The sequence below is a fragment of the Seriola aureovittata genome, chromosome 23 (assembly GCF_021018895.1).
Source record: "Seriola aureovittata isolate HTS-2021-v1 ecotype China chromosome 23, ASM2101889v1, whole genome shotgun sequence".
Classification (NCBI taxonomy): Eukaryota; Metazoa; Chordata; class Actinopteri; order Carangiformes; family Carangidae; genus Seriola; species Seriola aureovittata.
In genome coordinates this window covers 16,957,551-17,096,929 of record NC_079386.1, presented here as the reverse complement: position 1 = coordinate 17,096,929, position 139,379 = coordinate 16,957,551, and the positions used below count along the sequence as shown (strand labels likewise).

Below are 139,379 nucleotides of genomic sequence, written 5' to 3'. Positions count from 1 at the left end.
AAAGTCAGCCAGAGACTAGCTAGCTAAAGTTACATTAGCTTCACGACAGTTGATTAAAACTGCTACCGACAGTTAGCAAGTCAGCCGGCAAAACTAACTGTCCAGAAAAACGCTCCTTTCTAGATTTGTCTTCCCCCTTCATGAGAACTCAACTGTTTAAAGGCTTAAAGTTTTGAATTATTGAGGGCGTGGACGCTTCTTGACAGTTGTGCGCCCTCACAGTTAGCTAGCCGTTAGCTGTCTTCTCAGACATTCAAATTGGTGAACACGACCTTTTGGAGGATTTTTCATACAAATATCAAATTAATTTTTTGTATTATTTTATGTATGTATTTTATATGTTAGCACTGATTAGCAAGTATTGGTGTCTGCACTCACCTAGCTTGTTAGCTTAGGTTGTTCACTAGCTAACTAGCCAGCAAATGAATTTAGCCTTGGGTTAGCCTTCGAGCAAGACGCCCAGCTGTGCTAATGATGCTAACAGGACCTAATATTCGCCAGAATTATTAAACCGTCATACATCGAAGTCAAGGCTTCACCTCTTTGATCATTTTTCGATTAGCAACTAGTTAGGGGCGGAGTCAGACGCTGCCAAGATGGCGATGGTGGTGCAGCTCGCTCTGAGCTTAAAAACAGTTTATATGAGTGACGTAACCGAGGATATGTCTTTATACAGTCTATGGTGTGAACCATAACCATACCAGGAAAACCAGGGTGCCTCAATTCAAATATTTCATTCCAATCCAGAGTTTATTTTCAACACATGAGAAAAACAGTGATAAAATAATGATTATGATAATGTTTTTTGTTGTTTTTTTCTTCCCTCATCCAGCACATTGTTCCTCCTAACGTCATCTCTGTTTATCACTCTTCTCTTCTGAAACCCACATGAGCGACAGCGGGGAGGGGAAATAATGTCATTTATCAGTGAGGAGAAACTCCCAGGGCGGCTGCAGGATCTACGGCGTCACTTGACAATGATGTATGTTCGAGGAAAGTTACCTGGATTTTAACTGAGCAGAAGAAAACAATAGTAAAGTTTAACAGCGGCGTTCACTGGCTGAATCGGCCGTGGGATGTTGAAGACATGGTGAAGGAACTGTTGCTTGACTACCACACATTTAAGTGGGTTTTTAAAAATCTTTTACAAACTTAAGTCAACTACAAGCTCCATCATGACGATCACTATCAAGACTGACTGAATGTTTTTAGCCACAAACAATGGAGGAAAAATAACAATGAGAAAGAAGATGAAAATAAGTGTTTTGTTAACGAATCTATTTCGGTGTGTAAATTTACTTCTGCTGAGACTGACGAGAAAACATCAGCGTCACTCATTTATTCAAACCCTTGTTTATGTTTCCTGGTAAGATCAATTACTGTGTGTTGCTTCCTGTGGGAACTTTGACTTGACAGAAAGTCTATACTTTTCTGAATCCAGTTTCCTTGTTACTAACTTTGTTTTTTACCTCGCATCTTGTCTAACTCTTGTAAGTTCATCATTTCATTTGCTCGCCGCACACCTACGATAAAAGTGGGGAGAAGATGAGTCGGTTTGGAAAGCAACGGCAAACAACCTGTCGTCCACCTTAAGGGTTTAATTTCCACTGGGGATGGAGAGGAGGAGACGTGGATGTAGCAGCCATATGGCATGTGCCCCGATCACCAGGCCACCAGCCTCCCCAAAGAAGAAAGTACCGGCACCCAGTGTTTGCTTTGCATAACATTTAGCCCTGGGTTTCGTCTCTCAGGCTGCCCTACTTTATTAATGAAGGTTGTTTTTTTTTTTTTTTTTGGGGGGGGGGGGGGGGGGGGGGGGGGGGCGCTGTGTGCAGCCTGAAAAGGAAAACCTGCAAACACAACTCAAGGCTGGATAAAAAAGGAACCGACATTCGTTTTTAAAGCTAATATTCTCTTTTAAAGATGAAAGAATTGAACATTAATCAACTACAACAAAGTGAAGCAAAGATGAAAAGACAGTATCACCTATCATAAAGTATTAGAGAGTTTATATACTTCTTTATGTCTTAAATCAAACCTACACTCTTGGATTTTAATAATCTCTACATACTTTTACTAACCAACATGTATATAATTGAATTTTCAACCCGTTAATCTGCACATGTGAAGACCTTTGACCTAGAACAAGGGCCGGGACACGCTGCTGCAAATCACCAAACCAATAATCAATAACAAAGTAGAGAGGAGAGAGAGAAGAAGGAGAAGAGGAATATAGGAGTCAGTGTGTTGCAGTGGAGGAATATGAAGAAAAGAGGACAGGAGAGGAAGAGAGGGAGAATATTTAGACTCCAGTGTTGGGTGACATTGCTCTGCTTTTTATAATTTTCTTTTTTTGTTTCACTTTGGGACAAAAACATGAATGAGAAAGAGCCGCGGGCTGTGAGAGTGTGTGTGTGTGTGTGTGTGTGTGTGTGTGTTTTCTCTTGTCACACACACAAACACTTCAGTTCTTGTCCAAAGTGTTTCTGTACACAAACATCACACACACACACACACACACACACACACACACACACACACACACACACACACGCTGCTGTAGCTCAGCCATCACTAGAGGCCATCAGGATTTATTTAGCTTTTATTTATACAAGCTTAAAGTCAAACCATCCATCTCACACACAATAGCCCCCAGCTTTCATTACTGTGTGTGTGTGTGTGTGTGTGTGTGTGTGTGGTGTGTGTGTGTGTGTGGCAGATGACAATGCGTGTGTGTAAGCAAGTTTGTGTTTGTTGATGATATACAGTAATTCTGAGACGACACATGTGTGTGTGTGTGTGTGTCTCTTTTCCCATCATCCTCGGCGGTACCTCCCAGCGATGGTGATGGCGACGGCGGCTCAAGTTGTGTTCTTTAATAATCTAATTCAACAACGCAATTACCAAGTGTCAAAGCGCAGAGCGAGCGTGTCGGTCGGACGGCGTGACAGCGACGCCTCGTTTCCACACAGGGAGAGTTTTTTTTTTTTTTTATCAGCTAATGAACGCACCAAATATTTAATAAAGAAATCTCCTCGTTTTACGCTCATGAGGTGGAAAATGCTTCGGTCGATAGTGAAATAATGCAACAGCGGTTTCATGAATTAGCTGATGAAATAATTAACGTTGCTCAGAGCGAAATATCATCGGAGAGAGTTTAACGAGACGATCAGCTGGTAGATATTCAGCTGTCTCAGACCTCAGACGACACTGGACTGTGATTGGTTGGAAAGTCACCTGTTCTCAGGTTACTGATACTGGTGACATGAACATCTATCGGATCTTATAACATGTCGTCTGGTTTAAATCGCTAAAAATGTTTCTGCTGTTAATATTTATTTTATTTTTCTGTACTCAGGTCAATGAGAGCTTGATCTCAATGTGACTTTGTGATTAAATAAAGTCACATGCTTAAATAACGGCACATACTTTCCATCCAAGGCCAAATATTTTCTTCTGCACCGAATCGTACGAACTCACAGATCCAACACTATAAATACATCAGGCTTTTTACATCGAGATTCAAACATTATTTCTTGCAAAAGGAAAGTGACGAAACATTCCTGGATCCGCCTCTTTCACCAGATCGTCACTGACCCATTTCACGTCCTTCCACCGAGTTCGGTGAAAATTAAGGTTAAAAGACGTTTATATTAAGATTTCTGATGCTTGGTATAAGCGGGATAATAATCTATACAGTTACAGGAAGTATTGATCAGCTCGTCGTGGGTTATACTTTGCGATAAATTGAGGAAAGTGGATTATTCATGCAGCACAAAGAGGCCTGGTGTTTTAATCCTCTCTGCTGCGCTTCGTGTTCGTCTTGAGGTCTTACCTTGAGAGATCTTGCAGCTCCCAGGTCAGACAGTGATGCCGGGGGGGGGGGCAGGATGCTCGGACAGGTGGAGGTGACGCCTGCTGTGCTTTCTCGGACAGGTCCTCAGTGATCTGCGCTCACAGGAAGTTTTCGCTCTGTTTGTGAAGTCGACGAACCTCCTTAGTTTTCCCTGTGCTCGGGTTGAAAGGTCGCAGGTCGCAGGTCGGACACCTCGCTGCTCATGGCTCCACCGCTGTTATTCCATATGAAGGAATAAAACACCTTATTGCAGGTAACATCATAAATGTTTCCCCCGTGTTCTCTGCAGGCTTTTGTTGTTGTTGTTGTTGTTTTTAACAAATAATCCTAAAAGTTTCAAATCCGATATAAACCTTGAGACAGAAAAGAGACAGACAGACATTTATGTCATAAAATATGTTCTTGGCAATCTGCTGTAATAAAGACGAGCTCATTCCTGTTTCCACTTCTTTCTGTCCCCATCTCTCTCTCTCTCCGTCCCCCTCTGTCCTCCACCTCTCCTTCCCTCTCTGCCCTTCATCCCCCCTTCTCTTTATCACTCCGCTCATAAAACCTGCTCATCCAGAAAGAACAGAGTTTAGAGGAGGATGGGGGGCTAGAGAGAGAGAGAGAGAGAGAGAGAGGAAGAGAGGAATGAATGAGGGATAAAGACAAGGACAGAGGAGACGGGGGGAAGATGGAGGGATGAGAGACAGAGGGAGAAAACACCAAGAAAAGAACCACAGCAATATTTGTGATGGTAAAATCTCAGGCTCAGATCAATAAGATCAAATCTGCACTTGAGTTTTGTGGAGAATCCAACTTTGTTGAACCTTGACGCGCAAATTAGTGCTGTTGAGTGATTTTAAACCGTCTTAACTGTGGCGACCTTTGAGGGAACTAAGAGCCAGAGAGGAAGCCCATCATTTCAGTCTGCGTCGCACCATTTAATTTCAAATAACCTGCTTTGCCGGAGTTAAAACTGCCCCACGAGAGAGATGCAGCACGATCTGCAGCCGGTCACATGACAGGGGATGCTACAACAACACCTAGCTGCCAGTTCATCAGGTACACCTACCTGAAAACCAACGCAGTACGATACAACAGTCCTGCAATAAATCCCACCTTCATGGCGGTCAGCTGGGAGAAGAGCAAAGAAGAAATACTTCTCTGTTCTGATATAACTGATGCTATAGCAGCTAATATGCTAACCTCTTGAGGAGCCGCCATCGCTAACGAACAGTCACATTTAGGACTTTGTGGTCATTTCAGCGGCTGCAGTTCGTGGTACTGTTGAACTGCACTTCAGACATCGGATGTGATGATATCAGTCTCCGAATTTCCCAAAATGTACAAGTACTCCTCTAAACTTTTGAGCTAAATTAGCAAGCCTGCTAGCTTAGCGGGCTAGTCCGGCGGGTTAGCGTTGTGGTGTTGGGTCGTCGTCGGTTGGTTCGTCAGTTACAGCAGCTAAGCCGACATTATGCCCCAGGGTTGGAGCCCAGGAGGTCGGGGGGTAGTTATTTTACCTCTCTTTGGGGTCATTTAGCGTCTGTTACCACGTAACTCGAGCCTCCATCAATTTCACGAGTTTGCACAAATTATTTTTGCCGTGCCACTTTTTGATCTGCTCGGCAACCAAGAGCTGAAACAGAGAGAGAGAGAGAGAGAGAGGAGAGAGAGAGAGAGAGAGAGAGAGAGAGGAGGAAGAGGGAGGCAGAGAGAGAGACATGAAAAGAGAGATTAAGAGAGAGAGAGCAGGTCTCAAGGTGACTAGTCATTGTCCTAATTCCTCTTTTAAAACAGCAAAAGAGGCCAAAAACACAGCTCTCTCTCCCCGTTTCTCTCATTTTCTACTAACGTCTCTCGCTCATCGCCGCTCGTTCTCCGCTCCCTCTGTTCCATCGTCACTAAAACAGGTTAAAAACATCACCCGTCTCCCCTCTCTCGCTCCCTCTCTTTATATTTAACTCGTTCTCTTTTAGCATTTACATCCCTCCATCCTGACGCGACCCCCTCTCTCTCTCTCTGTTCCTGTCGTCTTTGCCAGCAGCGATGTCTTCAAACTCTGATTGATGATGGTTGCCGTCGGTTACCGTTGTGTCCTGCTTTCTGTTTTTACCAAAATACTCTTTCTTTCTCTCTTCTCTCGCTTTTCCCTCCTCTCTCTCTCTCTCTCTCTCTTCTCTCAAAACTTTTTCAACTTTTTTCTCTTTTTTCAAACTGCTGATATGAAAGTCAGCTCCCCGCTGGGTCGTGTATGTGTGTGTGTTCAAACACCTGCAAGGACTTTACCTTATATCCATAACAAATACTATAACGCCTCTAACAAATAAATATTTATAATATATTTAGGCGACTTTAAGCTGCAGCACATTCAGTTTGAAATAAAATGATGTAAAGTATCAGGTTCTCAGCTTGAATGTGAAGGTTTGGGAGATGTGGACCTTTAAATACATATGGCCCAATTAGCAAAGGTTCAGAAGTAATTAGACACTCAGCCAGTGAACGTTTCCTGGGCAGATTTGTCGTTTCAACTTTAGATCAAAGGTTGTTGGTTTTGCCAAAATCAAGTTGGTTAATTCCTAAAAAAGCAGGTGCATGCTGGGAAATGAGCTGGTAGACCCGAGGATTCAACCAAAAACGCATCAAAACTCAATGGACGACCTTTTCGTCATTTGTCAGGACGACGATCCAAAACCAAAACAAACCCAACTGTCGAGACAGTCCCGGTCTGGCTGTGCTCCGGTCCGCCGGCTGAAGACCAGACTCCACAACGCGCAGCAGGCGGAGGAAGGTCATCACCAGGTGAGATACAAAGCACCTGCTGAAGACCGGAAGACCTCAGGTCGTCAATGACTCCAAAGCTTGGAGCTTTAATGAAGTATCTTTTATTTTTAAACTGATGCTCTGAAGTGTCTCATATACATCACAGATCTCATCAGTGTTTATCAGTCTGATTTCTGTGGATGAATACGGATCATTTGGAATTAAATTTCTATTTAAAATGGATGTCATAACATCCGTCTGGCTTTCTATGTCTCTCTTTCTCTTTCCATATTTGTATTTTCTTTTCTCTCCTTTCTTTCTCTTTCTTTCCTTCTGGATAGATAGATAGATAGATAGATAGATAGATAGATAGATAGATAGATAGATAGAGCGGTTGGTTCATTAATGAAGAGCTTTATTGAATGTGTTTTTTAATGTTTATTTCATTATTAACATATAATCAGTGCCATCAATCACTGTGACAGCCACCTATTGTCAGCCTGGCTGTCACACTGCACCGCTGTGTGTGTGTGTGTGTGTGTGTGTGTGTGTGTGTGAGAGAGAGAGAGAGACAAACAGAAAGAGAGAGATGGTGAGTGTGTATTTGACGCAATTTTAACAAGGTGTGTAAAATCAATAGTCCTCGTCTTAAGGCAAAGGACAGAGGAGGCTGTGAAAGGAGACGAGGGAAGGGAGGATGGCAGGAAGGAAGGAAGGTAGGAAGGAAAGAAAGAAAGAAAAGGTGGAACTGGAATAAAAAAAAGATTAAAGAACGAAGGACAAATAAAGGACAAAGAAGACATGATGGACGGCAGAGACGGAAGAACAAATCAATATTATTTATATTTAGCTTCGTCACTCTGCGGTTCGAATGCAAACGGCGCCGTCACAAAAGTCAGAGATCACAACGAGGGTTTAGCTTCCACTCGAACAGAGTGAAACTGCAATGAAATGAATTCCTTCGAACGTATTGATGTTATTCCGTCAGTCAAGTTCAGAAGTGAAGAAGTGAAGTTTTCAGGCTGGACGACATGTAATATTTACACAAGCTACAAAAAGTCTTTATGACTTTTCCTCCATCGTTAAACTCCATTTTTATTTCAGATTTTATTTGTTTTTTTAAACGTTATATTTTAACCCAATGAAGGATTTCAGTCCCCGGACGTCTCCATCTTAACAAGCTTCTGCAGCTTCAGCGTCTCTGTAACAGAGTCGACCTGTGACTTCACTGATCTGTGCTTCAGGTAAAAAATAAACGCTTTGAGTGTCGCTGGTTCAAATCCCAGCTGGGCAACACTTCACAACCTCCGAAATGTCTAAAACTGAGTATTTGAAGTTTTAAATGTTTTAAGAAAGTACTATTGAAGTGCCCCCCCCACCACACACACACACACACACACACACACACACACACTGCAGAGAGAGAGCGCGCTGGTCAACCCTGAAGTGGTTAAGAAGTGGACATTAAACAAAAATAAAAATCTGAGTGAAAAACACCTTCAATCGAATAAATCAAAACCAAAGCCGATTGTTGTGGGGGGGGGGGGGGTCGGGGGGGGGGGGATCCCCAGGTGGAGCTGCAGTTTTCATTTCCTCAAAAAAAGAAAAAAAAAATCAACGAGGGGGGGTGGGGGGGTGGCAGAGGAAGAATGAAAGCATTTGGACGAGGGCTCAGTTTTAGATTTGACTCAGAAAACTTTATTGATCCGAGTGCCAAACGGAATTACGGAAACGAACCCGGAGCTTTGAGGAGAAGTTTCACTGTCGTTATCGTAAGCTCCTATAATCCATCATATCTGGGAATCAAATTAACATATATTTACACGAACATACACACACACACACACACACTTAAATGCAAGCTCTCACATAATTTCTCTGTCTCTCTCTCACACACACACACACACACACACACACACACACACACACACACACAGAGGCCAAATCATTAGTTGTAGGTTAATTAGCGTTATAATTAATAACCCAGCAGACGTGTGTGTGTGCGTGCGTTCGTGCACGTATGCGTGTGTGCACGTGGGGTGGGTGTATATGTGTAACGAGGGGTCGGGAGTTAAATCATATTAATTTCAACATTGATTAAGCAATAAAAAAGACTTTTAACTAGCGGGGGTGTATATCACTTCACCACACCGGCATCACAATTTAAATCTATGTATTAATTAAAATGCACGTGTGTGTGTGTGTGTGTGTGTGTGTGTGTGTGTGTGTGTGTGTGTGTGTGTGTACAGAGCTTGACGCCGGGGTTTCTAGAGCGAGAAAGGGATCAACACTCTTTAACAGAGATAAAGAGAGAGGGGGAGAGATTTGAAGGGGAGTGATAGCGAAACATGGATGTAATTCAGAGAAAAGGAGCAGAAACAGAGAAGAAGAAGAAGAAGAGGGGAGTGGGATTGAGGGGATGTGTGAGAGGTATAGATAAAATGAAAAAAGAAAGGGGGGGGGGACTGACTGCTGTGTGATTGGATAAGCGCCAGTGACTCTTTGAAATTGCGATCGCCTCAGATATGCATTTCAACGTATAGCTTAACTTTTTCTCATATAGATAACGGCTTCGTTAGCCGAAAAACTTTGCCAAGTGCCAACTTGAAAGGCGCCGCGCGAGGCGTTTCCGCTTTAATTTCCAAGTCGGGCTTTGGTTGATTGATCTGCTTTAAAGAGAGAGAGAGAGAGAGAGAGAGAGAGGGTTTTTTAAGCCGAAAGATGCGAGAGGAAGTGGTGTTTTTATGGCTGCGAAACTTGGACGGGTTGACGTGGCAACGACTCTGAGGCGCAGAGGTTTCTTAGAGTACCGGTTGGGACGCAACAAAAGGTGGAGAATAATTGAGTCCTAACAGCATTGTTGAAGCGCTGTGGTGAGTTATTGGCTGTGTGAGGCTGCCAAGGCTTTTCCCCAAGACCCCGCAAGGCCTCACTGAAGGTAAGCTCAATAAAACACACCGGGCTGGAAGGTTAAACCTGCAGCAGGTGAGATTTTAAGGCTGAAATATGCCCGTCTTATCAGCTGGGATCACAAAGTAAGTCTGCAGGAGAAAATAGCATCTCATCTCGTCCGAGAGGAAGTTTTAGATTCTGTTTTAAAACAGATTCAGAGGACTGTTCCTTTCCCTTTATTAAAGCCGGGAATGTCCCATGGAGATACAACAGTACGAGCGCTGGTCAGAGCAGCAGCAGGAATGAAGGAAATAAACATAAGTGCAATGCAAACCTTCACATTTCCACTGTTTCTCTCAAACCCAGACGTTTTAGATGTTTACACAGCTACAGTTTGGTCGGAGAGTTAAAGAGTTTAAAGGATTAATAGAGGGAGGAGTTTCCAGATCGTTGCAATCTGTAACCTCACCACTAGATGGCACTCAATCCGACGCACTGGCCCTTTAAGTGAGGAGTGTAAGACGTTTTAGGACTTTATTTCAGGATTAAATGATCGTCAGTGGCTCAAGATGATGCACTGAAACTTAAGCCAGTGCCCCCCCCCCCCCGGACTGTATGACTCTGACATATACCCACTTCTGCAAGACAGCAGACGCTGTCCTAATTGTAATGTGACAATACATCTGCTTGACTAATCACGATTCACGGCACTGCCAGCAACCCTGAAAGCACCTGGAACTTGCAATTAGTCTCACCTCCTGAGCGGTGCCAAAACCTAGATCCAGGAACCTGTGACAGTAGCTACACATTACATTTTGTAAAGATCCTGCAGTGGAAAAAAGGCCGATTAGGTTTCACTCAGGAGGCAAACTTCAGGCTCTTGAATACTTGAGTCAGAGCAAGTAACTGATTTGTTTCCTCAAATAAATAAAATAAAAATCTGTGTTGCTAAATATCTATAATTAAAAGAAAAAGTTCCATCACTCTCTCCGGATTGAGGCACTAATATAATGTTATATTTTATTAATGGCGTCTGCACGCAGGAGTTTTTCTGATGGAATAGATTCACTCCTGTTTCAGTCTGTTCAGCACCAACTGTTCACGTTTCACTCATGAACCCATGACGCTCAATCTCAGGCCTTAACACCGTGTTGAACAGTTGTACAGCGTTGGCAGGCGACCCTCGCTCCGCACTGCTGATGTGCTGCTTCAGCCGCTGTGGATATTACACTGCACACTGTCCTGCTGTGTCAATACTGAGGGTTGTTTGTGTCTGAATACGCTGGAAGATTAAATTATGAACAGGTATTTCTTATCGCAGGGACCGTCTAACGTGGGACGTTCAAACTCAAAAACACACGATTCATTTTGAAGTCTTTCGAACGAATTACACGTCAGAGAGCCGTAGTACAAAGGAAACATAGGAAGACATCAGAAATAAAGTCACATACATGTAGTCCACACACACACACACACACACACACACACACACACTCACACACACACACACACACACACACAACCAGCTGCATTGTTGTATCTATAGCAGCAGTAAAACAGGAGCTGTTACACATAATTTCAGGCAAAAACAGACAGAAACTCAGGTTTAAACACACACCAACTCTTGCAAATGTCTCACTATATCTCACACACACACCACACACACACACACACACAACACACACACACACACACACACAGAGTCTCCGCAGGGTGTTGGAGGGAGAACTGATGAGAAGATCAATCATCAGCTGTCAACAGTGGCTAATAGAGTATGAGAACAACATATTAACTATACTGGTTAGATTAACACTCACTCTCACACACACACACACACACACACACACTCATAAATGGATTGCATTAAAACATGAACACCAATACAATGTTAGCTATTGATCAGTTTCACAGCTGATTAGTTTAACAGCCGCAAATGATGTAGAAGAGACACGCGAACTAACACACACGTTTTTACACAAAGACACAAGCGCAAAGAAACTCATAAAATAAAATAAAAATGCACTGACGCAAGTGGAATCTACAAATCAAATGTGTTTGAAGCACCACAGTGATTTTCTCCCTCCGCTGTCCTGGCTGAGCGTCTGCGGCGGTAAACAGATTGATCGCCATGGAGGTAAACTGGCACAAGCAGCTGTGTTTCCTCCTGAAACCTGCCAGAGAGAGGGAGAAACATTTGATTTTAGAGGGGTATTCTCTCTCTCTCTCTCTCTCTCTCTCTCTCTCTCTCTCTCTCTCAAACACACACACACACACACACACACACTCGTACGCCGGGGTTGACTGAAAGCTGGAATTTCACCTGGGCGTTAACAGAAGAATGTGAACTCTTTTAATGGAGCCCAAACGCCACGACTGGTCTGAACAAGAACAAAGGAAACGGAGGAGAGGGCTAAATGAATAACAGTCAATCACGTTAAAGTCGGGGTTTGTAAGTTAATGAAACGCGCAGCGAGGAAGCGACAAATCCTCCAAATTAAACATCAGAACCGGCCTGAGGGTGTTTTCCAAACTCTTACTGAAGTTCAACATTTTTCTAAAGACAGTAGATTCACTTTCTGGCCAAGAGTTAGATGAGAAGATTGATACCACTCTTGTATCTGTCCGTTAAATACAAAGCGATAGCCAGCAGCTTGCTAGCTTAGCTTAGCACAAACACTGGAAACGGGGGGGAACAGCTAGCCAGCTCTGTCTAAAGTATATAATAGCTGTCTACTAGCTTCTAAAGCTAATTCAGTCACATTTTAAATCTTGTTTGTGCAATCTGTACGAAAACTGTACAGAAAAAGTGTACGAAGAGTTACAGTCGACAAATGTTTTTCTCCGCGTAACCTAGCAACAGCCTCATTCCTTAAAACAAAAAACAGTGAACGGACGTGTTAGTGATCCAAGCTCATTGGTTCGTACTGAAGACGTAAATCTTTCCAAACAGCTCACAGATATATAGTTTCATTGTTTTAAGGAAGATCAGTAATTTCCTGAAACAGCTGAACACTTTAGTTTTTATCAAACAGGGGAATTAGTGCATTTATTTGGGACTATTTTCAGCGGCGGATTAATTAATGTATGTGTATGTGGGACTGAGTCAAAATAAAATACAGATTTATCCCTTTAAATGAAGCTAAATGTTTTTGGAAGCAGCATCTAGTGGCCGGTAGCGGTACTGCAGGCGATTCACCGCCGGCTTCAGCTCGTTGTAACCAAGTTAAACACTAAAATGTAGTTGTTTTTTTTTTTATTGCAGTGTCAGTTTTTAAGAATTGACAGTGTTTGTAGCACATGACCAAACACTCGTCAGTCAGTGTGACGTGTGTGTGTCGCAGCATTGATGGAAGAATCACAACAAACTGAAAATACTATTGACTCTCAAACAGGAAACTACAGCAGCACTCCTGTCTTTGACCTCCTTCATGATCCATTACAGTGTGTGTGTGTGTGTGTGTGTGTGTGTGTGTGTGTGTACGCATGCATGTGTGTGTGTGTGTGTGCGCGCGTGCGCTGACCTTTCCCCAGTGTTAGCCGGTCTAAGCCATCACAGGAGGTATTAATGGACTAATCACATTAAACAGAGAATCATTAATCATCTCCCCTCAGCGCTGTCACTGCCACGCAACGCCTAATCAACTCTATTGTTTACACACACACACACACACACACACACACACACACAGGCTGGCATAGGCCTGGCACTAACAGTGATGCACACACACACATACATACACTGCGGGAGTGTGTGCAACTGTGCATACAGGACAAAAACCTACACCAAAAAAAAAGCATGAAATGTGCAAAAAAAAAAAAACGCACAAAATTACTGAAAAACAAGAAAATTCTTCAACCTAAATCTTTCTACTCTTCTTCCTCCTTTATCATCATCCTCTCTTTTCACACTTTTATTTTTCTCTCTTCTTTTTTCTCCTCCTTTCTTTCTATTTTCTGCGATTTTCCTTCTTTTCTTCTCTCATCTTTTATATCTTGTTTATCTTTTCTTTCTACCCCCCCCCCCCTCCTCCTACTTACCCCCCTCCTCCCTCTCTCTCCATCTTTCATCCTCTTCACTCGGTACACTGTTTTGCTGATTCAGCAGCGGTGTCATTAAGATGCCTGGTAAAAGGCAAGACACACACACACACACACACACACACACACACACACACACACACACACTTAGCATCTTTAATAATCACACACGCAGCTGAAAGTGACACGATGCTGAACGAAGCTAAATGCCTAAAAGTTCGTCTCAATTCTTATTTGAAAATTATTCCTGATGTTGACTTTAATCAAATTTCCAGCGGAGTCACTGATTGGTTGTCATATTACTGTGAGTTTCCCAGTGTTTTCGTAAATAAATTAGCCAGAATGTTTTATTAAGGCTCTTGAATTTGATTACGTTCGAGCAGATTAACCTGCTGCTTTTCTCTGAAATATTAAATAGTGCAGTAAATCCACTTCTTCTTTATACTGTTGTGGTGAAACAGTAAGATTCAGGATTTCTAACTTGCAAACATGGAAATAATGTTGGAACTAAGGTTCATTTTGCTCTAAAGCGTCAGCTGGATGTTTGTTAAATGTTAGTTAAAGGTTCCTTTCCCAGTGTTTTATTTGAGGATATTAATTAAAAGATATATTTGTGGGTTTAAAAGGAGCTATTTGTTAGTTTTTGCTATTGCTACAAAGCTAACGTTAGCATTAGCAGCTGTTTACTTACCAGTCTAGAAGAAACGCTGTGAGTTCAGCATCAAACTTTATTCCTTTACTCACCAACAGCTGCCTCCAGAGGTGGAAAGCAACGCCAATGTTGCCTCTTGTTTTGCTTCTTTTCTTCTTCTGAAGTTAGCATGCTAACCAGCTAGCTCTGGTCCGGCTGAAGCATCGCGTCACTTTCCGATACCGAGTCACTGAAGCGTCCGGTCCACCCTGAAGAAGTAGCGCTGGTCAGAGGACGTATTAAAACATCTTGTATCGTAAACACAACAATGATAAGCTCTTGGCAAAACTGGTCACTAAACATACTGTACATGCTAACGTCAGCTAGGTAGCGATAGCAAAACATACAGATAACACCTTTAAGTTACCTGCTACAAGCAAACAGCTTCAGTTTCAACAGTCTGCCGGACATATGATACTCGCTCCTGATTGATTAAAGCAAATTAAGCCATTTTAAGACCAAATATAATGTGATGCACTTGCCATTAAAGGTTCCTGCTACTCAGGAACAGTCTTCTTTGTTTACTCTAATTAACTCAATGTCACTAAATTAACTTGTTAATGATTTATTGACACGAAGAACGCCACAGTGCACGGTTTTAAAACCTGAAGCTGTGCACAGAGGTGGGAGGATGAACGCAGACGTGACAGATGATGAATGTAAAACAGACAAACAGACGAATTTAAAGCTGATATTTTTCCTGAAAGAAAGTAGGAATGTTTTGTTTTTTCTCTCTCTCTCTTTGTAAAGATCTGCCAGTTAACACGGCTCAGATATTCCACCTCCTCTTACTGCGCTCATCCAAACTCACCATCAAAGTCCTGGAAAGTGTGTGTGTGTGTGTGTGTGTGTGTGTGTGTGTGTGTGTGTGTAAATGATTAGACATGGATAGAGGGAGGAACGGAAGGAAAGATCGGGGGAATTCCTTCACTGGAAACGCCAGTTGGTTGCACCTGCTGAGAGAAATACAAGCACATTAGAAAGGAGACAAGAGGGGAGGAAAGGATAGAAGGAAGGAAGGAAGGAAGGAAGGGAAGAGGGAAGCTGGTAGGAAGGAAATGTGTAGATAAAAAGAAAATGAGAGGAAGGAAATAAAGAGAGAAGGAGCAAGAGAGGAAGTTTCACGGGACAGAAAACAAGTTGACAAAGAAAAGAAAGATTGACAAACTGGAAAAATCAGGAAGTGATGAAAAAAACACAAGACTCAGGAAAAAAAGGAATGAGGGAGGAGAAAGAGAAAGAAGAGCGGCGGTGTCTTTTAGCCAACGTCTAATTTGTGAGATGAGAGAGAGACAGAGAGTTAACCAAGTGGAAAACACCATCTAGAAAACTATGATTAAACCCTTCCACTGTAATAATGAGATCTACTCCAATCCCTTTAACACCCTCCTTCACACACACACACACACACACACACACACACACACACACACACACACACACTTAAAAGCTTCAATCCAGGATTTTTTTTTTTTTTTTAAACCGTATAAATTTGAGGTCAAGTCAAATCATTTAAAAGACGTGTAATTTAAGTACGAGTGTTACTGTGTTTTAATCACTTTGTGGACTGTTGAAGGCTGAGTGTGTGTGTGTGTGTGTGTGTGTGTGTGTGTGTGTGTGTGTGTGTGTGTGTGTTGCAAATGCAAATTCAAGTTCCTGTCCACAACCTTCCTTTTTCGTTTGTTTTCATATTTATTTTATTTATTGTTTGCTTTTAGTATTTTGTGTTTGTCTTTCTTTATTTCTTCTTCTTCTGCTTTAACTTCACCTCAGTAAAAACTTCCAGTGTTTCTGCAGAGTAAAGATACCGGAGCCGTTTCCACACACGCAGCGCGACGCCGCCGCCGTTATCCGTTAACGCAAACGTCCGGAAAACAGTCGGACCGGACGCCACGATGCCAGTTCCCTGGTACAAAGTCTGTGTGTGTGTGTGTGTGTGTGTGTGTGTGTGTGTGTGTGTGTGTGTGTGTTACATGTGTGAAAGTGTGAGTGAGGTGGAAGAGAAACGATGCATTCAGGGGATCTACAAACAATCATCACGTTTCCCTGCACAAATCCTTACAGGGGGATATTTTGACATTTTAGGGAAACACGTTTATTCACTTGCCGAGAGTTAGATAAGGAGATCAATACCACTCTCATGTCTGTGCGGTAACTACGGCGCTAGTGTCTGGATGTGGTTATCTTAGCTTAGCATAAAGACTGGAAGCAATTCTCAGCAACAAAAAAATAAATAGGTGGATTTCCCAAAATGTCAAAATATTCCTTTAAGGCATTTGAAAATGTTTCCTGACCTCGTGAACTCCGTCCTTCCTCCTTAAAAACATTTGGCCTCAGTGAAAAACCATTTCCACTCTGCATGACGTTATCACATCTACAGTATGTTCTGTATCTGCCTCCTCCAAGCTCCAGCGAAGCACCGGCTCTAATACAAGAATCCACAGCTGCATTATTACATCTGTGCATCTGTTTTAATATGAATTTATCCCAAATTCTGCCTTAAATACCTTTGAAAACTTTGTGTCTACAAGTTAAAAGATTGAGCTTTTCCCAGAGAGAGTCCCCGTTGGATCTGTCGGACATTAAGAGGTTAAAACGGGGAATTAAAGATGGACAAATGTTATAAGAATGTAGACGACACATTTGTCTCCTCAGAGGTTAAACCTGTGCACGTCGTCCTCGTGTCACTTTCTCAGCTGTTTCGCCGCCTTTTAAACTTTTCTCTAACGTCCCGACGAGCGACGCCGAGCTTCACAGCCGACAGCGCTCGAGCCAAACGTCTCGAAGAAGTCCCATTTCCTCAGTGTGAAATCGTCTGTTTGATTCCTCTAACTGGCTTATGACTCGTCCTCAGATTAGTCTTTGGTGTCTTTCCTTGATAGTCATTTATGTACCAGCAAAAGAGAATAATCTCAGCAGCAATATGCGAATTAAATCAAGTGTTCTGCAGCTGTAATTAGGGATTTTTTTTCTTCTTCTTTATCTTCATGTACTGTCATGAATGCAGGTCTATTTTCTCGGTGTGAAATAGGCTGCTCTAAACTCCTAACTGGCTTATAACTGCTCTCCGCTGTTTCAAAGGCAAATCCTGTTTTCTGCTCTCGGAATGAATGAAAAAGATTCAGCCTCTTTAATTAATGTAATTTTCTGTCCTTTCTGCTGCTGCCTCTAAATGATTTCTGTCCACCCCACGTTACTGAAATCTGTTGCAGGTTTACCAACGTTTAAAGAAGAAAGGTTGAAGACTTAAAGTGAGCAACAATGGCGGCAGCTGAACAAGCCGATAGAACTGGAAGTTTTGACGTGAGTCGTACGATTGAAGCGCCGCCACTGGAGAGGAGATGGTGAAGTTGGTCGATAAGCTCGGTGCTGCCTTTGCCAGAGATAGAGGACCCTTGAACGCATCTTGAGCTGCTGTCTGAAGGCTCTGGGGGACGACGGCATCAGAGCCGGAGAGAAGCCAAGGGCGACATGACAGTGGACTTGAGTAGGCGACTCAAGTTCCCTCATCATGTCGCCGAGACCTGGCGTCGCTCTGGCGTCTGAAGCTGCGTCGCCTCGGTGACAGCGTCCGATGTTGGAACGACCCGAACTGCCCCGATGACCAGGACTCAATGGTGCGTGCTCTCCTGATCGCAGAGGAAGTGAAAACTTCCTGTATCGAAGCACGTTTTCACATTTCATCCACTCTGGAGAGTTTTTGTTTTTGTTTTTTTTTTTTTTTGTCTCTGAGATCAACGTTGTTAAAAATCTGTTCCTCATAATCTGTTGTTGTCAAAGCGAAACCCTTCGACAAACGTTTCACAGCAGCTTCCATTTCCTCGGTGTGAAATGGGCTCTTCAGTCGTCTTAACTGGCTTACAGCCGTCCTCCTCTGATTCAAAGACAAATCCTATTTTCAGCTCTCATCAGTCAAGAACAAACGCGAGGATGTCTCTGTTTCAATATCTCATTTAGCCACACACACACACACACACACACACACACACACAACACACACACACACACACACACACACACTCACTGGAAGCCTGTTGCTGCAGCTGCATTTGGAGACAAATCCCTTTTTCTGCTTTGCCCTCTCAGACAAAAAACACTCGTCTCATTTCCTAACCCTGCCTGTTGCACAAGATAAAAGAGGACTCTGTGTGTGTGTGTGTGTGTGTGTGTGTGTGTGTGTGTGTGTGAGAGATCGAGTGCCTTCATTTATGTTCTCTCTTTTCTTTTCCTTTTCACCTCCTCCTGTCCTCTTTTTCTCTCTTTGTTTCTACTTCCTCACGACCAAATCCTGCTGTGTGTGTGAACACAGCGACACGGACGTGAACTTTATTTGTAGAAGCCGCTGATCCCTGAGACCAACTTCTCTAAATACCACCTACAGAAATAATGCAGTGCGTCTGTTTATTAATGGATTAGTAATAAAAGATCTTCCTGTCGTGGGACACGTGTTTGCAGAGAGGCGACTAACTAACTTTCTGTCGACTTCAAACTGCAGCGCCTGATTTCTTCGGCCACCAGGGGGCAGTGGAGAGAAGCTGTGAACACGACACTGACATATTATTATATTTAGAGAGTCCAGCAGTTACAGAGGAACATTATCATTAAATCTGAGTTTTTCCAGCCCAGTTTCTAACGACCACGTCTGTGTTGGATATGTTTAGCGATAGCTCGTCGTGTCAAGGCGTTCGTCATGCGGAAGTGGGCGTGGTTTCACCAACACTGGGTTGTAAATAAAAACAAAACAACAGACGCGTCCTGAAGAAGCAGAATCTTCGTTTTTTCCCACAAAACACCCGGAGAAGCTCCGGTGCCGACAGTCCTGCAGCAAAACCAACACATCTCCAGGTCGGCACCGACTTGTCACTTCATTACTAATGTTTCCTCATTACGTGTTAATTTAAAAAAGCAGAAGCCAGTAACGACTGTTTACTGTCGCCTTTCAGCGGTGATGTCGAGCCGACACCGACTTCTACTGACAGGAATTATTAAAGGACACACTAAAGGGTTCACTTACTTCTTTTTGCCACAACACAAGAGAGAACAAAGCTCCACGAGAGAAGAGACGTCACATCACAACTGAAACTGCATGTTTTTACGTGACCTAATGTGCACCCGATTTCTGTTTGTTTTTGTGTGTGTGTGTGTGTGTGTGTGTGTGTGAGTGTGTGTGAGTGTGTGTGTGTGTGTGGTGTGTGTGTGTGTGTGTGTGTGTCTCTTGAGGCTGACGGCGGGGTGTGAAATAGAGTTGCGCTGTAAGTGGATGTAAGTGAAGCAGGTAATTAACCATCGAAGCTCCTCCGCATCCCTCAGTACTGCAGGGATCGAGGGATGAAGGGAATGGGGAGGAAAGAAGAGAAGACGGACAGGGAAGGAAGGACGGGAGGAAGAGGATGAAGAAAGGAGAGGAAGACGGAAACAGACGGAGCGAATGAGGAAAAGATGAAGAATGAAGTGAAAAATAAAGATAAAAAATGAAAGGAATAGAGTTGACAAAATATATGTTCGAAAGAAAAGAAAGTACAAGAGGAGGGAAGATGAAGAGAAAGAGAGGCAGCAACAGAAAGTGAAATAAAGGAAAAGAAAGAAAGGAAAACTAAAACTTAAGGAAGGAAAGATGAAACGAGGAGGAAGTGAAGGAGACAAGTGGAGAAAAAGGATGAGAAGGATAAAAAGCTGAAAGATGAAGTGAGAGAAACAGAGGAAGGAAAAGAAAAGGAGGAGAAAGAAAGAAAAAGAATTAGCAGCAGGCTGCTTTTCCCAGCAGATAGCATCTCTGTCATCAGCTTTCTCTCAGTTTTCCCACATCAGATCAGCTGCTGCGTATTACAATCAGACCTCCATTATCTCCCATTAACCAGCAGGAAACGCTGCGCCGCTCCTGATATATATATAGATGCTTTTCCTTTTTTTACCTTTTCCATGCCTTAAATGTTCAGTCTGACCGCCGCTACATGCATGTGACACAATCAGAGATATGTTTTCAAATCAGCTCGGCCTTAACGACGCCCGGGCTCGTTCACAGGAAACGGCTCAGACGCTGAAGGTCATCCATCACTGCGAGAGAGAAAAGATGCAATCACAACATAAACATTTTTTAAAAAGAAGTTCATTGTTTTTTTTCGCTGCTTTTTGAATTAGGAAAAACTACGTAATCGTGTTTCCAACAAAATGAGGGGAAAAGGAAAAAAGCTGTGATGGCTGCGATTTTGACTTCGACGAGCCTCCGGGAAACATCGCTCCGACCAGCGGCGAGAGAAAACAAGATGTCTGCTTCGCCGCGTTGCACGAAAACGAGCGAAACAAGGAAATCGTAAAGTCATGACCGGAAGTGACGGATCAGCTGACGGCTGACGTTAGCATCCGAGGAGCGGTACCGCTAGCACGCGGCTAATAACATGGCTAATCTGAGCCGAGGATGCAGGTTACGCTCTTTCGCTCTTTTTTAAATTGGTGGAAAACGTGAAAAATAAAATGTTGATTTTAATGTCGGCTACAAGTAAATTCACAGGTTTCAGCTGCTGCTTTCGTCTCACGGGGGCAGAACCGGATGTTTAAGACGGAGGAGAAAAGATGGTGATCATAAAGACGTTAGGAGACGAGCAGGAGGCGAGAGGTCGTGGCGTTTGGTTCGAGTCGCGGGGCGGAGCAGGAGGGTGGAGTTTGTTGATTCAGGATACACTAAGAGTTTGGAGTTGGTTGGTAGTCTCTGTGATTGTCATTGTCTCTCTCTCTCTTTCCTTCACACACACACACACACACACACACACACACACACACACACACACACACACACACACACACACACACACACAGTCCTGCTATTTGACTTTCCATACAGTGGTTAATGGTTTGCACCTGTCCTGCTCTTTTCTGTTCAGCTTTTTCCAGCATATCTTTCATCATCTGTGTGTGTGTGTGTGTGTGTGTGTGTGTGTGTGTGTGTGTGTGTGTGACCAGATTTCTTTCTTTTTCCACATCCTGTCCCCTTCTCTTGTCACACTGCATCTCGTCTTTGCCTGATTTTGTAGAAATGCCCAGGATTACAGACTCGGACATGTTGGGTTTTCTTCCTCGGGGCTCGACAGATGTAAACATCAGGATTACATCCAAATTCACAGGTCAAAGTTCACAACAACAGACCGAGGGTACGACAGTATTTCACATCCAGAGGTGATGTTTAGTGTTTGGTGTTCACACACTCTGAGTTTTAAACTTAGACTTAAAGTTTAGTCGTCCGACCACGTTTCATTGTTTCATTGAGTTTCATGTTTAAAATCTGCAGCTCTGTTATTTAAAGTAAAATATAATTAGGACATTTGCTGCAGATTTACAGCATTTCTTATCATTTGGATTTCTTTTTTAGAAATTTTGATGTGCCGATTAAAAACACTTTCTTTATCCTTTTTGCAATTTATATTTTATTGATTTTGCCCGACCTCTCGCAAACAAAGACGACTCTCTTCTCCCGAAACAAGTTGCTCAGTGCGTCTTTGAATAAAAAAGTCACTAAAGGGGTTTGAAAAGTCAAGAACTCTAGAGACGAAGGTGCGAAATTTGTAAAATTGTTGTTATAGAAACTTCTCCCGTCAATTCAATTTGAAGAGCAGCTCCAAGACTCGTCTGGCCGACCAATGGTGTAACTTCATCACTCAGTCAGTCAGTCAGCGACAGACACGTTTATAGGGATGATCCAGCTGTGTTCTGGTCCAGCTGTGCTCTGGGTCGACCCTGGCGTCTCCTATCAGGTGGATGCGCCTGGAAAACCTCCAAAGGAAGCGTCCCGATCAGATTCCTGAACCGCCTGAATTGACGTCTTTCACCACGAGGCGGCAGCAGCTTTACTCCGGGTGTCCGAGGGGAGGGAACTCATTTTCAGCCGCTCGTAACTACGATCTCGATCCCGGCAAACGATCCACCTCCTCAACCCCACGCTCCGTCCTTCCTTCAGCGACTCTCTCCTCAACTGGCTTCACGGACCCTGAATGACACGGTCACGTCGCCTGCAGCCGGGAAACAAGACACAACCGCACATGTACAGATGTCTGATGCAACAGCTCAGTCATAAATTCCACCTTAACAAAGATGAAGCACGACTGACGCAAATAAAAGTTTTTGGCTTTTATTCATTTAGTGTTTTCAACATGCAAATAGTTTGATGGGTTTGTGTGTAAGAGCTGCTGCGTGACGCTGCTGTTACTCGTCAGACTCGATGAGCTGCAGGTAAAATGTGAACGTGCAGCGTTAGAGGACGACACACTGCTGCAGTGGAAAATTTATATGAGAGAGAAAGCTGTCAGTGTGTGTGTGTGTGTGTGTGTGTGTGTGTGTGTGTGTCTCAGGAGGGAGGCAGCAGCATAAAGACGCCAGATGCTACTGTGTCAGGCAGGTTAGGTGTGTGTGTGTGTGTGTGTGTGTGTGTGTGTGTGTGTGAGGGAGAGAAAGTGAGACGGGTGAGGGGATACAGGAGGAGGGGAGACTGGAGACAAGAGATGGAAAAATGGAAAGTGTGTCTGTCTCTGTGTGTGTGTGTGTGTGTGTGTGTGTGTGTGTGTGGTGTGTGTGTGTGTGTGTGTGTGTGTGTGTGTGTGTGTGTGTGTGTATGTGTGTGGCAGATGGTGAGTAGAGACGGATAGAGGCAGGTTCATATTACAGTATCACAACATCTACTCATGTTTACTGGGCAAGTGTGTGTGTGTGTGTGTGTGTGTGTGTGTGTGTGTGTGAGAGTCACTGAGCTTCTTCTACCAGCTGCTTTTTGTTTCTCTCATCCTCAGGTCTTTACCTCCATCTAGTGGCCAGACTCTGAAACTGACAAACTAATCTGCTGCCACTTCCTGATGCAGCAACACGAAGGCTTCACAAACTGTAATAACTGGTTAATAAACTGTTTATTACTGCTTCACAGCTCAGTTACAAGACATTAATAAGGATAATATTTGTGTTGCCAGGTTGTGGAAACACGTCAGTGTCTAAATATTAGTATAAGTGTCATGTATTGATCAATAACTCTAACGCCTCCCGTGGACACACAGGAATAAAGGCTGGACAGGTGCTGAACGGTAACAGGTGTATTAGTATGAAGTGTGTCTTCTTATAATGAACTAACATCCTCACAGCTGTGCACCAGTGCAGTGTGTTATAGATCGTGTGTTGAATGTTTATTTGCTGCTTATGAATGATAAATAAGCGTTATTCATTTTTAATGTCAGACTTCAGAGCGTCAGTCGAGTAAATTAAACTACATTTAAATTACGTTATTACGTTTCATTAGATTGAATTAATCTGAGCACACGGTCTGTAATATCACATCACAAACATACGTTATCCTTCTGAGCAAAACGACAAGAGACTGAAAATCAATCAGTATTAATTTAATTTAATTTCAAAGCTGAGAATAAATGATTTGACATTAAAATATGAGCTTGTTGATAGAAATGGCTTCATGTAAAGATGAAAAATTCAATGGCATTGATGGTGGGGACACACACACACACACACACACTCTGAAATCATGTTACTGAGGTATTGTCGTGTGTGTGTGTGTGTGTGTGTGTGTGTCAGTCACAGAAAGAGACAAAGAAAAGAAAATGTGACCAACATTTTACATGTTTGTCATCCCAGACACACACACACTCTCACACACTCTCACACACACACACTCTCACACACTCACACACTCTCTCTCACACACACACACACACACACACACACTAAGTGCTCAGTCCAGGCTGGAGGCTAGTGGAAGCATTGCACTACTAGCCTACTTTAGGACAGGCCACTTCTCTAAAAGTATCCAGCCACCGTGAAATTCATATTATTCCCATGGAGGACACACACACACACACACACACACACACACACACACACACACACACACACACACACACACACACACACACACACACACACACACATCTGACGTCTGTAGTTTAAACATCCACAGTCCTTCTGACATAAACATGTCATGTATGTGTCATATAGTAACTGTAGTATTATATATTATATAGTATTATAGTACATGGTCAGTAGTATTATAGTAGTTCAGTATAGTAACTGTAGTATTATATTATTTTATCATGTATTATTACATTATGTAGTATTCTTATAGTCCGTGTCTCAGTGGTCAGTTCCGTTTCAGTGTCTGGAAACAACGTCAGCGTGCCATTACGCATCTGGAGAGCGCGCGCTCCAGCGGCAGCCAGATCCCCGGAGGAGGAGGAGGATGAAGAGGATGAAGAGGATGCTGATGGTGCTGAGGAGCGCGTGAAGCCGTTCTCTTGGCGTGCCGCTGCCTCTTGAGGATTTCCTCTGTGGATGATGGATGTGATGGAGGATTACAGCTGTTCTTCTTCCTCCTGAGAGAGAGAGAGAAGGAGGGAGAGAGAGAGAGGGAGAGAGAGAGAGGGAGAGAGAGAGGGAGAGAGAGAGAGAGAGAGAGAGAGAGGGAGAGAGAGAGAGAGAGGGAGAGGGAGAGATGGGGGACCGTGACCAGCGGACCCGGAGACTCGGGAGTCTCACGACCAAGTCCCGGGTCTCCAAGGAGACGAAGCTCCGGCTGCGCGTGATCTTTCTGGATGACAGCGAGCGCACGTTCGAGGTGGAGGTGAGTCCATCAACAGCTGGATGAGTTAGTTTTTAAAAACCGTTTTTTGTTGTTTTTTAAATTTTTTATTTGCGTTTATTTCGCTGCACGTGTGCGTCATGGCCTCACGTGTGGCGCAGTGAAATATATATTTATGATTTAGTTCTTTTCTCTTTTTCACTGATGAGTCTCTGTGTTAAATATCGCGTGAGTGTGCAGCACATCTCCACGTGGCACATATACAATAACAGCAGAAACTCACCTGGAATGACTTGAACAACCTTCAGTCCAACAACTTCAGACTGTGACTCTGAACATCTGGAGTCACGTGGAGCAGCTCAGCCTCAGCGTCACTCACATAGTTAAATATAACCCGCAGCGATAAACACCAGTGAGTCCAAACGGCGGATTAGCCTGTGACTCATTCAGCACCGAAGGTTGGATTTCTCCCACATCCACAGCTGCTATCTTGATCTTTGAATGCCAGTAATTCTTGAAACCTAGATAATCTTTTTATTTATTTATTTTTTAAGGCCTACACTGTGACACTGAAACTAATCATCTGAAAGCTTTAGATTTAATACCTGAGTTATGTTTGTTGGCTGATTTCTTAATGTCACTAACATCCTCACAGAGACTAAGGTGACACGCAACTTGAGGTCAGGGAGCCCCTAAATATAATTTTTTGAAAGATTGCAATGCATGCTGGGACCGACTGCAGCCCTGATGCAGGTTGAGCCGAACCGATCAGTCGAAACCAGAGAAAATTATTATTTATTAATTATTGTTTCTATCAAACTGAACCAGATGAGCCTCCCAGATGTTGCTATTTGCCGCTTTTCTCTGACTCACGTGATTCGACATAAAATATCTCAGAGTTTTGAACCGTTTGTTTTTCAAAAAGTCGCTTTTGGCTTCAGGAAACTGATAAATTCACTGATAAATCAATGGAAATGATCATTATCTGCAGCCACAGATAAATTCATCCACATTTAAAAGAAGCAAACACACCGAACAACTTCAAACAGTTAGAAATCCTAAATGTCTGATTTTCTCACCCACACATGAACTATCGTCGTAATAATAGTAATAAGAATAATCGATCACAAAATAAACTATAAATATAATTTTAAAAAATATGACAATGCATTATGGGTTTATAAACCAACGTAACATTAAAGCCTGTATGATATCAGCTGTGGAACCAGATGTTCATGTTATTGTGTCCACTCCTGCTTTTCTTCCCAACACTGCGACAGAAGGAAAAGATTCACAAACAGTGGAAGAAAACGAAATTTAAAACCTTCATGTGGATTTTAGGATTTTTACTTTTCATCTTTCTAGAATCCAGAAACAGTTCGTGGAGACGGTCCAGCTGCTAAACAGCTGCGCGAGGTGTGTAAACAGCTGGAAACGTAAACACTCTGCTGTCTATGAACTTGTCATGTGCTCCACTATCCAGGTCAGAGTGACGGGCCTCAGCACGGTGACGTGACGGCGCCCACCGGGCAGTAACGCAATCTAAAAAGAGACTCTCAGTGTGTGTGTGTGTGTGTGTGTGTGTGTGTGTGTGTGTGTGTGTGTGTGTGTGGTGTGTGTGTGTGTGTGTGTGTGTGTGACTTGCAGTATTGTGTTAGCAAAGTAGCTCCATTTTCCACGCCCATGCTTTCTCTGTCGGTTTCCCAGCGGCCTCTGGGACATTAGCAGCATCTTTAGAAGAGGAGGAGAGAGAGAGAGAGAGAGAGAGAGAGAGAGAGAGAGAGATGAAGGATGAAAGAATAAAAGAAAGAGAAAAAAAGGATGAATGAATGAATCGATGGATGAGGGCAATAATAAACTGATAAATACAGTGTGTGGTGAACAGGGGAGGTAATAAGTGAGTTCTCTCCTCTGACCCCGATCTTCAAACCTCCGGGGCAAAACCCCAATTAATGATCAGAGAAGAAGAAAAGATGGACGGACTGATGTGAAGAGAGTGGACAGACGCATCGTGTGCATGAAGGAACGAGGAGTAAAAATCCATACTCCTGTTTATTTGATGGAAAATCACTTTTAAGACGCAGTGAGCTGAAGTTGTGTTTTAAGTGAAACGTCTTAAAGGGACAGTACAGGTTATTCTGACGTGAGGTCGCGTCAGGTGATTGTACATGGTCAGTGTGTTACCTGCTGTAGGTTTGGAGACGAGCTGCTGTGGAGAGGATCAATCAGGAAAAACACATCAGTCAAAGTGTTCGCTTTTATTTTGAATATTTATCGTTTCCTGTGGAACTACATCTTCTCAACCACTGAACGACCGTATTCCTACGCACAAAAGTAGTAAGTGCTAAGTGCCTCTACACGGTATATGTCGACTTTTAAATTGCTGACTTTGGCGCCACCCAGTGGTCACATTAAACAATGACAAAGGCTGCTACTTAATTATAAGATAAAAAAAATTACAACAAGTAGTGAATCCTAAAATAAACTTTAGTTTGATTTATATTATTATTTTAAATATAATATTCCAACAGGAAGCAGATGTAGTGGCTTTATGTTCTTTAAAATGCATCATTTATATTCTTTAATATAATAAATTAAGATTTTCCCACAAAAACCGTCGTATTTTCAATTTGCGATTTTATCTTTTAGTTTAACGAACTGTTTTATTACATCATAACCACCGTCCTGTCTCCCAGGTGTGAAGGTGTTGACGACACGTGCACATCAGCATCACCACACATACACGTGGCTCAGGTTACTCTTACATATAAACAGATTTTTATCTATTTAAAATGGATTTCTGCAGAAAACACTTCAGATAAAAGTTCGGTCGGTCGTCATCGAGCACCGTGGACAATAAAGTTTCATTCCGCTCAGTTTTACTCTGTTCCGCTCCGATGAAACTGCGATTTTGTTGTTGTTCAGAGTTTCCCCTAATCACATGTTAGGCCTCTGTTCTCTTTATAATGGGTTACAGCTGCTCTGTCCCTCCCCTTCCTCCCTCCCTCCCTCCCTCCCTCCCTCTCCCTCCCTCACCCTCTCACCCTCTCTTCCTCATGACAAGTTAATGAGGGACGCCCAGTGGCCGCCACCAGGGCGGTAAACACCGGCTAGCAGACAGCAAACACTAAAAAAAACCCAATGCGCACACACACACCTCCTCAGTGATTAGACAGAGGAGAGGGAAAGAGAGAGGGATGAGAAGGAGAGGAGAGAACGAGGGGAAAGGTTATCGTGTTCATAATCATCCTGAACTGGATAATCTTGTAAGTTCTTGTTTACTCACTAATAAAGTTTTATTTCGTGCTTAACGTGCAGGTGTTGTATAAAAATAATACTCCATTTATCTTTGGAAAAAACCACATTAAAAAGAAAATCATAATCTTAAATGAGCTGGAGCTGAAGGCAGCACGTTACCCACTAAACACAATCACCACCGAAGCTCGTGTCTCCTATAACAGTGAACGCAGCATCACAATTCATTATGCAAAGTTCTGGAGAACCGAAGTAACTGAGTTAGAGAACATTTAACCGGAGTCCCCAGAGTGTCCCTGGGCTCCAGTTTTAAGAGATTCTCAATTAAAAAAAATCCAATTATCCCATCTCACCCCCACCCCCACTTTAATTCTCTCTCTCTCTCAGCAAAAGGTTTTAGGAGGCGACTTCTTCAACAAAGTGTGTGGTCATCTGAAGCTGCTGGAGAAGGAATACTTTGGACTGGAGTTCAGACACCACAGCGGCAACTACGTGAGAAACACTGATTATTTTAATATTCTCACACAATGACTCAGTATATAAATATATAAATATCTGTTTTATGTGGAACACGTTGCAGGTTTGGTTGGAGCTGCTGAAGCCGCTGGCCAAACAGATTAAATGTAAGTATTCAGGAAACTCAACAAAAACATTAATATAACAGGATCCTCCTTCATCTTTTGAGTCACATCTGAACACACAGACATGATACACACACATATTTAGATTCACTGCGACTTAAACTCCTCGTTCACATCATCGTCCCTGACGTCCATTATAAATAAACCTTCAGAAAACTCCAGAACTTAAAGTTTTCCTCAGCGTCAGACTAATCCATCAGTGGCTTCAGTGTGAACAGGAAACTGCTAATAGCTAGTTCACCACACTTTTTAATGGCCGCTCGTTTGAGGAAGTGTAAACAAATTCAGGCCTGAAGTTGCAGCCCACGTCTTCATTAACTGACTCCGGTGGGTTTAATGACCGCGTGGACAGGGAGATGATTTATTCTTCTCAGTTTATTTTTTAACTGATAATTATCTGAACACCTTATTTAAAAAAAAGGGCTTCTCGTTTTTCCTCTCCGTCAGACAGCAGCGACCTTTTCTTCAGGTTTATAGTCAAGTTCTTCCCACCTGACCCGGGTCAGCTGAAGAGAGGCCTCACCAGGTAACAGCGTCCGAATCTGTTGTTTTTATTACAATCATATAAACCCTCCTCTGATGCACATCTATTTATATATATGTGTGTGTGTGTGTGTGTGTGTGTGTGTGTGTGTGTGTGTGTGTGTGCAGGTATCTTTTTGCCCTACAGATAAAGCAGGACTTGTCTAACGGCAGTCTGACCTGTAATGACAACAGCGCCGCCCTGCTGGTCTCTCACATATTACAGTGTAAGGATAAAAATAACAGCTTCAAAGTTCGTGTTTTAAACCTAAGTAATTAGGAATAATTTGATCATAGAAATTAACTTTAATCAAACGAGAAAAGAGAAAAGAATGAGCAGGTGTGTGTGTGTGTGTGTGTGTGTGTGTGTTACAGCAGAGTTAGGGGACTACGACGAGGAGCTGGACTGTCACCATTTAGAGATGAAGCAGTACGTCCCCAACCAGGAATATCTCGACCACAAGATCATCAAGTTCCACAAGAAACACAGGTAAACGCAGGAAGTGGGCGGGCGGTCCGACCCCAACGCGATGCAGGGAAGTGCTGCCTCTAGGAAAAGTTTGCGGCATGAATATAACGTCATATTAGGGATGTGTAACAGCCTGCATTTGTCTCTCTGTAGAGGCGTGTCTCCGGCAGACTCGGACATCCACCTGCTGGAGGTGGCGAGGAAGCTGGACATGTACGGGATCAGGCCTCACCCGGCCCACGACGGAGAGGGGATGAGGATCAACCTGGCCGTCACGCACTCGGGAGTACTGGTCTTTCAGGTAGTGACGTTGACGGGTCTTAACCTTCTCGTACACAATGATAACTAGCTCAGAGCGCTCGCTAACACGCCGCTGCTCCGCCAGGAGGAGGCGCCGTTTGTGGCGACATCAGCAGGATTTTCTCTGCTGGTATGTTGAATTTTTATCCTCTTGTTTGCACTGAAACACACATTTGTTTTTCCCCCTCTGTGTCTTCCAGGGAAACACTAAAATCAACACCTTTAGCTGGGCGAAAATCCGCAAGCTGAGCTTCAAACGCAAACATCTCCTCATCAAACTACACGACAAAGTCGGGGTGAGGACCTGCTGACCGGGCAGATAGTCAGTGTTCAAACCGTGTGTTGTGTGTAATGTTTTTAATCGAAGTGTTGTGTGATGTCCATCCAGCCGTCGTGTAAGGACACGCTGGAGCTTTCCATGGCCAGTCGCGACGTATGTAAATCGTTCTGGAAGATGTGCGTGGAGTACCACGCCTTCTTCCGCCTGGCCGAGGAACCGAAGGCGGTGCCCAAAACGCTGCTGTCCTGTAAAGGCTCCAGCTTCAGATACAGGTATGTTGCACTTTGTGTTTTGTTCTTGTGAACAACGTTTTGCTCATTTCTTTCTCATCTCTACGTATATAAAGACCTTTTAGCGTTTAATGCGTATTTTGTGCGGCAGTGGACGGACGCAGAAACAGCTGCTGGAGTGTATGGGATCAGGGGGAAAGAAGCCCTCACATTTTGAGAGGTGAGAGGAAATGCATCAATACAATCAGACGAAAGACAGAAGATAGATTTTATCATCTATATACTGTATATATGTATATTTATATGTGTGTGTGTGTGTGTGTGTGTGTGTGTGTGTGTGTGTGTGTGTGTGTCTTCTTCTAGGACTTATTGTCAGTCGGACTTCGATCCCAGACAGTGTCGATCGTCCCCTGATCTCCTCACCGACGTCTCCAAACAAGTAATAAGAGCTTCCATTCACAGAATTCACACACTGTGCAGATATATATATTTCCTGGATTCAAAACAAGACATTTGATGATGTCATCTTGATACAGTTAATTGATTAATTGAGGAAATTGTCTGATGTTCGTGTCTTACCTCCTCAGCTGTACGAGCACTCGCATCCCTTCCCTCGGTCGAGCCGTGCCTTGGCGGTCCGCAGTGAGGACGAGTTGGACCCACATCACGGAGGCATAGACGACATGGAACTCGGAGGAGGCGGGGCTAAACGAAGCCGATCGTCTGTCGAGGTCGCCCGGGGGTCCCGCCCTTTTACTCAAGTCACTCCCCTCTCTCCTTCTCTCCACCAATCAACCGCCTCTCCGAAGATGAGATCGGCCTCGACATCCGTGATGGAGGACATGAGGGGCGCACGCATCGGGGCGCAGCGCCAGGCCCAAAGGTTAGCCGGGGTTTACGGCAACCGGTCGCGACGTCGGCCCAATCCCCAGCCGCACCCGGACGCCGCACAGCAGTTGGTTCTTCTTTACCCAAACAGTCCTGCCTACCAGTACCACCCAATCCTGCCAACGTTCCCATTAGCTGGGTCCTCGCCGCTCAACCGACACCCTTACTTGACGGACTATGTTGCCGTTTCTTCCCTGGAGCGTTTCCCGCACGCAAGGAGGCGGGATTATGTGACAATGGATAGCATAGCGCGGCCATCTTTCTACCCGCTGGGCCACGACTCGCCGTCTCTTTCGCCAATCAGGAGGACTCTCCGCCCCTCTGGCTCAGGAGGGCTGGGATTGGCCAGGGTTTACCAGCCAGGAAGCAACGGAGCGAGGCTCTTGGGTGTCGGACATACCGAGGCGGGGCATTACAGCGACGACTCCAACTTCCTCCCGGGGCTGCCTCGCCGCGTAGCCAGCCAACCAGATGTCAAGTTCCACCTCTCAAGGAGTTCAAACCCTGGCTTCAACCCCGCCTCCGAGTTTCGTCCCCTTGGTTACTACCCCCACCTGACACGCCCCTCCAGACCCACCTACCTCCCGCTAAACTCCTCCCCTCTGCCCGAACGCCCCACCTCGCTCTGCATGTTCGGAGGAACCTCTGGGAGCTACAGCGACTCGGACCCAGAGGTTTTCTACCCATACTACTGCCCGCCACCCCCGCTAGGGAGGGTGGCGCGGTCCGCTGGACTGGCCAGGATGAGGTTTTCCTCCGGGAGCCTCCAACTGGATGAGGAGGAGGAAGAAGAGGAGGAGGAGGAGGAAGAGGACGACGGAGCAGCGAAAGAGAAAGCGACAAAGGACTTAAAGGACGAAGGGGAGAACAAAGAGAAGACAAGAGGCGAGAGTAAAGGTGCTGCGAAGATCACAGAAGTCACACTGTAGACGGACACGAAAACGTCTTACAACATGGAAACGGTGCAAAGGTTCATGATGTGATCACATTCAAAACTGGACGACCACAAGACGATGGTGATAAATGTGTTGGTTTTGTATGTAAGAGAGGTGCGTCGTTGTTGAGGTTTACTGGCAGATGAAATGTACTGTTTTTGCCTTGTTTTGGTTAAAACCTCACATTATGGGTTTAAATTTACAAAATTTTGAGTATTAATAACCGGAACAATTATGTAATTAAGTAGCACTTCTAGCCAAACAAGGTCAAACAAGCCGAACTAGCCTCAGCTGTAGCAATAGAGGGTGTTGTTGCTGCACCGATACTTTATTTTTACTGACACCAAGAAGCATGGCGGCACGGGGTTTTTAAAGCTGTTCGTTGGTAGGAATCAGGTGTTAACCAGGACCTGGTTCCAACCATCACCCACGGTCACGAGCTTTGGCTTTAGCGCTCGAGCAGAGCTTCTTCTGCCTCATGGTGAAGTGGTACAGTCTTTGCGGTTCAGACGTCGGATCAGGTTACACATCCCGGGGCGCCTTCTTCCTTAGGGGTAGACCAGAACGTACTGGAGAGATTATATATCTCACCTGGCGAGGGAATGCCTCGGAGAAAGGTTACAGAGGTGAGGAACATCTGGACTACCTCGCTTAGCCAGCCTCTTGCCTAAATGGATGATGGATGGATGGATGGGTTGGTTTCTGTAGCTCTGGCTGTAGGATCAATCTGGTATGATAACATCGCTAAAATAAAATTAAAAATAGGATGTGGCGAGAAACGAGAGGTCAGATGATCAGAAAGGTTGAAATCAACCAACGGCCAAAGCTACAAAATAATTTACTTGTAATTTACTTTAATTTCCATTGTAGTGGAAACGTATTAAATCCACTTGACCACAGTTTAAAATACTTTAAAGACTTTAATTAAAAGACATATTGAGTGTCCTCTCAGTGTGACAGTTTCATAGGGTTGGGAAACTGATGTAGTTGGGTAATGTATTTGTTATTCTGTATGAATATGAATGGTTCTTGTGAATTCTGTAGAAAATGTGAACTGAAAGATTTTTTTTTTGTTTATATAAACAGCTGAATTTGTGAATAAAGGATTATACACAAATTGTGATCAAATTACAACATTTACAAATTAAATTCATCTGTTCATTTTAAACTTCTTTTAAAATGATGATACTGTCACCGTCATGACATTGAAGTAAAGAAAGAAGCTGATGAAACAAGTTTCTCAATCAAACTTAAATATTTATTCATAAAACTCTAAGTCCCGCTACAAAAAAAAAAGTAAAATCTTACATCTTTCATTTTACATTTCCCCCCTCGACAAGTATTAACTGTATCCCTTATGATATATAAAAAGACAAAAATATACAATGACCAAGTTTATAGTGTCTTTGGTACAAACTTTCAGTCATACCTTTGATTACAGCTCCCTTCATGCTTCTCGAAAAAAGGACCTGTGCTACTTTCCAAAAAAAAAAACCTAACACATCAAGAATTATGTTAAAAACAAATCAACATCCAGACACAAGTTGACAGCTCTCAACGTTTTCCCAAACTCGATGCATAATGGAAAACAGACGCAGACTTTTCCCAAGCGAGCGACGGACGCATTTGTGCCTCGTGAGCAGATCTTTCCAGAAAATCTTAGTTTAACCAGAATTGTTTTGGAAAAACTGACATCCCACAAAGCAACAAAACTCTTCCAGTAATATTACTTCAAGACTCAAAGCAACAACGAGAATTCACCATTTTCTACCAATTTTGATGCTAACGGTTGTGCAATGTTACCGGTTGGCAGCCATTTTGAACATTTTAAATTGTAATTTTATCTTAACTAGTTTAATAACCATGAGGATATAACAGTTAAATTACGTTAGTTACTTTGTGAACAGCTAGCTAGCTAATTTGACAGTTAAATCCTGCTAGCTAGCTAGCTAACCGGTTAGCAAGCTACTAGCTGCCTATCCAGGTAAATGTCTTGTAGCTTCCTTAAAATTGGAAACTTGGAAGTAAAAATGTTTCTGAAATTCAGAAAGTGTGTACCATTTTAGATAAGTTTTTCTCCTTTAATGTTCAAAATAGTTAACGTACGAATTCGTGAGTAAAACTGAGCAATCTGCTTTTCAAGTTTTCATTACTGTAAAATCAGAGTGAAAATGACAAAATTTAACCTTGAAAACTGAATTTTTTACATTTGAAGAACAGATGTGAAGTGAATTGTGGGATCAGGGAACTGTAATCAAAAAACATCACTGACGACAACAAAAATTCAATATGGCATATAAACTGTGTGAAGTGCTACTCAACAAACAGAGAAATATACAAGGCCAAGGCAAGCCATGACACAAACCATACCACTGCTGATGGACAAGAACCCTCTCCTATATATTATCTGTGTACGGTTTCAACTAAAACATCTAAAATAAAAAGTGACGTCTTCTTTTAGAAAAATGACTTAAGGCACATACGGAGTTAAAGAAGATTACTTATGAATTAAGTCTGACAAAATGGTCTGCTTCATTTTAAACAAATTCAAAACAAGTGATTACAAAAAAAAAAAACCAAACAAACAAAAAAAAAAAAAAGCAAAAGAAAGAAATAGCGAGAAGTTCATGACCCTAAAAACGGGAAATGAAAACCACGAGTCCAACTGACAAACCGGGTCGTACTTTCAAAAATTCAAAAGTGCAGCTGCCTTTTGAATCTGGGGAGAAAAAAGGTCTTCAACCAGCAGCAGTGTACATATATGTATATATATAATACATAGTGTATATATTACATTAGTAGTGTGTGTGTGTGTGTGTGCGTGTATGTGCAAGTGTGTGATTGTGTGTGTGTGTGTGTGTGTGATTGTGTGTGTGATTGTGTGTGTGTACAGCGAGGAGACATCGCACAGCAAATCTCCTCTGATTCCAATCATCCAGCAGCGTCACCGTACGGAGACACAGTCTCTCTTCATTTTTCCTCCTCCCTCCATCTCTCCGTCCTTCAGTTGGTCGTGAATCTGACGGAGAGAAACCAGGCGGAGGGAGGGAGAGAGAGAGAGAGAGAGAGAGAGAGGGAGAGAGAGAGAGAGAGAGAGAGAGAGAGAGGGAGACGTTTGGTAAAACAAATGATCTGAAGGACGAAGACACGGACATCTTGTTCTGATCAATACTAAGGATGAGAGCTTGTTGTTGAGTTTCATTATTTCCCACGCACCCTGAAACCAACCAGTTACCCAGAGCTGAAAATATTAGTTGATTATTGATAGTTTAGTCAATAATAAAAGCCAAAAAAAATTCAATTCTTTTTAAAGTTTTCCAATTTCCTACGACAGTGAACGCAGCATCTGTGGATTTTTTGACTGTTGCTCAAACAAAACAAGAAGTTAGATGATTTTAACTTCGGCTTCAGGGATTAAAGACAAACATTTTTCATTATCAACTGACATTTTCTACACTGAACAATCAATTCACTATCAAAGATAATAACTGCCAGATGTTATTGATAATGAAATTCTTCTTTGATGAAATAATACGACCTTCACAAAAATAAAGCCGTCGTGTGAAGAAGCGAGAAGGAAAGCAGGGACACGGAAGGAAAAAAGGGAAACCGATGAACGTACTTCTGGTACCTGGCAATGATGTGCGTGACCATCCTGTCCGTGATTCCTGGACACACCTCCTCAGCCAATCGGATGTTGCGTTCCAGCTCCTCGATGGCCTGGCGCTGCTCAGAGTGCTCCTTGTGCTGCTGCTTCAACTGCGGGAGAAGTCAAGTCCGTTTTTAATTTAATTTATATAACAAAAAGGCCGTGAAAAGAGAAAACCTTTTTTTAAAGTCACACTCTGGTAATTTCTGATTGTTTTTTTGTGAATTCCCCAGAAAATGAGACTAAGAGGTTTTTATATTTAATGTGTCACTATAACGTTTCTATAGAGACGTCACACACAGTGTCTGTGTACTGACCTCGGTGAACACAGGAGAGATGACTGTGGTCAGACTGGCAGATTTACTCAGCTGATCCTGAACCTGCTCGGACGAAGAGGAGGAGAGGAGGATGAAGAGGAGGATGAAGAGGAGGAGAGGAGGATGAAGAGGGAAAAAAAAGGTAAGGATTTTCATTCAATGCATTTCTATACAGCGAAAATGTAAACAGGGTTATCTTCCATTTTTAAAACTCACATGTTCCTTCCTTTATTTTGTTCAATACAGACGGAATAAAAACTGTTTCCCACAGTTGTTTAACTTCACATCTCTACAACCTTTCCTGAGCTTCAGGACAAATTTACATATTTTAATGTAGTTTAAACAAACACAGCAGCACAGATGTTGCAGCTTCTTGTTTCTCTAACTCTTCAAAACAGCCTGTATTTTCTTTTCTCAGAATTCATCACATGCAGATGTTACTGACCGTCCCGTTGAGAACCTTCCTGCCCTCCGTCTTCTTATTACGGACGATGGTGAAGGACCATTCGGGAGACTCGCTGTTCTCCTTATTGCTGGACTCACTTCACACACACACACACACACAGCATATTTTATTAAGTGCTGCAGCAGATTCCTGAGAGACTAAATAAATATCTTTACCATCATCAGTTAAAACTAACAAGCCAAGAGTTACTGCTTCAACAACAGTAAGAAAATCACCTGTCTGAGTCGTCGGAGCTGCTGTCGCTGTGCCCCTCCTCCTTCCACCTCCTGAACCTGTCAATCAACTCACTGAGGTAGGACGTCTTCTTACAGTGTTTGACGATGAACTTGTGTTTGAGGAGCTCCTTGGCCGTGGGACGCTGCAGGAAGAGAGAGATGGTTTATATGCAGAGGAGAGACGGACAGCGGCCACCAGGGGGCAGCAAGACGCAGCCACCGATCACACAGTAAAGTTCAAATGGATGACATGACTCAAAACACCTGATCTTAGAGACTAAAGAAACCTGTGGAAAGTTTCCCATGACTCAACATCAAGTTCACAAAAGGCTCAACAAGATGACGGAGAAAAAGGAATTAAAAAGTTACTTTAAAGAGTCAAAACAAGTCAATAAAGTACAAAATCAATTATCTTAACAAACAACAATAACAACTGTGTAGAAGTCCAACTACAAAAACACTGGTGGATTCAGATCCTTTAGTTAAGTCACAGTTTTATTATCACAATGTGAAAATACTCCAATGAGTCAAAGTGCATCAAAATATTCAAAATGCACCTGAAAGTAAAAGAATCAGTTTGACAGTGAACCTGTGACGATCAACGCTGATGCATCAACGTGTCAACAGCATTTTACTGTTGGAGCTGCTCTTAAAAATAAAAACTTTAAAACGTTCTGCTGCACAAAAACTCTTTTCATGATTTGGACTTTGTGCTCTGGTGAAGTCACATGACTGAACCTCTATTTTAACCTTTAATGATGGATTGTATTTCATTAAACGTTCATGTAAAGTTCAAGCACCTTAAAATGTGCAGAACTTTTTAGTTTAGTTTGTTTTATTTTTTAGATTTTTATCAAGGATTTAAAGAAGAAGAGCAGCGTTTAAAATGATCTACTTCATACAGAGCTCCTGACCAGCTGTGTGTGTGTGTGTGTGTGTGTGTGTGTGTGTGTGTGTGTGTGTGTGTGTGTGTGTGTGTGTGTGTGTGTGTGTGTGTCTCTTACGAAGGCAGGGTCCTTGTTGAGACAGGCCTCGGTGAACTCTTTGAAGCTCTTGGAGAAATCTCCGGTCAGCGTCGGAGGCGGAGACTTGGGGATGTGGAACAGAACTCGCATCGGATGCATGTCCGAGTTCGGAGGTTCGCCCTTGGCGAGCTCGATGGCCGTGATGCCCAGAGACCAGATGTCGGCCTGCGGAGACACACACAGAGTTTTATTCTCATTATTCTGAATTTTCTGTCTGTGTCAAATCCAAACTGACGACAGCTGATGCTCAGGAGAAAGAAAACTGGACTAAAGTTTTACAGACAACTTTAAAAACCTTCGGTTCAGGGTTTAAATCTCCACAGAGTTTAGGTGGAATTTAGTCTTTATTCCTTAATTGGTGATTAATGTTCTGTACAAAGATGTTAACGTGATTTGTTCGGTCTGTATCATGACGTGTTGAGAGTCAAGGTGACATGACTGTTTATACAAGAAGGCAAACACACACACACATATACACACACACACACACACACACACACACACACACACACACACACACACACAGGGTCGGTCAGGTGGCTTGGAGGAGAGTTGTGAGTTTGACTTTTTTTTGTTTGGATGACATCTGTAACACACACTAACCATATGTCAGCCTGGAGAAGAACACACACACACACACACACACACACACACACACACGTAAACACAAAGCCGGACATACACATATCTAGACGTTACAAATGCACACAGGTTGAATGTCACGTCTTCTCAATTTGCTCCAATAACCATGTGTCAGCACAGATGAGGAGCAGACGACACACACACACACACACACACACACACACACACACACACACACACACACACACACACACACACACCTTGTACAGTCGTAGCAGAGCTGCTGCTCAGAGTCACGTTACAGGAGGATGCTCGGTCACCGTTTGTTAATTTGACCAGCTCCATTACTGTTACACACTGAACATATGGCAGCTTGTGATCACTCACACACACACACACGCACACACACGCACACACACACACACACACACACCTAACGTCTGTCTGATGAATCTGAAGCTCTATCCAGGAAGTGATTAGCTTAGCTTAGCATAAAGACTGGGATCAGGGGGAAACAGTTAGCCTGGCTCCGTCCAAACATCTCACATCTGTCTGTAAAAGCAAAGTTTCAGAAGTGCCAGGCTAGCCATTCCCCTCCGTTTCCAGTCTTTATGCTAAGCTAAGCTACGCTAAGCTAGCTGTCTCCTGGTTCAGTGTCTTCTCAACTGACTCTCAGCAATAAAGTGAATTTCCCACGACGTCATATTCTAGCAAGTTCATCATTAAAAGTTTTTAGTGCACAAGACATTTTGTGCCTAAAACTACAAATGTGCTGTGAGATCAGACATCAGGAACAACACACACACACACACACACACACACACACACACACACACACACACACACACATACACACACACTCCTTTAAATACAATGGCAGTCTTCTTGTTCTGACTGATCAGGTTTCGTCTGTTGTTTACGTAACTCTGAGTCTGAGAACCGTCTGTGGTATTTGAACAAGTCGGACTTTGTCTTCTCTTTATAGAAAACTGAGTTTAAAATAAAACCCCACCTCACTACTACAACAACATGGTGCCTCTAACGCTGCGTTGTCATGGCGATAAAAAGTGAAACGACTACAAAATAAAAGCAGGAGTTGTACCATTTCTTTTAATTACTTTTTTATTTCATTTTATTATTATTCCATCTCGTTTTACATCGATGTCTTTTCATGTGAAGCACTTGGTGCATGTCATCATTGAAAGGTGCTGGACAAATACAGTTTATAATTATCATGAGATTTATACCTTTACTTTGGCGGGGTGTCAGATGAGGACGTCACTTTCATGTGCAAAACATTTGTCCATTTCTGATTATTAAAAACTGACGGTTCATTTAATCAATATTAAAATATGTGAGAGAATTGTGTAAGAATCGTGACTTCATAACAAACTCACACACACACACACACACACACACACACACACACACACTCACACACACCCTGTAAATCACACCCAACTACACACACCAGCATGAATCAAACCACATCAAGCTCACAAAGTGCACACACACCCTATTGGGTTTACCTTATTTACAAAACATGACGAAGCCCCCACACACACACACACACACAGACACACACACACACACACACCCCGTTTCCCGGACATGTATTGAAACAAACAAAGACGGAGTAGATCCTAATTATGTAATTTCATACAGACGTGTGTTTGCTTAGTTACTGGTTACTGATCACATTGAATCAGCTGTTTACTTTTGTGTGTGTGTGTGTGTGTGTGTGTGTGTGTGTGTGTGTGTATGCAGGTGCAGCTATGAATGTTTGTCTGAATGATGTGCATTCATCACTGAAGTCATTCCCTGCAGTGTATCGGCACAGTCGCTTTGTGCCGACTGAACAAACAGAGAAGAAGAAGAAGAAGAAGAAGAAGAAGTGGGAGCCCCCTCCCATGAAACAACCGGGTCATTACCAGGGTGATTACAGATTAGAGACAACACACCAGGACAGTGTGTGTGTGTGTGTGTGTGTTTCTGTCACATGCAAATAAAACCATTAAGTCTGTGGAAACGATGCAAACGACCTCAAAGCAGGAGACGACAACAAACGCCACGTGGGCTGCGGTTGTCAAGGCAACAGGCAAACCCCGGTGAAGGCGGAGTACATCTCCAGTTCACCCTGAGGAACACCAGGTTTGCTCTGCCATAAATTCCACCTTAATAAAGTTTATAAAGTTCATAAAAGTCGACTTTATGGCAGAACAGTTGTGTTAGAGTCGGTTACAGGCGTTCCTAATAAAGTGAAAGTGACGTGTGAGATTTAGCAGGTGCAGACGTGCGCACCTGTCTGAGTGATGTCATACAAACATGCGACTGACCTTGGAGTCGTAGGCGGACTGCTGGATGACCTCGGGAGCCATCCAGAACGGCGTTCCCACGAAGGTTTCCCTCTTGATCTGCGTGTCCGTCAGCTGACCGGCCACGCCGAAGTCGGCCAGCTTCACCTGGCCGTGCTCCGACAGCAGGACGTTGGCGGCTGCAGACAGTTATCGTCATTATTAATCCTGACTCTGATTAATCAATCAAGCTTTATGTAGCTGTAAAAGGAGCCCTGTCCAATCAGAGCTCTCTGTGAAGAACCCCTCTGATATCTCTTCTTTCAACACGCTTGATCATTTAAGCGACGCAGTTTAAACAGGAAGTGGGTGCGTGGCGTTTAATCTCATTCGCTACCTTTGATGTCTCTGTGGATCTTCTTCTCCGAGTGCAGGTAGTCGAGCCCCTTCAGGATCTCCTTCAGCATGGTGGCGATCTGAGACTCATCAAACGGACCTGCCCGCAGCTGCACGTGCGCGCACACACACACACACACACACACACACACACACACACAAATTAATGACACACGTAAAACATGCACCGATATGCCGAAGGCTGTAGGTAGGAACTCAAACACACCCTGTTCAGTTTCATTTAAAACAAGTGTGGACACAGAACATGAGGTAATAACAGGATCAGACGTCCTGCAGTTTATTTTCTATATTTTAATCAGATCCATTTACAACTTTATTATTATTTTTCCCTGACGACTCGTTTACAGACTCACACATTTCATCCAAAATGTTTCTGACTCAACTGAAGGAATCATTATTAAGAAGGTGGCACTAAAGTGACCATTTGAATTGAAAGCTTTATTTGTTTATTTTTTCACACTGAGAAAATAATCTGCTAAAAGATTAAAGTACGGTTATTTAACTGAATTAAAATCGGTTCTGACACTCACCAAGTCGAGCGCTGATCCTCCGCCCAGATACTCCATGATGATCCATAGTTTACTGCCCTGAAAGAAAAACAAGGAATGAATCATAGTTTCCATGAACACTTGAATTAAAGGTTCTTTTCATTACAAAACGTCTATAACTGTCAAAATCATCTTTAAATGTATTTGACCGATGTTTTTTCATGTATCTCAGACGTGTTGTTTCACAGTCGCTGCCACTTGTTTTGTTTGTTTATGCTTTTCTCGCCATCGACAGCTGGTGGCGGTAACGTGCAAACCAGAGTGGAAATGTGCCGACAAAGGCAGAAGAAGAAGAAGAAAACATTGGACGTAAACAAACCGGTTTCAAATTCTTCCACAAAAAAAAAAAAAATCTGCTCAATGCAATCTGCACACATTCAGAACAAACAGAGCGAGCCGGAGACAATCAGCAGCTCGTGTCTCAGTTAGAGATCCTGTTTCTCCAAATGTCATCACTTTTAATTCATCAATACCTGTAAAATTAAAGACTACACTTCCCATGATCTGCATCGCAGTCCAGTGCCATAAAGAAATCCTTATTTTTTTTATCAGATTATTGATTATAGATTTACCTTCAGGTAGGAGCCGTAGTACTTGGTGATGTAGGGACTGTCGCACTGACTGAGAACTGTGATCTCCTGCTGGATGTCCTCGATCTCGTCCTCGGCCTCCTCCAGATCGATGGTCTTTATGGCAACAACGCTCTGGGTTCGATTATCGATTCCTTTAAACACCTGGAGGAAGAGGAGGAGGAGGAAGAGGAGGAGGGAAAGTGAAAAGAAAGAAAGATAATAAATAACTAACAATAAACTGGGTTTGATCATAAAATAAAATGTGAGAAATTGACCTCTCACCTCTCCGAAAGATCCTTTTCCAATGCGATCAAGTTTAGTGAACAACTCCTCCGGATCAATCTGAGAACTCTGAGGAGAGGAGACACAAAAACAACATTTCACTAATAGTAGTTTATATTCACAAGAATAATAAAAAATAAACAAAACCGTCTTCGACCGAGTCAGAAATCTTTGTTTGAATATTTATATAAGGGTTCAGCTTACGTCTTTTTATTTAATGTTTTCACTTTCACTTGTTTTTATTTTTATATACATTTATTTAATGTTTAATGTATTTAATGTAAAATAAAATATTTGCATAAAAGCAGAGGTGTTGTTGTAGAAGCAGCAGCAGCTCGAGGTTACTGCACCTACAGTGAAGCAACGACGAGTGTTTCCATCACATTCCCGTCGACTTTCACTCTTATTTTCTCACACACGGCTTTGCGACACGACATGTTGTCACCGCAGAGCTTCACACACACACACACACACACACACACACACACACACACACACACACACACACACACACACACACACACACACACACACACACACACAATCAAAAAAAAGCCATAAAACGCAGAAGGAAACAAGCATGGCAGTTAAAGATAACAGGAACTGAACATGCTCAGCTGCCTGACACACACACACACACACACACACACACACACACACCACACACACACACACACACACACACACACACACACAGACACAATACTTATCTCTGAGGGCTTACATTCATTTCCTAAACTCTGCTGCGGTCGTAAAAAGGCAGAAACTTTACAGGAACAAACGTCACCGTGAAGTTTACGAATATCACTTTTTCCACTTTGTGCTTTAAAACTTTAAAAACAAACTATGTCACATTTTAACTCCCCCCGAGGTTTTTCACAATAAGAGTTCTGTTTATGCCTCGTCCACAAGGCCACATGATCGTACGGATCAAAGGGCTCGTCCTCTGGGGAGCACGAATGTCCTCGGCAAGCGTTTTATTTCTAATGTGGAAAAGTACATTTGCTTCCTGCCAGGAGTCGTCTACACCTCAGGGGTTTATCCTCTGGGAGCCGTGACCGCGCTTAAATAATCAGCATTACAACACTCAGGCCGGGCTGCTAGCAGAGCGGCTAACATGACTTATGATATCCAGAAGCTAAGGTGCATTAAGGCTTATTTATAATTAATGTTCTACAAACATGAACTTGCAGTTTCACAGTGTATGAGTGTGATGTTTACAGTTTTAATGTGAAAGTTTCAACTGTAGCCGATGATTTTATCAGCTGTAGCTAATCAACATCAGTTCTGTTAGTCAGCAAGTTCCAGAACTTGTGTCAACAAGTATAAATATATATATATATATATATATATATATATACACAATGTAATTTTGAGTTGACTCTGACTTCCTCAGTCTCATGTGAAACACCTGAGAGAATGTGTTTCACCTTTTTCTTATATTTATTGATTAATGTGAACAAACAAAAACAACCAACTTAACCAACCAGAGAGAATAATTCATAAGACATAACTGGAAGAACTACAGGTATTTAAGAAACATCATCATCAAGCCAACACGTTACTATAGCAACCAATATAGGGTTGCAATTAACAATTATTTTCACTATGGGTGAAGCTTCTCATCATTTTCTCACTTAACTGATGAAAATGAATCTTTTTATCAGTAATTATATTTTTTAAATTTGTCCTTTATCATTTCCTACAGCCAAAGTTAATGTCTTAAAATGTAAAAGTTTCATCCAACAACCACAAACACACTCATTACTCTCATGTACGGCAACAAAATGCATCAAATCCTGACATTTGAGAAGCTAAATGTTTGATTCTTTTCTTTCAAACCACTATTTAATAATCAAAAACAGTTGCCAATAACCTAAATTTCCTATCAATCAACCAACTGTTGCAGCTCGGTATCAGTAAATCAGCTGCTCCACTGTGCGGTCAAGTAGCTCCACTCCCTGTTAGTCTGAGCTGCTGAGAGAGTCTCAGTGTTTTAAGTGCTGCCATCACATCATGACCTCAACAGGCATTTGTTATGCAAGTCAGGGCAACACACACACACACACACACACACACACACACACACACACACACACACACACACACACACACACACACATATTATTTGGGAGAACATTTAACAAACACACCCACAGTCGCGTATGATACTCCTATGATTCTGGCTGAGCTTCCTCTCTGAACTAAAAAAGGAACAGTCACAACACACACATGCACATGCACATGCACGCGTACATGCACACGTACATGCACAGTGCCCACAGTGTTGCCACACCCTGTCAGCAAATACAGTGGTTAGTGTCTAATGATACTTTTAGCTCAGTGCAGAGACGAAGGGAAGATGGATGAGAAGAAGCAAAGTGAATACAGAGAGAGGAACAGAGATATAATAACACACGGGAATCACTGTGTAACACACACACACACACACACACACACACACACACACACACAACACAGATGCATAGAAGCTGCTCATGACGACGCCAACGTATGAAAACAAACATGACCTGAAGAAAAACAAACCTCCAAAATGTGCTTTTAATTTCTACAAGTTTTATGGACGGATGCGATTCGACGAAGTTTATAGTCCGGCTATTTTTAAACACACACACACTAAACACACACACACCCTTTAAAGGCCATAAAGCATCAAAAGGAGCCTCACAGATCACTTCCTGAAACAGATTTTAAATTCTACTCAAAGTAGAAAATAACCGCAACGTATAACTTCCTCTCCTGTCTGCGTCTGCTCTGTGCACATCAAAATAAAATAAAACAACAGCAAATGTTTGTTTGAAGTGTTTCAATATGAGGATCGTGAACTTGTCGTATTTATTTTTTGGTGAAGAGTGAACAGCGGTAAAACTACAGCCCATAAATATCTATAATGAGCAATAAAACAACTTTGTCTTCCGTCGTAAACGCAGGTGATCATTAAACTTATAGCAGCTGCTTCAGTGGCTCATTTTCCTGAAGCAGCTGCTGCGACGTCACATGAATGAGCTTCTGCACTGTAGTTAATTGTAGTTTATAAGGAAATGACAGAGTCGATCCTGCTTCAGTTCAGACTGAAATATCAAGTGATGAATATCCTGAGTGCTGGTCATCTGACTTTTCCTCTTAACGCCAACTGCAGCTCAAAGTTTTGGCTTTTTCCTGTGAAATAATCGTGTCCGCCCGAGGAACACGTGTCTCTCCCTTTATCTCCTGATGGCATTTTTCTTTTACGACTGTTAATTACAGGACAACATATTCCAAATCTTTATCATTCCTGTAAGCAGGTGAAGTTTAGTGACGTTGTGCAATTGCCAGCGCAGTTCGCCCATTTTCAGCCTGAGCAGAGGTCTGACGCAGACACCGTCATTTAAAACACCTGTGCAGGTGTACGTGGACCACCTCGTCCTATTATTAATCAATCAATCAATCAATCATTTAAGTTATTTACTAAGTAAAAATGGTAAATATTCTCTGGTTTCAGCTTCCCAAAATCTGTTTTAGGTCTGCAACTTATGATTATTGACACTGTTGATAAATTTTCTGCTTCTTATTCAATTAAAAAATTAATCACGAAACAAGGTGACGCCATTTAATGTGTCGTTTTGTCCAAAACCCAAAGATCTTCAGTTTCCTGTGAGACAAGGAAAATCTACAAAATCCTCAAATTCAAATTTTTCTAAACGATTAATCAATTTTCCAAGCAGCGGTTGAAGTTTGTTTCCGCGACGTGTCACAAAAATACGATTCAGGTTGTGACGTAACGTCGATTCTTTCTTTGGTGCGTTTGATCGGGATTAAATAACCACGCCTCATGATTCACCTCGAGCCAATAAGGAAGCGCGAGATAAATAATGGTGATGTAATGTCATAGTAACCAACCGTGGGGTTTCCCCCGGAGGGCAGGGGCGAGAGACTATGGACTCTCTCTCCCTCTCTCTCTTATCATGCCAGTATTTGCTTCCAATAGAAAACACTGAAACAAGATTGTGTTTCCAGTTTTCCTTTAACCTTCAAACTCTGTGTGGTTTCACCTCGATGAGCAGCCAACGTTTAATGATCTGTTTGGTTTTTCTTCTATCGTAAGAACGGGGTTGTTTGTCCAGTTTGAGTTTCGGTACAAAAACATTAAAATAAAATAAATAAACTAAACACAAACAGTGATTTTAGGACCAAATCTGAGTCAAGTCATGAACCATTTGATTTTAAGCAAGTTGAATTTACAATACTCAATGCAACACATTTCATTGAGGTTATTTTCAGTCACAAATTCACATGTGTGATTACCGCCAAAACTTCTGAGAAGCTCTTTCATAATTATGCAACACTGGTTACAACACTGACATTACAGCAGATCTTTATATACTATATTATAACCATATTATTTGGCTAAAACTGGTGAAAGTTTACAGGATAACACATAAAAGACAAACAAATAAACTGCACAGACTGCACTTATTGGAGGGATTATATAAACCTGAGAGGCGACACTTTGACCGTTCTGTCTCAGCGCGGTGAAAGAACAACATCTGGACAAGAGGAGGAAGTTAAATATTCAACAGACATTACAGACTGTATGACAGATACAGGAATAACAAGTAAAACTACCAACTACCATCGTTCAGTTAATGTTTCTTCAACTAATCTTTGAGTAACAGTTAGTTAAACGTGACGTCTGGGAGTTTTAATTGTAGCTTATCATTTACAGATATTAAAGGAGAATTAGACGACTGCAAAAACAAACCCACTTCCCAGATTTAAAAAACTGTGTTTCTTGCCAATGTTTAACCAAGGACACAATGTCAAGAGTGCGAGTTTAGATTATGTTGCTCCCACTTTTAAAATCATGCTGCCTTCAGGGAAGTGCACTGGGAAGTTACTAAACAACTGCCAATCAAGTGTGAAGCAGAGAAAGATTACTGAGGTGTGTCTTCACTGCGCATCCATTGACCTGAACAAAGTGTCAGATGGCTAACCAGCTAGCAGCATCAAAACAAAGTCGCTAAAGTGCAATCTCAATGCAACTACAGTGAGCACACCTGTAATTTCAAAATAAGGCTACCTGCATGAACAAGGTAATAAAAAGGACATGGACACGGCTCCAACATGGCGAGGGACTGCCTGAACAATAAGAGCTTCAACAGGCTGCTGAACATGAGCAGAAACAGAGCTGCAGCGGTGGTTAGGAGCTACAGGAAGAGACGTACAAGCAACAACAGAAGGTGCAGCGCTCGTCCTCCATAAATGATGTGATGCGGTTCGTTATTTACGCAACCTTTGCATTGACGAAACAGGCGGGTTCTGACTTGGCACGGGGGTTATCTGTGGAAACTGGTGTTTCACTGATCAGGGCGTTGCATTAACTCAACCTCTATGGACGACATCCAAGAATAAAAACAAAACTGCAAGATTATACTTCATCATATTCTTTGGTCTGATTAAACCATTTTTTGGCGAGGTCCAGGACCAGGACGACCACAGCACCAACTGGGAAAAAAATGGAGGTTGGAGTTTTCTGATACTGGTTGCATAAGAGCAAAAGGTGTAGAGATGATATTTATAGATACTACTAATGCAAGTTTGTACCCAAATACTGAGCGAACACACGACTCCCAGTCTCAGGAAGTTTGGCAGGAAAAAGTGAAACCTATGAACTGGGCAGGTATGTCGCCGCTTTGTTTAATATTTCCTAATTTATCAATACATTTTTTGTTTTTTTTCATGTCAGAAAAGAGTTAAAAAGAGCCATTTGTTAGTTTTGCTATTGCTACATAGCTAACATTAGCACCAACAGCTATGTACTTACCAGCCTTGTCAAGACATTCAGTTATTGCATTTAGAAGACAAGAGGTTATAATACGTCCTCTGACTGGACGCTACAGTGACTCGGTATCGGAAAGTGACAAGACGGGCCGACCGGGCTGGGGCTAGCTGGTAAGCATGCTAACTTCAGTAAAACTGATAGAAATAAAAGCAAAACAAGAGGGTTGCTTACCACCTCTGGAGACTGGTAAGTAAACAGCTGTTAATGCTAATGTTAGCTATGTAGCAATAGCAAAAAATTTACATAGGCTCCTTTAAAAGTAGTTTGCTTACAAAAAGGAAGAGATTCTTGCTTCAGTGACAGTTAGCTCAGCAGATCACTTTAGCTAGCTCACAAGCTAACAATGACTAAATCAAAACAACCAACATCTTTTAAACTTTCCTATGACTAACAGAACGATGTACATGAACTGTAGGAGCTCAGACCTCCTGATATGAGACAAGGATAGAAAGTACTGACAGCTGGTCATATGCTGTAAATATAAAGACACCAAAAACACAAATCAAAATTAAAAAGAGGAACTTGTCTGATCTTGTATGACTGAACCGACCGCATCCGCTCTTTGCTTCACTCTCAAAACAAAAACCTCGGCTGTCAGATCTCAACATATAATCATCTTATATCACATGATGCTGAATTTTCTGCTGAAATCATTTCCACTCAAATTATATTAATAAAGCAGAAAATCATATTAGAGCTGATAGATCAGTTGATCAACAGAAGATTAAGTGGTAACTATTTTTGATTAATTAAATTATCTTTTTAATTCAACGCTCGCTGGTTCCCGCTTCACGAATGTCAGAATTAGATCTTTTTCTTCATCACACTTGATGGTCAACGGCGTATTTTTGGGTCGTGGACTGTTGGACGGACAAAACAACATCTGAAGACGTCACTTCACACCACAACAGGTGTAGTAACAACAGATCGGTAAGCCAATCAGAATAGAGGGGCTCTGAGCCTCTCTTCTGATTGGCTGACTGTTTTCAGGTAAAACACTCAGAGAAACAAAACCCTACAAGGTTTGGATGGTGGGTCCAGGTGGGCGGGGCTTGGTGACTGCTTTGTTGTGACATCACAATGTTACAGAAGATAAAAAGATTTCCATTTCCAGTGATGGAAGATAAACGATTAAAACTGAATGAAAAGTCAAATAAAACTAAACTAAAACAGGACAGGCTCTCTGATAAAGGTTCGTTTTAAAATGTTTACATGTTTAAAAGATGTCACTCACACTGTTAGTGTGAACTGCTGAACAATATCAAGCCATTTTATATCACATTTTCCATCACATTAGACCGGGTTCAAATAGAAACAGAGGATTTACATATTACAGAGGAGCAGCGTTGAAGAGAAACGGACACACACACACACCTGAGTTTTACAGCTGCAGGTCAAACGGTGATAAGGGAAACACAGGTGATAAGAGGTAGATCCAGGTCAAAGATACACAGATAGACAGAGCAAAGAGAGAGAGGTGGAGAGCTGGGTTTTTAAAGGTGAGTGAACTCCGGTCGGTCCAACATGCAAACACTCAGCTGCCCAGGAAAAAAACTTGGACGAGGCCGTGGAAACTCTCTGTACGAGAGAGAGAGCGAGCTCTATGTTTTTACTAACAAGTGGTGTCCAAATACCCAAACAAAAAAAAAAAGGCTCTGTGTGTGTGTGTGTTGGAGGTCAAAGGTCACAGCTGCTGGGAGGAGGAAGTACAAACACAGCATTCTGAAAAAATGACCTTTGCGGAGACGCATCATGTGAAGACCTCAACCACGTTGTGGTCATGTCGCATTTCCGGTGACAAAAACGTGACGGGATCCTTTTTTCCCCCCAAAACTCATTATTCTAAACGTGATGTACAACAAGTCTGAGTCATCCACTCCCAAAGCACGGGTTAAAATACAGCAGAACTCAGGCTTACATACTAGTCGCCTTAAAATACCCAAATTATTGATTTACTATCATGTACCACAAAGAAAAACAGCAAATAATCACAATTTAGATGCAGAAACTTCAGTTGAAACTACAGTTAATTGATTACCAAAGGTTCCTGATCCATTTCCTGTCAACAGACTCATCATTTCTGCTCTAACTTTAAATAACAAACTTTATTTTATTCGCCTATAATGACACACTCTTGTAAACAAGTTGTGGTCGAGGAGGATGTGAATGTAAACAAACCAAAATACAGAAACAGGGGAGAGTAAGAAATGTTCTGCTATGATTCACACCCCAGAAAAACTGACTCACCCTCCAGAATCAAAACTCACAAGCGTCTGAGCTGCTGGCTGCCGATCATTTCTCACCCAGAAACACACAAACAAAACAAAAACACACACACACATACAGAGTGGAGGCAGTGATTATGTGACGACGGGACGCCTGAGAACTGGAGCTCTGAGAAAGGTGCAGTCGTGGAGATTACAAAGAGTAGAAGAAGAGGAGGAGGAGGAGGAGGAGGAGGAGGACACTCCCTGGTGTTTGATCAGGCTCATCTCTGAGGACACGCCTGCAGATGGCTTCCCCGCAATGTCAGCCACGCCACAGACAACCTGTAATATACTGTACTGTACGGGAAGGGTTCGACACGAGAGCGCGGGAACGTTTGGCTGAAACTCGTGAGCCGAAAGAGTTACAGTTCACCAGAGAGACAGGAAGTCCTCTCTTCTCTGTTTTTCTTCATGGAGCAGGGTCAGAGGTCGGCTGAAAACATCAACTCTGAAGCCAGTAGGGATCCAGCGCCTCGCTTGAAGAGGCTTCCAGCACGGAGAAGTTTGAACTCTCCTCTACTCTGATGTGTTTAAGGTCCTATCCTACTATGAAACTTTGCCCTTAATCCCTTAAAAACCGTAGCGGGTCTGTCATTATAAACTGAACATATATCCAATACAAAACACCAAAGTTTTAAAAATACACCAAATGTAACAGGCTGTATTTTGGAAAAATGTGATTATCTGCAGCATCTGATGTTGCATTTAGGTTCATTTACTCAAGAACTGAACACGTGTGATGCTACTGTCGTTGGGTTTGAATATTTTCCTTTCGCATGCATGTTTACGAATGTGAAAAATATGGCTTCTTTTCTTTAATCTGTCAATCATTTTCTTGATTAATCGTTAGCTCATTTGTCTGTTAACTATCAGAAAATAAAGGTGGACTTTTAATTTGTCTCGTTTCGTCTGAGCAACAGTTAAAAACCCAAAGATATTTGATTCTCCATCATGGAAATGTGTCTTTTTCCCTGTTAAACTCGTATCAGTAATTCAAGGTTTGTTAAGTAACCAAACTTAATCAGAGCACACTTCCTCCTCTTCTCACAGCAACAACAGAGAAAACCATTAACCTCCATTAGTCTTAGTGAAACAGCAACAAACCATAACAGGACACTAAAACTCTCCGCTGGCACCCACGTTACTGACAGTTAACCAAACAGTCGTTTCAAAAGCGGCAATAAAAATGTGTTTCCTTGTACCTGACCATGTTGAATCACTCTAAGGGTTTCCCATAAACGACCAGCACATCATCAACCAATTAAACAATAAAACTGAAATCCACGCTGCCTCGTATCAGCTGTAGACACTGAGTCATGTGTGATGTAAGGACTGAACTAGCCCCAACAGGCAGGACAAACAGGAGCGTCACTGCAGACACAGATGACAAAGTCAAGGGCTCATCAAAGTTACTGCAATTCATCTTGAGGATCCCGTGAATGTCTATAATAAATTTCAGAACAATACGTCCAATTGTTCTTGAGATATTTCACCAAAAAACAAGAGAAAACAAAGCCTCATATCCGAGAAGCTGAAGCCAGCAAACGTGAAACAGTAGAAAACAGTAGAAAACAGTAGAACCTCACTAGATATTAGTGTAGGTATCTGAGGCTGGGATACTGGTTCACTGAGCTTACAACCTCTTAACGGCTTTGTTTATGTCCCGACGCTGCGACACAGTCTTTTAGATTACGCAATAAGAGGAATAAATCAGATCAAAATTAATCCCGTGATCAATTCATTTAGAGCGCAGAGAGTCAAATAGATTGAATGATTAAATATTTTGTCTGTAGCTGTGTAGTGTACGGCGACTTTCATCGTCTTAGTCACTTTCAAAGCAAAAATTACACAAATATCTGATATTTTATCGACAAAATGATGATTTACAGAGAAAAAACAACTGGAGGATTAACGGACGATGAAAACAATCAATAGTTTTTCTATGGATCGTTTTCAAGGGGGCAGATCATTTAATGTTTATGTTCATTAAAAAGTGTAATAGTGTCTTCTGTCAAACTGTTGGTCTATTTCAGGCTTCTGCAATAATTCACTGTGTTTTATCCTGAGAAACCTTGTAAAAAAAACATATGCCCAAGGAAGCAAATGTTACAGCCGAACAATGAAGCGCATTATTAACAGACTGTGAAAGCTTTGTAAATAACAGAGTCAGCTGAGCAGCTTCGGTAATGATTACACAATTTCAAAATGACATCAGGCTAATTTTTCTGCTTTTATATGTGATGTTTTGTCTTTCCGCTGAAAAGGATGTGGGCACCAGAATACAGCTTGTGATGAGCCAATAACCCACAAAACTGTCAGACACCTGATGTCAATCACGCTATCGAAAACATTTTCTGAAGAGTTGGGATTTCACAACAACACAATGTCGTCTATTGATGAGAAAAAGGAAAAAAGTGAGGCGCCCCGGTGGTTCAAAGATCTGTAACTGTGACGCCCGCGGTCGCAACAATTTGTTTCCCTCGACGACCTTTTCTGTCTTTCTTTCATGGATCTATTAAAGGAAAAGTTCGGGTTATTCGACGTTACGAACTACCGTATTCCTACGCACGAGCGCACTGTGTTACATCGCATTATACAGTCATTGTTAGCATAAAAATATTTACTGTAGCAGCTTTAAGTTACCAGAAACCGATGTGATTAAGTCGTTAACATCCAAATAACTGAACTGAACAATCTGCAATTATTTTGATTAAAAGAATTACAAATATTTGCAGATTTCAGACCCTCAAAAGAGCAGATTTGCAGCTTTTCTTTGACACATCTCACTGAAAACTGAATATTTGCAGAGTTTTGGTTGCAGAAAATCAGACATTACAAGATGTCATTTTCAGCTCTGTAAAATTCTTTGGGACAATCTTTTAACTTTCATAGTCTGCACATGAATCAATAATGAAAATAATCATTAGTTGCAGCCTTAGTCTAAACTGGAATACTGTTTTTCAGCGTTACACAACACGTCCCATTATGTATCATCAATCTCTTTGTCGGGTACAACACAGACGTTCCTGTCCGCCTCGCTGCTGCAGCTGCCGGGCGTCAGGTGTGTGTTGTTTTAACCAGCCTGTGACACCACTTCCCCTCCCGCCCACCTGGGACGAACAGAGCCAGCAGAGCGAGAGAGCTGACAGCCAGGCAGCCAGTCCCACAGGTAGACACACCTGAGAGCCGGCCAAACAAGAGGCCGTACGCAAAGGTTTAACAGGCTTATAACTCACCTCACACACCTCGTTAAGTGGCAGTAGAGCAGCACATCTACTCATTTGCCTTCAATAAACCACAACAAGTGTAATCCTATGAGCCATCGTATAAATCTAATGTTAAACCGGGTATGTGGCGCAGAATGTCCCGCAGTAACACCTCCAATAAAAGATCATAAACAATGCAAAGTCACTACCGAGCAACATAGACACAATATAGGCCACTAAAGAAGTAATGTAGGGATATCACAGAGGCACGGACACACCTAGAACTTAGTGTGAGTGCAGTCCTATTACAGCCCCCTATCATAAAGTAGATAAAGATACTGAGCTATTAAAATGTTAAAATAAGCTCTAAGACACTGTGAGTCACTGTGGGAAAATTACAGTCATGGAATCACATTAAAAAGTCCTTAAAAAGAAATTTGAAGCATCTAAGAGTGACACAAGGTCACTGTAACTTCAGTACAGGACACCACAGACACACGGTAAGTGAATGTAGGAATATTAGGGCATAATAATGGTTGATAAAAAAACAATGTGAAGTCTGTATGGAGCACCAGCTTAGGAGACACAAGCACCAGAATATCTCTGTAAACTCTACACTACCACCATCGCATAACAAGTAATTATATGAACATTATGAACAACTTAAGCTCACTGTAAACTCCACCAGAGTATCTGAGTTGCAATTTAAATTATTATAGGGGTGTATGACATGGACATCTTAAGTATAAAGTACAAAAGTAACATTTTAAGTCACTAAATGAATCTTATAGGGATACTTCGTGATAATAAACACCATTAAGTCACTGTAAAGTCAACTCGGAGTACCACCAACACAATCTAAGTTACTTTATAAATACTGTGGGGAAATAAAAGACCATTAGAGGAACGTATGTGGATAAATAAACACCAAAAAGTCACTATAAGTCCCTTTATAAGTCACTATCGAAACATTAAATGGATATTATAAGAGATTTAAACAACATAAGATCAGTGTAAACTCTAAGGAGTGGCAAAGCTGCATTATAAGTCACTATAAGTCCCTTTATAAGTCACTATCGAAACATTAAATGGATATTATAAGAGATTTAAACAACATAAGATCAGTGTTAACTCTCTAAGGAGTGGCAAAGCTGCATTATAACTCACTATAAGAATATTACAGAGATATCCTAAGACAAATAAACAGCATAAGATCACCATAAACTCACTGTGGAGTAGAAAAGGCACATTTATAAGAGACGTAAAGAGCATGAGGTAGCTATGAACTTAATTTGGAGAACCAACGTCTGGACTACAGTCACTCTACCCATGCTAGTGCGAGAAGCGACTCAAACGTTGATTAAACTGGGTTTAAACGGTTCCGTACGTTATTAAATCAACATTATAGAGACGCTGTGAGGCTGAAGACAGTTCATTTGAATAAAAGAGTGCTGGACGTTTTTTATATCGCATACACACCTTGAAACGGCTTTAAAACACATAGGAAATGGCCTGTAGTTGCACAATGTCACCTCCACTGTTGACAAACTGGTTTGCTTCGCTCCTGTCGTCGCTAAAATAAAATAAAAAAAGACCAACAAAACACCTTCAAATCTACCCTCGCGTCCACCTTTCCACTTACCTGCATACCAGGAACTTCCATGGTTACTTCGAAGTATGAACGCCCTTTTCCTCCTCCAGGTTTGGGTGCTTTTTCTTCTTCTTCTTCTTCTACTTCTTCTTCTTCTTTGGTTCTTGCTTTCTTTTATATTTCCACTTCGAGCTTACCGCACAAAAGAGAAGTCCGAAGAAGAAAACTGGTCTAACTAACGAAGAATAACGTATCCGGTAGAAACGGCGGTTAGTTTGCAAAGACGGTAGAAACGAACAAACTACAAACACACACACACACTCTCTCTCTCTCTCTCTCTCTCTCTCTCTCTCTCTCTCTCTCTCTCTCTCTTTCTCTCTCTCACACTCACACACACACACACACACACACACACACACACACACACATACACACACGTCCTAAGAGACTGCAGTAACAAAAACTGTTGATGACGAGCAGGTTACTGCCCACTTCAGGGGAGGAGCGACGTCTTCTTCTTCTTCTTCTTTTTTTTTTCTTCTTCTTCTTCTCTGAAGTTTACTGGCGGTTGGCAAACAACGAAATAGGCGCATTACTGCCACCAACTGGCGACGCAGTGTCAGTTTTACACAGCACGTTTTCTTTTTATTTATTTATTTATTTTTTAATTTAAATTCAGTATTGCAGGTATAATGTTATGACAGTTCCACCAACAACAAAATAGAGTAAAGAAAATGTCAGGAGGTAGTTAGAAACAGACTTTCAGTCATTGTTTTGTAAAAAAAATAAAAAATAAAAAATGTAAACAAAATCTTTTGTGTTTTATCAAACAGGGAATGTGGTGGACCTCATATTTGAAAAAGTCTTTGTTGACCCGGGACCATACACAGGAGCCTCTTTAGCCATCCCCATCCCAGAGGACCTCACTGCACAGTTCGAGCTCTGTGTCCCGGTTCTATCATGGGCCAGTCTAAAACCCACGTGCATGTGGCGTCAGGAAACTCCACATGGATGCGCAGGACCACGCAGGCTGGAATGACGACCCAGATTCTGCGACCAAGGAAGCCCCAGCACCAGCTCACAAAGCTCCTATAGGCCAGATACCTGTACCGACTACAACAACTGGTCAGGGCATTTAGTCTTGCAAACATATATTTATGTTGTGTCTCACATTTTTCATATGGATCCAGTGAATCCTACAGTTTTTTATTATCACTGATTATAAGTGCCTCATTTGATGTAAATAAATGCTTGATCGTTACTAAAGAAATCACTCCTCTGAATTCATATATTATATGCACATTATCTGCTGATAGAAGAACTTTACAAATCAAAGAGCAGCTAAACTAATTTATTTGAGGGTGTGTTACTCCATTTGTGGTGTGTTATTACCATTGTAAAATTATAATAATAATTATTAAAACAAGACCTGACAGATTTAGATTGAAACTATGTTTTTACAAAGAAGCAAAACGTACTGGTGTATTCCTCTCAACCGTAAAGGACCGTACATGTTGCAGGCACACTGAGGCAGAGCAGCTCCAACTAAATCTTCCCACCTAAGTAAGGGTTACCTATGTTTTATTCCAGTAGCTCATTTCTCATTTCTCTGTGTGTGTGTGTGTGTGTGTGTGTGTGTGTGTGTGTGTGTGTGTGTGTGTGTGTGTGTGTGTGTGTGTGTGCTCTGAGCTCTTCTCTCCTCTTTCTCCTGCTGTTCTTACTCAGTTTTATCTGCTGTTTATTGTGAAAATGAAGATGTATATTAAAAACAGCAGGTGATGAAAGAGTTGTAGATTAAACTACCTGACAGTAAACAGTGCCATTCAGTATGAACATATCAACATGTATACAGTGTGAACATTAGATAATGGTTCAGTGTTCATGTTGTAGTCAGGTAGAACAGGCTTCATGCAGGAGGACGGAGTCTGAGTCTGATGGACTGATGCCATGAACAGTGACTCTTCTCATCTGACGCAGGAACATGATGGGAAGAGCTGGTCGTGCTTTCCTCATCGTAGCCCCAGTTTTATAGTATATAGTTTTAGTAGTAATATTGTACTATTAACACCACATTTCTATTATTTCTATTATTACTTTGAAGCATTAAGTCAGTGGAATTTATTTTATTTTATTTTGTAAAAGGTGATAGGCAGTACACTGTGTTCATCACAGGAGAACAACCAATCACAGACAACTCCTCCTCCGTCAGTCAAGCTGTGGTTGCTGAACGGCTCATTTTATGGGGGCGGGGCATACTGCAGTACATACAGAACAAGGAAAAACAACAACAGTACAAATGGCAACCAGTCACAGGTAAGAACACACACCTGTGTGTGTCCTGTAACCTCAGAGTGTAAAAGCAGCTGCAGCTGCCGCCTCCTCTCACCGTGAGAGAAGATGTGACTGTCATGTTCCTCCAGAGCAGTAGGTTGTAATCGTTGTTACATTGATCCTGGTGTAAAGGTTTTACACTTTCTGAGATACAGTGTGTTAATAGTTGTTTGTTTCTCTCTGTGGAGATCAATAATTACAACTTGGTTGATTCTGTGAAGGTTTATATGAACGTCTGTGAGGAAACTTGGAAACTTGATTTTCCAGGAGTGAAATCTTCAGACTCTTTGTGTTTTAGTGAATGAAGCTAAATGTTGAACCAAATGATTTTGTCTGGCTTCATGATTCTTCATGAAATTTGTATTGATTTTTATTTGATCGACTTTGAACAGAGAGAATCAGACACATTCATTGTGACTTTAATGAGCTGTAACTGTCGTCCTTAGAAACACAGATTTCAGACAGGACAGAGCTGCTGCACCGAGTCTGATGTAAAGAGAGAGTCGACGTCACAGGGCGAGTAAGATTTAATGTAAATGATAATAAACCTTTTACAGCTTTAAAGCAGAGACAATGTCAGCTGTAGTTCTGCTGACAGACGGTGGGGGGCGGTGTGGAGTCGTCAGTGAAGGTGGATCAACAGTCCAGTTCTCTGTTCTCTGTCTCAGTTTGTGTGCAAAACAACATCAAACCACATTGAACCTGAATTAGACAATACGTTTTCAACAGACGTGATCAATGTAGTGAGAGACAGATCATCATAAAACTCTAACACTGCAGTGAGTCCTGTTCAGCAAAGAGCTGAGAGCTGAGACAAGTATCAGGAGCAGAGGAGAGTCTAACTCTGGCGCCATCTTGTGGCAGAAACACGTGACTGCAGCTCATGAAGTTTTTCTCTCTCTAAATGTGAGACGTCAAAACAAACGTGACATCACCGTGACTGAAGCTCACATTGTCTCTGACATCATCATGGAGGCTCGGTGTCCTGTCCTCTGATCAGCTGTTTGTAATGAGCAGGATGATAAAGAGGAAGCAGCATCGTACTGACTGAATGAAGTCAGACTGTAGATTTTCCTTCTTTGTGACTCTTCAGCTCTGTCTCCTCTCACAGGGAGAAGATGATCTGCTGCATCCTGCTGCTCCTCACACTGACCTCCTGTGTCTGTGGTTAGTTTACTCCTTCACTTTATTATCTAGAAACTGATACAAGTCCTCAGTTAGTCTGCTCCTCACTTTCCCTCTCTGTCTCCTCAACAGGAACATTTGTAGTGAATGTGACACAGAGCTCCTATCAGGCAGAGGAGAACCACAACATCACACTGGAGTGGAGCTTCACAACCAAACCTCACACTCCACCTGACTCCCTTATTATCTTCTGTGAACTGATCACTGATCTCAGACAATCAGTCCTGTATCATCTACAGGACTGATTGAAATGTTTTTGCGTCTGCAATGTTTTTTCTTTACATGAACAACACAGATTTGTTTGGTCTCTTTGCAGCAGCGAGGGATCGGCCTGAACTTGAGACAGAACCTGAGACAGAACCTGAGACAGAACCTGGAGAACCAAACACAGCAAGTCGGGGAAGGATCAGCCTCTACTGTGGACTGGGACTGACAGCAGCTGTTGTTCTGACTCTTTTCATTCATTCGTCCTGAGGAACGTTTCAGCTCAGCAGAAACAGTTTGATCCACAAAGTAAGTGAAAGTGTCAGAATTCAACTTTGTACCACAGACACTGAAAACACTGTTTTCCCCTTTAGTTTCTTCAGTAAGTGACTATAAGAGCCACAGGACACTGTCATCCATCATTGGCTGGACCTCAACAGTGGTATGTGGTCCAGCCAATGATAAAGTGGTCAGTAAAGTCTGTGACTGACTGACTGAGAGATGAAGTTACACCATTGGTCGGTCCAGTGTTTGACTTTTCCCATTGGCTCTTTCAAAATGATTTGGTGGGAACAGTTTCTATTACGTCTTTTACAGTGGAAACAATACACGGTCCAGTCATACACTAGATCTATACCTAGTCTTATTTTGAAAGGACACCTTGTTAAACTGTGTCAGACAGATGTGAAACGTGCACTGTGTTCACTTCATGAAATAATGCTGAGAAGCTTGTCTACTTTTACTGACTTACCCATCATGCACTTGACCTGATGGTATGAAACTGTAGCAGCTCACAGGAAGTGATGCGACTGTTTGTATTGTTGTTAATGTTCTTCCATTTACTGCCTGAAAACTGTAAAACTGTATTTTTGAAATCTGATTTTCTCCCTGTCTGTTACAGCTTGTTGTTATTTGCTGCCTGTTATTGTCACTTTTTCATTGGATGTAATCTCCAGAGAAAAGCTGTGAGTTAACACTGTTGTTAATGAGCACGGTCACTGGAGGGAGCTCTTTGTGCTCATTTACACCATCAGACACTTTCCTGTTTTACCTCAAGTGTTTTCTTCATGTATGTTTCAGTATCGTTGAACTTCTCGTCTCCTCTATCATAACGACAGGACCTGAGTCAAAGGTTTATCTGTGACATGAAATTCATATTTTTGTGTTACATGATGTTTATATTGTTTTGGTTTAGAGTTTAAATTGAGTCATTACAGCATCAACAACTCATATCAGTGTAAATAATGTTTCCATTTGATCTGACAAATGTAAAATTCGACTAAAATCACATTAGATTTGGAGTCTAGACGTCTTCACACTGTCAGTCCCACTCCCCTCTTGACCACTGATGGAAACTGTTACAATGCAGTTTATAATGTGAATATCCTGTAAATAAATTTCTATTTCTATGAGAGAAGTTGTTCTGACTCTTGTGTGTGTGATGACGATAATAATAAACTTTATTAACACTGGTGCTTCACAGGAGCAGAAATAAAGATGAGAATGACAACACTTGAATTAAAATGAATTAAAACCAGTGTGTATCTTTTACTGGAACCGTCTGCAAAATATAGACATAGTACATGGTTACACCTTTTGTCTACAGTCTTTTGCTCTGTGCATTACAATGTGTGGCCTGTTTACCTCTGCTACACCTGCTCACTTCCTGTGATACTCCCTCCCGTGGTGAAACAGAGGAACAACTTCTCTTAAAGTACTATGTCTTCTTAAGGGAGACTGGAGCCCCGATTATCTTGTGAGAACTACAGAAAACAACGTATTTTCTCTACTGTATTTTCAGTTTTATTTATTTATTTTTGACTGTAATTGTAACCTGTACTGGACACAGTATTTTCTGTTTGTCTGATATGTGCTGAGCTGACAGTGTGAAGCACACGACTGTAGTAGCATGAAAACTGGGACATGTTTTGTTGTGATTCTCCATGTTGACATGATGATTTGGGTGTATGGAGAGAAATGAATGATATTCTCATCAGTCTGCAGCATTGGTCTTGTGTAGTGTTTGGTGAATTGATTGTACATTTGCACTTTCTCTCTGTACTTCACTTACAGTGCCCTAATCACTGAGAAGTATAATTGCTAAAAGTGTTTTAGGTTCAGCACAGCAGTGTGTGACTGGTTCAAACAGAATGAAGTCATATGAAAGGTGTGTGTGCCTGATGGCTGTGTTTAACCAACTGGCTCACAGGTGTGTTAATGTGACAGTCGGTGCTTTGGAATTGCAAGGAAGTGACATCATGATATATTTTTCTTTGTGTCAACACACATTTACTGAACCTGATGACTCTGAAACAACCTACTGACTGACTGACTGACTGACTGACTGACTGACTGACTGACTGACTGACTGACTGACTGACTGTAGAACCTGGAGAATAAAAACTTGTAGAATATGATACAAAGACTTTAGACATGGACATAGAAACAACTGCCTTTGTTTTCCTTGTGTTTTCTTTGTGGACTCCTTCCCGTGTGATTCAGGTGTAGTGTGCTCTGATGTTCTGGACGGTGTCTCCTGACTAATGTGTCTAATGTGTCACATTCACTCTTTTAGGTCAAAGTCCATGTTTGATCTTCTGTCTTCTCATATATTCTGTATATTTCATTATTAGAATTGTCTGTCTTCATTATTGTGCTGTGTAAAAACACTAGTGTTGATGAAGTTTATCATCATTGTTTCTGTTGTTGGTGACAAACTGTTGGAGTCTTTGCTTCTTTGAGAAACTTCTGGGTCTGATATTCAAAGATTTACACATAGAGTGATGACAACTTCTCATATATAAATAAAGTTTATTTACAATATAAATATATACACGATACATGTGATGAAGAAAGAAGAAGTGTATTCTGGACAGGAACTTCACTCTTACACCTCTGAATAAAGGTTTACTGTGTCATCAGGAGATTTAGTGAAACAAAGACTTAGCAGAGTTTGACCAGTAGAGCTGCTGCTGCTGCTGCTGTCAGTCCCAGTCCAGCGTAGAGACCGATCCTTCCCCGACTCTCTGGTTCTGGTCTCTCAGTTGGTCTCTGAGTTTCAGGCTGATCAACAGCTGCTGAAGAGAACAATGAAAAGAAATATAAATATTATAGAGCTGAGCAGCCAAACTCCATCAAGTCTAGTTCAGCAGCAGAGTCTGTACAACACTGATAACCGTTTATAAAAAGAGCTTTCTACTGAGTTCTACTGGATCTACTCACCAGAGACGTTGAGTCGACATTTAGCAAAGTTCCTCCCATCAGAGGTGAGGACCCGACACCTGTACTCTCCTGAGTCCTCAGTCCTCAGTCTGGACACATGAAGTCTGATTCGTCCTTCTCTGAGGACGTCTTTGTCACACTGGACTCGTCCTGAAAACTGTTCATCCTGAGACTCTGGGACCTCAACACCCTCATGTAGATGATACAGGACTGAGTCTCTGAGATCAGTGATCAGTTCACAGAAGATAATAAGGAAGTCAGGTGGAGTGTGAGGTTTGGTTGTGAAGCTCCACTCCAGTGTGATGTTGTGGTTCTCCTCTGCCTGATAGGAGCTCTGTGTCACATTCACTACAAATGTTCCTGTTGAGGAGACAGAGAGGGAAAGTGAGGAGCAGACTAACTGAGGACTTGTATCAGTTTCTAGATAATAAAGTGAAGGAGTAAACTAACCACAGACACAGGAGGTCAGTGTGAGAAGCAGCAGGATGCAGCAGATCATCTTCTCCCTGTGAGAGGAGACAGAGCTGAAGAGTCACAAACACATTTCCTGTTAAAAGATGTAATTTAGAGCTTCACTGACTTCACAAGTCAAAATGTGTCAGTTTAACTCCAACAGTTCAGAGAAGTGTTGGAACTGTTTGTGCCTGCAGTTGCAGTAGCCCCCTTTCGCCTATAGAGGGCGCAGTGCGTTTATTTACCTGTGTAATTTACAGGAAGTGAGGTACCTGGAAGTTTTCGTTTTCTGCTCCATAACGAGGGATACTCGGATGTTTACTTTTTGTCCAGCTGTTTGTTTTGCCCTTGTCGTGGCAATATAAGTGAGTACATTTATCATTGTTAGAGTGCAAAGTGTTTGGTTAAATTTGACACTATGTATTTAATATAACGATCGAAATCCGATCGCGGACTTTTCCGATCCAGATCTGTAAATGTTAAATCCGCTATTTCTGCAATGTATGAATCTCGGTTGTTAATTTATGTTTCTGTACTCTGTGTTTCAGTTTCACAATTTTTGGCATTAAACCTGTCCAACTACAACTACTTGCCTGTTCCTTGGAGGTCATGATGTCATAAAGAGTTTAGCTGGCTGTGAATCCCAGTATACGACAGGAGTCACACTGGGTGTAACAGTACAGGGACGATGAGATCAATGTGATGTATTTGATGAACATGTCAGCAGCATTTTAATGCTAACACTAACTGTTTACTGTCAGCTAGTTTCATCACCTGCTGTTTCATATACATCTTCATTTTCACAATAAACAGCAGATAAAACTGATTAAGAACAGCAGGAGAAAGAGGAGAGAAGAGCTCAGAGCGCACACACACACGCACGCACGCACGCACGCACACACACACACACATACACACACCAGTGGCGATTGCTCTAAGACTGCAAGGGAAGCTCAGCTTCCCCTAAAATGTCAACAAAATAACTGGTCAAAAATGTAGTGTTGTGTGAACATTTCATTGACTAAATATGCGCTAGAACACGTTCATCTTTTGTTCAGAATCAGCTACTTATCACAGGTGACCGACACGACTTCTTCTCATTCATCCCCGCAGCGCCACAGAGCTTTACACAGTGTTGACGCCGAGCGTCTACTGACTTCAATGCGGAAGCAGAGAGTGGGTTGTTCCACTGTAGCGAAACTAGACGGTGATTGGATAAATGCTGGGTTTTGTCCCGCCCATCGAACGCTCAGCGTCTCTGGGGGTCTATGGGACAGTGGGCTGGCCCGGACGCTCGGCTTCTGCATGATGATTGGATGATCTGTCTGAGGCTGAGTCCCTTTTTGATTGACAGCGAAATGAGCGAATCAGCGATCTTGAAGTATAAGCATCCACCGGAGCAGTTTTCAAGTTTTTCATTCCGTTGTTCAGAGTTGATCTGGAGACGTTACTGATCCTCAGCGACTTTGTCTTTGTTAAAAACAACTAGCTTTGTGTTTGGCGACTCTCTTCTGTCACTCTGCGAATTTACATATAAATAAACGGACATATTTTATGATGTAGGCCGAAAATGAGCTTCCCCTCCTTATAAGACCAGCAGCCGCCATTGACAAACACACACACACACCCACACACACACACACACACACACACACACACACTCACACAATCAGGAGCAAGATTATATATAGATGAGAAATAGTGAATATAGCTACCTCAAGAGAAAGAAGAGTCAGTTTAGTTCAGTGGTCGACACTACTGACTTTGGCACAGGGATCCAGTGTAGACCCTTGGTGCTACTGACTTTCCTCAGGACGACTGAAACCACAAAGAGCTCTGAGTCGGGTGTTGGGGAACCTGTTGAGAAATGAGCCACTGGAACAAAACATAGGTAACCCCAGAGAGAAGCTACATGATGTGGGATATATGGATGATCTGAAACCCAACATCCAGGCTGACAGAGAAACAGCTCCTAGACCAGGGAAATCATACTCCTCTCTGAGGATATCCAATATCAAAACAAATAAGAACTACCTACCTCAGTAGACTCTGTCGTTTAATGTCTGTTCTTCCTGTTTGCCTGTCAGTCTGACTTCTGACTTCTTCACATTTATCATATCCATATCCAGATTCTATCCACCGACACACGGGCTTCTGGCCTCCCGGAGATATGCTCGTAACTAGCCGACACACGAGTTCAGCTAGCGACTCAGGGAGACGCCACTCCTACATTTAAATTTTTCTCGCGCCGCCTCTCTCTCCCTCTCTCTCTCTCCGCCTCTCTCGCGCCGCCTCTCTCTCTCTCCCTCTCTCTCGCTCCGCCTCTCTCTCTCTTTGGCCCTGTTCTGTAGAGTGGAGAAAGTTAAGTAATATTTGAAAACATTTAAGCTGAAAAAAAAAAACAATTTAAATGTACAAAGTTAAGGTGAATTTAAAAATGAAATTGTTAAAAAAAAAAAAAAAAAAAAAAGATTCTTTGCCATGGCTGAAGGTTGTAAACAGTTCATTAATTGGATTTGGCCCTGTTCTGTAGTCTTAATGCCAATATAAGCAGAAAAAGGATCCAGGTTGTGCTATCTGCAGTGCCACAAAGTCCACTGGTGTCCTCACAGAGAAGAGGGTATCAACATCTGAGGAGTGGGTGTCTTTTAACATCCAGAGCTCAGGTACAAGTGACAGACAAACAGCTCTGGAGTCCTATAGGAACAAAATACGGCGACATGAGACGTCTAGGGCGCACAAAATAGCTCAGGAGCTCACAGAAAGAGGAAGACGGGATCAACTTGGAAATATAGCGAGAACTGTGTCAGAGACTGTGTTAGCTGAGACTGATGCTGTATTCAGAACAGCACACTATCTTGCCAAAATGAACCGACCTTTCCCTGATCATTATGATCTTATTGAGCTTCAGCACTCGAGGTACAGTTCCACAGATATTGTGCAACACATATCAAAAGAGATGCAGATGATGATTAGCATCAATGGCCCCCTCTTAGTCTTATTGAGCCAAGGCAGTACGTTACAACCTGGTTGACAAGCCATTGCTCTGCCACACAGGCAAAAAGAACATGCACACCAAAGAGCCTTAACCCACCTACACCTTCTCTTCTTACCCCTTCTTAATGTGGATTATTGGTTTAATTTTTTTCTAATTTCCAGATCTGTTTAGGAGTCGGCTGTTATTTGCTCCACTTTAGAGAATTTTATTTGCATGTTTGCACCACTGTTTACACTTGTTTTCTGAAACGTTATTTTTTTGTACAAGTGTATTATTTATTTATTCATTTTTCTTTATTTCAACTTGTTTGTCTTGTACTGTTCTATTGTACGGACAGATCCGTACTGCTTGTTTGACAGTTAATAAAAGTCAAGTTGACTGTTGTATATCTTGTGTTGCTTACAATACATTTAGATAATACATAATCATATGAATACAAAAAGTCTTTCATGATCTCATGTTAATGCATACTTAATGCATTACTGAGCATGGTGGTTCTTGTTTGGGGTTATTTTGAAACAGCTGCTGCCGTATGAATGAGTGCGAGGCTGGGGCGACTAGACGACACCACTGGTTGCACGGGCTCTGTGAAGCTGGCTCACCTGGCTCTTTAATAAAGAGCAACAAGGGGGCGGGGCAGCAACACCTGCTTCTTTATCGGTTGTTGTTGTTCGGCTTTTGTCAGTAGCCGAGATTTTGAAGTCGGCACGAGAGCCCGGGTGTCTGTGGCTCGTGGGTTTCTCTGTACAGGTGAGAGCCGGTGTGTCTGCGTGCTATGAGCCTATCTCCGGGAAGCTACGAGCCCGTGTGTCCGCGAGCTACTAGCATATCTCCGGGAAGCTACGAGCCCGTGTGTCCGCGAGCTACTAGCATATCTCCGGGAAGCTACGAGCCCGTGTGTCCGCTTGCTACTAGCATATCTCCGGGAAGGTACGAGCCCGTGTGTCCGCGTGCTAAGAGCCGGGAGCTGAAAGCCCCTGTGTCCGTTTGTTACTAGCATATCTCCGGGAAGCTAAGAGTCCGTGTGTCAGCGAGCTGAGAGCAACAAGCCTGTGTGTCAGCGAGCTGAGAGCCGCGAGCTCGGGTGTCCGCGAGCTGAGAGCAACAAGCCTGTGTGTCAGCGAGCTGAGAGCCGCGAGCTCGGGTATCCGCGAGCTGAGAGCAACGAGCCTTTATGTCAGCGAGCTGAGAGCCGCGAGCTCGTGTGTCCGCGAGCTGAGAGCCGCGAGCCTGTGTGTCAGCGAGCTGAGAGCCGCGAGCCTGTGTGTCCGCGAGCTGAGAGCCGCGAGCCCGTGTGTCAGCGAGCTGAGAGCTGCGAGCCGGGAGCTGAAAGCCGCGAGCTCGTGTGTCCGCGAGCTGAGAGCCGCGAGCCCGTGTGTCAGCGAGCTGAGAGCTGCGAGCCGGGAGCTGAAAGCCGCGAGCTCGTGTGTCAGCGAGCTGAGAGCCGCGAGCCCGTGTGTCAGCGAGCTGAGAGCCGCGAGCTGAGAGCCGCGAGCCGGGAGCTCGTGTGTCAGCGAGCTGAGAGCCGGGAGCTGAAAGCCGCGAGCTCGTGTGTCAGCGAGCTGAGAGCCGCGAGCTGAGAGCCGCGAGCCGGGAGCTGAAAGCCGCGAGCCCGTGTGTCAGCGAGCTGAGAGACGCGAGCCGGGAGCTGAAAGCCGCGAGCTCATGTGTCAGCGAGCTGAGAGCCGCGAGCTGAGAGCCGCGAGCCGGGAGCTGAAAGCCGCGAGCCCGTGTGTCAGCGAGCTGAGAGCCGCGAGCCCGTGTGTCAGCGAGCTGAGAGCCGCGAGCCCGGAGCTGAAAGCTCGTGTATCCGCGTGCTACGAGCATATCTCCGGGAAGCTACGAGCCCGTGTGTCGGTGGTTCGTCAATATCTCCGCGAGCTGAGAGTCTCTCTGACAGCGGAAGGATCAGAGCGCGTGTTTCACCTGTGCTACAGCTGAGTAAAGACGGAGGTGTCTCCAACACAGCAGCTCGTTACAGCTGATCTGAGATCTGATAAAAGTTCATCCATGTGATTCTAAGCACCACATCACAGACAGTTACAGCTCATATCAAAGTCTAACATGAGCTTTATCAAGGTGAAACAATGAATGTGTCAGATTCAGGTTCATTCTCAAAGATCAATATGAAGATTGAAGAAGTGACATAAAAACCTCTGGTAACGATGATGATTCTTTAAATCTGATCAGCTGACAGAGTGAATATGTAACTGATGAAATTCTCCTGTTTCTGATTCACCCTCCACCTGCAGCCTATTGATTGATTGATTGATTGATTGATGGATGGATGTTGTGAATGAAGTGAGGACAGCAGATAGAAATAAAGTGATGTGATCCTTCATCAGAGGAGCTCAGCTTCATCACAGCTGAGGACTGATCTACACTGACTCAGGTTATTGTGACCTTCAGCTTCTCTCTTCTCAGGTCATGTATTTTACTATTCGTTTGTATGTTTATGAAATTTATAAATCTTTAAATTATTATTGTTGGACTTCTGTTAATGTCTGTTTCCTCTTTATGCTGCTGTGAAGCAACAGTGTTAATAAAGTTTTAATTCTTGTCAACTTCACGGTCTCTGACTTTAAGACTCACACACAGAAGAGTCAGAACAACTTCTCTTAAATAAATAGATTTATTTACAGTAAATTCACATTATAAACTTTACATGATGAAAGTTGATTATTGATGACTCTGTTACAATGCACAGAGGATTAAGATATAATTATAAGCTGTGATACAGTGAGGAAAGTTAAAGTACTGTGACTGTTTAGAGCTTCATCCTCTTTAGCACAGTGATGCAGGGACAGAGACATTGTTCCACAGCTCAGGGAGGATCCTGAAGGCAGCACGAAGCTCGGCCGTCTCTCAGTCGGCTGCAAACAGCTGAATCTTTGGTCGTAGAGAGGAGAGGTCTTCAGTCAGGAGAAGATCTGTTTGTCTCTCTCGGCGCATGGAGACAGTGACAGAGGTGAAAGGTCAGAGGTCAGACTGGGTGTGCAGAGAAAAGCAGCCTCATGGACCAACAGGGTGACAGGAAGCAGAGACAGAGAGACGTCTGCTCTCTGAGGAACGTCACTCTTACACCTCTGAATAAAGGTTTACTGTCTCATCAGGAGATTTAGTGAAACAAGGACTTGAGGAACAGCAGAGTTTGACCAGTAGAGCTGCTGCTGCTGCTGCTGTCAGTCCCAGTCCAGCGTAGAGGCCGATCCTTCCCCGACTCTCTGGTTCTGGTCTCTCAGTTGGTCTCTGAGTTTCAGGCTGATCAACAGCTGCTGAAGAGAACAATGAAAAGAAATGTAAATATTATAGAGCTGAGCAGCAAAACTCCATCAAGTCTAGTTCAGCAGCAGAGTCTGTACAACACTGATAACCATTTATAAAAAGAGCTTTCTACTGAGTTCTACTGGATCTACTGGATCTACTCACCAGAGACGTTGAGTCGACATTTACCAGAGCTCCTCCCATCAGAGGTGAGGACCGTACACTCGTACAGTCCTGAGTCCTCAGTCCTCAGTCTGGACACATGAAGTCTGATTCGTCCTTCTCTGAGGACGTCTTTGTCACACTGGACTCGTCCTGAAAACTGTTCATCCTGAGACTCTGGGGACTCGACACCCTCACGTAGCTGATACAGGACTGAGTCTCTGAGATCAGTGATCAGTTCACAGAAGATATTAAGGAAGTCAGGTGGAGTGTGAGGTTTGGTTGTGAAGCTCCACTCCAGTGTGATGTTGTGGTTCTCCTCTGCCTGATAGGAGCTCTGTGTCACATTCACTACAAATGTTCCTGTTGAGGAGACAGAGAGGGAAAGTGAGGAGCAGACTAACTGAGGACTTGTATCAGTTTCTAGATAATAAAGTGAAGGAGTAAACTAACCACAGACACAGGAGGTGAGTGTGAGGAGCAGCAGGATGCAGCAGATCATCTTCTCCCTGAGAGAGAGACACCAACCTCATCAAGTTTCTTCATACAAATCTAATCCAGGATGAACACAACGATAACATCAACTCTGTATTTAGACCTTACCTTGTGTATTTTCTGTCGTTGTGAAGGTTGATGGGTTGACTGACGGAGAGACTCCCTTCGTTCTCAATCATCAGTTGCACGGGCTCTGTGAAGCTGGCTCACCTGGCTCACCTGGCTCTTTAATAAAGAGCAACAAGGGGGCGGGGCAGCGGTATCTGATTCTTTATCGGTTGTTGTTCGGCTTTTGTCGGTAGCCGAGATTTTGAAGTCGGCACGAGAGCCCGGGTGTCTGTGGCTCGTGGGTTTCTCTGTACAGGTGAGAGCCGGTGTGTCTGCGTGCTACGAGCCTATCTCCGGGAAGCTACGAGCCCGTGTGTCCGCGAGCTACTAGCATATCTCCGGGAAGCTACGAGCCCGTGTTTCCGCGAGCTAAGAGCCGGGAGCTTGTGCGTCCGCGAGCTACTAGCATATCTCCGGGAAGCTACGAGCCCGTGTTTCCGCGAGCTAAGAGCCGGGAGCTTGTGCGTCCGCGAGCTACTAGCATATCTCCGGGAAGCTACGAGCCAGTGTGTCCGCGAGCTGAGAGCCGCGAGCCTGTGTGTCAGCGAGCTGTGAGCCGCGAGCCCGTGTGTCAGCGAGCTGAGAGCCGCGAACCGGGAGCTGAAAGCTCGTGTATCCGCTTGCTACAAGCATATCTCTGGGAAGCTACGAGCTCCTGTTTCCGCGAGCTGAGAGCCGCGAGCCTGTGTGTCAGCGAGCTGAGAGCCGGGAGCTGAAAGCCGCAAGCTCGTGTGTCAGCGAGCTGAGAGCCGCGAGCCGGGAGCTGAGAGCCGCGAGCCCGTGTGTCAGCGAGCTGAGAGCCGCGAGCCCGTCTTTCAGCGAGCTGAGAGCCGCGAGCCTGTGTGTCAGCGAGCTGAGAGCCGCGAGCCCGTGTGTCAGCGAGCTGAGAGCCGCGAGCCGGGAGCTGAAAGCTCGTGTATCCGCTTGCTACAAGCATATCTCCGGGAAGCTACGAGCTCCTGTTTCCGCGAGCTGAGAGCCGCGAGCCTGTGTGTTAGCGAGCTGAGAGCCGCAGGCCGGGAGCTGAAAGCTCGCGTATCCGCGTGCTACGAGCATATCTCCGGGAAGCTACGAGCTCGTGTGTCTGCAAGTTGAAAGCTCGTGTGTCAGCGAGCTGAAAGCCGCGAGCTCGTGTGTCAGCGAGCTGAGAGCCGCGAGCCGGGAGCTGAAAGCTCGTGTATCCGCGTGCTACGAGCATATCTCCGGGAAAGCTACGAGCCCGTGTGTCAGCGAGCTGAGAGCCGGGAGCCGGGAGCTGAGAGCCGCGAGCCCGTGTGTCAGCGAGCTGAGAGCCGCGAGCCCGTGTGTCAGCGAGCTGAGAGCCGCGAGCCGGGAGCTGAAAGCTCGTGTATCCGCTTCCTACGTGCATATCTCCGGGAAGATACGAGCTCGTGTTTCCGCGAGCTGAGAGCCGCGAGTCCGTGTGTCAACGAGCTGAGAGCCGCGAGCCGGGAGCTGAAAGCTCGTGTATCCGCTTCCTACAAGCATATCTCCGGGAAGCTACGAGCCCGTGTGTCGGTGGTTCGTCAATATCTCCGCGAGCTGAGAGTCTCTCTGACAGCGGAAGGATCAGAGCGCGTGTTTCACCTGTGCTACAGCTGAGTAAAGACGGAGGTGTCTCCAACACAGCAGCTCGTTACAGCTGATCTGAGATCTGATAAAAGTTCATCCATGTGATTCTAAGCACCACATCACAGACAGTTACAGCTTATATCAAAGTCTAACATGAGCTTTATCAAGGTGAAACAATGAATGTGTCAGATTCAGGTTCATTCTCAAAGATCAATATGAAGATTGAAGAAGTGACATAAAAACCTCTGGTAACGATGATGATTCTTTAAATCTGATCAGCTGACAGAGTGAATATGTAACTGATGAAATTCTCCTGTTTCTGATTCACCCTCCACCTGCAGCCTATTGATTGATTGATTGATTGATTGATTGATGGATGGATGTTGTGAATGAAGTGAGGACAGCAGATAGAAATAAAGTGATGTGATCCTTCATCAGAGGAGCTCAGCTTCATCACAGCTGAGGACTGATCTACACTGACTCAGGTTATTGTGACCTTCAGCTTCTCTCTTCTCAGGTCATTTATTTTACTATTCGTTTGTATGTTTATGAAATTTATACATCCTTTAAATTATTATTGTTGGACTTCTGTTAATGTCTGTTTCCTCTTTATGCTGCTGTGAAGCAACAGTGTTAATAAAGTTTATTCTTGTTGTTTATAATAAAGTTTTAATTCTTGTCAACTTCACGGTCTCTGACTTTAAGACTCACACACAGAAGAGTCAGAACAACTTCTCTTAAATAAATAGATTTATTTACAGTAAATTCACATTATAAACTTTACATGATGAAAGTTGATTATTGATGACTCTGTTACAATGCACAGAGGATTAAGATATAATTATAAGCTGTGATACAGTGAGGAAAGTTAAAGTACTGTGACTGTTTAGAGCTTCATCCTCTTTAGCACAGTGATGCAGGGACAGAGACATTGTTCCACAGCTCAGGGAGGATCCTGAAGGCAGCACGAAGCTCGGCCGTCTCTCAGTCGGCTGCAAACAGCTGAATCTTTGGTCGTAGAGAGGAGAGGTCTTCAGTCAGGAGAAGATCTGTTTGTCTCTCTCGGCGCATGGAGACAGTGACAGAGGTGAAAGGTCAGAGGTCAGACTGGGTGTGCAGAGAAAAGCAGCCTCATGGACCAACAGGGTGACAGGAAGCAGAGACAGAGAGAAGTCTGCTCTCTGAGGAACGTCACTCTTACACCTCTGAATAAAGGTTTACTGTCTCATCAGGAGATTTAGTGAAACAAGGACTTGAGGAACAGCAGAGTTTGACCAGTAGAGCTGCTGCTGCTGCTGCTGTCAGTCCCAGTCCAGCGTAGAGGCCGATCCTTCCCCGACTCTCTGGTTCTGGTCTCTCAGTTGGTCTCTGAGTTTCAGGCTGATCAACAGCTGCTGAAGAGAAGAATGAAAAGAAATATAAATATTATAGAGCTGAGCAGCCAAACTCCATCAAGTCTAGTTCAGCAGCAGAGTCTGTACAACACTGATAACCATTTATAAAAAGAGCTTTCTACTGAGTTCTACTGGATCTACTCACCAGAGACGTTGAGTCGACATTTGTTAAAGCTCCTCCCATCAGAGGTGAGGACCGTACACTCGTACAGTCCTGAGTCCTCAGTCCTCAGTCTGGACACATGAAGTCTGATTCGTCCTTCTCTGAGGACGTCTTTGTCACACTGGACTCGTCCTGAAAACTGTTTATCCTGAGACTCTGGGGACTCGACACCCTCACGTAGCTGATACAGGACTGATTCTCTGAGATCAGTGATCAATTCACAGAAGATATTAAGGAAGTCAGGTGGAGTGTGAGGTTTGGTTGTGAAGCTCCACTCCAGTGTGATGTTGTGGTTCTCCTCTGCCTGATAGGAGCTCTGTGTCACATTCACTACAAATGTTCCTGTTGAGGAGACAGAGAGGGAAAGTGAGGAGCAGACTAACTGAGGACTTGTATCAGTTTCTAGATAATAAAGTGAAGGAGTAAACTAACCACAGACACAGGAGGTCAGTGTGAGGAGCAGCAGGATGCAGCAGATCATCTTCTCCCTGAGAGAGAGACACCAACCTCATCAAGTTTCTTCATACAAATCTAATCCAGGATGAACACAACGATAACATCAACTCTGTATTTAGACCTTACCTTGTGTATTTTCTGTCGTTGTGAAGGTTGATGGGTTGACTGACGGAGAGACTCCCTTCGTTCTCAATCATCAGTTGCACGGGCTCTGTGAAGCTGGCTCACCTGGCTCTTTAATAAAGAGCAACAAGGGGGCGGGGCAGCGGTATCTGATTCTTTATCGGTTGTTGTTCGGCTTTTGTCGGTAGCCGAGATCTTGAAGTCGGCACGAGAGCCCGGGTGTCTGTGGTTCGTGGGTTTCTCTGTACAGGTGAGAGCCGGTGTGTCTGCGTGCTACGAGCCTATCTCCGGGAAGCTACGAGCCCGTGTGTCTGCAAATTAAAAGCCCGTGTGTCCGCGAGCTGAGAGCCGGGAGCCTGTGTGTCCGCTTGCTACTAGCATATCTCCGGGAAGCTACGAGCCGGGAGCTTGTGCGTCCGCGAGCTACTAGCATATCTCCGGGAAGCTACGAGCCAGTGTGTCCGCGAGCTGAGAGCCGCGAGCCCGTGTGTCAGCGAGCTGAGAGCCGGGAGCTTGTGCGTCCGCGAGCTACTAGCATATCTCCGGGAAGCTACGAGCCAGTGTGTCCGCGAGCTGAGAGCCGCGAGCCCGTGTGTCAGCGAGCTGAGAGCCGCGAGCCGGGAGCTGAAAGCCGCAAGCTCGTGTGTCAGCGAGCTGAGAGCCGCGAGCCCGTGTGTCAGCGAGCTGAGAGCCGCGAGCCGGGAGCTGAGAGCCGCGAGCCTGTGTGTCAGCGAGCTGAGAGCCGCGAGCCCGTGTGTCAGCGAGCTGAGAGCCGCGAGCCGGGAGCTGAAAGCTCGTGTATCCGCATGCTACAAGCATATCTCCGGGAAGCTACGAGCTCCTGTTTCCGCGAGCTGAGAGCCGCGAGCCGGGAGCTGAGAGCCGCGAGCTCGTGTGTCAGCGAGCTGAGAGCCGCGAGCCCGTGTGTCAGCGAGCTGAGAGCCGCGAGCCCGTGTGTCAACGAGCTGAGAGCCGCGAGCCGGGAGCTGAAAGCTCGTGTATCCGCTTCCTACAAGCATATCTCCGGGAAGCTACGAGCCCGTGTGTCTGCAAGTTAAAAGCCCGTGTGTCCGCGAGCTGAGAGCCGGGAGCTCAAAGCTCGTGTATCCGCGTGCTACGAGCATATCTCCGGGAAGCTACGAGCCCGTGTGTCGGTGGTTCGTCAATATCTCCGCGAGCTGAGAGTCTCTCTGACAGCGGAAGGATCAGAGCGCGTGTTTCACCTGTGCTACAGCTGAGAAAAGACGGAGGTGTCTCCAACACAGCAGCTCGTTACAGCTGATCTGAGATCTGATAAAAGTTCATCCACGTGATTCTAAGCACCACATCACAGACAGTTACAGCTCATATCAAAGTCTAACATGAGCTTTATCAAGGTGAAACAATGAATGTGTCAGATTCAGGTTCATTCTCAAAGATCAATATGAAGATTGAAGAAGTGACATAAAAACCTCTGGTAACGATGATGATTCTTTAAATCTGATCAGCTGACAGAGTGAATATGTAACTGATGAAATTCTCCTGTTTCTGATTCACCCTCCACCTGCAGCCTATTGATTGATTGATTGATTGATGGATGGATGTTGTGAATGAAGTGAGGACAGCAGATAGAAATAAAGTGATGTGATCCTTCATCAGAGGAGCTCAGCTTCATCACAGCTGAGGACTGATCTACACTGACTCAGGTTATTGTGACCTTCAGCTTCTCTCTTCTCAGGTCATGTATTTTACTATTCGTTTGTATGTTTATGAAATTTATACATCCTTTAAATTATTATTGTTGGACTTCTGTTAATGTCTGTTTCCTCTTTATGCTGCTGTGAAGCAACAGTGTTAATAAAGTTTATTCTTGTTGTTTATAATAAAGTTTTAATTCTTGTCAACTTCACGGTCTCTGACTTTAAGACTCACACACAGAAGAGTCAGAACAACTTCTCTTAAATAAATACATTTATTTACAGTAAATTCACATTATAAACTTTACATGATGAAAGTTGATTATTGATGAATCTGTTACAATGCACAGAGGATTAAGATATAATTATAAGCTGTGATACAGTGAGGAAAGTTAAAGTACTGTGACTGTTTAGAGCTTCATCCTCTTTAGCACAGTGATGCAGGGACAGAGACATTGTTCCACAGCTCAGGGAGGATCCTGAAGGCAGCACGAAGCTCGGCCGTCTCTCAGTCGGCTGCAAACAGCTGAATCTTTGGTCGTAGAGAGGAGAGGTCTTCAGTCAGGAGAAAATCTGTTTGTCTCTCTCGGCGCATGGAGACAGTGACAGAGGTGAAAGGTCAGAGGTCAGACTGGGTGTGCAGAGAAAAGCAGCCTCATGGACCAACAGGGTGACAGGAAGCAGAGACAGAGAGACGTCTGCTCTCTGAGGAACGTCACTCTTACACCTCTGAATAAAGGTTTACTGTCTCATCAGGAGATTTAGTGAAACAAGGACTTGAGGAACAGCAGAGTTTGACCAGTAGAGCTGCTGCTGCTGCTGCTGTCAGTCCCAGTCCAGCGTAGAGGCCGATCCTTCCCCGACTCTCTGGTTCTGGTCTCTCAGTTGGTCTCTGAGTTTCAGGCTGATCAACAGCTGCTGAAGAGAACAATGAAAAGAAATATAAATATTATAGAGCTGAGCAGCCAAACTCCATCAAGTCTAGTTCAGCAGCAGAGTCTGTACAACACTGATAACCATTTATAAAAAGAGCTTTCTACTGAGTTCTACTGGATCTACTCACCAGAGACGCTGAGTCGACATTTACCAGAGCTCCTCCCATCAGAGGTGACGACCTGACACCTGTACAGTCCTGAATCCTCAGTCCTCAGTCTGGACACATGAAGTCTGATTCGTCCTTCTCTGAGGACGTCTTTGTCGCACTGGACTCGTCCTGAAAACTGTTCATCCTGAGACTCTGGGGACTCAACACCCTCATGTAGATGATACAGGACTAAATCTCTGAGATCAGTGATCAGTTCACAGAAGATAATAAGGAAGTCAGGTGGAGTGTGAGGTTTGGTTGTGAAGCTCCACTCCAGTGTGATGTTGTGGTTCTCCTCTGCCTGATAGGAGCTCTGTGTCACATTCACTACAAATGTTCCTGTTGAGGAGACAGAGAGGGAAAGTGAGGAGCAGACTAACTGAGGACTTGTATCAGTTTCTAGATAATAAAGTGAAGGAGTAAACTAACCACAGACACAGGAGGTCAGTGTGAGGAGCAGCAGGATGCAGCAGATCATCTTCTCCCTGTGAGAGGAGACAGAGCTGAAGAGTCACAAACACATTTCCTGATAAAAGATGTAATTTAGAGCTTCACTGACTTCAGAAGTCAAAATGTACAAAACAGCAAATAAAAAAAACAGCAGATAAAACTGACTACTACTGACTTTAACACAGGAGATCAGGGGGTTTGATTCCCGGTCAGGGATCCAGTCCGGACCCTTGTGGATATATGAACCGGTTGATAAATGGAACTGGAACAAAACATAGGTAACCCCAGAGAGAAGCTACATGATGTGAGATATATGGATGATCTGAAAGCCAACATCCAGGCTGACAGAGAAACAGCTCCTAGACCAGTGTTCCCACATCCACAACATGCTACGGCAAGAGGAGCCAGGACGACAGGTCAGAGAGGGAGATCATCACTCCTCTGAATTCATATATTATATGCACACTATCTGCTGATAGAAGAACTTTACAAATCAAAGAGCAGCTAAACTAATTTATTTGAGGGTGTGTTATTACCATTGTAAAATTATGTGCACTGAAGTAAAACAAGACTGCCTAACATCTTTTATTTAGATTTAAACTATGTTTTTACAAAGAAGCAAAACGCACTGGTGTATTCCTACACTGAATTACAAATGGTAAATGCTATAGGTTATTATAAATGTAATGTAATCAAAACAAATTAGTTTGTCCAGTGAGAATCCTACCTGTGGTATCTCCTATGGTTGCACAGTTTCCACAGGAGCACCTGTCCAAAATATAGAGAAAAATGGAAACATTCACCAGAATATAAAGCTTATGAAATTCAAATACTGACAGACAGTGGAGCTAAGGTGGGTAAGAAGTAAGCCTGGCTACATATCAAGCGCTTACAACAGGTAATTTATAACAAGTCACTTACTGCATATAATGTGGAGCTTGACAACAGTGTTGTGTAGAAAACTACACAGCCTCGTGCCTGCACAGCCTCGTGCCTCGAATACCCAGGTATTCATCAATATCCGGATGTTGATCATCAACATCCGGATATTGATGAATACCTGGGTATTCATCAATATCTATATATATATATATATAATATAGAAATAGGCGGGGAAAAAAATTCCACGCGGGGTAAAACTTTCTATACAGTTTTCACTTATCTGAATCTTACTTCTACTAAAACTTTAATCACATTCTTACCTTGTTCACTCTCTGACTGAGGTGCTAAATCCTTATAGTGTGGACATCTTCTTACATTAGTCGTTCATGTCAGTTATGAGCAGCAAAATGACCTAAGACGACTCTTTATGCGCTTTAAGACCAATGTTGTCATAATAAAACAATTGCAACTGCATTTTCCACATTATGTTAAGACATTTATCTACCCTGCGTATTTCTATACTTGGGTATAGATTTCTATAGAAATACTTGATGTTTTCTGAGAGATAGAGAAGAAATACCCGGGTATAGAAATACCCAGGTATTTCTATAGAAATATACCTGGGTATATAAATAAGCGGGAAAAATTGGCGAGGATGTTGTATAACTTTCTATACAGTTTTCACTTATCTGAATCTTACTTCTACTAAAACTTTAATCACATTTGTACCTTGTTCACTCCCCGACTGAGGTGCTAAATCCTTATAGTGTGGACATCTTCACATCTTCTTCACAGTAGTCGTTCATGTCAGTTATGAGCAGCAAAATTACCTAAGACGACTCTTTATGCGCTTTAAGTCCAAAGTTTTCATAATAAAACAATTGCAACTGCATTTACCACATTATGTTAAGAAATGTATCTTTGTGCGAAAAGTTTCTCCTACCTGTGACCACCATATCTGGGCAGACTGCAGACTGAATGTAACCGAAGCAATTACATAGGCAAGTTGTTGACTTCCGCTAATGGAGTTTCAAAATACAAGCTCAATTTTCAAAATAAAATCCCTTCTGTGTTTTACATGCAAACAAGAAAAGCATATCATTGTAATACACTAAACGTGCAAATGTGTGCAGTTCTTAAAAATACAAGATAAAACAAATGACATTAAAATACAGGGTCATTTACACAGACAATTAGAGAATAAACCGACCGTGCTCTCCTGGCGCCTGCCCTGTTCCCACTGTGTTTCTGTTTGATATAAAAAAAAAGAGGGAAGTTGTCCCACAGCTCAGGAAGGATCATGAGGGCAGGACTGAGCTCGATCGTCTCTCAGTCAGCTGCAAACACCTGAATACGTTGTTATAGAGAGGAGAGGTCTCAGTGTTTTTACGGGCTTTGTAAAGAGACTCCAGTGGACATCGTGTCTCATCGTGTGTTACAGGAGTCAGAGATGTGTGTTGATGCAGTTCAAAGTATCAACTGCATTATGACTGAAACAATAACTAAACTGAACAAAGATGAGATCTAAATCTAAAATAATGTATATGTGAGCTTCACAAGTGAAGAAGGTGTGAGTGTGTGTGCTGGTTTCCATTACGTAATACACGGTCCAGTCATACACTCATACATTTATTTTGAAAGGACTGTGTTAAGCTGTGTCAGACACTCATACACTTATTTTGAAAGGACTGTGTTAAACTGTGTCATACACTCATACACTTATTTTGAAAGGACTGTGTTAAACTGTGTCAGACACTCATACACTTATTTTGAAAGGACTGTGTTAAACTGTGTCAGACACTCATACACTTATTTTGAAATGACTGTGTTAAACTGTGCACTTGACCTGATGGTATGAAACTGTTGCATCTCACAGGAAGTGATGCCACTGTTTGTATTGTTGTCGATGTTCTTCCATTTACTGCCTGAAAACTGTAAAACTGTATTTTTGATTCTGACTGTGTCTATAATTTACAAAGAGATTTAACTTTGAACAAAGCTTTAATGTCATGTTTTTTCTAAACATGAAATTCTAATGTACAGTCACTGTTTTTATTTCTGTTACAACTTGTTGTTATTTGCTGCCTGTTATTGTCACTTTTTCATTGGATGTAATCTCCAGAGAAAAGCTGTGAGTTAACACTGTTGTTAATGAGCACGGTCACTAGAGGGAGCTCTTTGTGCTCATTTAGACCATCAGACACTTTCCTGTTTTACCTCAAGTGTTTTTTTCATGTATGTTTCAGTATCATTGAACTTCTCTTGTCTCACACTCTGAAAAAGTATTTCTGTATTAATCAATGAAAATAATTTGTTGAACAAACAATTCCTGAATGATTTGTACTTTTTCAAAAAAAAATTATGAATAATGAATTTTACTTTCAAATCAGTGCTTTTGTTATTGTTTATCTGCTGCAGGATTTCACTGATTTCACAGCTCTGACTAATTTAACTGAACTTCCTGATTGAATTGTTGCCATGGATACAAAGACTGTTTAAGACACCCTTGTTTTATTTGCAGGTGATCTCTGTCCAGTTTACAGCTTTTTATAACGACTGTCATTTCTGACGTTGAACTCTTTCGTACCAAACGAGCTCCAGTCAGTCTGGTCCTGAGTCTCATCAACTCTTTCTACACAGTCTGTGTTGAGTTTGAAGAGTGAAGGACACAAAGAACAGCTGCTGTCTGTTTCCTGTTGGACTCAGGTCTTCTACATGGAGACCCAACAAGACTCTGGCGCCATCTTGTGACAGAAACACATGACCGCAGCTCATAAAGTTTTTCTTACTCTAAATGTGAGACGTTTCTGACGTTGCCTTCGAGACTGTAGATTTTCCTTCTTTGATCTCATATGTTAGTGACTCTTCAGCTCTGTCTTCTCTCAAGTCGTTCCAATAAAACTATTGATCATACAACTAATACAATCAACTTTATTTCCAGGACAGAAAAGCTCATTTCAGACCATCAGGACTAAACGGGCCCCCTTTACTGTCAGAAAGAATCACAGCTCTGGTTCAAGACATAAGAGACTCTCCCTCCAACATCTGTTCTAGTTTAAGTCTCAGAAAATATAATATATATTTTTATTTTCATATATAAGTTATATTCATTTCACTGTGAGTTTGTGTTTAAATAAATCATTACAGCAGTATAACTAATGTCTTGCACCTATGGTGTGTGATTTTGCTGAATATGAGATGAAATAACCACCTTGTCTCCACTGCAGGATCCTAATGTGTGTGTGTCAGTCACCACTTATCTACCTTAACAGCTGTAATTTAAGGTGGAGTGCACAAATCAAAAATATGGTTTAAATCTTGTATTTGAATAATTATGATTTTGGGAGTGTCTGTTGTGTCTCCTGTCTCAAGTTTGTATCAAGATTAGAAGATGAGGAAGAGGAGGATCAGGATCATAATGCCACCAACAATAGCAATGGCCTCTTTCCTCCCACATGAGTAGGCCTCAGAGAGACCGCTGATGTTGGCTTGCAGATATTCGATGATGCCAGCATCTACATCTGGACACCCGAAGATGATCAACGTCTCCTGATCGCATTTCCCACCGAACCTCTTCTGCAGGGCTTCAAAAACATTGGTGAAGACCGGCATGAAGTCCATAAAGTCGACGTAGAAGTCTTCATCCTGAGTGCTTCCCTGGATCGTCTGGTCCACCAGGTGTCGGGTGTAGGTGGCCAGCTCATCCTGTCTGTGGTGCTGCAGGAAGTCGCTCTCTTTCAGCAGTCTCTCCGTCAGCTGGGTGACAAACTGACGGAGCAAGCTGGGGCTGTCTTCCACGGCTGTGTCTCGGTGGTCAGAGGCGGGAGAATCAGACCCACTGTCTCCCTCTGGTGGCTCCATATCGACCATACTGTCTGGTGTAACAGCAGCGCTCTCTGGAACATCAGGTTGGGTCTTTTCCGTAATGTGGGTCCTGACTATACGGTGTCGCGAAGTCGATCTACTGGGACCATCTGTTGTCGTAGCCCTCACTCCTGCGGCGCCCAAGTTCGAGGCTCCAGCCGGTGCATGGACGACAGAGCACGTGTACAGCCGCTGCGATGTCCTGGGGACGCTCTCCGTGAGGATAACCGGCGACAGTTCGTGCGAGTCGTCGTGGCTCATTTTCTTCATTTTTACAGCGACTTCCACAATGTTTGCTGCAGCTTCTACCTGCTCTGGAATGTCGTCTTTGAACGCCGCAACATTCAAACCTGCGATTTTTCCCATGGAAACTAATGGACGGAATGTTAAAGATTTCCAATTTTTCATGCACTTTTCAGCCCTTTCTATTCATTCACACTTTCAACTAGAAACTTCATTCAAATTTTAAAATGTTGATAAACTTTTCTACATTTTAGGTCGTCTTCAACACTGAAGTCCCGTTCATAGTTTTTACAGTGTGACAGCTCAATTTTCATGTGCATTTCTGGACCTTTCCAGACTTTTACGTTGGTGTGTATATGGCCGAAAGTTCACAGAGTGGAGAGAAGTTGTTTGACTGGTCTATAACACTTCTCTTTAACTCGTCCTCACAGCCGCAAATTTCACTCCACACACGTCATTTTTCACAGATTGTTGGCAAATTTGTCTCCTTTCACACACTGTGACTACCAAAGGTCAGTGACACACAGAATTTGATCTATATGCCTCAAAATGGGAGGGGCACTTCACAACTGCCCCATTCACTCCAATGGCCACACAGCTGTTTCCCGATTCAGATGAGCTGATTAGACTTTCATGCACATTTCAGGGCATTCATGAAGCAACACAGCTCAGTCTTACTCAGTGTATTTCACTTACACTCTTTTACTCCCAGTAAAACTTATTTCACTGCTTTCACTACAGTTTACAGTCTTCATCCCTCTCTCGCCCAGGGGTGGAACTAGCTATCAGTCTATCTGTGACAGTGGAGACTATTGAAAAACAAAAACGATGTAAAAATGTTAGAAAACAATAAAACAAATTCAAAGTTCATATTGCCTTCACATACAACTCGTAAAGTTCATTACCGTTTATTTAAAACATTGTGGGGTTATAATAATAACTTGTCACTAGCAGTCAGGTGATTTTTATGAATAAATTAAAAACAAATAATAATTCAAAATAAAAAAATAAATAAAATAACAAAGTAATACAAAATAAATAAATAAATAAAAAAAATCATCTGACTGGCGTGTACTGTCCCTTTAAAAAATTTTTACGGTCCTGGAAGGAAACGTCAGGTTTGGATCTGACGTCACACGGAAGCGAGGGGACAGGGGGGCGGAGCCCGGCAGAAGATGGCGTATCTGCGCTGTAGGCGAGACCCCTGCGGCGTTATCTGTCTGATTTTAACTTATTTCAGCGTGTTATACGCGGACTACGTGGTCATACAGTATGTCCTCGTCCCCACCTACTCGGGCAGGTCGGTACTTTGTCTTTTTATGTCGTTTAAACCGTTAAAAAAGCCAACATGGCGTCTTCCTCTCTGTGCTGTCTCCAGTCATTTGACAGCAGACAGATCTGACAACATCCTCACGTTTCTTTCTCTGCTGCGATACAAATCTTGTTTTTTCTGACTGTAACTTGCGTTTACATTTATTCAGGTAGATGTTTGTAACCGTTTCGTGTTGAGGAGACTCCAGATAACATGCGGGTTTTCGTTTGTTTACGAGCTGAGGCGTTTGATCTGCACCAAAACAGTCAGCTGTCAGTTGGTTTTCCTTAGTACTTAAAAACAATATGAACCTCTTCTTCATATGAAATTTTAACTTTATCTGAGGAAGTATCTCCTTATCTTTCCCCACAGATTAAACATGGTGGTTTGGAAGAGGGCAGCAGTCTTACTAACATCTATTTAGTCACTGATAATTGTACAAATTAAATGCAGGTGTCACCAAAGACAGACCATAGTTCTTATAACTTACTTATTTTACATTTCATTTCACATATATTTTACCTTCAAAGCCAAACTTTTGTTAATTTATTAGTTATTTGCAGCCCCACATTTATTAAGTTCAAATATGGATGAATTGCAGATTTCCTTTTTTAGGATAACCAGAAAAGAAGAAATATTTGATGTTTGTATTTGAGATTAACTTGATTGACAGAAGATTAATGTGCAACTATTTTGAGAATGAATTTATTATTTAGATAATTTTTGAGCATAAAAGTTCAAATATTTCATATTTTCACATTTTGGTGTTAAAGTTTTGTCGGCCAAACAGTTAATAGATTAATAGAAAAAGTCATCGGCAGATTAATCGATAATGAAAATATAATTTGCTGCAATCCTGCATGTAACAGAAGACTCAATAAAACCACAGCACCGGATGAAATCATGGTTTTTTGGGGTTGTAATTTTGCAGTTTTGTGTTTTACATCTGACAGTGTGTGGTGTACTCTACATGGATCAGTCTTCAACCTGATTCTGCTGCTGCTGCTGGCCTGCCACTCCAAAGCTGTCTTCTCAGATCCTGGTCAGTAAATAGTTAAAGGTTTATGTTTATTATTCATTCAATGATTTGATTGAAGCCAAGAGGGAAATCAGGGAAACACTTTAACCCTTGTATTTGACGCGTTTGTGTGTGTGTGTGTGTTGTTGTTGTTGTTGTTGTTGTTGTTGTTGTGCAGGTATGGTGCCTCTTCCTGACACAGCCATAGACTTCTCAGACCTTCGCTCGCAGTCGTCTCGGATGAATGAGCGGGTGAGTCACAGAGTTAAAATCCTCTTTGTAGTTTTCTGTTGTGAAACCTTTTTCTTACTCATTACAGATTAAAGTTTAATTTCCCTATAGTGTTAAACATTTAAAATAACTTTTCATTTGGCTTTTTGTGTCATTTCACAGCACAAAACTCCACGTGAGGTACGATGGAGCTCAGAGAAAAGTTTTAATCTAATTATTGTCATGAGTTCAACAGTAACGTGGGCACACAGCGTTGAATAAGAGTTAATGATATAGAGGGAGTATCAGGGAGACTCTGTGTTTACATCTGAACAGCTGCACTTACGTCTGCTCTGAGGCTTGTTATTATGAACTCATGAGCTTAATGACACACGTCTGTAAAGTGTTTTTGAGCCAGTGATGGGAATGACGTCCGACTGCGCTTTACTCTGAGACAAACCTCCATTAGACGTTGAGGACGTCTGATGTTGTGGTCTGTGTTTGCGTGACGTTCTCAGGGCTGCGAGGGCTGGACCGTGTGCAACCGCTGTGAAACCTACAGACCTCCCAGAGCGCATCACTGCCGCGTCTGTCAGAGGTGTATACGCCGCATGGACCACCACTGTCCATGGTGAGGAAACAACCATCCAAACAGCCTCTTACTACCCCCCCCCCCGTCCCCTCCCTTTTCTCCTTTCATCTCCCCGTCATCTCTCAGACTCCTCTCTTCTTCTTCTTCTTCTTCTTCTTCTTCTTCCCATCTCTCCAGGATCAACAACTGTGTCGGGGAGTTAAACCAGAAGTATTTCATCCAGTTTCTCTTCTACACCGGTGAGTGGACTCGCTGTAGAAGTAAGAGGCCACTGCTACATCAGCTACACCTGAAGGTAACGCTGTGTCTCTGTGTGCAGGCATGGCCTGTCTCTACTCCATGGTGCTGGTGGTGTCGGCCTGGGTGTGGCGGATCAGGAACGAGGGAGAAGGCGACGTAGAGAAGGAGGGAGAGGAGACGCCCAGCAAACACCTGATAGTGTGAGCGCCACAGTGACTGGTCTCTTTTAGATAGAGACTGTTTCTATTATTTCTACTGTGTTACTCTCTCTCTCTCTCTCTCTCTCTCTCTCTCTCTCTCAGTGCTCATTACATCATCCTCCTGGTGGAGTCGGTGTTGTTCGGTGTATTTGTCATGGTTATCTTCTACGATCAGGTACACACACACACTGCTTTTATCTAAGTATAGTTTTTTTTTAAGTGTTTCAACATCACAGCTGACGTTACCAGGACAACGCACAGTTTAACCATCAGCTGAATGCTGGGAGTCGTTGAAATGTCTTCTGGGAAATGTAGGAACTCGCACTGAGGTAGAGGAAGATGAGGGAAGTTGAGGAAAAGCAGATAATCCAACAGAGTAAATGAAACCAGTTACACGTTATTATCACATTTAACTCCTGAAATACTAAAAAATATAAATGAAGATGTGCAACAGTTTGTAAGGACTTCAAGGAAAGTCTGTAATTAATAATAATTATTGTCCACACATCTGGAACTTCACAGGCTGGTTAAAACTCATCATTGTAACTCATAAATAAAACAGTAAAAGCAATAATGAAATCATGCACAGTACAAACATCAGTAATGGACAGTTACAACAACGTACACACAGATTTCCTAAAAGTGATGACTCGACTGACCTCTTCTCTCCAGCTGGTCTCCATAATCACAGACGAGACTCCCATAGAGCAGATGAGGAACAGGCTGATGATCAAGGACAAAGGCTCTTCATCCTCCTCGCAGCTGCCTCACCACCCGTCGCACACCCGCAAGCCCAAGCTCGCTCTGCTGCGGGAGGTCTTCGGAAGAGGTCGGCTCCGTCGAAACAATCGTTTACTTTTATTAAACTATTGATTAAGTCTTTGAGGAGGTGCGTAATCTTTTCAGCACTAAAATACTAAGCTGTTTTTTTTTATTGTTTTGTTTGTCTCCGCAGGTTCAGTCTTCTGCTGGCTTCTTCCTCTCCACTCCAACCCTCCGTCTGTCGGCGGCATCACCTACTCCGCCCTGCCCAACTACGACGTCTGACCTTTGACCTGTGAGAGCGAGAGGGGGCGACGAGGAAAGGATGGCGATGAAGGTTTTGTGTGCGTGCGTGCGTGCGTGCGTGCGTGCGTGCGTGTGTGTGTGTTCATGTGTGAGAATGAATTTTTCTGCCTAACTATGATGTCTTATCCTTGGAACTGCGAGAGGAAGAGGAAGGAGGATGAAGGCCGAGATGGGGGATGACTGCAGAGAGAGAGAGAGAGAGAGAGAGAGAGAGAGAGAGTGTGTGTGTGTGTGTGTGTGTGTGTGTGTTTGTGTTTGTGTGTTTGTGTGTTTGTGTGTGTGTGTGTGTGTGGTTTTATCCCCCAGGACTTTAAAACAAAAAAGATCAGCCTCAGACTCATGAAATCTCTTTCCTGTCTTTCCCGTCATGAGGGAAGAGCACTGACGGTCCCGAGCTGTAGTTTAACTACCAGCAGTCTGTTGTTATTTTCACATACAGTACGTGGAGGGAGTTGATCACTGGGGTTTGACTGATGATCAAGTTTCACATTTCTACACTAAAGCTGCTGATATTTGGAATTAACCAAGTAAAGATTTGACTCTTTTCATGCTCAGTAGTTCAGATCTTCACATTTCTTGCCTGTACAGCAACATTTAGCTCGTCATGCTAACGGCGCCTAACACACAACATGCAAACGATCTGTCTGTACATGTGACAAACTGGTTCCCAAAACATCTGAAGCTAAAAAAGCAGCTGATGACCAACCTGAGTTAGCTAAACGTATGACTGCAAGACTGACCCACGTGTCAGTCAAACCCCAGTGCGTTTTTCTTATGACGGTGTGTTTCTGGCCAGTGTTTTCACCAACAGATAAACTTTCTGTTGTCAGTTACTTTAACGAGCTCCTGAACGAGGTCAGAGGTTTCTCATAGTTTTTACATCTTCAACCCCTGATTGAAAACTCATGCACACTGCCCTCATGGTTGTTGACAACTGTGAAAGCTGAGAAACCACTTTGCCCTGAAATTATTTTTGTTATTTCACAAAATAACAGAGAAATTAGTTGTTGTTTTTTCTTTTTTTGTACCAAGTTTTTTTTTTTTTGGGGGGGAGGGTTCAGCTTAATGTTCAAATTGAGCTTTAAAAAAAGTAACCACAGATGCACTGATATGGGTTTTTAAAGCTGATATTCCTCCGCCTGTGTCGGTGGAGCTTAGTGAATGAACAGGTGCAAAACAGGTAAAGCTTTAATGGGTTTTTTTTTGTTGAGGGAACTGATCATTTACAATACTTTCAGAGCATGCTGATATACACTATGTGGCCACAAATATTTGGACACCTCAGCACTGCACCAATACGTGCTATAGTTAGATATCCCCAAAGGTGTTTGGTGCGTTTGAGGTCACAGCTTTGAGCAGGCCAATCAAGTTCTTCCACACCCAGATTATGAAAACTATTTCTTCATAGAGCTGCTTTGTGGTTATATAATCATCCCCAAAACTATTTGCATTGTCTAAAATATAATTATATGCAGTAAAGGTTAACATATCCTGTCACTGGAATGAAAGGAGCCGAGCCCAAACCACACACAACAGCCCTAAACCAAATGTCCACATACTTTTGGCCACATATTGTATAATCTCCGATGTATCTCTGTTTCTGTTATTGAGGTAAATTAAGGTCCAACACCTTAATACAAACACCAAAAAACACTATAGGTCAGTGTATTTTCTATTGTTTATTAGTTTTTATTCTCAAATCAGCCACCTGAGCTCCACGACGGAAAACGCTAAAGAAACGTTTTTAAAAACGAGCTACCTGTGCAGTAATATAAACAGCAGGAGCAAATAAATCTCTTGGGAGTTTGAAGTGATGCCTTGAGGTTCATAAACAAACAGACGGAGAATGTCCACGAAGAGATTTCCTTTTCTTTTTTCTTTTTTTTTTGTGTGTGTGTATTGTTTTAATGTTTTTCCCTCATTCCTGTGTTTTATTGTGAAGTACAAAGAATTATTGTTTGACGTGCTACTAACTAAACTGTGTCACACTGTGTTACCCACACACACACACACACACACACACACAAACACAAACATGCAAACATGGCGTGATTTCAGAAAGACAAAAAGACACAAGTATTGTTTACTATCACACTACACTTAAATTCTATTTTTAACCTTGGGAGATAGAAGTAATAATTTGTGTTGGTCATTCCTCACCAAATCACCCACACACACACACACACACACACACACACACACACACACACACACACACACACACATTCAGAGTACACCTCTCAGTATTCTGCTAAATCTCAGTGAAGGGATGTTTCTTAACTTATTTATTGTTTCTAATTATTCCGTGGAGTTTTCTCTACCAATAACTGTGTATTTGTATGTGAGGGGTGAAGCTGCCTTTCTACACTGATCTGGGTTTTGGATTTGCTGTTTCTTTAATCTGGATGTATTCTTTAAAAAAACAAACAAAAAAAAACCCAACAGTTCTTTAAACAGCAGCAGGGACGTTAAAGTGTCACGTTATCGACTTAACAAGACATTTTAGAGTTAAATCTATTCATTCAAGAACATTAAATAAGACGCCACGAGGTTAAATGTCTACAGGCCCGACGGGTAGTTTTTAGTTTGCCAGCAGTGGTGGAGTAAGAACCCATATCCTTTACTGAAGTACAAATACTATAAAAATACTCCATTAAGAATAAAAGTCATTCAAAATGTTAAATAAGTAAAAGTACAACAGTATAATCAGAAAAATGTACATAAAGTTCTGTTCTGTGAAAAAAAAGCCCAATGAGAGTGATAATGAGGTGGAGCTGGTTTTAATTCCTCTAGATACACTTATAGTTTAGTTCAATGGTTCCCAACATAGGGGTCAGACCCCCCCCACCCCCCACCCCCCCCCCCCCCCCCCCCCCCCCCACCCCACAAGGGCCACGAGATAAATCTGAGGGGTCATTGGATGATTAATGGGAGAGAAAAGAAAGAAACGTTAAGACTTCTTTTCTCTAATCTTTGCGTTTATGTGAACTGTTGGATCGTTTTTTAAAAATCTTTCTACCTCTAATATTTTATTAAAGTGAAAGTTGGTGACATCTGAAACATGACAGGGAGCCAAAGTCAATTTGATGCTTTAAATAAAAGGTCAAAAGCCAGAAAAGGTTGCAAACCACTGGGAAAATCTTTAACAACACTGTATTTTTTAAGTGTATCATAGTACAAGTACCATTCACCTGGAGTAAATGTACTTTACAGTTAGAAACGTAACCATGAAACGTCTGCATCTTACTTTAACTGCAAAAGTATCAGAGAGAATTCAGACTCAATGGCAGCTTCACCCATCACTGATTTTCTGTATGTGTATATAGTTAATTCTGAATTCAGTTTTTTGACCTGGGCTTAATGTGTTTCAGATACACAGGGGAACATTATGACATATTCTTCAGTGGATTATATGAGTTATCCACTTTAACTCGGTACCAAGATGGTCCTCTAACAAGGAGAACTGCCATTTGGGAGATGAAGTTGCTTGTTTCCTCTGAAAAGCCCTTTTTCTTACATCATGTGACTTAAATCACAGTTGATCTGGCTTTTCTTTTCTTTTCTTTTTTTAAATATACTTTCACATGTTTTAAGAAAATCTAATTACTGATATTTACCGATAAAGACACTTTAACTCTATTTTAAAACATGTTTAACAGCAAAGAATAATAGAGTTTATCCTCAAATCTCTCAGCAAATGAACTGAAAACTTGGAGAGATGTCAGTGGTTATGAGACGCCTGCAGCCTTGTTTAAGGCTTCGTGATACTGCATTCACACTCCGAGCAACTTGGCTAATATTTCACTTTCCTCAACAGTCGTGTTTAGTACATCAGGCTCTGATGGTGCTTTGTTACAGGGTTTTTTGTACAGTATTTAAATAAAACGTGTATCGCCATTGCTTTACTTTTAAGGCTTGGTTATATTTTGGATATTGCCATCGGTGCTTTAACATATATTTAATCAGAACTAATAAAGGTTGATATGATGTGTCTCTATTAGGCTTGATATTCAAACAAATAATTACCTTCCCCAAGGAGGTTATGTTTTCACCCATTTCGGTTGGTTGGTTGATTGGTTGGTTTGTTGGTTTGTTTGTCAGCAGGATTACTCAAAAAGTAGTGAACCAATTTGCACTAAACTTGTTGGAGGGATGCGGCATGGGCCAGTGACGAACACATTACAATTTGGTGCCGATCAGGTTTAAGAAACAAATCCAAGAACGTTGATCACATTCCTTCACATCAACATAGGGTATTTTTCAACATTTTCATCAATTTCTCAGGAATTAACTTTTGGCATATTTATGATGTTGAGATCTATGAGTTTGTACGATCCGGTTTCCTTTTATTCTTCTATTTTAGGATTGTTCGGCCCTATGCTCTTCATTTCACTCCAAACCATCAGATACTCTGACTGATACGTTACTCGAATGTAATTTAATCCTTACTACCACCAAAAGTCAAACAACACACAATATCTCGTGTCATTATCGGAATATCTAGAATCTACCGACTGCTCAGGTCAAGCTGGGAGGTAACAGACATCAGAAGGTTAAAAATGTCAAACAGAATCCATCAAACCAACCAATGGATGCAAACGCTCTTCAACTTTCCCGTTATCTTTCAAACAAGTCTTAGAGAACTGGGCAGCTTTGATTAACCGGACCATTTTGCACTTTGCCGGCAACCTAAGTCACATCGGCAGGGACACTTGGAAGTGCAGATACCTTATTTTTAATTGTGTTTAGCCAAGGTTACGAGCTAGGTAATTTATCTTCTTGTTTATGGCCAGTCATTGGGCTTCTGGTGAATTGTTAATCGATTTGCTCGTGGTGTGAAATCATGTTTTCTTTGACGAGGCTTGATCGGAAAAGCTAAAAGTGGCCTTACATTTATTGGCTTTTATATTGTTTAAATTAGGCTGTAGAAAATGTCGCTCCTAACCATTGGTACCCGCTCTCCAAACACCTCTTAACAGGCAGTTACAGGTACCACTATTGGCTTTCGATAGCTGTACATAGGAAGGTTCATATTTTATAACGATGATGTGCAATTCTCATGAAGGGAAACCTACTGAACTCAGCATTTTGGTTTTTTTTTGTTGTTTTGTTTGTTGTTGTTTTCTATCGCGATCTGGGTAAAACAAAAAAAAAGGTTTGAAATGTTTTTGTGAATATTTTCAAGAATGACTAGATGCACGAGGTTTTGTCTTTTAATTTGTCTTACCTTGAATTTAACATTTTAAGTCACAAATTAGAAAGTGATGGAGGGAAAATTTGGTTCTCTGTCTCTGCATTTTTAAAAAAATAAAATCTGAATAACTGTGACCCCACATCACTCAGTCTTACAAATTACACCAAGTGCACCTCAAGATTTGTCAAACACCTCAAAAAGCATTTCAAACTGTAAACGTTTTTTTGTCCAGGTGTGTGTTAACTATCAGGGTTACTGGCTTGCTTGTTTGATTCTGTTGAGAAATGCAGTTGATCTGTTTTTTTTTCTTGTTAAATTTATTCGTATCAATGTTTATCAACGGGGTGCGCTTGTTTTGGTTTATCCTCATTGGCACGGTTGCTTCTTTACCAATGATCCCATCAGTTAAACTCCAACAAAACTGACCCGCCTGCTGTTTCCTGAAACAAAACAAGCGCACCCCAATTGCTGTTCTACTTGACAGCGGGAAGGAATGTGTGTACAAACAAAGAGGGCATGAAATTAACACTTAACCACCAGCCAAACATTCGGATATTTACCCTTCGGTTCTGCCAGCCTGTTTGGCAATTCAAAAACCTGTAACTTTATTGACTCATATGGACAAACAGAGGGAACTGCAACCACACTGCCTCCTTTCCACAATTAGAGCAGAACCAATCCAACAAAACCTCACACACACAAACTATCTGAGATACTAATATAAATATTAAACCAATAAAACTCTGTCTTTAGCTCCTTTTAGTTTGGAAAGCTATCCGTATCAACGAAGGATCTTTTAGACAAGAGTTCATCTTGATATTTTGCACACTCAGCGCACTTTGGCTCCTGGGGAATTTTCCTCAGGTGGTACAACTTCATATTTGTTGGCTGGTTGGCCCATATACAGTTAGTTTCACGCCCTGCAAGCAAAACCAACAAAGAGTTTAATATCATGTGGCTTCATGATGAACAAGTTTACAACCAACTGATGTTTTATTTATTGTTACTATCTTGAAACCGTGACCTGTGTATTATTCCTATTGACATGCTGCTCGGGGCTCATTCAACTGGAAGTAAAACGGATGTCTTTTAAACTGCTCCGCCTCCTTTTGTCGTGTTTGTTTCGTGAATGCTTCAGCAGACATTAAAACAGAATAAACTATAACATAAATCAACAGGGTTAAAAAAAAAAAAGAGTTTTATCGTCACGTGGTTGTCTGCCATGGGACAGACATACGGACATCCCGAAAATATAATATATTTAATTTAAAGGCAATAGCAGCAAAATCAATGAGGGTAGATGTTGATATGTGAGACAAAAACACCCTAAACCTTTACATTACACAAAGAGGGAAATGGGTTGTACTACTGTAAATTATAAAAACTCCCGATCTTACTTTAATACATTACCCCTCAATAAACAAAACCTTCATGTTTTCACTCTGGCAAGCAACTGAAAACATTATTTTCCTACAGGAGTCCAACCAGCAGGGGGCGCTGGTGGTTGTAATGTCCAGTTACGCCGTCCCCAGATAGGACAGAGTGATGTTTAATGGCAGTCCCTGTTTGACCAGTTCACCTTTAAGCTGGTAGAGAAAAACACACAGTGATGCTGAGATTAGATTACAGTTATCTGAGATGTGTGAGAACAGGAACTCAAGTACAGTAGCTGAGTACAGTTTTGAGGTATTAGTACTGTTTAATATCGTACTTTTCTACCACACTTTAATTATCTGACAGCCATAATCACTAGTTACTTTTCAGATCAATATTTTTAGAGTTTAGATTAAGCTACCCAGCAGCATATAAATCTGTTAAAAGTAGCTCTAACTTGATAATATTAAAAAGCTGCTTAGATGTACACATCAATAAATATTTGATACTCCTATAATAAGTACATTATATATGACAAATATAGGCTAACACTAAGAATGGAGCTGTTTTCAATTAGTACTTTTACTTTTTACAGTTTTAAGTACATAATTCTGCCAACACTCAACAATTTCTATTGCTTTAAGTGTGGAAGAATCAGTTTGTTTGTTTGTTTGTTTGTTTGTTTGTTTGTTTGTTTGTACACATTGTAGTTCAGTGCTGGCAGGCAGTGTTGTCAGAGTGGGTTCTTTGTTGAATTACTTTCTCTTTGATTTGGTGGCTAAAGTGGTTTGGGCTGTTTGTAATGAGTAACTTATTGTACCAGTGAGGCGGTGTCCACCTACGATAAGTTCAGCTACATTCCTGTGCAAGTATTGTTAACGTGATGTCCTTACAATATCAAAAGTAAAAGTACTGCTATGTAAGATGGCTCCAGTCAGTTTTATATCTGTCTATATGATAGGAACATTACAGATTTATTGATGTGTACATGTAAGCTGCATTTTTATGTTGCGAAGTGATTCCATTAAAATAAAAGGATTTTGCAGCCAGAATTTGGGGGTTTTAAATAATGGTGTTGACGGTTGACACATTTAAAATCTTCATTTCAGCTCCTTGTGAACAGGATCCGAAACTACATCTAATAACTGGAACTACAACATGTTCAAAGTATCTCTGCGTAGTATCTGATACGTTGACAGAACTTCTGATTAGATAAGAGTGGACTCACCTGTGTGATGGTATTCCTGATGTCGTTCTCAGACAGCGGGAACAGAGAGGCGATCCTCACCGTCAGACGTGCAACAACTAGAAAGAGAGTCAACATTACAAGGCAGGCCAGAAGAAAACCACAACGTCCGAACTGTTTCTTCTTACAGCCAGAAACTTCAAAGCAAGTACCATTTCTGAAATAAGTGTAGTGGAGTAAAAAGCACAGTATTTGCCTCTGAGTTGTGGTGTAGTAGTATAAAGCAGCAGAAAATAAAGGTACAAGTACCTCAAAATTGTACTTAAGTACAATACTTTCAAATTAAATTTACTTTAATTTGGGAATGTGAAAGCAGTAGTGGTTGAAAAGATGGATGTACTTTGCTGGGATGCTGGTGTAGTTTCCAGTGTGATTCCTGGTGTAGTTCCTGGTGTAGTTTCAGGTGTAGTTTCCAGTGTGATTCCTGGTGTAGTTTCCAGTGAGGTTTCTGGTGTGATTCCTGGTGTAGTTAACGGTGTGATTCCTGGTGTAGTTTCCAGTGTGGTTCCTGGTGTGATTCCTGGTGTAATTTCTGGTGTAATTTCTGGTGTAGTTCCTGGTGAGGTTTCTGGTGTGATTCCTGGTGTGATTCCTGGTGTAGTTTCCAGTGAGGTTTCTGGTGTGATTCCTGGTGTAGTTAACGGTGTGATTCCTGGTGTAGTTTCCAGTGAGGTTTCTGGTGTGATTCCTGGTGTAGTTAACGGTGTGATTCCTGGTGTAGTTTCAGGTGTAGTTTCCAGTGTGATTCCTGGTGTAGTTTCCAGTGAGGTTTCTGGTGTGATTCCTGGTGTAGTTAACAGTGTGATTCCTGGTGTGATTCCTGGTGTAGTTAACAGTGAAGTTTCTGGTGTGATTCCTGGTGTAGTTAACAGTGTGATTCCTGGTGTAGTTTCCAGTGAGGTTTCTGGTGTGATTCCTGGTGTAGTTTCCAGTGTGGTTTCTGGTGTGATTCCTGGTGTAGTTTCCAGTGAGGTTTCTGGTGTGATTCCTGGTGTAGTTTCCAGTGTGGTTTCTGGTGTGATTCCTGGTGTAGTTAACAGTGTGGTTCCTGGTGTGGTTGTAGGATGAATCGTTGAATCTGTAAACAGAAAACAAAATAAAACACGTGCTGCACATAACCTTTATCTGTGTTAAGGTGAAGAGGCAGAAAAGGGCTTCTCTCACCGTTTCCAACTCTGACAATGACACATCGCAGCTCCGAGTGATACTTGGTTGAACTAAGGAAATACATTAAGAGAAAACATGATCGCTGTTGATTAAACCAAATAATCAAATACCAATACCAAAACAGCTTTTATTTATCATAGGAATGTACGTACACTGACACAGGTGTAAACAGTTATAGTTGTACTTGTGTACATTTTAGTGTTTGTTCATTTTTAGCAAGTACTTTTTCTGTGTACTTTTCCACAGGTTTATGTGCTGACAGAAAACTGACTTGTAAACTGCTTGGACAACGAAGCAGATGGGGCTGCTCTCTCCATCTTCACTCTCAGACGGCGTCCAGCTCAACGTGAACTGTCCTGGTCCCGATCTAGTCTGGTTTATGTTGTACGGCCCGCTGAACTGCAGCTCAGAGATCCTTCAACAAGCGGAAGAAGGAAATACACATGAAGGTAAACAGGCATGTGTTTCCTGTCCTTTACAGTTAAGTGGTTCATGTTACAAAACTATTGTACGTTGTTCAGTCGTGAGCTGTTAGCCACGGTTTCTGTGGTGATCACCAGTTATATCTAATGTGTTTGAAGACCCTTCTAATACCTGACAGAATGCCAGTTAACACCTTTGTCACAAACATACTTGCACAAAAAATGAAAACCAGGTGGGACAGTTACACCTACAACTATGTATTAAGTTTTATTAATCACACACTCAGAAAAAGACGTCCGTAGACCAGACCTGGCTCATTTCGGTTCGGCCTTTGTGGTCTTCGACGGCTTCGAAGAGCCACACTTTCGTAGACCGTGCCCTCCGAAGGATGCGGCCCTTGAATTGGGACACATCTCATAATCTGCAATATCTAAATCATTTTTTGTTTCTGCTTTTACTCACCTGGAGATATTTGCCTCTGCTTTGATGCTGATGTCCAGGGACTGATTGACAGGGGTGTACAGCTGAGCTCTGTTGGCTGGGGTTGGAGGCAGGAACCTGGGCAGGTACAGTCCCTCTGTGCAGGACCTCACCACAGGATCCACTGGAACAATAAAGATAAACTAAGCTAACTTAAGCTATTTTGCACATAAACCGATGGTCAGCGATCAAGTCATCCAAAGAAAAAAACTGTGGCTGAAGGTGGAGTCTGTTAAAAACGTTAGGTCTTACCCCTTACAACAAACTGGACAGGTATTTTGCTGATTGTGTCGTTGGGAGTTTTCACCTCCCGCGAACTGCTGATTTGATTCAAGGTGATAGTCTGTCTGGGGAAGTCCTCCATCACCAGCTGGACTGCGTACGCACCTTCATCACTGCTACTGGTGGGGCTGAATGACAGAGAACACGACTGCAAAATAATTACAAAAAAAAAAAATCTTTAATTTTAAAGAAAGAAATTATGTCAGTGTTATTTATGTAAGGAGGAGATGCTGAAACATCACTTAAAAATACTGCAACCACTTAGCAACTCACTGATGAGAGGCGGAGAACAGACGGTGGTGTGCAGGGGTTACACTCAAACAGCAATCTGTCTCCGTATCTGCATTTGATCTCGTCTTCGTCAGGGTCAAATGCCAACAGATTGAAATCTCGCCGACAGTTTGAAGGAACTCTGAGAAGGAAATAAACAATTGACTTGGAGGTATGTTTGGAATGGAGATGTTTCGGACCTGCGGGTGACAGGGACGGCGAGGAGGTTTACCTCAGAGCCGGCAGAATGGTGGTTTGTGGTGATCTGTTGGCTCGGCCGGTGTCTGATCGGTTCCTCAGTTCGACCAGAGTCACAGCCCTCCATGATCTGATGCCGTTTACAATGTTATTTATCCAGTTACGGCCATCCAACCTGTGGCGGAAGTTCACAGGAACTTATTTTGGCATTTGCAGAATATTAAACTTCAAGGTTAAGTGTGGTAATAAATCACTTGCTGAGTTACAAAGCTGGTCATCATTTCATTTTTGACATGGTTCACTCACAGAAGCTGAAAAGAAGCGCTGCTGGAAACCTGTCGAGTCATGATCCCCTCCCTCTGACACCACTCTCCACTCCTGTCCTCGTCGACCCTGTTCAACTCTACAGCGCTCTGAGTCCCACACTGTCCCTCAGTGATGCATGACCATGTGTCAGAATCACTGCACAAGTGAAAGTTCAGCTTATAGCGAATGACCACCTGCAATATTACAGAGATAAAATCAGAAGAGAGGAGGCTCTGAGCCTCTAATTTGCTGACTGTTTTCTGAGTGATCCAATAAAAATCTAGTTGATATTCATGGTAAACTTTGAGAGAAACCAAATCCTGCAAGTGTTGTATGGTGGGTCCAGGTGAGCAGAGCTTGGGGGGGGGGGACTGCTTTGTTGTGACATCACAAAGTTACAGGAAGTCCTGGCGGCTGGTTTTAAGGCTCAGTTTCTGAATATAGGTTGTGTGCATTTCTCTGTGGACTGAGGCTTTGATACTTTCACAGTATTAATATAGAACCTAGACCTGATCTATAATCAAACAACACACGAATAAAGACCTTTACAGTGGATGGGACCTTTAAAGTATCAGGTGAGTGTACACTGCCTGCTTTGTGTGTGTGCATGACGGCTACCCGTTGCTGCCAACGCTGCCTTTCTACATAATTTGCCTTGAATACTTTTCATCAATTATTGAATGTTTGATTTCTTTCCTTCAGAGCAAGAGAGAGAGGGAGAGAGAGACGCAGAGAACCCATCACCTGTTAAATTATTATAATTTAATATTATAACAATGTGTTTCTGCTATGAAGATACAGCACACGTAACCTTCACTGTCTCCACATTAAAATGTCTGTGTCATATTCAGATTCAGACTAGACATTGAGACTACTGTGAAAGGTGTCAGTTGTATGTCATTTTGCTGGTGTGATGATCAATATCACTATCAACACACGTCTTCTTTGTTAGTTTGCCGCGACCGTCACACACACAAAACACTGGCAGTGATGCAAGCAAGCCTTTCAAATAGCTTTTAAACAAATATGAGAAGCATGTGCCGTCAGAATTGAATAGCTTTTTCTTTTTTTTTTTTTGCATATTAAAACGCTAAATATGTTGCTATGGAAACAGTCTGCGTCCACACATGTACGTACCGTGAGACGTCCATCCCTGCTTGTCCCTTTTGGGTTGTAGGTCATCACTGTCCCAAAGAAATGAGTTGCCTGGGAGCTACAGACCAGCAACAGCAACAGAAAGAGCAGCATGATCTCTCAACAAACAAACACTAAATAAACAGAGACAATGACACACACACCTTTCCTCTCTCTCTCTCTCTCTCTCTCTCTCTCTCTCTCTCTGTTTCCCAAACAAGACTGACACCTAGTATGAGGAAATGCTACATCACATTTAATCAGAGATAATTATCCACTAGTGCAGTTGATTAATTGTTTAAATATAGATGTGAAGTAGATTTTTACAACATTTTTGTTTTGAGGATTTATTATAAATGAGTGGCAAAGAAAAAGATACACATGCAAATTGTATTTGGGATTTGTTTTTCACTTTGTAATCTTTTTTTCTTTTTTTTTCTCTTGTTTTTCCTGAAGTTAAGAAAGAAATTCAACTTTTATACCTCTAAAGATTTTATTCCCAAAACCTTTTGGCACAGTTTATTAGAGATGCAACAATTTGGTCATGGACCTTCACGCATCAAATTCACGATGTGAAACGTCATCTTTATTGTAAAGGCTGTAAAAAATCTGTACAGGAGAAAGAAATCTCAAACAACTGAGACAATTATCACGTTAACAATTTATTCGAACATGTTTAAATTGAGACAAACAGTATTTCAGAATCTGAAAAGTTGGGAAACGAAAAACATAAAATAAACTAAAAACTTTTTTATCCAAAAAAAAAAAAAAAATCACAATTGCATGGCCAATACAAAATAATCATTTTCTTAATCATCTGGAAAAAGGAGATCAGTTATATATTTATTTTTACAGCTGCAGTGTCATCCTTACTCAGACATATCACATCATCTACAATCTGATATGACAGCTACGATAGGACTGTTCATCTGCGCAACCAATCAGAACATGATTACTCATAGCTTCACACAGATTGTTTTTTTTTTTATTTACAGTGATGAATGTAAAATAAATGTTTCAGTGCAGAGGGAACTGATTGACAATCTGACAGGTGTCTTAATGCCAACAGAGATTTTAATCTGAGCTGAAGATGAAGCTTCCATGTGTAATATTTGAATGTCAAAGATCGTAAAAGAGGTTAATGTTCGTAAAGACAGGTCTTTGGGCGACAAGCTAACGTCTCCCAATGTAAATCTATTAAAAGAATCCGCTCCGATCTGCACTTTGATACAGACGGTATGAATGAGGAAATGACGCACCGTGTCAGAAGCTTCTTCAATCGCAGCAGGAGGGACAGACACACACAGAAACTCAGGGTTTAAGGAAACCTGCCAGCGAGCGAGTTGGCTCCATAAAGTATGTAACCACGGCAACTGAATCAGACTTAAGGTGATCTCTGTGTCCGGGTTCGGGAAAGAGTTTCCCTAATATCAGGGTTAAGGGAGCTTTCCCTTTCTCGAAACAGTGTTATTGGAATAGACTCCCCGTTTATCTGGTAGAACACGTGCAGGACACGCACAATGACGTCCTCCGGCAGCCCGTATTTCCTCAGTTCATTATAAAGCTGGAGAAGGAAACAAATGTACGTATTACTAATGACACTCACAATATTAGGTTTATGATTCGAACATGTGTAATCACATTAAACTTATAGCAGTACTGGCAGTAGTCAGGTAAAAAAGAAGCCTAAAAGAATCACTGGTTCACGTTTCTATCAAAGTGTCGACCATTCAGAAATCATGGTGTGTGGTAGCTTGGAGCCTGGTGTCCATGGCAGGACATCACAAAGGAAGCTGATGCCCCTCCAAAAGATGTTTTGTGAACTGATGAAACTGATGTTGAAAAAACGGTAGGCTACTACTATTACTAACGTCTCTGGCAGAAAGAGTCAGAGTCATTGTGGTAGATGTCGCAGGAGCAGCAATTCACCGACTGAACCGAGGTGTTCACCAAAGGTCAACTTGGTTCAGCGATGAACAACGTGATTGAATGATTCTTAGTGTTATGGTGGAACCCATCCTTCAGCAGTGGAATGTGATCAATGCTTTACTGGCCGCTTTCCAAAACTGTGTTTAAAGGACTGTGATTCATTCTCACACGTCCTTGTTTAAGCTTCTTATATCTTTAACTTCTGCAGTTTCTTTGACTTAAGTTGTGTATTGTGTCGTTTTTATTGCAATGACTCCTTTCAAGCTAGAAATTACAATATTACATTATCGCAACACAATAAGGAAATGTTAATTTAAATATCTCGTGTGCATATTGAAGGTGGCAGCAGAATGTTTCCTTCCTGTGCGGTATCTGCTCCTGGCAGATCAAACATGATTAATGTGTCTGTGGTTCAACGAGTAACGATCTTTTAACAATGAATAAGTTGTAGTGACTTCAAGCGTGACACCCACACTTGTCCTCCTGTAAAAAAATGTGCCCACAGGTCGTCTGTGCAGCAGGTTATCATGACGCATAGTTATGTTTTGTTGCTAGGCGACATCTAGTGGTCGTAGTAATTATGACAGGAGCAAAGGGAAAAGTGCGGTGATGTAGTATAAAGAAAGCGAGAAAGTCCTCGTCAGGAGGAGGTTGGGGTGGATGGGTGGATAAACTGTGTGTATATATATAAAATGTATGTATAAAATAATTCTATTTCCCTCACTTTCTTCTACTGCTGAGTAGCTGGGACCTGATAACATCTGTTTTTATTGAAAATTGGATAGTCGTCCATCTGCAAGAGGTCGTCCATACTCATTAAAACATGAAGAATGGAATAATAAACATAGTGAGTGAGTGGTAAAAGTAGGAAAACTTCACTCTCAACCCTTTGACAACTAGAAGCAAAGTGACTCAGCGTTACAGTACAGGTCAGTAGTGTTTGGGTTTGCTGTTTTGAAGCCCTCCAAATTCAACGCTTATACTTGCTCAAGGTCCTTCTTTCATGGTTATATAACTATTACTGTGCAGTACAGGATTTCAGAGTAGATGAGAAGAGACTGGCCTGATGCACGACGATGTACCCGATGCTCTCATCCAGTGGAACCAAGGAAGAAATCCTCACTCTCAGACCTATGAAGACTGAAAGCACAGAGACTCAGCGTTACAATGCAGGCCAGAAGGTCGCTGAAGCTGAATAATACAGTACAAAATAGTATAAAACGGGTTGTCATACTCACAGCGATTCAACGTGTTGATTGGGGTAGTTGTTGTGGGTTGACTTGTGGGAGGAGTTGTGGTTGTAGTTTCTGTGGTTGTTGTAGCTGGAGTAGTGCTAGTTGGAGTACTGGTTGTTGTTGTTGTTGTTGTGGTTAGTGGGGTAGTTGGTGAGGGTGGAGGAGTGGTTGTTGTGGAGTTGGTTGTTGTGGAGTTGGTTGTTGTGGAGCTGGTTGTTGTAGCTGGAGTAGTTGTATTTGGAGTACTGGTTGTTGCTGTTGTGGTTAGTGGGGTAGTTGGTGAGGGTGGAGGAGTGGTTGTTGTGGAGTTGGTTGTTGTGGAGTTGGTTGTTGTGGAGCTGGTTGTTGTAGCTGGAGTACTGGTTGTTGCTGTTGTGGTTAGTGGGGTAGTTGGTGAGGGTGGAGTAGTGGTTGTTGTGGAGTTGGTTGTTGTGGAGTTGGTTGTTGTGGAGCTGGTTGTTGTAGCTGGAGTAGTTGTAGTTGGATTACTGGTTGTTGCTGTTGTGGTTAGTGTGGTAGTTGGTGAGGGTGGAGTAGTGGTTGTTGTGGAGTTGGTTGTTGTGGAGTTGGTTGTTGTAGCTGGAGTAGTTGTAGTTGGATTACTGGTTGTTGCTGTTGTGGTTAGTGTGGTAGTTGGTGAGGGTGGAGTAGTGGTTGTTGTGGAGTTGGTTGTTGTGGAGTTGGTTGTTGTGGAGCTGGTTGTTGTAGCTGGAGTACTGGTTGTTGCTGTTGTGGTTAGTGGGGTAGTTGGTGAGGGTGGAGTAGTGGTTGTTGTGGAGTTGGTTGTTGTGGAGTTGGTTGTTGGAGCTGGTGTAGTTGTAGTTGGAGTACTGGTTGTTGCTGTTGTGGTTAGTGGGGTAGTTGGTGAGGGTGGAGGAGTGGTTGTAGCTGAAGTGTTTGTTGTGGAGTTGGTTCTTGGAGCTAGTGTAGTGGTGTTTGTTGAGGATCGTGGGTGTCGTTTGCGTGGTTGTTGCAGTTTTTGTAGTGCTTGTGTGGTGGTTGTTGTTGGAGTAGTGGTGGTTCTTGTTGGGTCTGCATACAGGAGTGAAAACAAGAGATTGATCACACATGAACTTTATTGATCCTGGGAATCAAAAATGGAGTTTGAAACATTAGAAAAACAAGGAAAGGTCTCTACTCACCAGGTCCAACAGTCACAACAACACATCGAAGCTCTGAGTGATACTTGCGTGGGACTAAACTGCAGAAATAACACAACAGGTTAGTTACAGATCACAATACACTTTTTAAAATGAAAAAGGTAAATAAAACAAATAATGCTGGGTCCCAACTGGTAACACTTACCCATTCTACTTTTAATAATTTAGAAAACAAATTCAAAGGTTATATATACCATATTCACTGCCATTAGATGTCGCACTAGACCACCAGCATCACAGACCAAACAAAATGCTTTGTTGGCCACGACGTGATGAGAGGTACAGCTGACAGCAAGTTAGCTAACGTTATCAGGCCTGTAACCGGTCACTAATGAAAACAGACATTAGATTATCGTGGAGATGAAAAGCCAGTTCTGCCCTGTAGCTGCTTGTAGGACTCTTCATCTCGAAAATGCCGGACAAATCTGGTCCATGGTTGGATTGGGAAAGAAATTCAACCTTGGACTTGGACCCGCATGAATGACAGGCACATAAATATGTTGCTATATTATTGTTTAAAATCTTTTATATATAACCTTTAATATAAGTTACGTTCATCAAAGAGTATTCATCATTATTTTCATCCAGTACTTTCAGAGTGTTACTACATTGTTAACATTCAGGGTAAAAGACACTAACTTGTCATCTGCCTGGACGAGAAAACAGATGGAGTGGCTTTCTCCATTTTCAGCCTCAGATGGCGTCCATCTCAGGGTGAACTGACCCCCTCCTGGTGCCGTCTGCATCACGTTGTGTGGCCCGCTGAACACCAGCTTAGAAACCCTTCAACAAAGAGAAGACACTGGGCGTTATCTTTGTAGTTTTGGCCATCATGTCTTTCAGTAATAATATCACAACTCTTACGAAATATTTGCTGCGATCTGGGAATGTGATGACAATGCGCTTAAAGAAGTGCGCAGCCATATAATCAACCTGGTTTTAATCAAACCTCCTGGACCCAAGTTGTAAACAGAAAATATTGGGTTTTTACTCACGTGGAGATATTTGCCTCTGCTTTGATGCTGATTTCCAGGGACTGATTGACAGGGGTGTACAGTCGAGCTCTGTTGGCTGGGGTCGGAGGCAGGAACCTGGGCAGGTAGAGTCCCTCTGTGCAGGACGGCGCCGGAGGATCCACTGGAACAATAAAAAACAGCATAGGTTTGTAAGGATGGCACTCTTGGTCAGGTGGTCCACCACTTTTCTCCCTCAGATTTAGAGGGTCAATGAGATTATTTCTAACTTTTTTTGGCTTTAAATCAGAACATGAACTCTTACCCCATAAAACAAACTGGACAGGTATTTTGCTGATAGCGTCGTTGGGAGTTTTCACTTCCTGCGAACCGCTGGTTTGATTCAAGGTGATAGTCTGTCTGGGGAAGTCCTCCATCACCAGCTGGACTGCGTATGGACCTTCATTACTGCTACTGGTGGGGCTGAATGACAGAGAACACGACTGCACAAAAATAAAGAATCAGAAAAAGGACAAATAAGAGACCACCCCAAAACCACAGTGTGAAAGTAAAAGGTTCATGTGATAGAAGGTCATGAAGCTATTCTGAGGATAAAAAATAGTTTTTGTATCTTTGTCTTCTTCCACTGATCAAATACTTCTGTTTTATGTTTTATTTTAATCCAGGAGTGTGTTCCCGTTCACATCATGATCAGGTTTTGATCTGCACCAGTTCAGTCTCTGTCAGGTAGGTACGTACCTGGTAGGTACATCCATCTAAAACTTAAGCTGTCTACTACAACAATTCTGACATGATTTCTATTATTTTGTCCTCACCTATTTCTGTCACGCTACAGACACACCTCTCTGTATAATACAGTAGAGGTCAGAAGATGCACAAACTACAGACTCCATTGACATTATAACATTCCTGAAAGAGGAGTGTTTCCTTAGATGGTGTAGATGGCATTCCTAATAAACTGATAACTGCAACAGTATCTGTTCAGTTATTTAAAAGATCTGAGAACAACCTCAGTGAGAGTTACTGTGGACTTTAGTTACTCACTGATGCGAGGCTGAGAACAGACGGTGGTGTGCAGGTGTTACACTCAGACAGCGACATGTCTCCATATCTGCATTTAACCTCGTCCCCGTCAGGGTCAAACGCCAACAGATTGAAATCTCTCTGACAGTTTGAAGGAACTCTGACAGGGAGAGAGAAAGATAGTGTAATGGTACATATCCATACAGAACATATACAGTAATTACCCACCATAAGGCACTAAGCTAATTATTGCTGCTGTAAATAATTATTGATATAGAAATATGACACATTAAGGTAAAAAACAGCGAGCAGGCGTACCTCACAGCTGGCAGGATGGTGGTCTGTGGTGATGTGTTGGCTTTGCCAGTGTCAGACCGGCTCTTCAGGTCAACCAGAGTCACGGCTCTCAACGATGTGATGCCATTTTTGGTGTCACTTATCCAGTCGCCGCCGCCCAACCTTCAGTGGAAGTTCAAGTGAAAGTCGTTTGTTACTGTGCTGCACAAAACCTGAGTGCAGCCACATGTATGTCACTATAAGGGGATATTATTATCACATATATACATCCTCTGGATATATGAAGACATAAGTTTATGACATAGATGAAATACCTATTGTCAAATTTGTATATACATATTAAAAATATCTATATGATGCATTTTTATATGTTGCAACCATATATGTTAACGATATCTATTTAATTTATACAGAGTTTATTAAACTCTGGGAAAGTGGATATATATTTATGTAACATCTATAATATAAGCGTACATACATACAAAAATACATATTTGTATGGGACAGATATATAGGTCAATATATACAAAATTTTCCCATATTTTATAGGTTTTATATAATTACATTTTGATTATATGTTTTTATTTTATATATATATATATATATGTATTGAATTTCAATGTTTGTGCATATATCACATTTGTGTAAGGGCAGATATAAGATATTAACTCCAAACATAAACAATGTCATTAATTCTTTGTTTTGTGCATGAAACCAACAGTTTAAACATTTAAAGTGAATCATTTAAAAGTTGAACTGCTGACATTTTGAAGAAGGTTTTGATTTTCTCATTCGTCAGTTCCATTATTTGAAAATGACATTTATGGCCCTCGGTGTGATTTATTTATTTATTTTTTGTGCACTCACAGCAGCTGAAACTGAGCGTTGCTGGGAACCAGCTGAGTCACGCGTCCCTCCCTCTGACACCACTCTCCACTGTCGCTGAAAACCTCCTCGAGCAGGAAGCTCTGGTTCCCGCAGTATCCACTGTGACAGCTCCACGAGGCCGTGGCTGCACAAGAGCCGAAGCTCAGCTTATAGCGAACGGCCACCTGCAGGATCAGATCACTTTAAATACTCCTGTTATTATGTCATGAGAAACAACTATGCTGATACATTTGCCTTGTAATAACAGGGAAATACATTTCATGACATTATTCACCTTCCCATGAGAAGACACATACATTAAATTTTAAATCCATAATAATAGAATAACAATAAAGTTTATTTATGGAGCACTTATCAAAATCAGAGAATACAAAGTGCTTCACAATGATAAAATAACAAACATACAAGCAAATTACTCAAGATAAAAATTAAAACAATAAAAACACATTAAAAAAAGTAAGCAATGGAAAAATATGTGAAATATTTTACATATGTTTAACATAAAGAATTGTTGAATTGTTCTTATTTTATCAACCAAAGACTTAAATAACTCCACTTGATACTATCATCCCATAACTGTGATCGGTTCATTATCTCTTAAAATCTAGATTATTATAATTTCTTTAAACGGACTATAAATGAAAATATGTTCCCAATATAAATCAGCAGGAAAACACTGTCCAGGTAAGTGTGAATTTCACAGTAAAAAGGTTGTAACTTTGGAAGATACCCACTTGTTTTCTCTAATATAACTTTTAACTTTTTAAAAACTTAGAACAAGGACTGTGGACCTCCTCGTATTTACCATGATGAATATCTCTTCTAATGTCCATGTGGGCATGTGGGTATTTTATTATGGTAACTTTCCATTACGGGTTAGACTTCTATTATTCTGTCACTAGTTATGTGTCTAAATTTCCTAAACTAAGTATTTCAGTTTAGAAAGAAACTGTACGTACCCTGACAGATCCATCTGCGTTTGGGGTTTTTGGGTAATAGGTCATCACCGTCCCCAAGAAATGAGACGCCTGGGAGCTGCAGACGAGCAGCAGCAGCAGACAGATTGACATAGTGAATGTAATAATCTCTCTAGTCACAGACAGCAGATATATACCCGTCTCCTTGTTTGTACTTCATCCAGGAAATGATCTGGTATGAGGAAGTGTCTTTTGAAATAATGATGTGACCTGATATGATGAAGATGAAGTGTAGCGTGCACAGATGTCTTATCCACATTGAGGTCAGCCTTTCACTAGCAGGTAGTAACTGGCCCACTGGTCACACCTGTTCTCTAATACAAAACATCCAGATTCATTTAATTGCTCATTAAGTTTGTTGCCACATATTTCTATTCATGTTAGTAACTGACATTTTCCACCCTATGTGTCATCAAGGAGTGGGGAGTTGGAGAGTTTATTCTGGGTTGGAAGATGTTGGGAGATTAAATTAATTTTTCATTTTACAGACATTGTACGTAACTTGCAACGGGCCCCCCAATTGATTACTAATGACACCCATTTTTCCCAGTATCCAACTAGTGTTGCTACACTGGAGTGCGACACTGCCCAAGGTTTGCAGCACTCCTCCCTCATCCCTAGGGTTTTGCTCAAAAATTGAGGACTGGATGGACCAGTTCTTCAAAGCATGGAAGCTCTGAGGGCGAGTGATTCTTGTTTTGTTTTTGTTTTTGTTTTTTTTGCCAGGGTCATTTTCCAAAGTTTGTTTCATCTGTGAAAACAGATGATTTTTTTTGTCCAGGTTCATTTTTTCAGGATTTTTCTTAGTGTTTGTTTTTGTAATACTCAATTTGGCCACAAGAGGCTGAAGTGCACAATCACCACAGTCTAGACAGCACTAAAAGCATTCATATTTTCTCCCCCACCCACACAGACATGTATTTGAAAGTCCAGTGCTGAGAGATTCCAGTTATTGGGTGTTGTACACCTTTCAGGCCACAAGAGGGCAGGGGACATTAACATGATATGCCAGTAGTCAGGAAGGGAAGTAAAGCAATATACATCACTATCCTCCCAATCATAGACTGTATATAAAAATGGACGTAGTCTCCGGAGCTGAAAAGTGAAGCCAATGTGGAAGTGTCTTAATGTGCAATACCACCGAGGGCCACTGGGGGCTGGCTCCAAAAAACTCTGGTTCCAATACTCATTCAAAAACCGACAACTTCTCTCATGAAATACTCAGTTGAATTTTTTTTTCCAGAACTTATTATGGTGTGATGGGCTAAATTCACCACCTTCTGGTGCTCCATCTTAAAATAATCATCTAATTAATTAGATATTAGGCTTTAAAAATAGGTATTTTTCGGGGACGTGCTTGTTTGATTGGCATGCCTGGTCTGCAATGATTGATCAGCTGACGAGGCAGGCCGGGAGGTCGCTTTACACTGAGGTTTTACAGTTTAATGTTAGCACACATGCTAACTTCAACTACAATAACATTACAAGTTACTCCTCACATATATGATATTTGCCAAAAGGATGTTGGATGTATGCAATTATCCTATCAGACTAATTTAACAGTGAGTTTACCTCGAATTGTGAAGATGGTTATCTTCAAACTTCCAGCTGACTTTATACAAGGGTCCATGATACCTCTTGTTCATGGTATTTTTTGTTTGGATTAATGTATTTATTCATTCAGTTTGTATGTGTGAGTTGTGGTGATGAATTCAATGTTGCTTTTGAAAGAAGAGTTTAGTTACAGCTGGTTAAAACGGATTATCTCTGAAACATGTCAGTTAAAGAACATTAACATCCTTTATTTTCTGAGAGAGGAGACTCTGCTGAAAGCAGTGATGTAAAGTATTTGTTTGTGGTGTTTGAATTAAGAAAATAAAGGAAACTGTAAAACATCCCAAATCTTGGTTCCTTGGCAAAAAAGTCACTAACATATCCGGTGAGAAACGCTTTGTTTGAGTAATTGAACGCAGCACTGTCAAACGGTTGCTACCGGTCAAAGGACGCCAATGGACCCGCCCATCCTCGTCGAGCTCGTTCATTGGTCGAACGTGCTGTCAATCACAGCCGCGACTCGGACCACAGTCATGTGACAGATGTTTTTGTTGCTTCGTTTCCGCCTTCGGTGTTTCTCGCCGTGTCATGTGGACGTCAAACTGACGGGCTTTGGGGTTGAAAGCTCCTCAGCGACTCTTCCAGAAATCCCTAACGGTGGTCTGAGGACTACCGACCGCTGCAAAGACTCTTCCTGAGGGCGTTGCGAAAGCCTGTGGTGCCGGTGGGAGCGATGGCGGACGGGGAACGGTCGCCGCTGCTGTCCGAGCAGCACGACGGGACCAACGGCTTCTCTCCCGGGGGCAGCTCGCATGGTAATCCGTCTAAACCACAGAGTATGTCCGCTGTTTGGTTTGTCACCCTAGCCAGCGCGATGCACACATGTTTATAGGTTTCTGAACAGCATTATTGACCATTTTAATTTGCATTTAGATTTGAGAATATCAACTTGTAAACAAATGTTAGCTGATGGTAGTGTCAATTTGCAAGCTAGCGAGCTAGCAGTTTGTCTGACGGCAGCTGTAAATAATAAATTAAATGGACACCTTTAGATTTAACCCACGAAAATTCACTTTACACATATTTAATGATCTGTTAATAGAGTTAATCAGCTTCTTAGCGTGTCACTATGTAATAACAGCAATCTCAAATGTACACATCACAGAAAGTAATGTTAAATTGATGTTTGGGGTATAGTAGGGGCTGTAGGAAATTATTGCTTTTCAGGTAGTTGAACTGATTTGTGATCAGTTTGGTTGGTGGTTTGAATCGTGCATCATCACCTAGCGTCGTTTTCACAATGTCCTGGCATTTCCTGACTAAAAGATTATTAAGTTAATCAAAAAAAATAAAAATATAATTAATAATTGACAGATTGATTGATATAATCAACCATGGTTTAAGCCCTTTATTCAGACTGTATGTTTGACTCCTTATTTCATTTCTTTTTAATCTGCTTTATCTTTCACCCGCTTCCTGTCTTCCTTTGCCATTTCCTGCTAACCAAGAACTTTAATCATTATTTTTACACTCAGTTTCTCTCCTTCCTCTACCCCCTCTTGTGTTACACTTGATAAAGTTTGGCCTTTGGGTGTGTCACTCACTGATAATGCCGTGCAAAATGATCAATTAATGACTCACCGTAAGTACAATGGGCACCATAGGTTGATAAGTTAATGTTTCATTGGTTCTCTAAGAGATTATATAATATGGTGCAGGATATAAACTGTAATGGGCCTTCTGGTAGGGTTACAGCATGGAGGGTGGGTGTCCTTTTTGTTTTTAGGACAAAGAAGAACATCCTGTTTCAATCACTATATCAGTGTTGGTCCTGCCATAAAACAGACTTTGTTTGTGTTCCCACTGTGTGTCTTGATAGGCATATGAGTAGATAAAAGTAGTTAAAATGTGAGCACATACACATTGCAGATAGGGCTTGTTGGTACTGACTAAGATGTGTCTGTAACATCGAGTATCAAGCTGTCTTTCTTTCAGTCGAGGCTCATCTATAAGAAAAACTCCAGAAAACCTTGGATTCGTTTTCTCAATTTCCTGTTTAGACAGCTCCTACTTTTAATCAACGTTTCCTATTTCTCATTCAGGCAAAGTTCTTGTTCAGCTGCTTGTGTTCACAGTGAATCTTTTAACTTATTTTTTAATTAAAATGTTGCTGTTTTCAGCCTTTTAAAAGCCTTTTACTATCATAAACTAAATATCAGTCGGTCTTGGACTGTTGTTTTTCTTCATATTGACATTTCTTTGTTAAAATCAACCTATTTTTTTTCCCAGTATCTAAACTGTTTGCTCCCGGTCGTTCCCCTCTCCAGGTTTAGCGCCGTTCCCCAGCTTGGTGGCGCCCAGCGATCCTCCGCCCCCGTACTCACCACAGGGCAGCCCGGACAGCAGCAGCGCTCCGGTCATCAGCTGTCGGGTCTGTCAGAGCGCCATATCAGTGGAGGGCAAGACGCACCAGCATGTGGTGAAGTGCAGCATCTGCAACGAAGCTACGGTGAGTCCAACAGAGGCAGACACATACGAGATGAGTCTTTTTCAGTGTCGTATTTTAGGCTTCCAACTCCTAAAAACAACGACTATTCCCTCTCACAGCTTCCTGACATTTTATCCACAAGCATAAAATGGTGAAGGTTGACACCTGCTTACGTTTTGTCCTCTTGTACACCTTGTTATTCAGTTCTATATTGTGGAACATTCAACAACTTAGCAATAAAGAAAGAAAAAAAGACCAGTTATGATCAATTTTCCCTTGTTTTACTTTAGATTAGATTAACATTTGTCTATTTTCCTCTTTATTCCTAACCACTACAACTTTGAATTATTTTGTTATGTTTTGTGTCAGTGAGTGCTGTAGAAATACATTTGCTCTTCGGTGTGACATTCTTTGTTCTGTCACTATTAATGCTTTTGTTTGTTTACCTTCTGAAGGTTGTAATCTTGCCTTTTGATATTTTGATTCCTGCTTCTCTGTGTTGTACTCTAGCATTGAAACCATTAATATAGCATGTTTATAAGTTTGCAACATCCAGGTTTATTTGCTCTTTGAGGTTGCTTTTGGTTTTAGAAACAGTTCATTTTCCATTTAGACAACACCCCTCTGCATATTTCACGAACCATGAAGACGGGAGATTAGTCAGCGTTTTACCATCTTAGAAATGTTTTCACAGAAGCATTCAGAAAGCATAAAAATATCAGACTGATGTCCTGAGTGTCCCGGTTCACCGACCAGACGTAGCAGTGTCTCACGTTTCCTCTCTCGGGATTTCTGTCCATCGCCTCATCTGAGAAGATGTGCCGAGTTTCTGCTGATCAGGTCAAAACTGAGAGAAACAACTGAGAAGTATTTAGGAACCGAAGGATGGGGGAAGTCTGGACGCTGAAACAGAAGAAGTTTTGTGTTTTTGTTTTCTTATTCCTTTTTTTCTGTGTGTGTTCATCCCTCTGTCCGCAGCCGATAAAGAACGCTCCTGTCGGAAAGAAGTACGTCCGCTGTCCATGTAACTGTCTGCTGATCTGCAAAGTCACGTCGCAGAGGATCGCCTGTCCACGACCATACTGGTGAGACGGAGAGACAGTGAGGGATTATTTTTCAACCATATCAGCTTTGGCTTGTAACCGCGCTATCTGTGCAGAAGAAGCCATTCATCCACCAGCCGCTCAGCAAATTACAGTCGCGGATGAGACAGTGTTCAGGAGCTGCTGTTGGTTTAAAGTCATTCTGCTTGTACAGCTGCCCTGAGGAATTATTTTATATATACAGTATATATATATATATTTTATTGTATTATTTGAACTTCACACTTTCCTTTTTGACACTTGTGCCGATACACCTGATTTATGGTACAAATCCTTAAAGACAAAAAGTCGTTCCATCCGTCAGCTGAAGAAATGGAAACTGATTTTCATCAAAACCCTTTTTTAATTCAACAAAAATGGCCAAACAAAAGCAGTGCACACTTTCTCACACTTGTGTTTTGTGTGTTCAGTGTTGTCGTTTATGATCTGAATTTCCAGAACATTTGAGGTTAAGCTCGACCACTTTTCAGTTCTTTAAAATCTGTGCTTTTTTTTTTTTTTTACGTTTCTCTTTTTGTCAGTAAACGCATCATCAACCTGGGACCAGTTCACATCGGGAGGGACAGTCCTGAACCGCAGCATCAGCCCGTCGGCATCAGGGTCATCTGCGGACACTGCTCCAATACATTCCTGGTAGGACACACACACACACACACACACACACACACACAAAAGCACACACACGAGCACACACACACACACACACACTCTGACATTTAATTTCCTCTCTTTCTCAGTGGACAGAGTTTTCTGACCGGACTTTGGCCCGATGTCCACACTGCCGAAAAGTGTAAGCATCTCAACGATTCTCTGTGTCTGTGAAAAGAAATAAAGCTCTTTCAGTTTCGTTTTGACTATTTAATCGTTATTCTTCTTGATTTTTGGTGTCCAGTTCCTCTATTGGTCGGCGGTACCCCAGGAGGAGGAGCCTGCTGTGTTTCCTCTTGTTCATAGTCCTCGCCGTCTCCACTGCAGGACTGTTGGTGTGTATCTGTGTGTGTGTGTGTGTGTGTGTGTGTGTGTGTGTGTGTGTGTGTGTGTCTGTGTCTGTGTGTGTGTGTGTGTGTGTGTGTGTGTGTGTGTGAAGACATTTGAGCATTGATAGTTTCATAATTATACATTCACTTATGATTATTGGCAGTGACGTTGGACATTGATGTGTTGCACTAAATCATAATTAATAGAATGAAAACTTAAATCTGGAAAACTAAATGGTCTTTAATCTTAAATCACATTATACTGTTTTTAACTGGCTGGAGCTTTTGCTTTTCCCACTGGAAGTGTAGAAAATTACATATAAATAACAATATAAATAACTTTGTGTAACAGATATTTGTGATTCGTCATTCCTGTCATCTGAGATTTCTCTTCAGGTTTCGATGCCGCAGCTTCGTAAACATCACGCGTGTGTGTTTCCCTGTGTTCAGGTCGGCACGTGGAGACCCGCCCAGGAGTCTAAAGGGATCTACGTGTCGTGGGCGCTGCTGATCCTGCTCGCTCTCTTCACCATGGCAAGAACCATCTACTGGAGGTGTCTGAAAATCAGCGACCCCATATCCAACATCACGTAGACAGAGAGAGAGAGAGAGGGAGGGAAGGAAGGAAGGAAGGTGAGGAGGCTGGGTTAGGAGGAGTAGAAGTGGAAAAGGAAAGCAGTAGGTGATATAATCTGTTGTCATTGAAGCAAATGCCAGAGTTGACTGCACTGAATGAGGCCTTTTGTTAATATGGAGAGAGAGGGAAGGAGGGAGGGAACGATAGAGACGGAGGAGGGGGGAGAAGAGAAGGAAAGATGTATTGAACTTAATACAAATATTCCACAGTCATGCCAAATTCGATTTACCGGTGTGTGTGTGTGTGTGTGTGTGTGTGTGTGTGTGTGTGTGTGTGTGTGTGTGTGTGTGTGTGTGTGTGTGTGTGTGTGTGTGTGAATGAGCTGCCAGCATTTAAAAAACGTGATTGCTAGTATGACACAGTACAAAATGGGGATGGTTGTTGTCCATTTGAAAGAAGGTAGATGTGTGAGTGAAAAGGCGAGACAAAGAAGAGCAGAGAGAAATGTATTTAATGTATTTTTGACCCAGTAGTTTTCTTCTATGTTGGACGAAGACGTTGTTTCAGAGCCTGATGCTGCTATGTTTTGTTTTTTTTTTTTTAATTGAAGCTGCCAGTAACTTTTATTCTCCCACAAATATAAATATTGTCGTTTCTGTGCCCTCAAATAACAAACATTGAGTGTTGTCTCCAGGAAAATGACGTGAAAGCTCCTCACATCACATTAGGACCAGGCTGGGATGCTAAAACTGACAGTAATGAAATTATCCAGGTGAACTGATTTATTGATAAACCCCAGATTAATACACATACTGAAGGATGAAAGAAGGAGGTGTCATTCCAAGTGGAAACCCAATAATAGTAATAATTATAAACGGAGCATTTTGGAGATAAATAGATTCAGTCCAGCCTTTAAATTAATTTAATTTTGTTGTTTGTCCAACTGAAGAGTTTTGTTTCAAACTGAAGTAAACCACTGAATCCTATACAACTGCTCTAAAACTGATCAAAACCAGGAAATCAAGTAAACAAACGCATATCTTTATGTTTTGTGTGTAAAAAAAAAAAAAAGAAGAAAAAAAGTGTCAAAATAGCAAGTTGTGCTTTTATTTTGGAGGGTTATGTGCGTGGTTATTTCCTGTCTGCAGGTGAAAAAACATTTGCTGATTTCTCAAAATCTCAAATCATTCCTTTAACCGACGCTGCAGCAGTTCAACTCAGATTTGAGCCGACAAACATTCGATCAATTCCAGGTCACGTGAGTTCATATTTTTGTGGAATAAAACTCTTCAGTGATTCAGTGTTTGAAATCTGGACTGAACCATTTCACTGGGATCAGCTGCCGTCACATTTAACACAGGGGGAAAACAAAAAAAGGGAACAGCTGGCAGATTTAAAGGGCCATGACAACAGTTTTTTACTTTCTGAAGTTCACTCTGAACTTCTCACCAACCACCAACTACTAAAAAATATCTCAATAACCACATAAAGTCAAAGTGCACATATCTTTTTAAATAAGACATGTATAAAGCACCAGGTATGCTTTTTGTTTTGGGGCATGTTTTGTTCATGAAAAAGAAAAATTTTAAAGTTTACTGACAAATAATTTAGATTAAACTTTGCTTTAAATGTGTTTGACTGTCACACGAAGTTGTGATCAAATGTGCTAATTTGACCAGATGTTACATGATGTTAAAAGTAACTTGCGTACATAATATAAAGGGAGGGAATTGTCAGTGTACACAGTTAAACTTAAAGATGAATAGACAGACATTAGCTGAGAATAAACGGCATCATCTCTTCTTTGTTTTCAGTCTAGGAGCACGGTTCTGGGCCGACAGAATAATCTGTCAGAATTAGTGAAAATCATCGGAAGTAAATTCTATATTCTGCTGAAAACCCAAAAGTGCAGTCTTTGTTTGAGTCACTGATGTAAATCACTTGAAGCACACACAGGGAATGATTTATTTATTTGTCCACTCTCATTTTAACTCTGGTGCATCTTGTCTGAATCAAACTAAATTCAGCTGACACACTAGTCGAACCTGTCGGCGTCTGTTTCTCTGTTAAAGTGTAAATATATCCAGTGGATGTTGATTATTTTGGGGCTGTACAGAATTATCAGGGCCGTTGCTTCTCCCTTGTGGCTGATTAATATAAGTACTCACTGACTGTGAAACATGTTGCACTACACTGTACTGATGTACTACTGCTGTATGTTTTTGTCAATGTTATTGCGGTGGATGGATTGGTTTTTCTTTTGTATATTGTGGAACAAATAATACTTTTAACAAGGTCCTCTGACTCGAATATGTCTCTTATTTTCAATAATTTGTTCTATGTGTGAAAACATTCCTGAACAATATCTGCATAGGAACATTTTATAAGATCACCTGTATTAAGTAAATGCTCTTACCTTCTCAATAAGTTATATTGGCCCCTAACAGGAAAACCCTCATGCATGAAACTGGTCTCATTTGGTTTTAATGGTAAAGTTAAATCCATGTGAAATATTTGAAAGCTGTAAAACTTAAATACCAATGACAATAATATCAAATAATAATGTACAGCATTGTCTGTAAGCAGGCTAAAACAAACTAAATTAAAGCAATAGCTAATATAGTTAATACTGTTAGGGAAAAGAGAATTTGTTTAATTTGTTTAGCTGTTTCAATAAAGTCATAATATTCAATATTTATTCTTTATTATTTAATGCTTTATAACTTGTTTAGCTTTGAATATTTATATTGATAATGCTCCATAAATAAGCCCTATTTTCTCCACCTTTATAACAATAATATGACTTTAATGTTCATTGCTGCATAGCTGTTAACCACTTATCCTTTCATGCACTTACCACTGAGAACCACCAGAGGTCAGCAGTGAGTCAGTGCTGAGAGAACGTAGCTGGACAAGACATCATCAGAAATTAGCCACTACTCTGATTCACACTCATTTTCTCCTTGGTGTCAAGTGTGGTACATTTATTGATCAATAGAGGTTGTATGTAACCACCTAATCAACAATATGTGTGTACCTAACTACACATGTGACTGCTTAATCAATATATATATGACAACTGATGCAACTGTCCAGACCCGTACGTACGCCCGTGACCGGTAAACAGCGGTACGTGTATTTAACGAACAAATTGACTGCTGTTGTGTGAATGTTAGAACTTGGTTCGTCAAGATAAACAGGTGCTGATGCTAATTTTTCCAGTCGGACGCCGTGGAAAAACCAGTGCAACGAGGTGATGCAGTTAGAAGAGCGCCGGTCAAACTTGAAATCGTGAAAACACAATGATGGAAACATGACATTTATGTTTGCTTCATGTGTTAATTTGCATTATTTTCTCAATATTGGTGTCATTATCGATGCACCAACTCTTCCACCTGAGCCAAGCATGAAAAACTTTTTAGTTTTCTTCTAATGTTTTAATGCACAAAATGAAATTACTCATAAACAGGTGGCTAGAAACCCGCCTTTAGACGTTATTTTATTCCCCCTCTCTCGCTCTCTCTCTCTTGCCCTCAAGCCTCGCCTGCCTCTCTCTCTCTCTCTCTCTCTCTCTCTCTCTCTCTCTCTCTCTCTCTCGCTCTCGCTCTCTCTCTCCAGCTGCTGGCTCAGAGGGACGGGTGAAGAGCAGTGCAGCGTTCCTCCTGATTTGCCTTTCAGTCTCTTGTGGCTCAAATCCCGCTGACCCACTAATGGATTAAGCCCTCAGAAATCTCTGAAATGCTTGAGTTCGGGAACGCCACAGATTCCAGAATACGGGAATGCAGTAGGAGCTCACGTTTTGGGGGCGCTGGGAAGATTTAACGATTTAGTTTTGTGTTTTCTTTTAACTTTTGATCCAGTATTAAAAATGGGTTGGAAGTGATCTGTTGTGAGCACCTTGTGACAGTGGATCTTTTCGGGGAAAGCGGGAGGATTGTTTTTACCTTGGGAATTCTTTCTTCTGGATTTACTTTTGGATAAAAGAAAATTCTTTAACGTGGAAATAATTCCCAGAAACCAGCAAGAGAAACGACCTCTTTTTCACTTTCTACTCCTTAATTTTGGGATTTATCTTTGAATTTGGAAGTGTACAGAAGAGCAGTTGCGTCAGCGTGCATGTGTGTGATTAAAGACATTACGTGTGCGTGAACTGTATATGTCTGTGTGTGTGTGTGTGTGTGTGTGTGTGTTTTTGGCCATGCTGGAGGAAAAGAAGGCCCAAAGTTCTCGGCAACAAAGCTCAGCAGACCCAGGTCGCCCGAAGGTGTCAAAGACCAAGAGCAGAACCTGTAACTCGGCGGCGGGTAAAACCAACAACCACTTCTCAACCATCAGCAATGCCATCGACCCTGCACGCCGGTGAGGACAAAAATCTGTCTTTTTCTGTGTGCAGGAGAGAATACAACAATGCATGCAATCTATTCATGTGTTTACACTCGAATATAACAGGAGGTGCTGGTTAGTTAATGTCCACTAACTACATGTATAGGCTTACATGCTTGGTTAACATTACGATCCCTGTCCTGCCCCTGTTAACACGTTTTTTTTCTCACTTTATCTTGACACATATTCAGTTGAATGTCAGTTCACTACAAGAAAACAGCAGAAACGTGGAAATAGCCGAGGCTTTGGTTTTAGCAACTAAACTTTTACGGTGCAAATGTTAAAAGTTAGAGCATCCTGTCTAAGCCGTGTAAACTCCATAGATGTTGGTCATGTTGTCTTCTATCCACAGTGACCCTTAAGCGACTACATTCTTGTATCCATGTGTGCATATGGAGCAATTAGCAAGTGTGAAATAGCCCTCTGGTATTAACCCTGGCTGGCCCTGCCGACCCTCAAGCTAAAACAAGAAGACAACTGTATGTGAGAGTGTTATGGATGTATATGTGGGCGTCTCATCTGTCTAAATCCAAGGCTTTAAAAGTTTTCTTCAGCTATGCATATCATACATACTGTGCAGGCCCATCATACACATATGTTGCTCAGTTTGTGTGACGGAGTCAAGTTTCCATAGAGAGGGATGTGTTCGTGCTTTAGCCGGTGATAGCTGGTGCCTTTTAAAACCAATGTTACACCAGAACAAAATATACTTGGGTATAGTCGTGTATGTGTGTGTGTGTGTGTGTGTGATCCAAAAGCAGATGAAGGAGATGGATGTAGCCGGACGAATTTAAACCAGAACAGATCATACATAGCAACGTCTTCAAGTGGTCTTAACGGAAAAGGTTAAAAAGCGTTGACAGTTCAGTCATGCTGGTCTTAGATTACAAAACCTGGAATTTGTAATTGAGTACCGTCAAACCTTTTCCGTTCTGATGCGGAACAAAGAAAACAGCAAACACAACAAGATGGAGTAAGTAGAGATGGGTAGGATGAGGGTAATGTCCTCTCATCGATCTTTGGCAGGTGTTTGAAACACCTCCATGGATAAAGACGTGACGTTGCCGCCCTGTTGTTCGGTCAGCTCTTGACCGTCTGGAAGGGATTGAAAATGTTCGGACAGAAAATCCTTTTTAAATGTTCCGTTGTGTTGAAGAGAGTCGTCAATCATCATCACCAACAAAAACACAGTGAGGCCAACGACTTTAAAATCTTGTGACAATTTAATTGTCGTCAGCTGTTGTTGGTTTAAGCTTTACTCTTCATTGTCACCAGAGGTCAAATCAGTGTTGTTTCGTCTTTTACCTTCAGCATCAGTGGGTCGCTCTGTTCATCCATTCATTCACTCATTTTTGCAGTAATTCCTACATATATAAGAGACTCATCCATTCATTCATTTGTTCGTTCAGTCCGGCAATCAGCCGTTTATTCACCTGTCACTAAAGTTAGAAAACTACGCCAAAGGCACTTTAATGTCGTTTAACACAGTGGGAAGAGAAAGATCATGCAATTTTCAAATTTTTAAAGTCTTGAATGATGGAAGAAAAGTATTAATTACAAAAAAAAAAGCTTTTAATAGTTATGCTCAAACAGCTGAGACAATTTTTTTTGGGGGGGAGGTGTTTATTACTGTGGTTGTTTGTGTGTCGGCCGTCCCATGCCTTGAGGCCATTATGGGCCTTTGGCTGGGCTGCGATGGGATGATAGTATAAAGGGAAGTAAACACAAGAAGACTCCCCACGGTGTGCGAGTGTCTACTGTAGATAAGATAGGAAATAAACGGAGGACACAGTAAAGGTGGAGAGAAGAAAAAACAATTCATGTGTACGGGAGAGAGAGAGAGATGTGTGAAATAGCTTCGGTGTGAAGCAAGGCTTTGCTCTGAGCGCTCTGTTGCTGTGGATTTAGACGGCTGGATTTAGGAGTGTTTATGTGCGTGTGTTTGTGTGAAAAGTGCATCTGATTTACCTCCACGTCCTATTATCACAGCTCTGTCATCTGATGCTTGTGTCCCGGTTTATATAAAACCTGATTTACAGCCAAACGGTCGCTTCTATTCCTCGGTACTGCTCCATCATGATTTATGATCATATGACGGACTGACATCTATATTTGAGCTTTTCATTTTGATCCCTGGTTGAATATTTCTGTCCAATACCGACCCGAGTCCAGCAAGAACAACATCTGTAGGAGTTCATTTGGTTTAATTAAGTCTGTGCCCCCCCCCCCCCCCCAATATATTCAAGTTAAGTTTTACTTTCATTTTTATATTTTACATTTTTATCATACCCATATTAATTTATTGCTATACTCAAGTCATCACCTACATTTTACATTTATTCTTTACATTTTCATATTATACTTTTATATACTAAGCCCTCTGTTTTTCTTCAGATTATTGTGATTAAGGAAACGTATTTTGCTCAGAGACTTTGCAACAAGAGGAAGTTGCACTAGAAGTAGTTGCACTCGCCACCGGTTGCCGTTGCAGCTTGTTTTTACAGTAAAGATTTATTACAGGGGTTTCTTCCTCTATATCCTGTATTAATAAGTCAGAGGGAATCTTAATAAAGAAATTTAAAAAAAAATGTATTTATTATATTTAGTTCAATGTTCACCTGAGGTTCAGGCAATGGAGGGAAGGCAACCCCAAAGTCGTCTTCCAATGCTGCCTACACCTCGTTCACCTCGTTCACCTATCAGCATCTGTCCTACCAGAGGCTTTGGAGGAAACACCAAGGAACTTTAATGTGACGATTCTTAAGACAGACAAATGCCGGGAGCAGTGGAGGGTAGAGGTGATGGAGGAGCTGGTGGCAACCAGCCGCCGGTACCCAGCTCCCCCACCACCACCACCACCATCACCACCTGCAGCCCCAGCGACTCAGTTCACCTTTAGGAGACTTAAGAGACACTCAGACCTCTGCGAAGACTTCCCCCATGAGGGAGAGGTGCATCAAGCAGTAGGAACAGACGCTTTCAACCTTGAAGGGTTGTGACCGGACCGGTCCATGCGTGGCCCAGCGTTGACTAAGACCCTATGACTAAGAAACACTGGTTATAAGAACCAGTACACGGGACAGAAAATACCAAGTAGATTGCCTCCTTAAAGCCCAAGTGGAAGCCTGAAACACGTACAGACTGATGTGAAACTGATGATATTGGTAGACGAACCAGAACAGGTCGCAGATGGACGACATTCAGAGAACAGGAGGACGATTCCTCAGAGTCAGAGTAAATTAAGTCGGTGAAATCTGACACCGCTACGGTTAATATTTGGTTAGGGTTACGTACAAAATTGGCGTGGGTATGGAGGGGAAATTACTGTGTCTTTGAACCAGCGGCAACCTGAAAAAAAACTAAAAGCTCCTTTGGTTCAAAAACACACTGACCTTGTGCTGAGGCCTCTGTACAAACAATGTCTCATTCACTCACACACATTTAGGCTACACGCTCGACATATGACCAAACACCTCGTAAATATTTGAGAGGGTTTTGGTCTCTGGAATTTAACGGCTGTCATTGTCACTGTGTCGGAAATTGACAACAGGTGGATTTCACAACCCAGCTGCTGCTTTTCACCCATTTTGTTTCCCTTTTTTCTCTTCTTTTCACTCATCGTCATTTCTTCACCGCTCTTGCTCTTAAGCGTATGCACACCCCTTAAGTTCACACCCTTGTTTATCAGCGTCCTGATCTCCGCTCTCCACCACCTGTTGACCGTTAACACTTTAACACGACGTTCCACGCGATCTTCCTCAAGTTTTACTGGTTACACTGCTTCAAGTTTAGCATCACACATGAGAGCCTGCGTTATGTGCTCATCTGCTCTGAGGTCAGGTGACCGGGTTGTTGTATGTGGTTCATCACTAACAGAAAAACATGAGGTACAGAGCCCCAGACTACATAATAACAGTCTGATAACGGCTGGTTAGGGTTAGTAGGGTTTGGGTAGTGTAACATATTCATTCCTTTTCTCGCCAAGAGCTGTCTCCAGTGATGGAAACCAACGCCAATGTTAACTCTATCACCATCTTTTCTTCTACTGAAGTTAGCACGCTAACCAGCTAGCCCCGGCCCAGCTAATCACTTTCCAACAGTGACTTGCTGTAGCCTCCAGTCAGCCCTGAAGACAAAGCGCTGCTCAAATGGCGTATTATAACCTTTTGTCTTGTAAACGCAACGATGGCTAAAGCTCTTGTCAAAGTGACGATCACCACCACCGGCTACCGGCATGAAAACACATTTGGCGGCAGAGAAAACTTCTAAATACCTCCTTTAAGTTGTGCGTTTACCGAGACGCTTACAGCTGATAAGATAAGGTTAAAACACTGTGTAGTGTGTAGTGCCGTTAATTATAAATATAATAATGATGCTAATAAAGAAAATCTTGCTCAAAAAAACTGTTTTTATCTCATTATTTGCTATTTCTAGTGTAGTTTGAGAGCAGAAACTAAAACATAGCAATAATATCAAGCATCAGGTTCCATGTACAGTGTTTTGCAAATAAAGTCTCCTCAGTGCAGACTTGTCGACTGTTAGCCGTGGCGTTTAAGCGGAGCGATCTCCCGGCGATCAAGTCACTTTGTGTTAGGCTCCTTTAGTTCATCCACTTGTGAAAAGACTTTCTGGGTCAACCAGCCAGTCCAGCCTCAGAATCAGGTTATTAACTGTGATAACTACGGACAGGATGTCGCGGTACACAGCCCCGAGTCACTGACATGAGAAAAAGTCAGTAGCTTTTAAAGTATGAGATAGATATTCAAACGTCCCTTGTCTCTCATATTTCTGTATTACTTTCTTCGACTCAGTTAATCTATATTTTTAGTTTCCATAAATAGCAGAAACTTAATGACTCATACCTCAATGGTGATGAAAACTCTACTCGGCTGTACATGAAGATTAGGTGTGATGATGTAACTCGAACTAGACACACACACACATATTTTCACACTATGCTAAATGATGCAGTATCACTATCATTTTCCGCTGTCCGTCTCATTCAACCTTCCTGTGAGGTCAGAGAGAAAATATTTCTTCAGATTTTACAGACAGACAGTCTGAAGTCTTACACTTGTGGCATTTATGAGTGGTCACGTACCGACCCGTGCGACGAGAGGAGGCTCCGAGCCTCTCTTCTGATTGGCTGGCTGTTTTACTGAGTGATCGAGTAAAAATATGGCAGATTTCAGGTGAAACACTCAGAGAAACCAAATCCTGCAAGGTTTGGATGGTGGGTCCAGGTGGGCGGGGCTTGGTGACTGCTTTGTTGTGACATCACAAAGTTCCAGAAGTCCTGACGGCTGGTTTTAAGGCTCAGTTTCTGAATACAGGCTGTGTGCATTTCTCTGTGGACTGAGGCTTTGATACTTTCACAGTATTAATATAGAAGCTAGAGCTGATCTTTAATCACACTACACATGGACAGAGACCTTTATACAATACGGGACCTTTAAAGGAACACTACCGTGAACATCTACCTTTAGAGTATCAAATATTCACCCACCGAAGGCTTGTTGAGGACAGCGCCTGTTGTCTGCTTGAACTCTCATAATTAAAATGGATTCCAACGGCGACTAAGAATCACAGAAACATACAACATCACCAACTTCACCAGGGATTTGTATTTGCAGTATGTTCGTGTTGTACCTTCACCAGAGAACTGCAAAAATATCCTCCTCCTCGCCTCTGACATGTAACACGATATTTCACCGATGTCTCTGTGACTATTTAGACTCAAAGTTATAATCCTTAAAATTTTCATTGACTCAAAACCATGTTCTTGTTAATATTTATGGAGACTTGTCCTGGATTTGATTCACTCTAAATTTAACTTGGACTTGTGCCAAGGCACTTAAAAACAGCTCTGTATAAATTAATAGATGTTTATTTATTACCAACACACCATGTGCACATACTGCACTAAAACATACATAAAATTATGATATGTCAACTATAAATACTTTATTACCTCTCTGCACATACAGTCCAAGGACTAAACTATTACCCTGTGTCAAGACTTGTGTTTGCCACACACACACACACACACACACACACACACACACAGACACACACACACACACACACAAACATTGTGGTGAGTGATGGCAGATCTCTGTTTGAGCCAGTGGTGATTTATTTTCATCAACGCTTATTAGACCCTCTGCTAACTGCTCCTCAGAGGATGGCAGCGGCTCTTGCAGTATCTGCACACTCACACACAGCAGATACACACATGCGTAACTTTGTCTTATTGCATCTGTCTCGTCTTTTAAGGATTTCAACTTATTTTCAGTTTATCAGATGCTTCAAATGAAAGACATTGAAGGAACAAAAATGTCGTGCACAGGTAGAGGAAAGACAAAAAAATCTCCGCAGTGTCAGAATGTAGATTATGCAAGAATGAAAAACATAAAAACGACCAGAATCATAAAAGAGAAGTTAAAGAAGATGTAGCTTAAATGATATTAGCCCCTTCACCCCCCCCCCCCCCCCCCCCATTTCGTCTCTTTCAAATCATCCGTCAAAAATATCAAAGTGTAATAAACCGCAGACGCTGCAGAGAGATTTATGACACCGACATGTGTAGCAGCAGGGTGTGCCCGGTGTGAGTTACCATGTGCACTCTCTGTCCCGGCTGTGTGATGATTTAAACCCATCCGTCCATCGCTGGGCGTGTCGCCGAGGACACAGGGGACCCCCCCCACCCCCACCCCAAGGAGCCGCTGAGGTAATCACACACCCACGTCACATGACCTGGGAAGTGCCTGTCATTGCAGGCCACGAGGGCATGTTGGGTGAGACTAAGTTTATTTACTCTAGTACTGTGTTTAAGTACACATCTGAGGTACTTGTGTTTTACTTGATTATTTCCATTTTCTGGCACGTTTCAAAAGAAAATATCGTAAGTTTGACTCCACTACATTTATACATTTACGTAAACTCCACCTCAACCGGCTACAACAGTAAAATACTGCTTTTATTTTAATACATGAGTATTAATCATGAATTTCCCTTAGGTGATAAATAAAGTGTCCATCTTTTATTTTTGATACTTTACATACATTTTGCTGATTATACTTTTTTCCATTTCCACATTCCTCGTCAATCTTTGTGGCGGTTGTCGTTCCGTTGTCACTGATCTGGGGTCAGGTTACCTCCCGCCAGACTTGTTGAATTCATTAGAGAAAATCTGACCTTGTAGTTTGGGACGGGGGGAAAGTAGATGCTGCAGGTTCATGTGGAGATGCAGGTTAATGAGTGAGTGTGTGTGTGTGTTACATTCACTTAACTCAGAGGGAGAATGTTGTAATGCATGTTATAATGATCCCAGTTCATTGTGAATTGCTGTCATAACATTCTCCATATTGAATTTTGTTTGTTTAATAATGCCTTGACCATCTGTGCACAGCTGAGCATGACTTCACCTCCCAAGCAGCAAGTTTCAGGTTGCTGAGGGCTATTCTGTGCATTCAGAAAGTCCTCAGACCCCTCACATTTTGGCAGCTTTAAGATTGTCGGTAATCCTGGTGATTGTTACACAAGAGGAGGCACTTGGATCAGTTGCCCTCGATTCGTCTCTTCTCGGAAAATGATCTGGATGACTGAGAATCATCAGGCTGCAACACAACAAAATGTTAAAACCTCCTCCTCCTCCTGCAGCTGCCTGTGTGCTGCTTTAGGGGATGAGAGCAATTAGAAACAGGGAGGCGAGCCGAGTATACAACCGTCGACTGAACGATGACAGCGTCTGTAACTGGATCCTGTAACAGCATCACAGACCGGCAGGTGCCCGCCACAGAGTTTCTTCTGCAGGTCTTTCATCACAGCCTCGCAGACTTTCTGGATGTTTTTCAGTGATAGTGAAGCCCTCCATTGTCTGGTTCATCAGACCTTATCCTTTGGATTCGGTTTTGACTTTAAGTAATACAAGTCGGACTTAGGGATAAGAAATATTAGACTTTACTTGAGCTTGTAAATGTCTTGACAACACTGATCACATATAAATATAGAAATCCAAGATGGCCAAAGATAACTGGAGATTACTCTGGAAAACGTCAAATTAACACACCAAATAAATTTGTCCTTTTTATATCTTAATCTGCCCACGTCAACACATTTGCTGGACGTCCCTGCGTATGTACGTGTGTGTGTGTGTGTGTGTGTGTGTGTGTGTGTGTGTGTGTGTGTGTGTGTGTGTGGTGTGTGTGTGTGTGTGTGTGTGTGTGTGTGTGCTCCATGGTGAGGTCACCACCATGAGACCAGGCCTCTGTCAGGGTAGCGATGACAGCCGAAAATAAAACCGAGCTTCTTTTGGCTCAACTTCCCCTTCCAGACACATGCAGACACACACTCCTACATAGACAACGACACACACACGCTGTCGGAGTTCTGCCACTCAGCTGTTGTGTCGTGGTCAGGTGTTAAGCCCTGTGGTTCGGGGGAGGGGATAAAGGGGATATATTAGTAATTTGCTGCAATACCCAACAGAGAATGATCCTTTAATGAAAATATTCATCATCACCTTTTGATAAACTGTTGATTCAACAGTCTGTAAAGTCAATAGCCGTTCATTATCAAAGACTTCAAGCTCATATAGTGGCTCTTAGTATAGTATGCATCTGGTCGTGTGTCATTAAAGCCAATTGGGGAATCCGGAAGAGTTTTTGAGTGTGATTGGCTGGTGTTGTCGTCAACTGTACTTTAGCAACAAGGCGAACTTGGCAGCGTTAGGGGGACGTGCGGCCCCTAAGCTCAACAAAATCCTCACTGATTCATGTTTTTATTTGCAGGAAGAGGGTTTATCACCTTCTTTCTGAGGCTTACATAACTCTATCTAATATAAATTCATGTGTAAATGAGATGGGAGATTAATGCTTAATTGAAAATATCAAACACATTAGTTTATAGTTGTGGTTATGTGTTTTGGTGATTGCTGTCTCGAGATCATAATTTACCTGAAATCTTATTTATAAACTAATAAACCATCATATTATATCTTTTATTATCTGGTGTGTGTACACGAACTGTTTAATTCATCAAAGAAAACCAAAATACAAATATTTTTTTAATTAGATGAATATTTCTTTAAACTGAATCTTTCTTGCTGCGATCTGATTGGATGAGCTTTAAAATGGCTATAATCTATATTTTAATGATAGCAATGTATCAAATGGCAATGTGACACTTTATTTATATCAATATAGTTTATAGTTACTATTTATATTGAAGAAAATAACATATAATAAAATATATTTTCAGTTTTTTTATGCTTTAGTTGTGTATGGTAGGTGTTCATAGTAGAGTAACTTAAATATTTTTTAAGTTTAAGTTTCCAGGAATCTGATGATAAATGGTCACAGAAACAGACTGATCAGCATCTATAGGGTTTTTTTTTTTAATGTTTGAGCCAAAGTAAAACTAACTGAATTTCTGTGTGAAGAGCGCCACTGTGTGGCAAGAATATACAGTGATGAGGATAAAGGTTAGAGGATAATAAGGAAAGGAAAATTTCAGGTAGGACAAAACACAGGAATGTGACATATGGAGCTAAATTTAAATAGCAAGCAGGTTACAAGAAATTAGATAAATATTTTTTATTCTTAGGTTTGTGAGTGTAATGGGAAAAACTGTTTTCCCCCATTTCATGTAACGTTTTCTTTTAATCAGACTGGATGTTCTCTTTTAATGTATGCTGGTTGAACAAACCGTATGAACTGATCTCTGCAAATAAATGTACACTTAATGATTAAGCAAGATAAACATACTTTGTACCCTGGATGAAAGTTGAACTGTCTGCTTAAACATGTGTACGTGATAGTCACTGTATAAAAGAGCTAAGTTTGAGATTGGAAGGGGTCCAGACTCTGTTTATGATCATTGCGTTGATTGCTGGTTGTTCATTCTAATTTGACATAGTGTTAATAAATCTTAATAAAATCGGTAATAAATCTTTGAATCTCGATAGACTCATTGTTGTCTGCTTTCCTCACCTTAGAGCAAAATTGCCTCTACAGTGAGTAAGAGTAAAAATGAAGGATTTCTATTTTTGACTTAAGACCAAAATTTCCCAAACAGTTCCCTTAACTGTCCTTTAACGTTCGTGCTTTTATTCTGAAGGTCCGTGCTTTTCCTGAAAGGTCCGAAAGTAAACCGGAAATCATAACGGTTTTCAGACATCAGTGTTTGCCAAAGAGAATCTCGAGCGCAGGAGGATGTACCTGAGGTGACTCAAGGTATGTTTCAAAAAAATAATAATCTTATAAAAACACACACGCTTTCCTCGGTGCTTGTCAAACTTTCGCCGTTTCTGTTCGTTACCGGACCTTGTTTGCTAACTGGACTCACCGCGGTTCGGTTCAGATATACACCAACATTTAAACCTTTGAACCTGATCAATATTGAAATGATTCTTCGTTTTAAAAGTCGAAAACGGTCGAAATATATCGGGAATAAATGCTTGCATTGTTATAGTTGTAGTGTTGATGTGACGCAGATTAAATTGGGTTATACTACACCTGTAAAATGTATTTATTTTTCTTCCTTTTTAAAGCAAAGTGTCATTAAATGTTGATCATTTTATTGCAGTTGAAACAAAATACTGTCCTGAAGTTTGAATTCAGTTGTCTCAAAACTTAACTTAAAACTTAATCTAGGCCAGGCTGAATTTGTTTCTTCTTTCCCCCCCAGTAGTTGATGTGATGTGATGATCTGAAATGGAAATTTTAATTGTGAAATGTTAAATTTTGTAATGTGCTTCGTCTGTCTGCTGGTGCCAGTCTCAAATGTTTCCACCAAAGATGAGCATGGAAAGGAAATGAATTAGTTTGTCTGTGTTCTGGATGTTTCTGCTGAACAGCTGTGACCTTGTTTTTGCTCTTTATCTGTGCTGTTTTGCCTCCCCTCTTCTTTCTTGCTAGTGAAGACCATGAAGTGAAAAAAATGGCCCGAATGTTTTTCCGACAACAAGTACCAGAGTGGAGAAGTCCAGACAAACCTTTAAGATGATGGATGTTACCCAACCAAGAAGCTGAAGTCTATACCCAATAAATAACCACTTTGTCTTTCCTAACTTTTCAGCTTTGCCTTGCTATTGGAGCATGGCGTCCCTTCTCCTGTACCCGGGCCCCTAACGAGGCCCCTACTCACAGGGAGTTCCCTCCTGATTGGACAGCAGGCTGCATCCTTGTGGCTGGCTCAATTGAAAGCCCAGCTAGCACTGACGCAGATAAACAATGCTCTCACTGTTGGCAGTCGAGCTGCAAACTTGCAAACACCTCCCTCCCCAACTGCTGCAGCCATCAATCTCCTTAACCTTTTGAAGATTGCAAACACCATGTCTCATCCCCTATATAACCCCTTTGCCTCTGGGAACCAAAATCCCACCCAAGGGCAGTATGGACTATCCAGTATGCAGGCAGAGAGGGACACTCTGAAGACATTTCCTGGATCTGGACCTGGATCTAACTTCAGCTCTTCTTCTGCAACTTCTGCCAACTCTGGGGGAATGATCCCTTCACTGCTGGCTCGCTCAGTGAGCTACAGGCCTGAACAGATTAGTTCAATAGAAGAGGGGGACATAGAGAGGTCTATAGACATTCCCATTAGCAGAGCCAGAGAGGAGGGGAGGTTTCCTGGCAAACCGACGCATCAGCCCATAGGCCAGGGCACTCATTTTACCAGCTCTCAAAGAGATGAGTTTCTCTCCTCAGGCACAGGGATGAACTCCTATTCTATGTCCTCAACCTCTGCCCCTCCAGGACATAGACACTCTGATGTTGAAAGTGGCAGTAGCTCTTTGGAGTGGTTGCCAAACTACAAAAGATCAACTGCTGATGATTCCTCCAAATTTTACTCATCTGCTTCATCTAGCTACGTAGGCAGTTCTGACGGTAGGTTTAATTCCTCAAGTGAAAGGGAACGTGATTTGCAGTCCATTCCAGGGTTGGGTGATTATGACTATCCAGTGCCAGACAAATCTGCAGCCTCCACTGAGTCAAGTCGCCCCAAGTACACTTCTGAATCAGCCGCTAACATCCTTTCACAATTCGGACTTGAAAAAGAGGATTTGGAACATCTCATCTCTTACCCTGAAGACCAGATCACCCCTGCCAACCTGCCGTTCATATTGCGCCAAATCCGCATTCAGAAGGCCAAGAGAGCTGCAACTGCAGTTCAGTCAAAACCGTACCTGGAACCCCAGCCCACCAGAGGTGTGAGTGGAATGGACAGGTTGAGTTGTTCTGGAGGGGCAGGGATACGCCAGGAGGAAATGTCATCGACTATTCTCCAGCCCAGTAAAGTGATTGACTTTGGACATACTGACAAATATGCTGGAGGGGTTATGGATGAGATAGGAAGGACCAGTGGCACAAGAGCTAACAGTGGTGGGAGTGGCAGTATGTTGTTGGTGGACACTTACAATAGTAGCAGTCATGGTCGAGAACCATTGCAAAAAGATATGACAGAGGTTAAAAGCAGTTCCTTGGGTTCTTCACGTGATCAGGGTAGCTCTGTTACCAGCTCTTCATACAGTTCAAAACTGAGCTCTGTAGCTCCCCCAAGCAATGATCCAGCTAAACAATTGCAGACTCAACCACAACAGACTTCTCAAAAAATCCTGAGCTCTTTCTCTCTACCAAAGAAAGACACAGACATAAGAGTATTCAAGTCTGAACCCTCCACTCCCCTTCCTTTGAAAGAACCAAAGGCAGACGACAAGTCAACGTCGAAAGCCCAACCATCCTGCACTTTGTTCCACGGTGTGCATCCTGGCCGACCTGGTCTTGTGCTCATTGGAAGCAATGACACCACTGGCACTAAGGGTCAGGGTAAAGGTCGAGGTAAAGGGTCAACAGTTGCTGAGCAGATGAAGAAGCAGCAGACACAACAACAACAGAAGCAGAAGATGCACATCCAGCAGCAGGCACAGATGCAGCCAGTACCGCAGATGGGACAAACGTGGCCTCCATTTTATTCTGCTGCACAACCGGTTCCTCCTGCTTCTTTCATCCCCAGCAGCACAGATGCCTCACGTACCATGCATCGTTCAATGTTTATCCTCGGTGATCCTCTCCCCAGCATTATTCCTCCAGCTTTACCTCAGCCAATCCCGAGCCCAGTGAACTTCAGGCAGTTGTTGACACCTTCCAGCAGGCAGAGTCGACCACAGCAGCCAGTCTCCAAGGGTCTGCCAACGCCGGCCATGATGCATGACTGTGTAGCGGACACACCGAGAGTCCCTCCACACACCTGTTCTCTGTGTTACAAAGAATGTACTCATATGAAGGTGAGTGGAAGACTGCACTCTCTTTTCTCTCCCTTTAGGAAATTGATTTTAAAAGAAAGCCTAAGGGTGATAGTATTTGATTTATGTAAAATATTCTTTAAATTTTAATGGATCAGTAATTACTATGAAAATATGCTACTGAAAAGCCTGACACAACCTAGAACCTGGTTACCATTTTACAAAAACAAGTTTTGATTGCAAACTTTGGGAGAGAATGTTTAAACCTGTTCACTGAATCGGGTTGTACCGAAATATTTCAAGGATGCCAGGATTACAGCTAACTATTGTTATCTCTAATACACGGTCACAATGTCTTGATTTACACAATTGGACTGACTTAAAACTGTCGTTAGAACGTCAATGTTTAGTTTAACCAGATGAAGTTCAGTGTGTAATGGCTATTTCCAGATTCAGAGTGACTGTTGACTGTTGAATAATTCAATATAAGATAATGAAAACTGGCCATCTTCTGAATAATTGTTGTGAAGAGGACCATGGGATTATCGTGACGTGGAAGAATCTGCAGATCTGAACAACTAGTGCATCACAAGATGATGGAAGACAGCTGTTTCCCCTATTCTCTGTTTTCTTACTACTGTGTCATACTCTATAGTCAGTTTGAATATACGCTGTTTTTGTGAATGTACAGTTTTTATGTTTTTCCCACTATTGTAGCCATTGGTAATATGCATATTATTTTAATTCATGTCACATCTAATAATAGGTATTATCTTTTTTGTAATACTGGCTATTATGTAGGAGCCAAGCTTCCCTTTTTGTTGTAAATATTTTTTCGTCCCAAAGAGGAAGTCCAGTTATTACTTCAACTACTATGAACTTGAAGCCCATCAGGAACCATTGTACTTGAGTCACAAGATCAGCGATGGTGATTTTTGTCGTCCTGCTGGGACATCGCATTTCATCGTAGTTTGGTTACTGCCTTCTTCCTCTCCTCCAAGTTTCCACATCTGCCTCCCTCTTTTCCCAATGTTGCCTCAGCTTGTGCGGTTTGCTCCTGATCCATACTTGAAAGTGACCTCTGCCGAGACAATTTGAACCAAACTTTGGGGAAATTGTGATACTACACAAGACTGAAGAGCCAGACATCACAGAGTGGAGAGGCCAAGAGGACACTCCTGTGTTTTTCATATTTCAAAATGAATTGAATTGCTCTTGAACTAAAGCTAAACAAAGTCAGTTGTAATTATAAAGGTCCTAAGGTATTTAATATATGTAATATTTTTGTCATCCAGGTATTATATTTGTTTTGCTGCTTATTTATTACTATTGTTTGTCTTATATGACATAATCACACAGCTCCTGACTTACTATGAACATGTATCGACAAAAGTTTTCTCTTTGGCCTACAAAAGCTCAGAATTGGAATTGGACACTTTTGAAAGGGGACAAGCTTTGAAATGTTTTCAAGGCTGCTGTAATGTTTAATAAACAAAAAATTTGTGTCATGGCAGTTGAGATATTTAAGCTCATATCAGTTGTGATGAGGTCTATCTAAATGTTGTTTGTTTGTTGATCTGACTACTAGGATTGGCTCTCCCACCAGAACACCAGCCTTCACCTTGAGAGCTGCAAAATCCTGCGGGCACAGTCAGTCTTTTTTTCTTTCTTATACTTTTTCACTTTATTGTTATTGTTTGAAAAATTACACTTCAATGTACTGTAGAGGAAACACTGGATGAACTGTAGTTTGGTGTTGCCTCTGCAGCATGTTGGCTCAGCCTGCATAGCTAATTGCAGTAGTTATGTGCGTACCTTGAGGTGTCTTTCTTGAACCCACCATTTGACTTTAGAAGTCTCCCATGAATACCATTGCTTCATGACAGTCATCTTGGGCTTTCATTGTCAAAGTGTGACCCCTTTGCTGGTTAAATGGTGTGTTTGAATTGTTTTGTATTCATCGTTTGCTTTCCACAGATACCCAGAGTGGGATGCTGAGGTTGAAGTCAAGCTCAGGTACATTTTTCAGTTTTCAAACAAGTAGTAACCACACAATTTCAGAACTAGTACCCTGCTTATTTTTTGGAAATTTTCAGTGCCTCTCATTCACCTATGCTTATCTTGTTCACTGCTGTCTTCAGTGCCGGAGGGAAAGATGTTAAGCCATCATCCTCAACTGCTGCCCAGACTTTCCAACATTGTCATCAGAAAACCAGGCATGGAAGCCGCTCCCGTTCCCACTCACCTAGTCCCCGAAGACACCATGAAAGAAGAGAGAAACGCAGCCAATCACGATCATCGCACAGCTCCAGATACACTCGCAGGTCTAAATTCTAATATGACAGAAGAAATTCCACTTGGCATTATATTGTGAAATCTTTGATTAATTACATTAACTGACTGTTAAATTTAATTTGTCCATATATCAGCTCCCGGTCTCGTTCTTGCTCTCCATGGTATGACTGTCCTACCTCCTCTCGTTATCGGTCACGTTCAAGGAGTTATGAGAGACGATCCTCACCGAGGAGGGGAGAAGAGAGATGGTCCTCACCAAGACGAAGTCAAGAGAGGCGATCATCTCCAAGGGACCATGAAAGAAGATCACCAAGGAGGGGTGACAAGAGACGATCATCTCCAAGAAGGAGCTATGAAAGAAGATCACCAAGGAGGGGTGACAAGAGACGATCATCTCGAAGAAGGAGCTATGAAAGAAGATCACCAAGGAGGGGCGACAAGAGACGACCATCTCCAAGAAGGAGCCGTGAAAGACAATGGTCCACAGAGAGGTCGTCTTCTGAAGGGAAGAGGTCGAGCAACGCAGAGAGGCTGGTGAAGAGACTACTGGAAAATTCAGGTTTGATAAATTGCAATAATCTTAAGAACATCTGTATTAAAGATCTTTAAAAACAGCTGTATTAAAAGTAACGCTTATTCCCTTTGTATTTTTTGAGAGTTAGATGAGAAAACCAATACCCTTCTCATGTGCAGTAAATATAACAGCCACAGTGGTTAGTATAGATAATGGAAATGGGGAAACATGGGCAAACATTAGACATTGTTTAGCTTCTATTTTGACTGTTTGTGTCTAGATGAAGCCACTGCTATCATCTGTAGCTAGGGTACTGTTGTGTCCACTATTATTTCGCAGCAAAACCGGACTCGTGTGTTCGTTTGATGAAGTATGCAGGACACAGATTTAAAGTTCAACACGTCTAATTTATTTAAAGTATAGCCAAGCATAGAAGTTTGAGATTGCTTACAGAACTCACACTGCTTTCCTCTCGCCTGTCTAAGTGCAGCCCTCCCTTGTTTCAGTCACTCACTCTTATACACATTCTCACATTCTTTGTATAACAATATCACTCCCCCTCTTCTCGCACAGCCCGACCGAACCCAGCATCTTAACTGCACATCCTGCTATCTAAGCATGTTATCATCGTACTTTCTCGTCCTCTCTGTCCTTGTACGTCATTCTGCAATCTCAAACGGCAGACAATGTTACAATGTTCACATAGTTCATATAGTTTAAGGCTGATTCACCCTTTTAATCATACAATGCATACAGTAGCAGAAATAACATATCCCTTCAGTACCCAGGGTCTTAGAGATAAAGGGGTACAAGGAAGGCGTAGACATAGAAAATGGTGTTCAAATATAGATGTTGTCAAGGATGGGCTAAGTAGAAGAACAGACAAGACATTTTAATTAGGTAAGAACATGTGACAATGTGGATTTTGGTGTGGTAAATTCTTGCAGCCACGTGAGATCTGGGAATATATACCTCTGATTAACATGCTGACTGTGTTTTGCTCATCATTTTCTCCTTAGTGCAAAGCTTACTTTAATACTTTTGCCTGAGACATCTGAATTCATTTAACCTTTTCATCGTCTTTTCCTCCAGCTCACAATAATTTCAATCACATATAGAGTTTTTATAGATTTTTGAAAGTGAATATTGAATGACAAAACAGAAGAATAAAAGATGTAACCAAAAAGTTTGTGAAATCAACCTGAAATCAACAGGTCGTCATCTTCACCAAATAGCTATTTTAATGTTGTAAAATTTTTATTAAGTTTTTGCATTCCTGCTAGAGAGAAGCAGTTCTTCTTACTTATGTAACATGTTGTTACCTTTACATTTCATCTTATTAAACAGCTCCCCGGCGCAGTGGAAACTCCAAAACACTGCAGTTTTGTCTGACACTATTTTTTCACCTTTCTTCCTCTAGCTGTCCAGGCTCTGTCAAAAGACTCTGACCTGGAGGCTGTGGTTAAAAATCTAGCTCCTGCCTTACTAGCTGAGCTGGCCAAGATGAATTCTTCCTCATCATCGTCCTCTATGTCATCCAAAGGAGGAAAAAGCTCCCAGTCTTCTCCCTCTGCTGGGGGAAAAAGCTCATCCTCTGCTGCCTCTTCGTCCTCTTCAGCAGCAAAGAAGGAGACGACAACAACATCTTCTAAAGCAAAACCCATTCTGCAGAAGAACGAAGAAGGTGCTTCTACAAAGACTAAGGTGTGTGTGTGTGTGTGTGTGTGTGTGTGTGTGTGTGTGTGTGTGTGTGTGTGTGTGTGTGAGAGAGAGAGAGAGAGAGACATAATGTTTTGATCAATGACATTAACAGTGTCAATAATCAGATTAATCTAGACTAACAAATGTCATTTGGTTTGTTTACAGGATACTGTTTCTAAGGAGCAAAAGACGACTTCTCAGAAGTAAGATATTCTTCAAACAGACCTCTTTTTAACAGTGATGGAGGCTAGATGTTTTATCTCGTTCTTGTCAGTATATTACTGTAAATATTCAGTCACGCCTTGTCTCCTCAGTAAAAAAAAAAAAATCAATTTTTTTCTAAGAGTCTTTCCAACATAGAGTATATACAGTATATTCAGAATTTACTGCTCTTGGTTTTACTTTACTTTTTACTACAACCAAAATGAATAACTATAAATTTTCACACAGGGTCATTTTATTTTCTGTAAACTCTACAGGAATGCTCTTCATGAAATTTAATTAATTAATTTGAAAACAAACAATAGGTAACACATAGACTAACAGTCCTCATAGGAAGTCAACCTTGGAGGACATTGCAATCTTATCGTGAAAAACATTTAAAAAAAAATATCCAAACCATTCCCTTGATCTTCCATTTCTTAATTATTCTCCTGCTTTACAACTAGTTAACTTTCTTTTGTTCACAGAAACCCAGCCATTTCCAGTGTCTCCAAACCTCAAACCACTAAATCCACAACTACCAGTACTCCCACAAAGGATCTTCTCCCTACAGCTCAAGAAACTTTGCATAATTGCCCTGCAAAGCCTTTATCTTTACCCTCTGAAGCCAAAAAAGTTGCAACAAAAACGGTAAAAAGCATGGCCCCACAGAAAGAGACAGCCATGGTTGATGAATCAGCAACTAGGACTATTGTTGAACCAACTAAAGGCTTGAAAATTGGCACTCAAGCAAAGATGTCGACATCCAAAGCGAACACAACCTCAACTGAGAAAACCAAAACACCGGAAGAGAATTTGACTGTGGCCGAAGATATGACACAAGAAGAGGTGCAAGAAATAGATGCAAAAGCCATAAATGCACCATCCAAATCTATGGCTTCAGAAAATGTCCCTGATGTAGAGACTTCCAAATCTAAAGAAGTGGAAACAAAGGCTCAAGAACCTGTAGTGGTGCTGGAAGACACAGCCAAAGTTGTTGAAACAGGAAATGCAACAGTTATTGAATTGAAGCACCAAGCAGAACTTACCATGGTTGATGTTGAGGTGAAAGAGGCCAAAGATGCTGAACCAATGGAGCTTGGGGAAACAGGATTTAAAGTGGCAGAGCCCATGGAAGTTGAAAGCTGTTCTGATAAAGGGGAAAAAATGACAACTCCAGAGGCTGTACCAGATAAATTCAGTGAGAGTCAACCACCAATCAGTATAGATGACACCAAAACTACATCGCAAGTCCAGAAAAGCACCCTGTTTGAATCGGATTCCATTGCACAAGGGCGGGACACCAAGACAGGCGCTTCAAAAATCCAGCAGCAGGCTGCATCAATTTCAGCTGAAGCTGCGAGTGAACCAGCAGTGAGCATTCAGCAGCTGGCGGCAACCACATCTTCTTCAGCTACAGCAGTGAGTGAGCCGCAAGCGGCAGCAACCTCGTCTTCTTCAGCTGCAGTTACCCCTCTGACTATTGAGGAGATGGTGGATAAGCACCTGCATCAAAATAAAATAAGTAAGAAATCCAAGAAAGAGACTGAGTTTGTCTCACTGGAGTCATTAACTATATTTAGATCATAAATGTCTGCAGGTGATCATACTTTAAAGTTTAGTCTTTTTTTTTAACATTACTTTGTCCTTCCTTTTGCAGCGTGCTTCAAGAGGACCGCCTGCTGCTCACAGAAAGTATGTTTGGTTATGATCTTGTTCTCAGCACAAATAGCACAAATAAGCATCAATATGTACTAAAATGTCCTTAGATGGTTGTTGAATGTTATATTGTACTGAGTATCTGCACGTCTTTTAAAAAGTCTTAAAATGTAATGGATCACTTTTGTAAAATAGTTAATTCAGTCACTGTTGTGGGTAAAATGTCCAAACAAAACCTCAGTAAACATTTTGTCCTATTTAAATTTCAACAAGGAGGACTTTGTCACTGTTGATGAAGTTGGTGGACACCAGCACTCATCCTATTCCAAGCGGTCCTCCAGAGGGAAAAAAGAAAGGCAAAGCTCAGACGTGTCATCTGCTGCCAAACAGACCTTAACGAGGTCCTTCAAAGACTCTATGAGCTCAGCTTCTTCCTCATCCTCTTCATCCTCCTCATCCAAGTTGACTAAAGACTCCGTGAAGAGAAGCTCGTCTTCTGACTCTGAGCCACCCCACTCTCCTACCAAACCCTCATCCTATGCCAGTGTTAGTAAAACCTCTGCCTCTTCTACACTGTCTCCCGAAACCTCTTCCTCTCCTGGTCCTAAGGCAGAACAGAGCAAGACAAAATCTCCTGTCAAAGCATCTACTACGTCTTCCTCGAGTTGTAGGACCCAATCGTCCTATACTGCACATGAAATTGAAAAGATGGCATCAGCAGCAGCTGTTGAGGCATCAGTAAAGACTCATCCTGAGTCACATAGAGAAGCAAAAGCCACAGAGAGTGCAGTGGTAAAGTCTGACCACAAGGTGTCAGAAGAGGCCATTGCTGCAAAAACTGTTGAGTCAGAGTCAAAAATAGAAACATCATCAAAGATGCATCCACCTGCACAGGGACGGGGGTTAGAGTTGAGCCAATCCCAGAGGTTTGAGATTGATGTTAAAGACAACACACTCAAAGACCTGGAGAAAAGCAAAGACAGAAGGAAAGAAGATGATGTTGGCAAACATCCAGAGGAGGAGGATGATGACGCTGAAAATTACCAAATCCTTGATTCACTTGATGACCAAACAGATGAACAGATGGATGATGGGAACCAAGTAGGCAGCTCTGGAACACAGATAATAGAGCCTGAGAATGACCGGAGTTTGCATGAGGAAACTCTGGACAGACAGGTCTTTGGCACTGTTTATAAAGAAGGCAAAGTCTGCCCTGAGCAGTGCAGTGAAAAGGAAGTGGGTGTTTCTTTTGAAACGGTCAACAGTGCTACTGAAGGTCAAGCCACAACAGGTCAAGAAGACAGTTACCCCATTGAAGATAACAGTTCCACAGTAAAACAACTGTCTGAGGAAGATGTGATTCAAGTAGTCAACAAATCTGATGATAAATCTGCAGTTGAAGTTGCAATTATTAAAAACCAAGAGGCAAATAAGGAAGATAGTATTCAAGTGTTGGATACAGGTAGCAAACAAGATCCAAGAAGTAAGGTAGATGGAAAGACTCGAAAACAAAAAGAAGAGGAGGTCAAAGGCAAAATGATTTCACCAGAATCCTGTAAAGCCTCCAAAGATGTGG

General features: G+C 42.1%; 10 protein-coding genes and 2 long non-coding RNA genes across 24 annotated transcripts in view; 6 read left to right on the top strand and 6 right to left on the bottom strand.

The window, feature by feature from the left end:
* The first annotated feature begins 24,186 nt into the window (after positions 1-24,186).
* LOC130164644 (FERM domain-containing protein 7) lies at positions 24,187-33,413 on the top strand. Its single transcript, XM_056369510.1, has 12 exons — positions 24,187-24,828; positions 28,429-28,533; positions 28,622-28,664; positions 29,130-29,208; positions 29,334-29,431; positions 29,580-29,694; positions 29,827-29,974; positions 30,174-30,269; positions 30,362-30,525; positions 30,635-30,703; positions 30,847-30,922; positions 31,071-33,413. Exons 1-12 carry the CDS (start codon positions 24,700-24,702, stop codon positions 32,298-32,300), a joined length of 2,352 nt encoding a protein of 783 aa, XP_056225485.1. The 5' UTR covers positions 24,187-24,699; the 3' UTR covers positions 32,301-33,413.
* A 129-nt stretch (positions 33,414-33,542) lies between these two features.
* Positions 33,543-55,936, bottom strand: stk26 (serine/threonine protein kinase 26). 2 transcript variants are annotated; one of them, XM_056369511.1, is made up of 12 exons: positions 55,631-55,936; positions 42,674-42,742; positions 42,392-42,553; positions 41,802-41,858; positions 41,252-41,360; positions 40,897-41,054; positions 37,958-38,143; positions 36,954-37,096; positions 36,718-36,814; positions 36,273-36,335; positions 35,929-36,065; positions 33,543-35,325 (listed from the first exon to the last, which is right to left on the bottom strand). In XM_056369511.1, the coding sequence occupies exons 1-12, from the start codon at positions 55,649-55,651 to the stop codon at positions 35,310-35,312; spliced, it is 1,218 nt and encodes a 405-aa protein (XP_056225486.1). In that variant the 5' UTR covers positions 55,652-55,936; the 3' UTR covers positions 33,543-35,309. The 2 variants fall into 2 exon arrangements, with proteins under 2 accessions (XP_056225486.1, XP_056225487.1); XM_056369512.1 differs by having other exon boundaries at positions 35,938-36,065.
* A 1,955-nt stretch (positions 55,937-57,891) lies between these two features.
* On the top strand, positions 57,892-60,702 carry LOC130164609 (uncharacterized). The gene is made up of 3 exons (XR_008826634.1): positions 57,892-58,003; positions 59,022-59,077; positions 59,168-60,702. It is a non-coding gene; the product is annotated as an uncharacterized LOC130164609 (long non-coding RNA).
* A 1,388-nt stretch (positions 60,703-62,090) lies between these two features.
* On the bottom strand, positions 62,091-66,186 carry LOC130164100 (uncharacterized). Of its 8 annotated transcripts, none has more exons than XM_056368540.1 (5): positions 65,013-66,186; positions 64,690-64,849; positions 62,972-63,045; positions 62,522-62,881; positions 62,091-62,376 (listed from the first exon to the last, which is right to left on the bottom strand). In XM_056368540.1, the coding sequence occupies exons 3-5, from the start codon at positions 63,018-63,020 to the stop codon at positions 62,243-62,245; spliced, it is 543 nt and encodes a 180-aa protein (XP_056224515.1). In that variant the 5' UTR covers positions 63,021-63,045; positions 64,690-64,849; positions 65,013-66,186; the 3' UTR covers positions 62,091-62,242. The 8 variants fall into 8 exon arrangements, with proteins under 8 accessions (XP_056224515.1, XP_056224512.1, XP_056224513.1 ...); XM_056368537.1 differs by having other exon boundaries at positions 62,972-63,027; XM_056368538.1 differs by having other exon boundaries at positions 62,972-63,027; positions 64,690-64,831.
* On the top strand, positions 63,278-63,559 carry LOC130164102 (uncharacterized). Its single transcript, XR_008826554.1, has 2 exons — positions 63,278-63,339; positions 63,523-63,559. It is a non-coding gene; the product is annotated as an uncharacterized LOC130164102 (long non-coding RNA).
* A 2,423-nt stretch (positions 66,187-68,609) lies between the features above and the next one.
* LOC130164641 (uncharacterized) lies at positions 68,610-70,674 on the bottom strand. Of its 2 annotated transcripts, none has more exons than XM_056369502.1 (4): positions 70,002-70,674; positions 69,852-69,907; positions 69,402-69,761; positions 68,610-69,244 (listed from the first exon to the last, which is right to left on the bottom strand). In XM_056369502.1, the coding sequence occupies exons 1-4, from the start codon at positions 70,070-70,072 to the stop codon at positions 69,051-69,053; spliced, it is 681 nt and encodes a 226-aa protein (XP_056225477.1). In that variant the 5' UTR covers positions 70,073-70,674; the 3' UTR covers positions 68,610-69,050. The 2 variants fall into 2 exon arrangements, with proteins under 2 accessions (XP_056225477.1, XP_056225476.1); XM_056369501.1 differs by having other exon boundaries at positions 68,613-69,247.
* Positions 70,675-72,350: 1,676 nt separating this feature from the next.
* On the bottom strand, positions 72,351-74,097 carry LOC130164640 (uncharacterized). 2 transcript variants are annotated; one of them, XM_056369500.1, is made up of 4 exons: positions 73,713-74,097; positions 73,563-73,618; positions 73,113-73,472; positions 72,351-72,964 (listed from the first exon to the last, which is right to left on the bottom strand). In XM_056369500.1, exons 1-4 carry the CDS (start codon positions 73,781-73,783, stop codon positions 72,771-72,773), a joined length of 681 nt encoding a protein of 226 aa, XP_056225475.1. In that variant the 5' UTR covers positions 73,784-74,097; the 3' UTR covers positions 72,351-72,770. The 2 variants fall into 2 exon arrangements, with proteins under 2 accessions (XP_056225475.1, XP_056225474.1); XM_056369499.1 differs by having other exon boundaries at positions 72,352-72,967.
* Positions 74,098-75,647: 1,550 nt separating this feature from the next.
* Positions 75,648-78,801, bottom strand: LOC130164591 (uncharacterized). The gene is made up of 5 exons (XM_056369406.1): positions 78,745-78,801; positions 77,647-77,687; positions 76,899-76,954; positions 76,449-76,808; positions 75,648-76,303 (listed from the first exon to the last, which is right to left on the bottom strand). Exons 3-5 carry the CDS (start codon positions 76,945-76,947, stop codon positions 76,107-76,109), a joined length of 606 nt encoding a protein of 201 aa, XP_056225381.1. The 5' UTR covers positions 76,948-76,954; positions 77,647-77,687; positions 78,745-78,801; the 3' UTR covers positions 75,648-76,106.
* A 4,250-nt stretch (positions 78,802-83,051) lies between these two features.
* zgc:77880 (zf-DHHC domain-containing protein) lies at positions 83,052-89,416 on the top strand. Its single transcript, XM_056369218.1, has 9 exons — positions 83,052-83,208; positions 84,174-84,262; positions 84,417-84,490; positions 84,967-85,079; positions 85,218-85,279; positions 85,360-85,480; positions 85,583-85,655; positions 86,153-86,309; positions 86,436-89,416. Exons 1-9 carry the CDS (start codon positions 83,084-83,086, stop codon positions 86,525-86,527), a joined length of 906 nt encoding a protein of 301 aa, XP_056225193.1. The 5' UTR covers positions 83,052-83,083; the 3' UTR covers positions 86,528-89,416.
* Positions 89,417-89,626: 210 nt separating this feature from the next.
* On the bottom strand, positions 89,627-107,263 carry LOC130164463 (mucin-2-like). 2 transcript variants are annotated; one of them, XR_008826612.1, is made up of 12 exons: positions 107,088-107,263; positions 106,108-106,292; positions 105,262-105,402; positions 104,965-105,103; positions 104,225-104,402; positions 103,942-104,083; positions 103,586-103,729; positions 102,929-102,987; positions 101,790-102,818; positions 101,615-101,691; positions 98,626-100,186; positions 97,570-97,682 (listed from the first exon to the last, which is right to left on the bottom strand). XR_008826612.1 is itself a non-coding variant. In XM_056369217.1 (11 exons), exons 1-11 carry the CDS (start codon positions 98,734-98,736, stop codon positions 93,260-93,262), a joined length of 1,986 nt encoding a protein of 661 aa, XP_056225192.1. In that variant the 5' UTR covers positions 98,737-99,954; the 3' UTR covers positions 89,627-93,259. The 2 variants fall into 2 exon arrangements, 1 of the variants encoding a protein (XP_056225192.1); XM_056369217.1 differs by lacking the exons at positions 101,615-101,691; positions 101,790-102,818; positions 102,929-102,987; ... (5 more) ...; positions 106,108-106,292; positions 107,088-107,263 and adding exons at positions 89,627-93,328; positions 94,345-94,421; positions 94,703-95,440; ... (4 more) ...; positions 96,988-97,126; positions 97,217-97,357 and having other exon boundaries at positions 97,489-97,682; positions 98,626-99,954.
* Positions 107,264-109,202: 1,939 nt separating this feature from the next.
* Positions 109,203-116,102, top strand: LOC130164769 (type I phosphatidylinositol 4,5-bisphosphate 4-phosphatase-A-like). Of its 2 annotated transcripts, none has more exons than XM_056369719.1 (7): positions 109,203-109,495; positions 110,987-111,168; positions 112,126-112,232; positions 112,772-112,883; positions 112,988-113,040; positions 113,143-113,233; positions 113,678-116,102. In XM_056369719.1, exons 1-7 carry the CDS (start codon positions 109,393-109,395, stop codon positions 113,819-113,821), a joined length of 792 nt encoding a protein of 263 aa, XP_056225694.1. In that variant the 5' UTR covers positions 109,203-109,392; the 3' UTR covers positions 113,822-116,102. The 2 variants fall into 2 exon arrangements, with proteins under 2 accessions (XP_056225694.1, XP_056225695.1); XM_056369720.1 differs by having other exon boundaries at positions 109,204-109,474.
* Positions 116,103-117,543: 1,441 nt separating this feature from the next.
* LOC130164212 (zinc finger protein 638-like) overlaps positions 117,544-139,379 on the top strand; it is a 28,161-nt gene continuing 6,325 nt past the window's right edge. Inside the window, 11 exon segments of the mRNA XM_056368775.1 lie at positions 117,544-118,163; positions 129,267-131,475; positions 133,022-133,083; positions 133,411-133,449; positions 133,575-133,757; positions 133,863-134,287; positions 135,663-135,946; positions 136,109-136,146; positions 136,633-137,669; positions 137,805-137,839; positions 138,077-139,379. The exon segment at positions 138,077-139,379 is cut by the window's right edge and continues 450 nt beyond it. Coding sequence (XP_056224750.1) covers positions 118,003-118,163; positions 129,267-131,475; positions 133,022-133,083; positions 133,411-133,449; positions 133,575-133,757; positions 133,863-134,287; positions 135,663-135,946; positions 136,109-136,146; positions 136,633-137,669; positions 137,805-137,839; positions 138,077-139,379 — 5,776 coding nt within the window. The 5' untranslated portion in view covers positions 117,544-118,002.

What these genes read in the sequence shown, in the direction of transcription:
- LOC130164644 (XM_056369510.1), top strand. Translation starts at nt 24,700, where the DNA reads ATGGGGGACCGTGACCAGCGGACCCGGAGACTCGGGAGTCTCACGACC. An exon ending in CTGAAGAGAGGCCTCACCAG is followed by an intron (nt 29,209 to 29,333) that starts GTAACAGCGTCC and finishes GTGTGTGTGCAG; the next exon opens with GTATCTTTTTGCCCTACAGA. An exon ending in TCACCGACGTCTCCAAACAA is followed by an intron (nt 30,923 to 31,070) that starts GTAATAAGAGCT and finishes TTACCTCCTCAG; the next exon opens with CTGTACGAGCACTCGCATCC.
- stk26 (XM_056369511.1), bottom strand. Translation starts at nt 55,651, where the DNA reads ATGGAAGTTCCTGGTATGCAG. An exon ending in GAGGATCAGCGCTCGACTTG is followed by an intron (nt 41,361 to 41,801) that starts GTGAGTGTCAGA and finishes GCGCACGTGCAG; the next exon opens with CTGCGGGCAGGTCCGTTTGA. An exon ending in GGAAGGTTCTCAACGGGACG is followed by an intron (nt 36,336 to 36,717) that starts GTCAGTAACATC and finishes TCGTCCGAGCAG; the next exon opens with GTTCAGGATCAGCTGAGTAA.
- LOC130164100 (XM_056368534.1), bottom strand. Translation starts at nt 63,356, where the DNA reads ATGATAAATGTACTCACTTATATTGCCACGACAAGGGCAAAACAAACA. An exon ending in ACTTCCTGTAAATTACACAG is followed by an intron (nt 63,028 to 63,219) that starts GTAAATAAACGC and finishes CTCCTCTCACAG; the next exon opens with GGAGAAGATGATCTGCTGCA. An exon ending in ATGTCGACTCAACGTCTCTG is followed by an intron (nt 62,377 to 62,521) that starts GTGAGTAGATCC and finishes TGTTCTCTTCAG; the next exon opens with CAGCTGTTGATCAGCCTGAA.
- LOC130164641 (XM_056369501.1), bottom strand. Translation starts at nt 70,072, where the DNA reads ATGATTGAGAACGAAGGGAGTCTCTCCGTCAGTCAACCCATCAACCTT. An exon ending in AACGACAGAAAATACACAAG is followed by an intron (nt 69,908 to 70,001) that starts GTAAGGTCTAAA and finishes TCTCTCTCTCAG; the next exon opens with GGAGAAGATGATCTGCTGCA. An exon ending in ATGTCGACTCAACGTCTCTG is followed by an intron (nt 69,248 to 69,401) that starts GTGAGTAGATCC and finishes TGTTCTCTTCAG; the next exon opens with CAGCTGTTGATCAGCCTGAA.
- LOC130164640 (XM_056369499.1), bottom strand. Translation starts at nt 73,783, where the DNA reads ATGATTGAGAACGAAGGGAGTCTCTCCGTCAGTCAACCCATCAACCTT. An exon ending in AACGACAGAAAATACACAAG is followed by an intron (nt 73,619 to 73,712) that starts GTAAGGTCTAAA and finishes TCTCTCTCTCAG; the next exon opens with GGAGAAGATGATCTGCTGCA. An exon ending in ATGTCGACTCAACGTCTCTG is followed by an intron (nt 72,968 to 73,112) that starts GTGAGTAGATCC and finishes TCTTCTCTTCAG; the next exon opens with CAGCTGTTGATCAGCCTGAA.
- LOC130164591 (XM_056369406.1), bottom strand. Translation starts at nt 76,947, where the DNA reads ATGATCTGCTGCATCCTGCTGCTCCTCACACTGACCTCCTGTGTCTGT. An exon ending in ACTGACCTCCTGTGTCTGTG is followed by an intron (nt 76,809 to 76,898) that starts GTTAGTTTACTC and finishes TCTCCTCAACAG; the next exon opens with GAACATTTGTAGTGAATGTG. An exon ending in ATGTCGACTCAGCGTCTCTG is followed by an intron (nt 76,304 to 76,448) that starts GTGAGTAGATCC and finishes TGTTCTCTTCAG; the next exon opens with CAGCTGTTGATCAGCCTGAA.
- zgc:77880 (XM_056369218.1), top strand. Translation starts at nt 83,084, where the DNA reads ATGGCGTATCTGCGCTGTAGGCGAGACCCCTGCGGCGTTATCTGTCTG. An exon ending in CCCAGCAAACACCTGATAGT is followed by an intron (nt 85,481 to 85,582) that starts GTGAGCGCCACA and finishes TCTCTCTCTCAG; the next exon opens with TGCTCATTACATCATCCTCC. An exon ending in TGGTTATCTTCTACGATCAG is followed by an intron (nt 85,656 to 86,152) that starts GTACACACACAC and finishes TCTTCTCTCCAG; the next exon opens with CTGGTCTCCATAATCACAGA.
- LOC130164463 (XM_056369217.1), bottom strand. Translation starts at nt 98,736, where the DNA reads ATGCTGCTCTTTCTGTTGCTGTTGCTGGTCTGTAGCTCCCAGGCAACT. An exon ending in TGTCCAGTTTGTTGTAAGGG is followed by an intron (nt 96,557 to 96,684) that starts GTAAGACCTAAC and finishes TTATTGTTCCAG; the next exon opens with TGGATCCTGTGGTGAGGTCC. An exon ending in TCAGGAATACCATCACACAG is followed by an intron (nt 93,329 to 94,344) that starts GTGAGTCCACTC and finishes TTTCTCTACCAG; the next exon opens with CTTAAAGGTGAACTGGTCAA.
- LOC130164769 (XM_056369719.1), top strand. Translation starts at nt 109,393, where the DNA reads ATGGCGGACGGGGAACGGTCGCCGCTGCTGTCCGAGCAGCACGACGGG. An exon ending in TGTCCACACTGCCGAAAAGT is followed by an intron (nt 113,041 to 113,142) that starts GTAAGCATCTCA and finishes TTTGGTGTCCAG; the next exon opens with TTCCTCTATTGGTCGGCGGT. An exon ending in TCTCCACTGCAGGACTGTTG is followed by an intron (nt 113,234 to 113,677) that starts GTGTGTATCTGT and finishes CCCTGTGTTCAG; the next exon opens with GTCGGCACGTGGAGACCCGC.